Source organism: Necator americanus, chromosome II (assembly GCF_031761385.1).
Source record: "Necator americanus strain Aroian chromosome II, whole genome shotgun sequence".
Classification (NCBI taxonomy): Eukaryota; Metazoa; Nematoda; class Chromadorea; order Rhabditida; family Ancylostomatidae; genus Necator; species Necator americanus.
In genome coordinates this window covers 39,861,243-40,002,568 of record NC_087372.1, presented here as the reverse complement: position 1 = coordinate 40,002,568, position 141,326 = coordinate 39,861,243, and the positions used below count along the sequence as shown (strand labels likewise).

General features: G+C 39.4%; 21 protein-coding genes across 37 annotated transcripts in view; 14 read left to right on the top strand and 7 right to left on the bottom strand.

Annotated features, from left to right (window-relative positions):
• The window catches only part of RB195_020872 (uncharacterized protein), a gene marked incomplete at both ends in the record, with an annotated part of 12,859 nt that extends 8,205 nt beyond the window's left edge, over window positions 1-4,654 (bottom strand). Inside the window, 2 exons of one of the 3 annotated variants that reach the window (XM_064189391.1) lie at window positions 2,387-2,484; window positions 4,651-4,654. In XM_064189391.1, the coding sequence (XP_064045271.1) occupies window positions 2,387-2,484; window positions 4,651-4,654 (102 nt within the window). Of the gene's footprint in view, window positions 1-342; window positions 427-2,386; window positions 2,485-4,650 lie in introns of those variants that run through there. The other 2 variants (XM_064189390.1, XM_064189392.1) reach the window with 2 other exon arrangements.
• Window positions 4,655-9,473: 4,819 nt separating this feature from the next.
• RB195_020871 (uncharacterized protein) lies at window positions 9,474-11,525 on the top strand (the record flags this gene model as incomplete). Its single annotated transcript, XM_064189389.1, has 3 exons — window positions 9,474-9,829; window positions 11,011-11,271; window positions 11,333-11,525. The coding sequence occupies 3 exons, from the start codon at window positions 9,474-9,476 to the stop codon at window positions 11,523-11,525; spliced, it is 810 nt and encodes a 269-aa protein (XP_064045270.1).
• A 5,704-nt stretch (window positions 11,526-17,229) lies between these two features.
• On the top strand, window positions 17,230-25,122 carry RB195_020868 (uncharacterized protein; the record flags this gene model as incomplete). The annotated part of the gene is made up of 4 exons (XM_064189386.1): window positions 17,230-17,483; window positions 17,722-18,111; window positions 23,044-23,343; window positions 24,975-25,122. 4 exons carry the CDS (start codon window positions 17,230-17,232, stop codon window positions 25,120-25,122), a joined length of 1,092 nt encoding a protein of 363 aa, XP_064045267.1.
• RB195_020870 (uncharacterized protein) lies at window positions 17,378-17,846 on the top strand (the record flags this gene model as incomplete). The annotated part of the gene is made up of 2 exons (XM_064189388.1): window positions 17,378-17,483; window positions 17,722-17,846. The coding sequence occupies 2 exons, from the start codon at window positions 17,378-17,380 to the stop codon at window positions 17,844-17,846; spliced, it is 231 nt and encodes a 76-aa protein (XP_064045269.1).
• On the top strand, window positions 23,045-23,347 carry RB195_020869 (uncharacterized protein; the record flags this gene model as incomplete). The annotated part of the gene is made up of 1 exon (XM_064189387.1): window positions 23,045-23,347. The coding sequence occupies one exon, from the start codon at window positions 23,045-23,047 to the stop codon at window positions 23,345-23,347; it is 303 nt and encodes a 100-aa protein (XP_064045268.1).
• Window positions 25,123-25,438: 316 nt separating the features above from the next.
• RB195_020867 (uncharacterized protein) lies at window positions 25,439-26,056 on the bottom strand (the record flags this gene model as incomplete). Of its 2 annotated transcripts, XM_064189385.1 has the most annotated exons (4): window positions 25,439-25,560; window positions 25,618-25,713; window positions 25,838-25,905; window positions 25,965-26,056. In XM_064189385.1, 4 exons carry the CDS (start codon window positions 26,054-26,056, stop codon window positions 25,439-25,441), a joined length of 378 nt encoding a protein of 125 aa, XP_064045265.1. The 2 variants fall into 2 exon arrangements, with proteins under 2 accessions (XP_064045265.1, XP_064045266.1); XM_064189384.1 differs by lacking the exons at window positions 25,439-25,560; window positions 25,618-25,713 and having other exon boundaries at window positions 25,791-25,905.
• A 27-nt stretch (window positions 26,057-26,083) lies between these two features.
• On the bottom strand, window positions 26,084-27,488 carry RB195_020866 (uncharacterized protein; the record flags this gene model as incomplete). The annotated part of the gene is made up of 6 exons (XM_064189383.1): window positions 26,084-26,136; window positions 26,231-26,424; window positions 26,514-26,635; window positions 27,137-27,274; window positions 27,341-27,404; window positions 27,478-27,488. 6 exons carry the CDS (start codon window positions 27,486-27,488, stop codon window positions 26,084-26,086), a joined length of 582 nt encoding a protein of 193 aa, XP_064045264.1.
• A 174-nt stretch (window positions 27,489-27,662) lies between these two features.
• On the bottom strand, window positions 27,663-28,992 carry RB195_020865 (uncharacterized protein; the record flags this gene model as incomplete). Its single annotated transcript, XM_064189382.1, has 3 exons — window positions 27,663-27,724; window positions 27,782-27,888; window positions 28,919-28,992. 3 exons carry the CDS (start codon window positions 28,990-28,992, stop codon window positions 27,663-27,665), a joined length of 243 nt encoding a protein of 80 aa, XP_064045263.1.
• An 11,837-nt stretch (window positions 28,993-40,829) lies between these two features.
• Window positions 40,830-42,493, top strand: RB195_020864 (uncharacterized protein; the record flags this gene model as incomplete). Of its 2 annotated transcripts, none has more annotated exons than XM_013443798.2 (4): window positions 40,830-40,933; window positions 41,719-41,852; window positions 41,944-42,164; window positions 42,314-42,493. In XM_013443798.2, the coding sequence occupies 4 exons, from the start codon at window positions 40,830-40,832 to the stop codon at window positions 42,491-42,493; spliced, it is 639 nt and encodes a 212-aa protein (XP_013299252.2). The 2 variants fall into 2 exon arrangements, with proteins under 2 accessions (XP_013299252.2, XP_064045262.1); XM_064189381.1 differs by having other exon boundaries at window positions 40,842-40,933.
• A 12,658-nt stretch (window positions 42,494-55,151) lies between these two features.
• On the top strand, window positions 55,152-64,386 carry RB195_020863 (uncharacterized protein; the record flags this gene model as incomplete). Of its 4 annotated transcripts, none has more annotated exons than XM_064189379.1 (13): window positions 55,152-55,370; window positions 56,513-56,572; window positions 56,644-56,779; window positions 56,846-56,936; window positions 57,606-57,759; window positions 57,835-57,960; window positions 59,974-60,198; window positions 62,198-62,257; window positions 62,413-62,548; window positions 62,615-62,723; window positions 63,058-63,211; window positions 63,942-64,067; window positions 64,120-64,386. In XM_064189379.1, the coding sequence occupies 13 exons, from the start codon at window positions 55,152-55,154 to the stop codon at window positions 64,384-64,386; spliced, it is 1,863 nt and encodes a 620-aa protein (XP_064045258.1). The 4 variants fall into 4 exon arrangements, with proteins under 4 accessions (XP_064045258.1, XP_064045259.1, XP_064045261.1 ...); XM_064189380.1 differs by having other exon boundaries at window positions 55,152-55,379; XM_064189378.1 differs by lacking the exons at window positions 62,198-62,257; window positions 62,413-62,548; window positions 62,615-62,723; ... (1 more) ...; window positions 63,942-64,067; window positions 64,120-64,386 and having other exon boundaries at window positions 55,152-55,379; window positions 59,974-60,267.
• Window positions 64,387-71,588: 7,202 nt separating this feature from the next.
• On the top strand, window positions 71,589-81,737 carry RB195_020862 (uncharacterized protein; the record flags this gene model as incomplete). Of its 4 annotated transcripts, XM_064189375.1 has the most annotated exons (13): window positions 73,666-73,722; window positions 75,262-75,349; window positions 75,427-75,533; window positions 76,005-76,021; window positions 76,214-76,260; window positions 76,788-76,888; window positions 79,213-79,357; window positions 79,647-79,696; window positions 80,219-80,348; window positions 80,401-80,495; window positions 80,973-81,046; window positions 81,100-81,240; window positions 81,668-81,737. In XM_064189375.1, 13 exons carry the CDS (start codon window positions 73,666-73,668, stop codon window positions 81,735-81,737), a joined length of 1,122 nt encoding a protein of 373 aa, XP_064045255.1. The 4 variants fall into 4 exon arrangements, with proteins under 4 accessions (XP_064045257.1, XP_064045256.1, XP_064045255.1 ...); XM_064189374.1 differs by lacking the exons at window positions 76,005-76,021; window positions 76,214-76,260; window positions 76,788-76,888; ... (5 more) ...; window positions 81,100-81,240; window positions 81,668-81,737 and adding exons at window positions 71,709-71,900; window positions 72,048-72,176; window positions 72,302-72,404; window positions 73,169-73,284 and having other exon boundaries at window positions 73,495-73,722; window positions 75,427-75,674; XM_013443800.2 differs by lacking the exons at window positions 73,666-73,722; window positions 75,262-75,349; window positions 75,427-75,533; ... (1 more) ...; window positions 76,214-76,260; window positions 76,788-76,888 and having other exon boundaries at window positions 79,219-79,357.
• Window positions 81,738-83,182: 1,445 nt separating this feature from the next.
• RB195_020861 (uncharacterized protein) lies at window positions 83,183-85,147 on the top strand (the record flags this gene model as incomplete). Of its 2 annotated transcripts, none has more annotated exons than XM_013443801.2 (7): window positions 83,183-83,324; window positions 83,776-83,825; window positions 83,882-84,011; window positions 84,129-84,223; window positions 84,691-84,764; window positions 84,855-84,995; window positions 85,078-85,147. In XM_013443801.2, 7 exons carry the CDS (start codon window positions 83,183-83,185, stop codon window positions 85,145-85,147), a joined length of 702 nt encoding a protein of 233 aa, XP_013299255.2. The 2 variants fall into 2 exon arrangements, with proteins under 2 accessions (XP_013299255.2, XP_064045254.1); XM_064189373.1 differs by having other exon boundaries at window positions 83,279-83,324.
• A 1,505-nt stretch (window positions 85,148-86,652) lies between these two features.
• RB195_020860 (uncharacterized protein) lies at window positions 86,653-87,099 on the bottom strand (the record flags this gene model as incomplete). The annotated part of the gene is made up of 1 exon (XM_064189372.1): window positions 86,653-87,099. One exon carries the CDS (start codon window positions 87,097-87,099, stop codon window positions 86,653-86,655), a length of 447 nt encoding a protein of 148 aa, XP_064045253.1.
• A 1,980-nt stretch (window positions 87,100-89,079) lies between these two features.
• On the top strand, window positions 89,080-91,300 carry RB195_020859 (uncharacterized protein; the record flags this gene model as incomplete). Its single annotated transcript, XM_064189371.1, has 7 exons — window positions 89,080-89,206; window positions 89,281-89,330; window positions 89,388-89,517; window positions 89,614-89,708; window positions 89,797-89,870; window positions 90,996-91,136; window positions 91,231-91,300. The coding sequence occupies 7 exons, from the start codon at window positions 89,080-89,082 to the stop codon at window positions 91,298-91,300; spliced, it is 687 nt and encodes a 228-aa protein (XP_064045252.1).
• Window positions 91,301-92,000: 700 nt separating this feature from the next.
• On the bottom strand, window positions 92,001-92,800 carry RB195_020858 (uncharacterized protein; the record flags this gene model as incomplete). The annotated part of the gene is made up of 3 exons (XM_064189370.1): window positions 92,001-92,158; window positions 92,305-92,332; window positions 92,771-92,800. The coding sequence occupies 3 exons, from the start codon at window positions 92,798-92,800 to the stop codon at window positions 92,001-92,003; spliced, it is 216 nt and encodes a 71-aa protein (XP_064045251.1).
• A 388-nt stretch (window positions 92,801-93,188) lies between these two features.
• On the top strand, window positions 93,189-94,384 carry RB195_020857 (uncharacterized protein; the record flags this gene model as incomplete). The annotated part of the gene is made up of 4 exons (XM_064189369.1): window positions 93,189-93,321; window positions 93,396-93,586; window positions 93,855-93,986; window positions 94,286-94,384. 4 exons carry the CDS (start codon window positions 93,189-93,191, stop codon window positions 94,382-94,384), a joined length of 555 nt encoding a protein of 184 aa, XP_064045250.1.
• Window positions 94,385-96,663: 2,279 nt separating this feature from the next.
• On the top strand, window positions 96,664-99,695 carry RB195_020856 (uncharacterized protein; the record flags this gene model as incomplete). The annotated part of the gene is made up of 8 exons (XM_064189368.1): window positions 96,664-96,761; window positions 97,507-97,634; window positions 97,702-97,751; window positions 97,824-97,953; window positions 98,009-98,103; window positions 98,210-98,283; window positions 99,414-99,554; window positions 99,626-99,695. The coding sequence occupies 8 exons, from the start codon at window positions 96,664-96,666 to the stop codon at window positions 99,693-99,695; spliced, it is 786 nt and encodes a 261-aa protein (XP_064045249.1).
• Window positions 99,696-100,660: 965 nt separating this feature from the next.
• On the top strand, window positions 100,661-103,005 carry RB195_020855 (uncharacterized protein; the record flags this gene model as incomplete). 2 transcript variants are annotated; one of them, XM_064189367.1, is made up of 9 exons in its annotated part: window positions 100,661-100,681; window positions 100,929-100,957; window positions 101,551-101,678; window positions 101,753-101,802; window positions 101,864-101,993; window positions 102,050-102,144; window positions 102,240-102,313; window positions 102,729-102,869; window positions 102,936-103,005. In XM_064189367.1, 9 exons carry the CDS (start codon window positions 100,661-100,663, stop codon window positions 103,003-103,005), a joined length of 738 nt encoding a protein of 245 aa, XP_064045247.1. The 2 variants fall into 2 exon arrangements, with proteins under 2 accessions (XP_064045247.1, XP_064045248.1); XM_064189366.1 differs by lacking the exons at window positions 100,661-100,681; window positions 100,929-100,957 and having other exon boundaries at window positions 101,552-101,678.
• A 164-nt stretch (window positions 103,006-103,169) lies between these two features.
• Window positions 103,170-106,915, bottom strand: RB195_020854 (uncharacterized protein; the record flags this gene model as incomplete). 3 transcript variants are annotated; one of them, XM_064189365.1, is made up of 5 exons in its annotated part: window positions 103,170-103,306; window positions 103,373-103,533; window positions 105,500-105,602; window positions 106,321-106,421; window positions 106,749-106,888. In XM_064189365.1, 5 exons carry the CDS (start codon window positions 106,886-106,888, stop codon window positions 103,170-103,172), a joined length of 642 nt encoding a protein of 213 aa, XP_064045246.1. The 3 variants fall into 3 exon arrangements, with proteins under 3 accessions (XP_064045246.1, XP_013299260.2, XP_064045245.1); XM_064189364.1 differs by lacking the exons at window positions 103,170-103,306; window positions 103,373-103,533 and having other exon boundaries at window positions 105,466-105,602; window positions 106,749-106,915; XM_013443806.2 differs by lacking the exons at window positions 105,500-105,602; window positions 106,321-106,421; window positions 106,749-106,888 and having other exon boundaries at window positions 103,373-103,499.
• Window positions 106,916-107,679: 764 nt separating this feature from the next.
• RB195_020853 (uncharacterized protein) lies at window positions 107,680-118,411 on the top strand (the record flags this gene model as incomplete). 3 transcript variants are annotated; one of them, XM_064189363.1, is made up of 12 exons in its annotated part: window positions 107,680-107,682; window positions 114,562-114,665; window positions 115,159-115,293; window positions 115,408-115,522; window positions 115,589-115,702; window positions 115,869-116,102; window positions 116,486-116,545; window positions 117,023-117,196; window positions 117,265-117,344; window positions 117,480-117,594; window positions 117,967-118,133; window positions 118,255-118,411. In XM_064189363.1, 12 exons carry the CDS (start codon window positions 107,680-107,682, stop codon window positions 118,409-118,411), a joined length of 1,458 nt encoding a protein of 485 aa, XP_064045242.1. The 3 variants fall into 3 exon arrangements, with proteins under 3 accessions (XP_064045242.1, XP_064045243.1, XP_064045244.1); XM_064189362.1 differs by lacking the exon at window positions 107,680-107,682 and adding an exon at window positions 112,473-112,526; XM_064189361.1 differs by lacking the exons at window positions 107,680-107,682; window positions 118,255-118,411 and adding an exon at window positions 112,473-112,526 and having other exon boundaries at window positions 117,967-118,137.
• A 1,682-nt stretch (window positions 118,412-120,093) lies between these two features.
• RB195_020852 (uncharacterized protein) lies at window positions 120,094-123,908 on the top strand (the record flags this gene model as incomplete). The annotated part of the gene is made up of 7 exons (XM_013443808.2): window positions 120,094-120,220; window positions 120,609-120,711; window positions 120,770-120,910; window positions 121,625-121,705; window positions 121,809-121,920; window positions 123,423-123,530; window positions 123,720-123,908. 7 exons carry the CDS (start codon window positions 120,094-120,096, stop codon window positions 123,906-123,908), a joined length of 861 nt encoding a protein of 286 aa, XP_013299262.2.
• Window positions 123,909-141,326: the final 17,418 nt, after the last annotated feature.

The following is a 141,326-nucleotide window of genomic DNA, read 5'->3' as shown; positions in this document are numbered from 1 at the left end:
CCGAGAATTCGCTCTAAGCTGATTGTAGCGACAGTTTCCGGTACTCAGTCGACTTCAGAGCAGGATTTGGAGAAAATTTCAACACGTACACGTTCCCAGGTAGTGTTCCCTCAATAGTATTTTATTAATTATCTCGGTGATTCAATGTGTGATCGACTTCTCGCTGACCTATCAGTCAGTGGACAAAGAATCATCTGAGAATTCATGTAATATTCCAACGACAATACAAGGAACAAACAATCAATCCGACTGTATAGGAGCACAGAACGATTTTGATACGCGAGGGATAGATGGTATCCGAAGACACGAAGACAACAAGTTAAAAACACTTCACACACTTACTTTCGTTGGAGGACCAGACGGCATCGCTTGGACGATTGTTCTGAATTCTAGTGTTATCGAAACGGGAAAAAGTCTCTTTCGCATACCTCGTGTCTTCTGTGTTCGATTGTTTGTTTTTTTTTCTAATTGCTAGATGACAACACAACAACAAAAAAGTTTATTTGCGTTCCATAACGTATGATTAATTATTTAGTTGTTTTTTTTTCGAGTGGAGAAAAAAAACTTATTTACTTCAACGTGAAATTTCCCTACTTTTTTCCGGTATTTATTGCCTTTTCAGACTTGAATGTTTGATAAACATAGCACTAATTTCACTTTGAATTTATACACGGACTACCCGTTTCTGTCCGATCCAATGTCATTCCGTGTGTCCGTCACGTTTGATGAAAAAAAGAGATGATTGACAGAAACATCAATTGGGAGAGTTCTCGTTAGAAACTGCACGATTATGTGTCTTCTACGTACAGTTCTAGTCTAAATCTTAGGTAGTTAGTAGTTAAATCTTGAAATTCAATCATTTGAGAACACGAAAAGATGTGCCCGTACATAAAAGTAGGAAAAATACCAAATTCACTCCCTCTCCCGTTTATACATAGTTTCAAGAACATTGATCGGGATTTTTTTTAAAACAGAATCTGTTAATGATTCCGTGGTTCTCACTGTCCAGCTAAGTAAAAACGAGAAATCTCTACTTGGAATCAGTTTACTAAGTCCACCATTGTTATAAAAGGAGGAATATTACTAGTTCTGATGCGGTTTGGATGACGGATCAGCTTAATTCACAGTGAATGTCAAGGAATGGGCGCAATTTGGATGAATATTTCCATCAGAACTGCTCAACTATGTAATAATTGCTAAAAATTCTAATATTAATAAAATAATTAATAAAAATTAATAGGAAATAATAGTGTGTGGCTGTGATAGCCGAACTATGTACATATTTCTGTATTTCCATTAACATTACGTGCTCTGATCTAACGTGAGTGCTCGAGTCGCATTGTCTAATTATTGGTAGTGGAATAATTCTATCCGGCTGTATTAGACTTTCTTTCTTTTCTTTTTTTTATGGGGGAGGGGGAGGAGGGTAAAATTCCACACCTATTAAAAGGAAATTTATGCACAAGTCAGAGTTTGAAGAATTCCATCGTTTTATTTTTTTTATTTAGCTGCCACTTTTTAAAAAAAAAACACTGCTCATCTTCATTTTATTTTTCACCTCAAAAAATGAAAACTCAATAAAATTTAATTTCTTCTGGCACGTACAAGGTTCACTCATTAGGTTTTAATTACTTATTCTTACGAAAGTACTAATCTCAGTAGAAAACTATCCTTTTAATAACATTAAGGTAGAAATTAGGGTATTTTTTCTTTTCTTCATATAATTTAACGATATTACGTTTCACAGTAAATACGTGGGCTCGATTTTGAGATCAAATTTAAGTGCGGTGAAATAAATTTGTGTTTTTTTAAAGGGCTTATTTTTGGAACAATATAGTTTATATTAGTATTGTTATATCACTGTTTTGTTGTGTTTTTATTTTGTAAATGATTTATTACTATTTATTTGCATTGCTAATAAAATACTGTATTAATTAGAGAATCACGGATAAACCTATAGGGTTCTATTATGTTATCCCAATAGCTTCTTTTTTTTTGATTTCTTCGAAAAAAAAATTTAAAGCAAGAGTTACTTCTCATGTATTTCTTATGAATTCGGCAGTTACTTCACTGTTGATCCGTTCAAAGTCCAAGTCCAAATTTTTTTCTTCGCTGTTTTAACGGTTCAGGCAGTACGACTATACGAGGGCATTAGTTTAGGAAATCAAATCGTCTTCTCACGAAGGTTACCCAAAAGGTTCCAGAGAAAACATCGATCTTGCATTGGATCCATAAAAAATTTACGCACTCTCATGCAGAGAAAGTTTCTTTTTTTCCTGATAGAAAGCTCTAGAAATTGCCATTTTAGTTCATCACCTTTAACACAAACTCCAATCCTATTTCATATGAGAGAAAAATTTTTTGAAAATTTTCAATAAATCTCAACCTTTTTGTTGTATTCTATTCCATCGTGTACATCGCTTGTGGTGCGTTTTCGTTCATGTTTTGTCACTCGTTGATGTGTCGTCTTGTTGGACACCATGTCTGCAAACAAACATATCATCTAGTGGAAATAACACTATCAGATAACATATCAGTCACCTCTTTTTGGGAGAAACAGTAAGAAATTTTTAGAGGAATGAGGTAATGAGCACGACTTTTCTAGGATTTTTCTAGGATTAGTTCTTTTTAGTACAGTTTAGGTCATCTTAAGAGATTATTCTAAGGGTCTCTTCGCACTTTCTTACTCTATAGTATAAGATGGTAAGTCATTTTTAGGGTAAAAAATTATTAACTAATAAGTAATCTATCAAACAAATAAATAATATAAGTGAATATAATATAATAATAAGAAAAAAGAAAAAATATTATTGGTGCAGTGTTTCTTAGCACTTTTCTCACTCTGTAAAAAATGAAACGGTAGGTCATTTTCAGAGCAAAAAAAATTATTAAATAAGAAGTAATCCATGAAATAAATGGATGATATGAACGAATAAAATATAATAATTAAAGGAAGAAAAAAGTACTATCGGTGCAGGGTTTCTTAGCACTTTTCTCACTCTGTAGAATGAAATGGTAAGTCATTTTCAGAATTAAAAAAAATCATTGGATAACAAATAACATATTAAGTAAATGAATAAAAAAATATGAATGAATACAGTATAATAATAATAAAATAGGGAAAAAATATTATCGGTCCAGTATGTAGATGACTAGGCGATGTGATTGTGTAGAAGGACCCGTGTGTCATCAAAAATCGCAGAGAAAATATTTTAGCTTTTCTGTCTTCGAAGCAAAAAACACACAATTTCACAGCGAAACGCTACAGAAAGCTGCTGAACAACAAAAAAATTTTTTGAAATTTCAATCGATAGTTACAATTTTGTCGAATTATTTCAACTATTTAACTACAACTTATTTCAGCTATTCAACTATTCAACTATTTCAACTATTATTGTATTAATTCAATAGATTGGAGCTGTTTAGAGGCTGAACTTTGGATAAACGGAGCAACTGTTCTGATGGTTCTTAATTTATCCACTGAAGACTTGAAAATTGTCCGAAAAATTGGAGATTTCTCGGTGTTGTATTACAAAAATCAGCGGCAAAAAGAAGTATTTTTTCTTTTCACAAAAGCTAAAAAGATACACTTCTAAATTGCCACATATTTGACATGCGGGAGAGACAGCAGCCCATTGTTGGCTCGTTCGCCCACTCGCAGACAGATGCGGCGCGTATACGTGTTCTCGCAGACCTGGCACGTTACTAGGTGCTTCGTCGAGAAGAAAAACAAGGCAGAATCCAATCACAGGGTTTTCCTGGGGTGATTGAGGGAAATTCTGCCTACTCGTGAATCACATCCTCAATCCAGTCTATTCATGGAGAAATTGTAACACCGCCATTTTCGAGAGGTACTGACTTTTCCTGTGTGAACCGTATCAAAACGTAAAGTATGGTTGATATCAAACATAATTTAAAGTGACCTTAGAGGCAAAAAAAAAACATTTTAACTGTGACGTCAGCAAATTCTAGAGCAAAAAAAAAAACTTTTCTGTTTTGTTTCGTGTCGTACTTGTGCTGGTCTTCTAAACGTTTATTGAGCAAATCCTAATACCCCCTTATATACTAAATTTCAATATAATATCTCTTAAACGTGATACCTAACTGATATCTTAATACTTCTTAAATATAGTAACTATAGTAGTATAAAATATAATAGTATATCTTAATACTCCTTAGATACGGCCAGTAGTATAATGTATATGTAGAATAAGTGTAAAATATAAAATAATAAAGTTAAAAAAATAAAATATAAATATAAATATAAAATAAAAATAAAATGTATATAAGTATAAAGTATAAAATATAATATAATAATGGTAATATCAAGTATAACACTAATTTAAAAACCTAAAATATTGGTAGAAGAAGGCACGTGGGTAGGAAAAATTCCTTGGATCCGTAACCGAATGATAATCTTGAAGTAAATTTCTGGATCTTCACGACTAGACACGGTCATCAAATTATCAGGCATTCTCTTTTATTTTTATTGAAGAAAAAAAGATTCTGCAATTGATAGAAGTCGCTCATGACTTAAAATGTCATGTCAATAAGTGTTCAGTGTCACAACCCATAACGTAACGGATACGATGTGATAAAAATTTTTATCTTCTTCCAAAAAAATCAATCCTTCGAAAAATTAAACGTTACCCATTGTTGCTGACTGACAGTGATTTGAACGATTGAACACCTTGCGAATGAATAGCAAAAGAATTCTGTGGTGGTGTCTGACAGCATTCCCATATCAGCGCTTAAGATATGGGGTTTTTTTCTTGAAATGTACGGTCTTTAAGCAATTACAACTGTCCGATTTACAGTTTATAGCGGTCATTTCATCCTCATTAATATCAGTAATGACTTAAAAATCTTAAGAAACTATGAGGTCCTGCCTGTCCCTCTCTCCGATCACATCTTCCCCTCATTTTTAACTCACAGTCGCCTGAGTCCGTAAACGGAAAGGAATGAACTTCTTATCTTATCGCTAGACGAAGAATATTGCACTATTTCACGGACCATTTTGTTGATTGGAATGTCGTCATTGGTAAATAAATCGTAAAAATATCAGAAAAAGAGAAAAGAAACTAATGGGATAACAACATAGAACCAATAGGTTTATCCGTGACTCTCTAATTAATACACTATTTTATTAGTAATGTAAATAAATAGTAATAAATCACTTACAAAATAAAAACAAACAACAAAACAATTATATAACAATAATAATATAAAATATATTGTTTAAAAATAACCCTTTTAAAATAAACTCAAGTTTATTTTACTATGCTTAAATTTGATTTTAGAATTGAGCCCGCGTATTTACTGTTAAATGTAAGGTCACCAAAATCTATGAAGAAAAGAAAAAATGCCTGCTTTCCACCTTATTGTCAATAATATAACACATAAAGGGGGAAAATTATGAAATTTTTCGCCTAAATTTATTTTTTAAAAAAGAGGAGAACTTTGTTTAAAAAAACACAATTCTAATTTTGCAAAAAAAAATTCTACTGCTATTAATTTTTATTGATCAATGGTGTCAAGCGAAGTTGAGATTGAAAATGAGCAATTGTAAATGGATGTGTTTATTAAGTGATCGATTCCGTAGTGTAGCCGTTAACACCCTCGACTTTAAATCCAGTAACGTGAGTTCAAATCTCACCTGAACCCAATTTTTTGCAGACGAGCTCCATTGAGATTGATTAATGGAAGTACAATTGGCTATGTGTGTGTGGATCCGACAAATGTTGCGGTGGTGGAGTGGTTAGCAACTTATACCTTGAATCTTGTAGCCCGAGAGTTCGAGTCTCACGCAAACCCAACGTTTTGCAGATGAGTTTTACTGAGATTTGAGAATGAGCAATTGCAGGTACATAAAATGTGAAGTTCCCCTTTACCCTTCCCGTTCAGAATGATGGATAATAACGTCATTTAAAAAATAATAAGTAATAATAGTAATATATTTGGTGATAGTGTGCCTTCGGGTTTTTTAGATGGAACTCTTTATTTGCCTGACGTTTCGGCTTTTTCGTCGTCTTCAGAAGCCTAAATAGAGGATCACTGCAGCAATGCTACGTTTATTCCGTCAAGTGCCACACAACCCTGGGTCAGTGTTTCGATAATCGTTCAAGGTAGTGAAAATAGAAACCTATCTACACTGACCCAAAAGAAAAAAAAAAAGAAAAAGTCGAAACGTCAGGCAAATGAAAAGTTCCATCTAAATACCTTGAAGGCACACTATCACCAAACATAGACAGAATATGCTGAGGTTTCTAGACAAGAGAACATTCGAATTAATAGTAACATACTAATAAATCATAATAATTAACTAGAAACAGAGAACAGTACTGTGATTCCTTGATACGGTACTTATGTGGTTTACGCTAGAGATACTAAACAAGAAAGTCCCTCTCCTCATTTCTCGCAGGAAATCAAAAAATTCATTTCCGCAATATTGCTCATTAACCTATGGAATTCATTATTTGCTTGTGTGAATCGATAGAATCGATCGATCAGATAACAAAAATCTCGGATATGGTATCGCCGGAATAAAATTAGAGACTAGCTTGGAAAATTAGTGACGTAGGTTGGAGTTCTAGTACGCACTGATGAGTCTGGGAAGAGAAATTTCACTCGGAGCGGATTATTTGCAGACGCCGGAAGTGATGTACACGACCGCTTATCTCGCTGAGGTCAAAAATTGTCAGCAACTTGCTCGATGAGTTCATCCGGCGCCAAGTACACACACACATGTTTCAGGAACACGAGGAAACGCGCATTCAAAATCCCTTGGATTTGAGTACGCGAAGGAAAATGCGACAGTAACAATCTAGGAAAATTCTTTCGAAAAATAATCTACAGGAGAAAAATTTCATCGATCGATCGAGACCATAGTATGTATGTTGGAGAAAACTGTTGACGGAGATAAACGTGTTTCCGGGTACGACACTTCAAATCACCTGATATCGTAATGAAAACAGACTACTACTACTACAGAAGTACACTGTACACTTTAGACCCTGATTTTCAAGATCGATTCAAGACCTTCCTGCCATTGCAGTATGCCGCCTACGCCTTGACATCGACATGGAATTGGTATTGATTTAATAGGGAAACAGAGGAGAAACTGGCTATTTTTTAAACTGAGCCTAATCTTTCAAACCATGATTAAAAATCGAATAAAAATTTAATTTTATTAACCATTATAAGAATTCAAATGAAGATATAAATTTTCTCATGTAAGGAAACGAAAAATATTTTGAGAAACAGCCAGTACGGATAGAAAAATTATGGGAAAAGTGCGAGGAACAAAAGAAATGAACTATCAAATTAGTAAGAGTGTACGAATAGAATTGACCTTCCAATTGCCGCAATCGGAAACCCGATTCCGGTTCGATCAGCGAGAAAAATCCGTCGTCAACGAAACAACGATTGACGTATGTAAGGTCTGTACGATCGATAAAGATCAAAGAGCAAATCGTAAGGGCATGGCAGCGATCAAGGAAAACTACGGAGAAATTGTGGAAGCGCTGAAAGTGATCCAAATCCAGAGGCAAATATGTATATCCGCTTCTTGTTTTCGTAGAAAAAAAAATCCAGTTTTTTGTTTTGGTTCTTTTTTCCCCTTATTTCTTCTTTTCTGGAAAACAATTCGATCCGTTAATCTTCATTTGCCCGGGGATTGAGATCTGATGAACGCACTGGGAGCGATTAACACTGTTTATTATTACTATAGCTATTACTACGCATTATTATTATTATTATTATTATTATTATTATTATTATTATTATTATTATTATTATTATTATTATTTATTTTATAAAATTTATTATTATCCTTATTATTATTATTATTATTATTATTATTATTATTATTATTATATTATTATTATTATTATTCAGGATCTTCAAAAAAAAACGAACAGAACAAAAGGATCGAAAACACACTGAGCATAAACTCTTATTATTTTATTATTAATATTATTATTATTATTATTATTATTATTATTATTTGACTCTTCGAATCTTTAAAATCTTCAAAAATCTTGAAAATCTCGAGAATCTTTAAAAGCGAAGAATCAAATCTTCGATCAGAAACAGCACTCTTTTTTTCGTACTGCAACTTTGCTTTTATACTTTATTGGTTTTTTCTTTTTTTCTATTTTTTTACATTATTAGTGGAATTTTTACATTGTAGATGCAGTCCAACTCCACATAGTTTTCGTCACGGCATGTTGGTCCTAATCCATATTATCCACGATTTATTCATTTACATCAACTTTTGAGCGAGAAAAAAACTGAGCACAAAATAAATGCCTTTGCGGATCAAACAGTGCTGCTTCTGTTGGGCGGAACGATCCTTCATTAATAGAGAAACTTATCTTAGTCCAACAGAGAGTAAAGGACTAAAAACGACATAATAAAGCAAATGAAGCATCGACAAACCCGTAATACAAAAAGTAAACTTTTAAAGCTGAGACCGTAAGGGTTCTGAGAACTACAGCGAAAAAAGAGCATTCACAGTTTGAGTGTATCACGGATAGCAGCAATTAATCATCAAAAATCCACAAATTTCAGCATCTGGAGCTTGGATCAATATCCTCAAAACATTTATGAAGGCTTGTAAGACCTTTGAAAAGTTTGTAAAATTCTAATCGAAACTTTCGGAGCTCGTAAACCTGCCTTATATCACTGACGGAGTAAAGAAAACCCCTATGTGGTGTCTGATGAAAAATTCCCGCTTCCTGTGCTTCGCACTATTCTGCTATCACGGATCCACAGTAATCGTTTGAGTTGTGGGACCTCCGCTCACTTTTACAATACAAATTTACAATTTACAGTTTTCTTTTTCTGGAAGAAACCATCAACAGTGCTTCGACAACTTCATTACCATTTGTGCTTTTTACATTAGTGTTTCTGAAATTTCTCAAAATAAATTAACAAAACTTTCTGGCACTGGCTGTTCCGGTGAAAATATCGGAAAATTTACTTCGTACGGCTCCGTATTCGCTGCTACTCGATATTTGTAAGTTTTTATACGCTTTTATCTTTATTTCACCCATTACATCTTTGTTCTATGGACTTCTATAAATGTTATCAAATCAATGCTATTTTTTTCAAATATAATGTTTTCATTGGCAGTTTGAGGATCATAAATTTGCTATCGATAGTTCTTTGCCACTTTTTATACACGCTTTGCACTTCGTTTTGTCTCGGACTCGCTACTCGCTATTGATGAAATTTCTGGCAAAATCCAATTCACGTACATTTTATTTCGTAGAAAAATACTTAGCAATCACTACCTTATCTTTGATTAATTCCTGAAAATATATTGGCTAAGAATTTTTCAAAATTTTTCCAACAAAACAATGTACGAATTCTACTTTTTTTTGAGAAAAAAATCATAATTCAATTTGTAATCAATTTTATTTTTTATTAATTTTATTTTGTAATTAATTTTTAAACTTTTTTTTTCAGAAATGCATCCGGGACTGTTCGAAATGATCGTTCTCCTAATCCAAGCATCCGCGCTCACAGCCAGGGATCTCGATCGGAATAATCGTTCCTCTTTGGAACGGTCCCATCTGGGCGATCGGCAGCAAATCCGACCGATCCAAGCGGACGTTTCCGATTTTATCGCCGTGGATACCACACCCGGCTTCGAAGAAGTGGTCGCTAGTTTTCTGATCTACTACGACCGCCTCGGGGCATACGTCCGCAATGAGGCCACCATCACCGTCACAATGGTATGGATTGGCTCGATTATTGAGGTGAACTTCAACGTACGTGGCGACCCCAGGACACCCCCGTTCGTCATTATCAATAATAAAAAAGTGTATGTATTTTTCAAATTTATATTTGTTTATTATTATTATTATTAATTTATTTGGTGAATCCTAATTTTTTTTTATTTTTGCAGATCAACATACTTTATTTGCTATTATTCATTTGAAATTATCACAAAATATACATTATTTATATATGTGCTTACTTTATTATTTATTTTATTTACTTTTTATATATATATTTATGTTCTATACGCGTATGATAAGTAACTTATATTTATTTCTCCTCATTCAAAGCTGTTTTCCGGTTCTAATAAAGAGGCTAAGCTTCTCAGAAGATTATCATAACGTGTCCAGATTAAAATTTTTTAAAAAATCTAGGGAACACTACAAAAAATTAACAGGGTGTTCCTCTGATAAATATGTTGACGGCGGAACAATTTGCGTTTCTTTTTTTTACATTTTTCTTTTTAATTTTTTATTCTTAAACTTCATTATTTGAGGATATAATTTTTTTCTGGGTTTTCTCGAACTGCGGTTAGAAGCCATTTGGAATATACATTTTCTCAAGATTTCCTTACATTTCTTCAAGATTTTTTTCAAGCTGATTCCTGGTTTTCACATTTAAAGGCATCACCCCACGAATCTGAGGTGGCACGGATTTCAGGTGGAGTATTCGTATACGGGATCGTAGATTATGGAGAGGAGGTGATTCCGTCCATTTCTTCCTAATTGTCGTAAAAAACAGTCTTGTGCGGCGCCGTCTTCCGGGCCGTTTTTACGGCAATTAGGAAGGAATCGACGGAATCACCCTTCTCTTCATAATCTACGATCCCCTATGCGGAGTATATAGAATTTTAATTTTATTATATGTATTCTAAAATCTGTACCACCTACCATCTGTACCAGATTCGTGGGATGATCTACTTAAACAGTTCTTTTTTTATTATGTGTATTCTAATGACTATTTGATTTTTTTAACAATTGATTTTGAAGAATGATAGTGTTGCCTTCTATTAAATTTCAGAAATCTCAGCCACCTGCAATTTATTTTCACAATTCAATTCGATTTTTCGGCTCCAACTGAAATAAGGATGAATTTAAGGAAATCAAAATTTAAGAAAAAAACAAGGCCCAAACAAACTTTTTAATGACTTTGCTTCTTTTAAAATTCAGTTTTCGAAATCTAAGAGTTTTCTGTTACAACGATATCTTATACGACTTTTTTCAGATGTTTTGGGAAATGTTGGGCTGATCTGAAACGTGCTGGTGATTCGTTGAATGTCACATTCCGAGACGACAATTCAACTTTGATTCACATCAATCGAGTTGACCTGACTCGTTTCACATTCACCTACGATTCATGCGAACAACCGCTGCAGAATGTGCAATGCAGACTACGAAAATATGATCGGTTGACAGTTTGCATCTGTAACGAAGGTGTGGACGCTTGCGTCGTCCCATCGCCTCCGCTGCTGAATAAGGAAGAATGGTTTGTTCTTCGGATCTGGGGAAATCCTTGAAAAATCTGTATTTTTACTGTAATTTTTCAGTACCGACTACTATGAAAGCTCAACTTCATCCACTTCAACGCTGAGGACGTCTACAGCCACAACTAGCAAGGCTACGTCCTCCGGTTCAATCGAAAAAACTTCTCAGGATCCACTGTCCACGGGTTCAGCCTGTCCCTGCTTTGCTGGAATAATTTTCGGCTTATTATGTTATTTCCTTCTTTCTCGTGTTTAGTTGTTATTGGCGGTGACATTGGATTTTTTAGTCTTTTTTTTCTAATAAAACATTCCCGAGAACTACATAGTTCAGGATACATCACAATGAAATTTCTCAGTTCATTTTCCCATGAAGTCACGAAAATTTAAGTCTACTTGAAACTTCTCAGTTCATCTTTCCCATGAAATCACAAAAATTAACGTCTACTTCACCGGAACGCGACATTTTCTATCCAGAAACGTTGGGGACGGTAAAGTGCTGACAGATGATTGGTAGCGATAAGCAGAAGGTCCAGAAAACAACGATAAGCGAGAACAACATTGTAATCCGCTCAAAGGTGTGTGTAATAGTTTTCTTTTCAAGAAAATTTCACCTTTTAAGCTGTTGAAGTAAAGCATAACACAGGAAATCATCTGGAGATGCATAAGAAACAAACGGTTAAGTTTTTGTGAGAAAATTTTGGAAATCTTTGGAAAAATTTAGAAAATTTGTTTCCGCATCGGGACCATGATGCTGTTCATGTCGCTCTACGTCAGACAGCACTGAAAAATTGAAATTTGCAAATAATTTACACATAATTTATTTGTTCCACTAAATAGAAAGGCGAACGGTTCTTATTGCTCGCATATGTCTACTCTTAAAATATAGAACAAAAAAGGGAATATGAAGTTATAGAATACTTATTTTCAGGAATTTTCTGTTCCATTTCCTGAAAGATACAGTGAACTTCCCGATTTTGATATAATTATTGTTGATATGTGCACTTTCCGACCACATAATTACAAAAATTATATTTTAGGAGTAGGGGAATGATTGAGATACCTTTTTCTGGGCTCTTCCTAGCCAACAGGAAGCTATTATAGTTTAAAAAAAACAGCAGAACCGTCGAATTAATCAAGAGTGACTTTAAAGAAATGGTGACGGAGTTGTTTATATTTATTTATTTTTATTCATTTATTTGTACGCTCAATAGCGTACCAAAAGGATGTGGCAAGGATGAATACAAATATATACAGAAAATATAGAGTAAAAAAGAAGCTTAAGAAATATAATGAATAGAATAAATAAATGAATAAATAAATAAATACTGCGGCGGAAGCACGCCACCAGAAGATTATGTATAAAGGTTAGCTGTTCTGGGGAGCAGAAATTTTATTTCACCCTCATTGGATTCTCATACTGTACCTCATCTATAAGTAATCTATAAGAAAGTGATGACCATCCAATCATGTCTCCTGGCATCCTTAACGTAAAATAGTCGAAATAATTGTAGGTTGTAAAATTTGAAAAATTGTAAATAAAAGTAAATAATGAAATAAATTGTAAAATGGTCTTTTGTGAAATAAAAAAAAAGATTTTTGTTTAAGAAGAATGGAAAAACTCCCTATTTCTTATCATTGCAAACGTGAGGTTAAATCTACCATTGTTTTCCATTGGTGGTTGTTATTGTACGGTTGATAAATAAGAGCTTTGTGTGATTTCACTCCTCTACGGCCCCTAACAGTGTTTTGAAACACTTTTCTGACTCGCCTTTTTAATTCGCTCTTCTTTTTTCAGGACAGACAGATTTTTTCTGGAATTTTTTTTTCGTTTCTTGTTCCTCTTCAGTTTCTGAACGTACGGATTTTCTCTAGAAACTTCTAAAAAAAATCTAAAAATCCAAAAAAAACACACTTTCCCAAGGCAAACCACTATTTTTTTTAAGTTTTGAGGCGAATTTTTAAGAAATTTCGAGGCGCTGCCACCGCGACTGATCTGATTTAGAATCACATGGATGTTTCTCTCCATTCTGTTTAGCAAACTTTTTTTTGTCTGGAGTAACAGAGTTTCTGCTACCTTTCTGAATTGAATTCCTAAAATTTCGATTTTTGTTGCGATCTAATTTCCTCAAAATCAGAAGAGAAGTTCTTCAAAGAAAAGGTTCTACGCGGAGAAATTAAACCAATTAGGTTTATTTGGACAAAAAAAAAGTAAATTAAGCCAGAATTTTATCACGAATAAACAAATAAGTGTAGAAATTTAAATTTAAAACAAATATGTGCTGACCGAACAGGAGTCAATCGATTTGCTTTGAAAAATTTGTTTCTGCCCGGTTTCTGTAATTTTCTCCACGAAAAATTACTTGAATCATACTCTTCCGCAGAATTTTTTTTCAGTATCGGAATTCCAGCGCTTCGAACCTATGGACTGTAAAACTATAACTATAATTATAACTAACTAACTAACTAACTAACTACAAACTAAACTAAGCGCCTGTTATTTTCTTTCTGTTATGTACTTAGAAACTTTTTTTTCTATTCACTTTTTTTAAAATTTATCTTCTAACCTTCTTAGACTTTTCCTAATCTACTTGTAGTTGTTTTCTCATTTCATATTACACTGGTGATCCATCGTTACAAATTGGGAAATAAATAGAATTATAAATAAAACACGTCCATATGTAGTATGTAGATTATAAAAAAATACGTCGGTCCATTTTCTCTTTTAGAAGAATATAATTATTACCTGGTTGGTTCCATCAAGTACTTTAGGTATTCCGGACAATGCACTATATTTTATTATTCCTGAGTTTATCTTTCGTAGCCGGTCATGATGTCACCGATCTGGATACTCTTGACCTCGACGACAACTTGGGAATCATGAGTGATCTAAAAAATAGGTACAGATTTGTTTCCAAGTGAAAATAGATAAAACTTTTCCTTTGGATTTTCAAAGAAATGGAAGTGTACAGAGAAGTTTTGCTCGGTCTCAACTATTTAGATTCGAGTTTTCCTCAACTTTTTCCAAGTAGAAGGGATTTGTATTGAGCTTAACTTAGAGGTAAAAATCCTTTTCCAGAGAAAAAAGAAAAAAATGGAGGGAAATAACAGATGCCTAATTTTCTCCGCTTAAAAAAGATAAATATTTATAGAAGAAATGATAAATGTGGAAAAATCTCATTCCACATCTTTGCAAAATTTTAGAAAAAAATATTCTGTAATTTGAACTTATTTTTGTTTCAGATTCTCGGGACCACAAGCAAACTTCTCTATTTCCTACAAAAATAGGAGAATGGACGCCAAAGCAATTGTCAATATCTCCATAAATGTGCAGGAAAATGGAGCCGCTCGTGTCCAGTTTTCCGTACGGCAACGGCCTAAAGACAGAAGGATTTTTTTCATCAACCAAAATCCTTAAGTTTTTTTTTATTCAATTTTTTGGGGGGCGAGGGTAAGAGGACTGTTAGCACCGAATCTGACAGTAGCTGACGATGATTCTGTCCATTTCTTCCTAATTGCCGCAAAAAAACGGCCCGGAAGATGCGGTGGCGCACAAAGCTAGCGCGCTCCAATCGAACTCCTTGTAGAAAATAGCGCCCCGGAACGGTCGAGGTGGCATCTTCCGGGCCGTTTTTTACGGCAATTAGGAAGAAATGAACGGAATCACCCCTCTCTCCTTAATCTACGATCCCGTATAAGAATACTCCACCTGAAAACCTTACCACCTCAGATTCGTGGGGTGATGCCTTTAATCTCACTGTCTGACTCGGCTCTCAACCCCCCGTGTACTCCCGTTCCCGGAACGAAAGAGGTGACAACTCAGGTGCTTCAGAGCTTTTCCATATTCTCGTGCTGTTTCTTCGGCTCTGCATCCTTCATTGTTTGCTGGAATTCTACTAAGCAACCCAATAAAGAAGACATAAATTTGTTCCTATCGGAGGAGTGTCCACAGCCAGAGACAATTCTTCCTTAAATGGGAAACATTTGTAGCTTGGCGGCAGTATTTATTACCTATTAACCGCCTCCAGGCTTACGGTACTGCAGGAGGGACAGCGTATAGAGAGGCTTCCTTTGATTTTCGAACAAAACTTGGATTATGTACGAGCAGATCACTTAATGATGGAATGTATACCGAAGAGGTTCACCGCCGTCGCCGCCCAAACTGACTGACTCTGACCGTCGCCGTCGCTCACCCACATAGGACCCACTTATGACGTACGTGACATCGAGGACGCCCTCATGTAGTGTCCTTTATTAATTGCGGGGGTTTTTTTCTTTCAAAATACGCCAATAGGGATAATCGATCGGAGGTTCGAATCCGCCCTAATGCTCAACGAAATGGAATTCCCCACGAAATGTTAAGATTCAGCACAAACTCTGGATTAATAATTGCTTCTAATTATTGTTGATCCTATAGGCGGGTGTAGCGGAGTCGGATAGTGGTTCCGCTGCCTGCACCACCGACCGGAGGTTCGAATCCTCCCTAGAGCTCACCAAGAGGTCGATTAGTTGGTACCAGACTTGTCTGAGAGGGTAAAAACACTGACTTGACCCACTGGCTAGCCCCCGCAGGTGATTGTACGAGCCAGTTACACGCTCGCGGACCTCAAACGATCCTGAATTGAAGTGAACGTGGTGGTGGGTCCTAAGGGAATTGATTGACGCCGAGGACTTCATCCTTTCAAAGTACACTGGGGCATAGTTTTCAAACGCTTTGAAGAGTTTTAGAAGTCTAGACATTATTTATATAAACTTTTTCGTAAAAACCTTCCTTCAAATATACAATGGGGATTGCTTAATGTAAGTAGTTGAATAAATAAGTAAATAAATAAATAAGTAAATAAGTGTAAATGTAAATAGAGTGTAAATTGTTCTTCTTCCTTGATTTTTTCACAGTTTCAAAATGGAACCATTGGGACTAATACTGCTTATCAAACCGAACAGGATGACATAGCAATGTCTCATGATTGTATGTAATAGATAAGATGATTCCATCTGCCGTCATTCCAGAAAGGTGAAATGTTTCCAGTTTTCAGTAAGGGGATTTCTTGTGTACAATTCCATGTAAGGATTACTTCTGCTTCCACGGTACGGCTTGAAATCTGAGGTCTCTAACACCCTAAAATGTTACGAGAATGATTTTTGTCAATATTTTCTAGGTTTTCAATGTCTCCAAGTGTTATTCAAATGTTGACGTTTACAGTTTTAAAGTAAATGGTTAAAGTAAGTCAAGTAAGTTCCACAAGTTCCACAAGTAACTAAGTAAGTTCCATAACTCTCATCCTTGAGTGATTTCCGCTTTCCGATCTTTTTTTTTGATCCGCTTGAGTGATTTCTCCAAAACCTTCACTTTATAGTTTCTGTTATAATATATACTTATTCTATATTTAGTTATATTTATTTTATATTTTCTTTATACCTTCTTTGCAACTGCGTCGTTCCCTGCGGTAGGAGAAAGACGGCTAAGCTGTCTGTACCATAATGGAAAATAGGGTAAAGTAGGGACGTAGGTTCATCGAGGCATCTTAGCGTTTCCTCAGCCGTATCCTGATGTCTCGGAGAGATTCACGAAAAGTACTAGAAGAGGCTTTTTACCCTTTCCCATGCAAACAGTGCTGTTGTTCCAATCGATACGATCAATGGCGAGTAGGATTCAAAAGTACCCTAGGGGCATACCTACGTGATGGAAGAACCTCCCTGGTATGGACTTTGAATGTATAGTAAATCCAAAGGTGATGTATCAGAAGACAAATCGAAAACACTTCCTTCTTCCTAACTTCGTTCTTCCTAACTTAAGCTTCCTAACTATGCTCATAGGCGGGCACAGCGTCACAATCGCAAAGCATAAATTACTCCTTTTTCCCGAAAAAAAAATTATGAGTACATGAAGGAAGATGCAGGGATGTTTTTAAGTTGAAGCTAACCAAGAGGTTAATTTTGTAATTTTTGATATTTTCAGATGTATGAAACATTGTGTGTTTCCCCTTAATGATGTCGGCTCCTCTCTGCTCTTAAACTTCATGCACGATAAAGAGAACTCAATCGTGATGCGACGCGATCGTCATAGACACTATGCGATAACCTATGATTCATGTGATCAACCGTTGGATAATGTCAGATGCAGATCACGAAGGCAACATGACGTTTCTATATGCATATGTGGTAGCCATCAACGAAAATGTTCGGATTCTCCATCACTTCTCGATGCAAATAACTGGTAGGTTAAAAATTTCTTCCGGTTTCTGTACCACACAACATAGTCAGTGACTAACATTTTCAATAAATACATCGAAGGCGCAGTTTTCTTGCGCTCGCGGCGCGGACGCGTCGCGTCAGGCTGGTTGGACACTTCTGGGGCCGAGTATGAATTAAAAGTGAAATTAAGGAGCGATGTAGATAGAAGTTGCTATTTTAAACGTATACCATTCCATAAATCTTTATTATGAAAATTTCAGCAAAATTTCACCCTCCTCCTTCGCACCACCGATCATATATCCATCATCTTCTGCTTCTACTGGATTTTACCGGACCACGTCTACTTCCCACAACTTCAGTACACCAGCAAAACACACGACAATGAGCAGAAAAACTACCACCACAACAATCAAAACGACCACAAGATCCACTAGGACGTCGTCTTCGTCCCGTCGATCCTCGACTACAACTACGTCTATGGCTCCAGTGAAACATACGTCACCAATGAGGCCGTTTACAATAGGTGGAGCAAGCACTGTACCTCCTCGGTCGTCTCCTGCGTCCCATAAACCGGCTACAACGACGTTACCTCACATCAATACTGGATCTAAGCAACAATTTACTACCTTCTTCTGTATATTTTTGTGTATGTACGTAGTAAAAATGTGTTTTTGTTAACCATTTATTATGAAGCTTTTCCAATTAAAATTTTAAGAGGAATTGTAGAAGAAAGTAAAATAGATATATGAATATATGCATATAAAATAAAATAAAAAATAAAACGAGGAAATAAAGGACAGCGCCAGAACAAGGGGATTGCAAGAATGGAACGAAAGAAAAGATTTTTTTTAGCGCATATAATTTTCTGACGTCCCAGTGGATCAATAAAACATTATTCTGTTGCAATGTGGTGAGAAACGTGTAATGACAAAAAAAATCTGAGATATTCTCCTGGTAAACATTCTCAAATAAAAAACAACAAGAAGAACAAAACCATATTTTTTGCTCCATTAGTACTGGATTCAGTTCAATTCCTTCTCAACCCCAGGGCCATCCTTAAAATCATTACGTTACCATTCATACCATTCATTCTTTCTTTTCTCTTTTACAAATTTTTGAGAATTACCTTCTACCATTCCTTCTTCTTTCTTTTCTCTTTTACAAATTTTGCACTTGTTGTTTGCCTGCCGTACGATGACCTAGGTAATTCCGATTCATCCAGGTGCTTGTCCTTGACGAAAATCCTACAGCTGTACTTACGTATCATTAAACACAAGGACAAATAACTTTTGTAAATAAAAATGGGGTTGTTTGACGCTGGCATAGCGTCTACTTCTTCTTCTTTTTGCTCGCAAAAGTTCGGAATTTCCCTTTGAAATTCAAGCATGACAATTTTTCAATAGGCTTCACCTCACGAATGAAAAATGAATCACCAGGCTTTTTTTTTCGTCGAATTTTAAATGTCAAATGCATGCCGTTCTAAAGCATGTGGTTATTACATCGTTCCCCTTTCCTCTCCTCATCCTCATTTCCGCTCATTTCTGTCTATCATTCCTTTTTTCCCGCCAGAGGAAAGCTAGTTCTCAAGCTATTTCTCAGCGTATTACATAGGATATAATGGCAGTATTTTAGTACGGAATGCACCAGAGAATACTAGAAGCAAATAAAAGAAAATTTGACATCTCTTCAGAAGAAAGGCATTGTCATGTTCTGAATAGAACCACTATCTGCAATGAAAGCATTAATGCGTCCTGTAACGAACTTGAAAAGTACTCACTTCTGCTGGGATCAGTGCGCATAAATCCCTCGAATTGCTTGAATTTTGTTTTTAAAAAATTGTAACTAAATAAAATATAATGAAAAATATCTATGCACGAGTTTACAGTTGCTACTGGCGATGCGTGTAATCGAGGTCGTCGTCAAAAATCTAAGGATTACAGGATTTAGTTCCTGCATTCTCTTTTTTTTTTCAAAAATCCAAGTCCATACATTTTAAATCTCCATTTTTTCACTCATTAGAAACTAGTGTAGAATAGTACTGTAATCTCAGAGAGCTAAGAAGTGACCTATCTCATTCTATTAGATAGTTATTTTCCTAGTCGTTTGTTTGTTTGTTTGTTTGTTTTTCTTTTCATAGATTAATTAGTTCTCAAATGAAATGACTTTACTAGAAAAAACGTTGAGGAATATATAAAGAAACAAATAATTTATTCATAAAGGTGTTCTCTCGCTGTTCCCCATAAGGTCCCACTCCTTCACTGAACGCAAATCTGCCTCTTTTAGTACGGTTTTGTCGCCGTACGCAGAGCTGAAAAGAAAATTTGGTGTGTTAAAGTTAGGGAAAAAGCTATGGATATTATTGACACTTTAGGTCGAGAGTTGCTTAAGAAAAAAATGAAATTAAGAAAAAAAATTCCAGAGCTGAGTAGGAATGACAAGAGTAGGAATGAACTGTTTTGTTTTTCTCCCGTTTGGAATGGAATGATAAAAATTCGTAGAGACACAGGTGAAATAAGTCACAAAAGTGACAGGAAAGCTATAAATCAATGCCATTGCTCGAATTGAAACAATTCATTGATTTTCAATATTCTTTCATGGGTTCAAGAACACTATCTGATCTGACTCATTACATTTCCCTCCGCAAAATGACATCGATGCGAAAACGATCACTCGTCATCTGCGCTCAAAACATTTTCATTGCAAATCAAGCATATTTTCTGACTCATATCTCACGTTAAAACTCTGTTATAAATTTATTACTTTTTTGTAAATATAACATTATTATTTATTTATTATAAATAATAGAAATACAAGTATTAGGGTCAGATATTGTCCCTGTACTCAACGCTCTGAGTAGTTTTTATCCACTTTTTTTCTGTTAAAATGTGTTTATTTAGCTTGTTTTCTCAAAAATTGATGAGAATAATTTAATTTTTTCCGACACTACTGTGCTTGCTGAGCTAAATCTTCTTCCTGTGCTCTAAATTTTGTTTTTAAAAAAATTTAAGAAGGAGCAACTTAGTTTAAATTCGATTGACCAGTCAAATTCAATATTAAATGGGATTTTTTTCAGATTTTGCTTCGTGTTCCCACCTCCTTTTTCTGGAAATTTCTCCAGCGCCAAAAAAATGACAGTAACATCGTGCTCTCCAGAAATATATAAATATATAGATGTTTCCGGAAAATATATAATTATATAAAAATATAATATAATAAAATAAATAAATAAAACAATAAATAAATATATCAGATAATAAAATAAGTAAATATAATAGTAATAAATGGTTGAAATGTATGAATTTCATCCGCACTAAATACAAGGAAAAAACTATCCAATAACAATAAATACGAAGAAATTCTCGGTTTTATCTCTCAAATTTTTTAAAATAAATGAATGATCGATCAATTTGCTGAAGTGGCGGTAAAATGTACTCTCGAGGACATTAATGGACGCACTGCGTCTCTTCGTATGCAATGATCTTTCGAGCTGATGTCTAGAGCCGAGTTTCAATCAGGTTATACTTTGAAATGCACGTCAAGAAAGAACACCGTATCGAACACAGACACGCTAAGAAGACTTTTCAATTTCAAATTTTCAAATCTTTCCAGCTAGCTTGATTTTGCTTTTCCTTTTCGAAATTCTACTGAGATCTCTTCCATCTTGTTTTTTTTTTGTTTTATGGCACACCTGCAGGTGCTTTCAATAAATAAATAAATTAATTAGTTAATTTTCACTTGACATTCATATTTCACCCTTATTGCAAATAATGTACAATTTTGTTCAAAGCGTTTATTCTTTTATTAATTCGTGCTGCGGTAATCGTGACGACGAGCGCCATGGATCGGTATAGCGAAAATCGTAAAACATTAGCTGGATCCACGATCTCTGTTTTTTTTCGTCTTTCAACGTCGTTCGCCTATAGAATAAGAAATTACGGACAACACTAGCTTCGCCAAGGTTCTATAGCTTACTGGTACAAAAAATTTAAAGTGGTATTAAAAAATTCCTTTTTACCCGACGACAATTCAACGACCATTCATTCAAGTTTCCTGCTGGCACGGTAGCTGCTAAATAATTGGCTATTTGCCTATTTTGGATCTTGGCCCTCATGAGACAAAACGTAGAAGAGGAGGAGAGAAGAGAGAGACAGAGAGAGAGAGAAGGGGAGATCATAAAGTGTTTTCATCCTTAGAAAGAGCAAAGCTAATAATACAATAGGAATGGTAAGCGATTTCACAGGATGTGGCTCGTCCCTCCGAGACCTTCACCTCTTAAGCTGCGTAGCTGGTGGTTATTGACGTTACCGTATTAGTAAATACTGTAAATCTGCCTAAAACGTGCTCTTTCGTTCAAAACGACATATTATATTCGGAAAACGAACTAAAATTTGGTACAAAGGCGTACGCAGGTGCAGAGGAACCAGCGGTCCCCGTTTGCTACAGTTAGGACAAATATGCTACACCTTTCCAGCTGAAATATCAAGAACAAGCGTTTTTCATTGCGAGAGGGTCCCATAGTGTAAACGTTTATTGTAGGTGACCGTGAGTCTTACAAATCTTTTTAGTCGAACTTCCCGCATAGTTTTGTGAGCTCTAGCGAGAAATCAAATGCATCAACAAATGCGTGAATTTCAGGGTTGTCTGAAGAAAACACTGTAAAAGAGCTTCATAAGTAGTGCCTTGTTTTTCAACCAACTTCTGTAGAACGCACTAAGAATTCCTGTACGTCTTTCATCTACTACATTTCTCTGGCTTTCGAAACACGGGAGAAATATGTACTAGAAGTTTCTTAACAAGAGCATTAGTCCTACTATTTGTAGTTTTTTTAAACTTATTTGTTTCATTTGTTGTTTCAATGAATTGATTTTCTTTCGCCTTTTCTGTCGGGATAATACTTTCGTGCCGATTTTGGAACTTGTGGCCCTATCTGATCGACTGCGACGCGTTCACAGTGACGGAAAGTGTTTTTCCTCCTCGATGGCACCTCCTTTACTCTGCTTTCTCACTTTTTCACTTGCTTTTTCACTTTCTCGGGTTTTTTAGTATCTTTTTGTATAGGAACAAAGATATTTTAATGAACAATGTGGTCGGCAAAATGATCGATCGCCTTCATCCATCGATCTGATAGATTCCTGATTCTTCTGGCCTAGGGCTCAGGTTAAAGGCATCACCCCACGAATCTGAGGTGGTGCGGATTTGCGGTGGAGTATCCGTATACGGGATCGTAGATTATGGAGACCGTGGTGGTTCCGTTCATCTCTCCCTGAATCACTGCAAACAGCCGCCTCCAGAATGCTGTTTTGTACGACGCCGTCCATTGCAACGCTCCACCCCTTGCACCGCCTTCGCCCTGCGATTCGTCGAAAATCAATTCGGACCGCCCCCATAGGCAGTAAGGGACGCTACGCGTGCAAGAGTGGCGCGTACGGACCACCTGAAATCGGCACCACCCCAGATTCGTGGTATGCTGCCTTTAATTTGAACGCATCGCAGTCGAAAACAAATAATTCTACAATTTCCCTCGTGTAGTCGAAATTCTTTGATATAATCGGTTCCATTTGGAGAGCAACGTTTATTTGAAGGATGCTACCACCGCGACTGTACTTTTTCGTCGTTCTAGTTCACGGATCCCTCACTGCGAATGAAGATTTCGCATCTCCCGGTGGCCCAAAAGGGGAATGGCCGAAATCAAATGATCCTATCGGTAACGAGGCACCGATGAACGGTACCATATTGGCTGAATATTTTGTGGAATATCATAACTGGAACAGTACCGTAAACACAAGCATAACTATGAAATGGATTGACAGTATGGTTAAGGTTATGTTTGTCGTTAAACCGTCACCGGATTATCCGCTCTACGTTCTCGTCAACAATCGAATGTAAGTTTCTTAACGTCTCAATTATTTTCAATGACTGGCCGCTAGAAAAGAGCATTATCATATGGATTCGGCACTTTATTTACTTATTTAAGGACTCATAGAGTATACTGACTAAATTGAACTACAATTGCCACTTGTAAGAGTTCTCTGGCGTCAGAGTACAGCACAAAGGCTTTAGAGATTTTTTTTTCCGAAATTTTCGACACAGCAAAAATGCTCCAGCCATTTTTTTCCAAAAAATTTCAACCTTTCAATTTTTAATTTTTTAAAACTTGATTCTGGATTTAAATTAGCCTAGTCTGCCTTAACAACCTCTGAGGTCAACCAAAGAATTCGATGACTGAAACATTTGTGGGCGCTCGAAGACCTAATGTCAGAGGATTTATCCGATACATGAAATCGAATGTTCATACGTTGGTTCAACGGTTCTCGCTTCTGAGCGATAAAAAAAAATGCTAGGATCCAAAAAGGTAGGAAAAATTCATGTGAAACGATGAAAAATACTTCTGAAGCATTGAAAAAGGCCTAACAAAGGAACGGACCATAAAATAGTCGAAAATCAATCTTTTTTGGCTATTACTGTTGGAAATATTTAGAATTGTTGTTGAAAGAGTGGGCACTTACTAAGGTGAAATCTCGATGAACATTCATTCATTAGGAATTCATAGAAATGTTTCGGGATCAAATACAGAGATCTTTTCTCGGTTCAGGTGAAAAAGGAGGCCTTAAGAGCTTGAGGGCATGGGCACCTAGAGAAGAAGTTTGCTGAAAGTCCCTCAAAACTCAAAACATAACCGACATACTTACCATGACATTAGTGTAGGGCTGGTATATTATTCGCACACAGACTTTTCTTATATTAAAGGCATCACCCCACGAATCTGAGGTGGTGCAGATTTCAGGCGGAGTATTCGTATACGGGGTGGGAGACTATGGAGAGGGGGGTGATTCCGTCCATTTCTTCCTGATTGCCGTAAAAACGGCCCGGAAGATGCGGCGCGTGCACAAGGCTGGCGCGCTCCAGTCGTACTTCTTTTCCTTGCGGAAAATAGTGCGCCAGAACGGCCGAAGCAGGGCCGTTTACGTTTTACGGCAATTAGGGAGAAGTGGACGGAATCACCCTTCTCTCCATTATCTACGATCCCGCATACGAATACTTCACCTGAAATCCGTACCACCTCAGATTCGTGGAGTGATGCCTTTAAAACTATTGATAAGCGGCTGCGCAAATAATAAACAAGTTCAAGTCATAGAAATCAACAACTATAAACAATTTCGATAATTCGATGAGTTATTTCAGTTGCAACAACCAATGTTGGGCGAATATGGAACGAGATGGTGTCCCGATCAGTGTTCATTTTTCGGAAAATCCAAGCAGTTTTTTCTATGTGATTCGACTTACCCTTAATCGCTACGTTTTCTTCCACGATACGTGTATGCAACCGCTTTCGAACAAACAATGTCGACTTCGGCGAGCGGATAGTATTTTTATATGCATCTGCGATGGTGTCGAGGTCTGTGATCGCTCATCACCGCCGTTGATCGAAAAAATCCAATGGCTAGTTTTATTTTTATTTATTTTACTTTATTATATTATATTTTAATATTTTATTGTTTTATTTTTATTTCAGTGCTGCGACCACCGCAAAACCGAAAGCGACAACCGTAAAGCCGAATACGACAACGACGGAAACACCGACAACAACCACCAACGGTGGTTCTATGAGAATTTTCAAAATTCTTCTTTTGTATGGTCTTTGTTCACATTGGTTGTACTGAATTGCGTTATTAATTAAGTGAAGAATGAGGAAAATTACTCGGCGAGAACTGGTCTCCGTCGTCTGTCTTAGTTGTTCTTGTGATATTCTTTTCTTGTCAGAAGTAAGAATCATGGTCTTTGCATCGTATGTGATATGTCATGTTTCTTTTACCTCTGTTTTCTTATCGGTGGCATCAAATTTTACCTTTGTTAATGTTTTAATAATAATAATAATAAATATTTTTTAATACGTGGTTGAGCATCGTTGTAAAAGGATAAAGGATAAAGTGTACCTGGCGTTAACCAATCTGCTTGGGACCCATCACCACGTTCACTTCAACTCAGAATCGTTTGAGGTTCACGAACGTGTAACTGTCCTTTACAATCCCTTGTGGGCGCTAGCCGATGAGTCAAGACAGTGTTCTTATCCTCCCAGACAATCTTTCTTCCCCAGTGTTCTTAAAAAAAACGTCGTAGGAACCACTTTAGTTCCAACGAAATACGTTAGAACGTACCTCGATGTATACGTTCAGGTCGCTGCAGCAGCCTATTCATTAGTGCCACTTGAATGGGTTGGTGAGAAAACATCATCGATTTTCGACCGCTCGCGCCTAGACGCGGCGCGTGCATAGCGCTGCGACGGAAATGATCCGAAAAAATTGCGTCTTCCGCGCTTTTTCTGCGACGATCAAGGAAGAATGAGCGGAACTGGATTTCCCAATCTACTAGCCGAACCCTCCGCTTTCGCTGTGAATTCCGCACCACGTCCAAGTCCAAATGATACGCTGCCTTGAAGAAGAATCCTGAATAATCAAACATTTTCGAACTGATTTGCGGAAGAATACAAGTGATTGGCGCTTACCGAACTATAGTCGGAATAGTCGAAAGAAAACGAAATGACATGCTCGGTTCGACTCGTTGTCCTTCGAGAAAAAGTAGTGAGGCAGAAGGCATAACTTATCTCGACTCGTCTATTTATTCCTACGGTAGAACATGCCTTGAGTTCAACCGTGAAAAGTCAGGAATCGAAATCCCTGTCATTAAATTTCTGTTCACAAAATAATCTTGCATCGTAGTTTCTTTATTTACAGAGCAGTGATATCTCATACAATAAAACTATTTACAGACCTATTAAGCCATGTTCCCACATACGAGGGAAAAGCGTAGCATTTTTCTCACATATAGAATATGTCTGAACAGTACATGGTAGGAAGAAAGTGCAGGAGGCGGATGGACCGGCGGGAACATTCAGATGTGCAGCGCATTTTGCTTGAGTCGTCCAGCCATTGGAGACCGCGAGATATGGTTTTACAAGCCAGTTACTGTAAAATAATCGCTGATTGTAAAATAATTCCGGATTTGCAGACAAATCAATCGTCACCAAAATTGATTGATCCGAGTTATAGCTCACATTAGGATTGGATCAACTCCTCCGCTCGTGCTCCATTGTGGAATATGGTGCTCGAGGTCATCGCTTTGTGTGAGACCGACCCAACTCCACGCGCTTTCCTTCGCACGATCAGTGATCAGTTCCTGAAAATGTCCAAAGTTTCCAGAATGTGACTCTCCAGATTTATTTATTTATTTATTTATTTATTTATTTATTTATTTATTACGCTCAAAGGCGTGCCAAGAGTAAGAGGCAAGTAATGAATACAAATAAACAAGTAAATCCAGATACAAGAAAAGAGTAGAATGAGAAGATTCTGGACTTATAAAAATAAAGTCTCTTTGTCTTTCTTTCTTAAAATCTTTGTCATCTTTATCTTTATCTTTATCTTTATTCTTTTTATGAATCTCACTAATAAGGGAGACCCTATTTGATCCATTTGATCGATCTCCAAACAGAGTTCTTTGCAAATCCAGGAAAAAAAATGAAAATGCATTTCTATTCGCAATTACTTACTACATGGAAATGGAAAATGGATATCTCATGGAAAATCCTTGCTACGTGGAGAATCTTTGCTAACCGTGAGGCTCTCATCGTATTTATAAATAAAAAACAAAGGAAATAAAAAAAACAAATCAGCTTACATATTCGTCGAGTGTTTCCACAACTAAAAGTGTCGATCCCATCTCCCAACACTTAATTTCCGCCTTATCGTGCTCCAACAAGGGATTATCGAAAAAGTAGCAGGAATCACGATATCCAAACCAACCAGGAGGACATGTCTAAAAAGGATCCATTTAGTTTAAATCCCGCGACAAAGAACCTAAATCGAGTCTGGAACCACTTACTAGTTCTGTAGTGTTAATAACAGTAGAAGATACGGTAGAGAGAACAAAGAAGAAAAGACTAGATCTAAAAATAGAACTTTTTTTATCAAAATGGGAAAAAGCCAGGATCATACTATGGAACCACGAGAACAACTTACATGAAGAGCATGACCGGGCAAAGAGCACCTCAACCACAGATACTCGCTATTTATAGGCGGAGGGTTATGGATTTTCCTAGGTGTGATCTACTCTAAAAAACCTAATCAACGTAGCAAACAATCGAGGAGTTTGGAAGCTCAGCAGTGAACTCAACTTGCCGAAAAAGAAGGAATTCTGTGTCCTATTAATCGTTTAGGAAACGAGTGAGTTCGGATTTTTTCTTCCTTGAATTAATGCCATATTCCCCTGAAAAACATCAGATCAAATCTGGTGTTCGATAGAGAATGGCTGACTCCGACACACCTAGGTCGGATATCAAGCGATGTATCGATTGATTTACAGGAAACCGCCACTTCATAACCGACACAGGTGCAGAGTTCAAATGGGAAATTTGCTCCTCCAGTTGATTACTGTATATTTCTCGATGAATTCTCCTTTGTACCACGATCTACTACTCCTACTGTAGTTTCGGACAAGTTTCTGAGAAGAAATTCACTATCAGGATGTGAGGATCCATAAGAAAAGGTGAATTTTTGTTAGATTTATTTATTTCATATTAATCAAAACTAAGATAGACATTAGAGCTAAGATATATAATAAACTAAGATCAAATTAGGGAAAGTGAACTTTTGTCAGATTTGATTATTTAATATTAACCGAAATCTTCCTTGTTAGACTTACTCATTTAGGATCAACGTAGATTTTCCTAACTATTGATTTGCATGACAACATAAACAGAAAACAAATAATGCGCTAGATTTTTCCTCTTAGCAAGTGAGGTCTGGAAATGCGGATCACCAACGAACTTAAGACAACTTGAGAGTATTTCGATGAAAATTCTGATGCCTGACCTCCACAAAGATCGCAAAGTCTCATCATCAAGTCTGGCATCACTTTATAGAACGCGAACGAATGAAGGGCTTGGTGAGCAGCGGGGCGGATGCGAACCTACGGTTGATCGTGCAGGAAACGGAGCCTCCAACCGACTGCGCTACACCCGCCTCTTTAAGTACCATACGACGAAGGTTAAGAAGTGAGTGAGAAACAAACCATCATCATATACGATACAGTACTCGGTTATCACCTTACTCCAACCAATACCTTTATTCCTTGGTGCCCCTTCGGTCTCCATAAACACACTGAACGGAGTTCACAATGGACAACCACATGTCCGTTATTCTTGCTCCGTACATCTTGCGAGTTTAGCTTTTTCGTCCAACACTTGGAAAATCAAATATAGTCGAAATCATCTGATATCCATACTTCATCCAGTAGTAGTCGAACGTGGACAATGCGGAACGCTTGACAAAGAAACGAAGCAGGGAGATCAAAGCCCGTATCCTTACCATTTATGCAGACGTGAAATAACTAAGTAAATAAGTAATAATAATAATATAGCAGTATAATAAGTAAATACGTGAATTAATAAATACGCCTGACCCTAAAAAATCTTGGTATCCAGTAAAGAAGTGCTGGCAGGATGAACGCATCTCGCAGCGGATCCACTCACCCATATCCACTTATCCTAGCACTGGAAATCCCTGTCCAACAAATGGTTCCCGCAACGAACTATTACCATCGCAAATTTAACGAAATTAACGAGATTTGCGTCAGTAAATCAACCAGATAATACTGGATTGCACATTTAAAAGAAGAAGTTGCAGAGTTCAGATTTCACTTATATCGTATTTATCCTCCCAACATAAAAAAATATACTTAATCGAGATCGAAATGATTGTTTGTTTGTTATTATTTTATTTTGTTATTATTGTCATTATTTGTTCACATTGATTGACTGCATTACGTTTTTAATTAAATGCAAAATGAGAAAAAGTACTCGGCGAGAACTGGTCCCTGCCGTCCAGTTCAGTTGTTCTTGTGATATTCTTTTCTTGTCAGAAGTAAGAATCATGATTAATCAAATAATACTGGATTGCAGATTTGGAAGAAGAAGTTGCAGAGTTCAGGTTTCATTTACATCGTATTTATCCTCCCAACATAAAAAAAATATACTGGACCCATATTCAAATGATTTCGACCAAAATATATCTTATAGGGGGATCCTTTTTGTTAGAGGACGGAACGAGGAGGCAGGGGACGAGGAAAATACTTATTGATTTCAGTTGCATTTGCAAAGTTTCTTCGTTTTTAAACGAGTTTTCTGTGATCGTTGCAAGTTCTTTAATCGCCTCTTCAACGCTTTTTTTTCTCTTAGCGTTTGCTGAATTTCATTCGACTCCTCAACGCCGAGACACGAGAAATCAGAGAACAATCTTATCAACAATGCTATTTGAATATGTACTGGTTCCTCTTTTTAACGTGAATCATGGATGGAATGTCGGGAAGAATTCCTGGAGAGAGAGAGAGAGAAAAAAAAAACTATAAGCGTTCCAGCGGTTTCTCTAACAATTAATAGCGGATGATCGTTAGGAAAACCGCTGAAACCTTCACGAATGATAAAAATGGACTGTTTATGATGAATGCACAAAATTTCCAAAATAACGGGAAAAAAATAGAGCCAAAACAACAGAAATCTTTCCAGAGTGACATAAACGTCGAACGTGACAACGAAGAGTGACAAAAGCCTATTTATTGGATTGACCAAAAAGTTAAGGAGCATATAAGTATGGAACGATCCTATATCTGAGTTACTGAGGAGTCAAAAAGTGAAATATGTGGGAATTTCATTTCTACTACTATTGAAAACAACTTGCAAGCAACAAACAAAGCGTAAACACACCACTGGTGGGATGAAAGACCACTTTTCTTGCTGACTGAGCTCGCCGATGATATTGATTTGCGATCAAAATGAGAGATCATGGATGCTTCCTGGAAATCTTCAAGGTCTGCGCGAATCGATTTCAATTTATCAGTTCTCGATTATTCCTGAAAACCACTGGACCCAGGGATGCCTTTACTACTCCAGAAAAAGGATGTCGAGTATATTTGTCCATGCTATCTTTCCCTTTTACTGGAATTCAACTTTTCCTGAATGCCTACTTTTTTAAAGAGCTCGAACATGGATCATTGTAGAAAAAAATTATTGAATAGTAATAATAATGGAACCTACTTTTCTGGCTGACTGAGCTCGCTGATAATATTGATCTGCGATCATAATGAGAGATCATTGTTTCCTGGAAGTCCTCTGAGTCAGCGTGGATCGATTTCTACGCGAATTTCTACTTCTCGATTCTTCCTGAAAACCACTGGACCCCTTGGAATGCCTTTATTACTCCAGAAAAAACGATGACGAGGATTCATATTCGCCGGTACGTGAACGTTAATACGTGAACGTGAATGTGCGTATTGTTTATTGTTCATTATTTATTCATGTTGTCCGAATGTTGCTGATACGGTTAATTTTGTTTGTGTCCACGGGATATTTCTCCTATATTGCGATTCATCCTCTTGTGAATACTTATACTAAACAGCACAAACATCAAAATATCATTATCAAAAAAATGTACTAAAATAGTATTAATCGTGAAGATCTTTACAACAATAAATAAAAATAATAATCAACATCTTCTAGCACCACTAATAAACAAAGCCAATATAAAAATTTGTGAATATTCTAATGTATTCCTTTGCGCAAAGTGAAGAATTCGCAAAATCCTCCACCTATTCCTAGAAAAACCTAGAAATCCACGAATTATCCGTTGACATGAGCCATTATCGAAGCGTGCACGTGAATCGCATTCAACGTGGATCGTTTTTGTTGCAAAATTTGCTCAATTATCTATTTTATTCATTTCTCCGATGAAATGCGAATGTATTTATTTTTAATTCACCCCGGCAAAAAATAACCTTGACGCACAATTGACCACTCAAGGGTCAAGTGAAATGATTTTTTTTTTGAAAATGGGGAAAATGTGAAATGAAATGATGCGAAAACTGGTCCCAGGCCCGGTGGATCTTGCCTTTGACTTTATGGTATCTGAGTTATTACTGGGTTCGTTTGTATCCGGAGTAATTAAATTCTTGTTAATCCTAAAGAATGTGGATGTTGTGCTCTGCTTCTTTTAACGAACTATGACCACTAACAACTGCTCGTATACTTTTTTCTGCATTCTTTTCCTTTCCTAATGATTTTCCTTCAGAGTGTAACTATGAAAAAAAAATTCCGACTTCTACAGAATTGTAACTGACCGATTATGGCAATTAAAATAGCAAAAATGACGCTAATTCAGCAAATCTGACGATCTTCCCAATTTTTTACAGACAGAATTAAGCAGAAAAAATTAAAATAAGGGTCCTCTCGTCGAAAAAATCACCTTGTACTGTAACTCTATGTAACTCTTCTATGTTGTGAATTAAGAAAGAGGTGTTCGAAGATTTCCTGCAGAAAAAAACAAAAAAAAACGTGAACGGATAAAATGTAACGTTTCAAATTAGTGTTTAGTGTCATCTACATTTCCATCGGATGAAAATTACTGTTTGCGGAACTCAATTCTCGAGGAATCCAGAATATCAGGAATTATTCGAAACCGGTCCGCATTGATCAGAAAAAAACACCTCCAGAGACATACATGGATAATTGGAGATCGTCAGAAAAAAACAATGAACAATTTATTTTGGCGGAAAAAATTGTGCTGTGAGCAAGAGGCTCGAAAAAATCAGCACCAGCCGCCGGCTTCGTCGGTCTCTCACAAAATCGCATACTTCATTATCAGTTAGAAACTAATTAATGTGTTGTGCCATTTTGAAATTCTTATAGCCAGAAAAGACAGGAAAATTATGGAATGTTCTTTTTTTTCTCAAATACGGACGTATAGGACGAGTCGAAATCACCACGGAAAGACATTTCTTGCATTCACGTATCACGTAGAAAACTTGTTCCAGCACAAACGAGGTGGAGACGTGTAGTCATAAGAGCTATTGAAACATTACAATAGAGACTTTGATTATTGCGGAACGAGTGAAAAACTCTTCTTGAGATGAGTTCTTCCGACAGACGCAACTGACTCATTTCTCCGGTAGGAGGGAAAAAGCCGCGAATTTCGAGTGCAACACGATTGAATGAGTGCTGAGTTCCGTGAGAGTTGCACTTCTTCTTCAGAAGTCCACTTTATCATAAAGTTATCTTGGAATCGTATGTTTTCAGCTCTAAGAAACTACTTATCTCTCCGTCAAGTGGGACTGTTTAAGAAGAAGAAGAAAAAAAGAAAGTTTAGGAAAAAAGTTAAGGACACTAACTGCTGAATTCATTGATTTATTGCAAATATCTGGTAAAAGTGTAGGATACAACGTGAATCCACATTTGTACAAGAAAAATCAAATCAAAATAATCACAGAAAAAAATCAAAAAATAACTCCACATCAACGACAGAGCTAGAGGATTACATTGAAATGTGAGAATACACACATATCACATTTCTAGGTTGAGTTTCTCTGCTAGAGACTGTAGATCATTTTTTGGAAGAAATAAATCTTGTAAAAATCACTAAAGAGTAAATCTTAGAAACATAGATAAGACCCAAATAAATGTAAAAAAAAACACAAAAAACAGAAAAGATTAAATTATCGACTATACAACGAACGAAGCTATTAAAAATGAGAACTGAACTGATAATTGAAGAAAATTTTAACGAGACATGAGTCTCAGCCTGCAGCTAACTTTACTGCTTCATTTCAGAGCCTATATCCAGTAAAGATCATTCCTGAAACGGGTTAAATGCGCTCTAGCGGCAAAATTTGCTCCGCTTAAATACATTGTTATACAATTGAAACTAGTACGAATGGAAAAACGTGTTGTGCAACGGAAATTCCACTCGCTTTATCACTGGAAATATTTCTGGAAACATACTGGTAATTTCCACTGCGAAGGATCGTTTCAATGAGACCAAACAGTATTGTGTAGTTAGATCAAAGAAAAATTTTCCGATGGCTCCGTTTCAACTGTATTTTTCAGGGCAGATGTATTGGATACGGTCTCAAAGTATTCGGATGGCGAAAAGACGAAAAATACGGTACTTCATACCCTTGTAGAACCGTACCATATGCCATCACTTAGAAGGACTCAGGCGATATGACTAGAACATCGCCTATCTAAACGGTAATGCTAAACTCTACCACTCTTTTCTACTCTACTTTGGTGGGATAGCTATTTTTCGATCTGTGTTTGGATCCTAGGACGAAAACAATCCTGAAAAAATATCGCTTCACTGCGGAAAACAGTTACAATTGTAAAATAAAGCAATGGCTTTCTCGATCTTCATTTGATGCCAACGCAAATTTGCGGACAAATCCACTAATGATGTCTTTTTTTGCGCCGTTCAGTCAACTACAAACTGGTTTCCGTTGACCTGCAACCAAATACGTACATAACTCCATTGATGGCGGTTATAATTAAACATTCAAATTATGTGCATTCCATCACTACCACATTCAGCAATTCTTTTATAAAATGAGGGGGTTTCAACCAAAACTTCAGGAAAAAAATCTTGCTCAGCAAATTTGATTCCTGAAAGTAACAAGTTAATTTCTTTGAAATTTTCTTGTCTGCCTCAAGTGCTACGCCAAAAAAAAACTCAAATAACACCTAAAGTTTACCTTTATTGTTTACAACCTGTTCACACATGCGATTAAGGTCCCATTGAGCTTAGACGAAAGAATAACTTCAGGGTTGTAATCCATCGTTTTTGAATTATGTTTAAAATTCTATTTCGTGGATGGGCTGACGTTCCCTAACCAACCCAGATTGAATGAAGTCGCCTTCTACTATGCAACTGTTGAGCAACTTCCATATATCCACCAATAAAACCTTCGAACTTGCTGAGCGTATAGATAGGAGTGTAGTCTTCATTTAAAAACGAAAAATACGTTTAAATGTTTTTTTAAATCCACATCCTTATCAAATGGGAATTCAGGGTTGTACTCGATGGGAAGGCTCTTCCTGTGCACCAACCCATCGCCCTGGAACCATTCTCGACGGAGCTGTTTTGCAGAACGGCTCCAAAAAGAAATTATTTAAAAATAAATCGTGGTTAAAATTTAAAAATTTATTTAAAAATATCTGAAGTATTTCACAAGTGCTTCACATTATTCGAAATAAAATTATTAAATGTGGAAATTCAGCTATTTATTGAGCGCAACCAAAAGAACCGCTATAAAAACAAAATTACCAATAAAATCATAACTTTTATCCATCACTAGAACGCGGGTTAGGCTTTAAATTTAGTTTACTTGGAAAAAGGAGAAAATTTTCCTGAAAAAAAAAACAAGCTTAGTTTCCAAACCCAAAAAATGCTTTTAAAAAATTTTAAAAATCCAGAAATGATCTCTCCTTCTTCTGTCTTTCGGATGAAAGAAATATTTGAAGAAAAATTAAAGAGCCGAGTAGAATCAACTTCACAGACCTCATCACTGTTTTCATCCTCCGGGGAATTATGTGCGTGAATTTTCTGATCACTGAACATTGATCAGTGAACAAAAGCGTCCTTTAAATTCACGAAAAATCAGAGGAATATCATTCAAAACAACTGTGTACGTTCAACTAGGCTTCTTCCTCGTTTCCATAATGGTTATACGGTCAAAGGAAGTCCGAGGAACGTGCTATGATGGTAATTTCCTCCTTTTTTTATTTAAAATCAAAAATCAAACCACGGACGTCAGAGCTGAAAAACTCGCTATCTTTTCATCGCATAATTAAATTACCGGAGATTGGTGGCAGGGAAAAAGACCGTTGGCCTTCACCGTTGATGTGTCACTCTCGAGTGGAGCGGAAGGCGGGCGTAGCAACAAATGCTGCAAGTTCGCCGAACACAATCGCAGTTGCACCGACCTCCGTCTGGATTCATTCGTAGCGAATGCGTTTGTCTCCAAAACTACTTTGACCACCTCTTCACTCCTATAAAATCGCGAGCGAACCTCTGCTAGAGATCATTTCTGGCACTCCCAAAGTTTTACCCTGTGTTTTTCGAATTTTTCTCTTTCTATAAATTATGGTGCAGAAAACCAAATCTATGTATTTCCACGGTGTTTATTACACGAGTGGTTTCAATCAGCCGTTTAATTTTTTGATCATATTTGGAAAGGATTTTCTTTTGCATTTTTTTGCTTAAATTTCTATTAAAACGAATTCCCTTCGGCTAAAAGTTTTGGAAATATCATCAGATCCTTTAAAATGCCACTACCTGCCTCTGATATTTCGTTATCAAGCCCATCTGAGCATTTCTTTGAGTAACCTCTAAAGTAACCTCTAAAGTAATGAAAAATGTTTGAAGTTTAGCTTAAGCTCACTTTGATATTCCATATTCTCGGTAATATATCGGAGGGGATTAAAAAAAGGATCCTTCCCAGAAAATGACTGAAAGTTAATTTTTTGAAAAAATTGCTTTTAATAGAAATTGTATTTTTCTACTAATGCTCTAGATATGGAGCTAAATTCAGCAAGTTTTACATTCAGCATTTTGTGCAATGGGCCACAGCCATTGAAAATAGTAAAAATTCCGGAAATTTTGCAAAATTCCCGATATCATTTCGTGAAGAAATCTCCAAAGAGCGAACAGCGGATATTGGAACGTAATACAACAAAAGAGCCTACTAATTTCATTTTTTTTATTTTTTTAGGTTTATTTTCTAATATTATTGGTTTAGGTTTATTAGGTTTATTTTAGATTTTTTATATTTTATATTTTATATATTTTATTTTTATATGAATAATTCATAAATTAAGTTAAGTTATAAACTAACTTACACAACTATAGTTAATAGTTCTTATATTAAGAATAATAATACAATAATATTATTATTAAATAATCTGTAAGTTAACATTTTTATAAATATTTTTTATTTATATTCTTTTTCATATTTACTTATTTATTTTATGTTTTTTTATTATATTTTACATTTTTACCAGGTTTATTTTTTTTTTAATTTAAGGAACACCACCTCTTCCTATGTAGAGAAAACCCTCTACTTCATATATTTTATGTGCTTAAAAATTTTTCTTTTGTACCTAAAAATAGAAAAAAAACTTTATATTCAATTTTAACATCTAATTTTAAATTGCGAAATCACTCAAATCAAGCGTTTACAGTCAGGGAACAGACAGTACGTCGGCGGTGTAATCAACCAGAACGAGATTTTTTTGATTTCCCGTCCGCTCCTCAGCTGACATTCCCAAAGCGAGGAGTCTGTACGATACGCTGATGTGAAAGTGTTTCCCTTGTTTACGTTGTGTCTTTGCGCAAATCGTGTCGGTCGTGAGAAATAAAGCGGCTCATTTCGTAACCATCCCTTCTATTTTTGATTAATTCGACGATAATTTTGCCGTAGAGAATTGGGCGAACTCTGATCTGCAAAAAATCTGTATATAAGCAAATTTGTTTCACTTCGTCTCATTTTTTTCAGACAGTGCTCCTACATTTAGACTTTAAAATGCTCTCTCTTCTCTTTCTCTCCCTTTCTTTCTTCTTCTCTTTCTCTCTATCTCTCTCGCTTTGTATAATATTTTCGTTGGATATGTTTAACATCTAATCCAACCTGCTTGCTTCCCTTTTGTAATTACGGTATCGGCTGCTGAACTGGAGATACCGTAATTACAAATGGGAAGCAAACACACGTAATTTTTAGAATGTTTTAGGGTTTTTAGGACGGTGGATAAATACTTAAAATTCTAGAATTTCACATTTGGATAAAGAATAAAGGGCAAAATGTCTGTCATCAGACACTCCGTATGGGACCCACCATCACGTTCACTTCAATTCAGAGTCGTTTGGGGTTACGAACGTGTAACGAGGCCTATACAGTGGTTTACTGGGGCTAGCCGACGAGTCAAGTCAGTGTTTTTATCCTCCCAGATAAGCCACTGGTACCAATTTATCGACTCCCGGAGAGATGAAAGGCTTAGTGAGCACCGTGGCGGATTCGAACCTCCGATCGGTGGTACAGGCAGCGGAACCTCTAACCGACTGCGCTATACCGGCCCCTTTACTTTTGATCTACCCATAAATCACCGTGTTAACTGTAAATTTTACCACTTTGACCCAGTAACTGTATGCGGTAGAATCTTAACGTATTGTACAGCTTTCACTTCACTTCTGTTCTTCGTTTATCTCTCCAAACTTGATTTCTTGATAATTCAGTAAATTTACCAACAAAAATAATTTTAAAAGGAAGTCACATCATGGATTCCCATAGATCACAGCCCTTGGAATTCCAAATGATGGGCCTAAGCTATATTCAGCCTTTAGTGCTATCTCTTCCTGTTGTACTCCTAGCAGCTCACTCCAAAATTTTGATGCTCCATCGCGATGACTGCGTAAGTAAACAAGTAAAGCAAACAAACAATAAATAAAGCGATACACGTCACAGGAGTGGTTTGTTTGCCTCAGTAGTTCTGTTCACTCTGGGGGAAACCTTTCGGCTTTTTTTCTTCGATTTTCTCAATGAAAATCGATAGATTTCACTGATATCAAGGTCTTCTTGCTATGGTCGCGCAATCAAGTTTTCTGTCTGTCGGCAGATCTTTTCTTTGATGTCGTCGTCCGTTCACGAATATATGCGTTGTGGTGCGAATTTGGTTCCACTTACTCGTCCTTATACCATTAGCCGAAATCCATCAGATTTCTGGAACAATAGTACTTCAGCTATGCGATGAGGATGAGGTTAACTGCGCACACCTCCTTACTCATTCTTCTGATCGATTCGTATTCAAACAGGTTTTTCGATAGTCGAATTTTTGTTAGAACCGATCATTGTTCTATGAAAAACATGCGATTCGCTATTTCTCTGCACTTTAATCTATTCTCAGAAGGTTATCGTTCAGTTCTCATTCCGGAAATTTCCCTTGTTTCTTCGCCTTCTTTCCTTACAGAAGGTTGCTCAGTTGTACTCATTCGTCTAATGTGACCACGGCTTTTTCTGCCGATTTCCCTCCTCCGAGATTAAATCGGGTCTCTGAATCACGTGCGAACTAATGCATTCATAATTGACTGATTCAGATATGTTTCGAATCCCTCGTCGTAGAGGTTTTCTCATAGAGTTCTTTTAGATTCTTCGGCGCCGGACCGACTCTTCCAGTGAATCACCTCATTTTCGCCCCCTCCCCGATGATCCCACAAATAATTAATTGTTCAGCTCCGGAAGAAGATTTACATGTATAAATGAATAAAAATTAGGGTAAAATAAATATGGTTAATAATAGTAATATAATAACAATTATGGAAGAAAAATATTTTGGTCATCGAACAGCTACATAGGTACTTCTGCAAAAAATACTCTCAAATTGCTAATGCTCTCTAATCGGTAGCCTTTGTTAGAAATCCAAATCAAATTTTCATTCATTCATTCATTCATTCATTCATTCATTCATTCATTCATTCATTCATTCATTCATTCATTCATTCATTCATTCATTCATTCATTCATTCATTCATTCATTCATTCATTCATTCATTCATTCATTCATTCATTCATTCATTCATTCATTCATTCATTCATTCATTCATCCATTTCATTCATTCATTTCTTCATTCATTCACTCATTCGTCCTGACTGTTTAATCGATTCATATATCCATCCACTCGTTCATCATCCGTTAGTTCATTCACCCATTCATTCATTAATTCATTCATTTGATTCATTCATTCATTCATTTCATTTCATTCAATCATTCACTCACTCGTCGTTCACTCATTCATTCATTCGTCTACTAGTTGAGCTTTTAATCTATTCATATATATTCATCAATTCGTTCATACATTCGCCTACTCCCTGATCTCCTAATTTATTCGACCACCAAATCGTCATTCATTCGCTTATTCCTCCGCCCGTAGGGAGTAATCTTTTTACTCTTTACTTTTTACTAGTTATCCATTATCTCACTTTTTATCTTCATTTTTTGTCTAATCACTCATCTTATCTAATCATTCATCATTCATTCATTCATTCACAGAGCTGCTCATTTTGCTTAAAAGTGAGTAGAGAATGAGCATTTATAGTCCGCTTCAAAATTGTAGATATGAGCGGGCGATTTCCGGGCACGCTTGGACAAAACTAAACACAATTAACTTGGCTAGGGGAGAACTGAGTGTCGTTCCTTCGAATGCGAACCAATGTGCTCGCAACACTTGCAGCTTTTGAAGCGGCAGCGTCGCGGTCGCGGCGCGCGGTCTTCGATGTGCACATAAGTCACTTCGGTATGTGCCAAAAAAAATTAATTAGTACAACTAGTGCAAACAAAACGTGGCAGCGCGCATCGTTCCCCGTATTTTGTCGTATCGTATTTTTACACCACTATTTTTTTGTTGTTTTGGAAAGAAAATTCTAAGCGAAACAGTTTAACAACGCTGTCCGGCTTGTTCACCTTAGAAGAAGATAAAATCTGTCAGAAAAAAAAATCGGAACAAAGATAATGAAACTTCACGTTCATACCTACGAATCCTGTTTAAAGACTTTTGACTTTAAGGAATTTTTTTGTCATCCTCACACAAATTCGTCCCTTGCTGTAAAAATTCTATCTAAAAAAACGTAATAATCTGCAACTGCAGCCGCGCAATTTCTGTCATTGCTAATCGATGATGACGTGAACCTTAAAAAATAATGAAAGGAACGTTCGTGATTATCATCAATCATGAATGTATGAAGGGAAAAAAGTTGTCAAGCAGGTGTATCCGTTATTTGGCCAACAACAATGATTCTCGATAACAAACTTCACTTATTTAACATCTTCGGGGTCGCAAAACCACGTATTTCGCTTCGTTTTCGGATTCCTTGGATGAGCTGATCTGTGTTATTTTTAATTGATTTTCTTGAGCTGTAGCCAAGATTGGTATTGATCGTCTTTATTAAACAACAGCTAACGTTTCGACGTTATCGCCTTCGTTAGAGCCTGGAAAATCAAAACCATTAGTGATTTATCCTCTCAAGCGCCTCATCATCCTACAGAAAGCATCCAAACGCTAGACAAACTCAAGAAATTCAATTTAAAACTACGTTTCACCAGGCCGAGATTCAAAGACAGTCGAACATGGGCAATGATTTGTGTTATTTTTAGAATCCTGACCGCGTTTGTGTTCAGCAATATCTTGTAGCCTTTATTTTTCGTTCTATCAGTCTCCGAAAGAAAAAAAAAAGAGAAAATGTCCGAGGACGCTTTAATGTGGAAATAAATTGTCGAGTACCTGTTCCGACAAAGAGAACATCGTCGAAACATCTTATTCATATGACAGGTTCTAGTGGAATGTGAAATACGGTCAGCGGTTCAACGTTTCCTTCCGTTTCCCTTAATGTTTTTCCCGGGAAAAATCACTTTCCGAAACGATTTTCGTGAAATTTCCTCGTTGATTCCCGTCTTTGTATCTTTTCTGGATAGCAGCAGCAAAATCCTCTCCTTTTCAGAAGAACAATGATTGGTATAATGAATGTCGGCTCTGATTCATCAGTGGAATTTTATGCAAGTGCTCGTGCAAGTTCCCTCTATGAACGAAAACCATCGAAGGATTCCAGGACGTGAGTGAATTTTTCTGCTGTCATAACGTCCTGGGGGTGGCCACGGAAATTCTTCTCCTACAGTGACGTGACGAGAAAAAAATTCAAGCGACAGTGAGAAAGTAACGCAGCCTTTAAATTGATAAATTTTATTTAATAAATTGATGAATTGATAAATTTAATCTTAATTTAATAATTTAAGTTGATAAATACAATACAGTATAGTATATATTATATTACATAAGTAGTAATTACTCAAAAAAATCAGTAATTGCTTATGCAATGGCAAAAATAAAGGTTTTAATTTTTGTAATTTTCAAATTTGGCTTTTTGCTTGACAAATCGGAACTAACTAATTGGAACTAATTGGTTCATAATACCAATCATTGTTCCTTTTTTTTAAAAAATTACTTACCAAAAATTATTAATTATTAATTCACCAAAATTGTTCTTTTTTTTAGAAAAATTTAGATTTATTAATTTAGACTTAAATTAGATTTAATTAAGACAATTTTTTCCAATCTTTACATCATTAGTTAATTTACCAAAATTGAATTTTTATACCATCAGTTAATTTACCAAGATTGCTCTTTTTTTTAAATTTTAGACGAACAGAGCTCTTTTTTTTTGAAGCATCGGTGATGGGAGGAGAAGGAGAAAAACCTTCTGTACTCATGTGAACTCTTTCAAAGAAAACAATTGCTAATTTATACTTGAAGGGCACAGTCGAATGGATCCAGCGTTTCTTCCGACAGTGGCATCACATTCCGGTTACGATATTTCCGATCAATCTCTTCCATTTTTAGTTACACTACCGACGGTCGTGTTTTGATCAACGGTGTCCCAGAAGTACAGGACACACCGGACGATCTCTGGCGTAACCTCATTTACAAAGCTGTTGCCAGTCGTGTCGTTAAAGAAGCGGAAATAAATGAAACTGGTTGGTAGAAAAAAAAACACCTCTTTCTCCTTAATTGAGGGAACAAAGACATAAAAATACCAATCGCACACACACACACACGCATATTTAGGACCGTTAGCGGTGATTCGAAAATTTTCCTCACGACTTCGTTTTGGCCGCAAATCATCGACTCTTCAAAAGAAACCACCAGAAGAGGAGGAGAAAGAAGAGGAAAAATCCGACCGAGAACATGTCACGATAATCAGAATTAAAACGGTGAAGCCTAACAGAACGGTGAAGGAAGTGGAGGAAGAGGAGCAGCCAAACAAGGAGGACAAATCCTCCATTCAGGTTTGTTTCTCAACGCTCTATTTCCTTCTTAGCTGAGATTAAGAAAGGAAAGAAAGAATTTAGGAGAATTTAGGCAGATCAAAAATAAAAAATAAAGAGATTAGGCTTAGCCTCGGCAAAGAAATGAAATGGGAATGAATTTCATCTAGGATGATGATGGAACAGGAGATGAACTTCGTATTTACGCTCAGGAAGGAATTTTAAAGCGTTTAATGGAAGAAAAAGCGATGATCGAACGACAAATGGGGAATATATCCATGGAATGGGGAAGCGATAGCGCACGAACAAGCATCGATGAAGAATCTGATATTATCGTGGAGAGATTTTAACGTGCAACTTAGATTTCATCTTTTGATGAAAAAAAACCCACGTTATTTCACATATTTATTACGATATTTTCAAAAAATTCCCCTTCAAAACCTCTTCGTTTTTGTTTAGCAGCGAAGGAGGCATAATATTTGTAATGTTTTGGCTGAAAACATATTTTTTGATGGTGTTCTTTGTCATTTTCCAAGTTTTTCGATTCTGTTCTTCATATTTTCCTCATTAAATTTGCCCATCTTGCTTGGATTTATTTTTTTTTCGTGATAATTGAAGGTACTACCTGCACATTGTTCTTTTCTTTTCTTTTCTTTCTCTTTGTGTTCTCTCGCATTTCTCCGTTCTTTTTTTCTTTCTGTGTTTCCGTGAAGAATTCCATACAAACCGAGAATGTTCCCACGTATTTTGTTTACGTAAATCTTTTTTTTCTGATTCGTCTTCCTTACAACCGCTAATTGTTTGTGTCACCGTAATATTCTAAAAGTGTTTTGTATTTGATGACATTGATCTCATATATAAAAAATAAAGTGCAATCTTAAATTTTACATTTTTTATGCACAGTTTCTACATACGAATCGAAGCAGGTGGAATAAATTCAAAATTCAAGGAGAAAACTGTAGCTAGACCTGAAATTAATCGATTTTTACGCGAACCAATAACTCATTTTGCATTTTTCTCGTTTTAATCTAACCTATGGGTAATTGCTATTGCTAGGGTCGCTATATATTGTTTTTATTAAAAAATAAATAAATATATTATTACTAGACATCAAAACCACCGGCAGCGCTGCATCGTGCCATCCAGTGCCATTCCAGGACACACAGAAAACCCTGTGATGTGTTTTTTTTCTGAAATTCGATCTTTGTGGTCACCTAATTTGATGCGTTACCTCAGCCAACACAAAATGGACATTTCCAAAAAAATACATGTGTGTCTGAGAAGCACCGAAAATACAAAACATGATTTTTCGACTATTTTTTAGGGCCCGATGAAGTATTCTTTAGAGGTTTTAGCCCGAAAAAATATTAGACGCTATTTTAATGACGTTTTATTTCAACCCAAGCAAAACTAAAATTATTTTAACCATTTTTGTTCCCCTACATCAGCTGGTCCAATAAAGATTTGGAATTTTCAAAAGAGTAAACAAAACAAGCTTGACGTCCGGTGACAACGAAAAGTCGGAGATTAAATTGATTAAATTTATTGATTAATGTTACTTTAAATGGAATACAATAATAAAATAATAGAATAGGAAAAAATACATGAGAATACAATAGATTTGAATACTAAATGGATAGATTAAGGTTGTAGTCTAGGAATCCGTTTCGTGTCTGCCCTTAAATGGCCACTGAATGAAGTTGATCCCTCGAGCGATGATTCAGAACCGTCTCGAAACCGCCGCTGAGCCAACAAAGCCTTTTATCCTTCCCTTTGAGGTCGACATCGCTAGCAGACTTCTCTACGAGGCAAAAAACACTGACTTGATTCATGGTTTGGCCCACCCAGGGGAATTTAGGCTCCACCTGTAGGTTCATAAACCTTAAACAAATTCTGATTTGGGGTGGGACGCGTAGGCGCCTCCCTTTTATGTGGATTAACGATCAACGCGTATCGTCCATCCATAACTTTTTCGCTTATCCTTTATTATCCAGTTAATTGGTGGCTATAAGTAACCTCAAAGTTTGTCATAGACCTCAAATTAATTAATTAATTTTTATAGATTGATAGGAAATGTACTGTGTAGAGAACCGGCCAGAGAGGGAATTTTAACACACAGAGACTTTCTTCTCGACTCATCTGATTTTGGTGATTTCCATTTCAATGAACTATCTGGCGTTTTCTTCCCATATTGTTTATAAACAAATTTAAAGGAAGAAGATCGATATCTTCTTGGTGAAGTGGTCACGTCAGAATACTGAATAATTTTCGCTTCTTGTTTCAATTGTTGTTTAATTAATTAATTTTTTTCAAGTTTCCAGTCATTTTCATCCTCAAGCCAATACCTTCTCATAACCTCATCCCTCCCTTTATTGATCTAACGATTGATTAATCGTTTAGAACGATTGATTAGCTGGTGTAAAGCGACAGAACGAAGCGTTTCCTTCTCATTGTTCGTTCGATCGTTCATTCATTCATTCATTCATTCAGTTATGAGTTTGTCCGGGAGTTGTGCACATGGACGGCGGGCGTTTCTATTACGACCGGCGCTATCGTTTCCACGTCATTGTGCGGACAGCGCAAATATTCCTAAACGCTACGTTATAATATTTCCCCCCTTGGATAATTGGTCCTCCCCTGTACTTTTCACTTTTATTTATCTATTTATTTATTTATCTATTTACTTATTTATTTATTGAAAACACCTGCAGGTGTGCCATAAAACAAAAAACAGAAAAGATGAAACAGAGCTCACTAGAATAATCACATTAGAATACTAATTAGAATAATTTTACACTTTTATCTGTTCACAAACGGAAAATGTTTTTTCTCAAATCGAAGACGTATTGCGGATCGAATTTCACCGCACTTTTTGCCCCGTTCTTCTACATACTGGATTTCTGTTTTTGAAGGATGAAATGAAGCAAATCCTCAACTCGTCTCTTGATGCGATCGAAAAAAAAACTTTTCCATCAAATTTAACCATTCTCTCGTCTTTTCATGTTGTTTACCTATTTGACCCATATATTTGTTTATTTATTTTTGTTCTGACAAAGAATCTTCTTCTAAGTAGACTCTCTCTCTCTCTCGGACTCTCCATCTGGAAATTAATTGTTTTTTCCCATAGATAAAAATTAAGGGGCTTCTAGGACACTAACCTGCTAGCCTATGATTTTATTTTTGAAAATTATCTATCATTTTTTTTACAATGTTCGGTTTCGAATCATGTCAGCAATTTATTTATTTGACCTATATAAATTTTTTTCTGCTTTGACGACAAATCTTCTAACTAGAGAACTATTTTTTCTCATGGATGAAAATCAGAGACCTTCTAAAACACCAAATTTTTGATCTATAATTTTATTTTTGAAAATTATCTACTTTTTTACAATGTTTTCTTTGTGACCATCGATTCAGCGAAATACGAAAAACCCTGATTAAATGGGACAGCCATTAGACACACGATGAGCACGCACATGTCTGTTGTTACCTGGGTAATTTGCCTCAGGCTATAATTTCCTCAAGGCCGAATCCGAAAAAAACTGCATTGATCCCATTTTTGGAAAACTACAAGTGTTTTTCGATAACGAAAGTGAGGTTCAAATTTGTATTGCTTTTAAACTCCTTTTAAAATTTCATAAAATCATTCCTTTTAAATTTATTTATCCATTCATAGCTGGAATTGTGTCATTGGAGGCGAAAATTGATTAAAATTGATTCCCGAAAAATATTCCCGGTCTCAGCAGAAATTGCAAGAAGCAGCACATTTCGTAAATACGCAATTATTTTTATGGAAAGAGGAAATTTTTACTTTGTTTACTACCAATGTCCAATGGTTTTGTTTGTCTCCATATTTTTGCTTTCTTTTAAGAAATTATTCATTTTAGAATCCTAAATAAAAATTTTTAGCAAAATTTAAACTTTTATACAAATATTCATTCATATTTATTACTGGGTTCATTATTTCTTGACATTTTTTTCCTATCTCTAAGTCATCTAGAGCTTCACAGATCTTTCAGAAATCATGTCTGTAAGAAGGAAAAAAAATCCCGAAAAAATGTTACCATAGTAGCAAAAGTTTTTTCCCCGACTTCTCTCTTCCGTGGATTACAGAGTTGGCATAAATCATTTCTGTCGTAAAATTTGTAGAAAAAAAAACGTTACCATAGCAATATAAATCCGATATGAGACGGAGTTGCACTTGTTATGTTTAATTTTTTCACATCATCTAATCCAGAGACCCCCTTAACTCCTCCAAAAAAAAAAGGAATTTGAAAACGAGGAATCAGGGGAATTTGAAAACAAATGCTTCTATGCTTACTTCATTACGAGAGGGGACACTCACGAGAAAAATTGGTGCTGACATTTCGGAGGAACCAGTTACTTCGGGATTTTTCGTTTCCGGCTTTTCATGGGAAATCTTCACCACAGATGTTCTACCTTTTTCCTATCCATAAATCCCTAGAACGATAAAATCCATGTAAATCTTATTCGTAAAAAAGAAATTTTTCAAAATTTGTACTCTTCTAAACTTTCGAATAACCAAAGGACTCGTTCCACAGCTATTTGTACAGTGATATTTGCCTTCGATGAGCATCACGTTTCGACAGCAGAGCAGATTTGCGGCCACATGCGTGTGCAACTGTCATGAGCTCTGATTTTTACAACTTTTTCATAGCTAATTTTAATGAAAGGGATCATTTCTCGCCAGGAACAATAATATAATATACATTATGATGTAATAAAAAAAATGGAATATAATACTAACAGCGCAACATTCTAAAAGGCCTCTAATTTTTCCCTATAGGAGATAATTAACTATCCTGAATCTGTTCACTTCTATCAAACTTTGTTCACCTCTGTCGAAAGATCTTGTAAAAAATAATAAGTTTATTGTGAAAAAAAGATGGATAATTTTTAAAAATAGATTTACAGACTGACAAATTAATGCTCTAAAAAGCCTCTAAAGCCTTCTTTTTATAGAAATCCAGAATTATTCGTATCTCTACTACAAAACCACTTCATTTTAACTTGTTTTAAGAATCACTTTTAATTTTATTTTTTATTTTAATATCTTTAATTTTATCAATTTTAATTTAACTTGATAAATTTTTCCACCTTTTTTCGATATTGTCTTCTATATAGTCCTACTTGAAGTGAGTGTAGCACAGTTGGTAAGAGGTCCTGTAGCCGATAATGGTTCGCTACCGCCTAAAGCCAGCCAAGCCTTCCCGCCCTCCATAGTCGACAAACAACCCCAGGGCTTCTCTGAAAGGATAAAACGTGGCTGATATATAGGCAGGCCCCCCGTAAGCTACATTGTATAGATCGCATACGGATTATCCTGAAAGGATTTTCAATTGAAGTTCGACGCAAAAGTGCATCCCGAACGGATTTATTAACGCCAGACCCATTTTGCTCCTTATCCTTTTATATAGGTCACCTCATAACCGTTATGGATGGGGTTTGGTTTGGTCGAAAAGATCGCGTATAGAAATAGAAAGAAAATAAAATAGAAAAAAACAAAAAAAAAGAAAGAAAAAAAAGAAAAAGGTACTAAAGAAACTTTTCCACGTGCTTACTTAATTTACTTTTTACATTTTATAAACTTAATATTTTGGTAATTATTCTGTCTTTGTGGCTTAGCCTCATCCTTAACATCATTTGTGTCTGAAAATGACACTTAAATGACATGCCTAATTCCCAATCCTTAGAAACGTCATCAGGTTTTTTTTTTCTCGTTGTTGTTTCGTGCGTCACAAATTCTTTGACGCGGATGACGCTACGGAAACGGAAGCGGCAGAACACAACAGATGTGAATTTTCTCGGATTCTACCAGTAGCGCCGGTTGTTTTCCAGAAACTAATACGAACAAATAATTCCAAAAATTACCCAAACCCAAGCGCATCACCATATGTAAATGAAAACATTTCAATGAAAAAATCCTTCAACACTGTCAAGTCCCTTCGAAAGACTATTAACAAAAAATAAACATTTGAAATAAAATAAAAATAAAAATATAATCTATATAAGAATATATGTTATAAAAAAATAAACAAAATTTTCTTTCGAGCTGGGCGTTTCCTGGGAAGACGTTGGGTTGACGATCAATGCTTCCTACGGAGACTTTTTTTTTTTGTGAATTTGGCCTTTCCCATCCTTCCTAGTGAGGTCACCCAGTTTTTATGTTTTACAACGAATTCGATCTTCACCAAGCGAAGACGAAGCTTGTCTGCAAAGTTCTCCTGATTATTTTCATTTTTTTAAAATTTACTGGATATTTTTCACTTAAGCATAAGCGTGGTGTACTAATGCAAAACTATTTATTTTTACAACTCGTATTCGTATAGAGGTAAAAAAATTTAAGATTTTCGATTTTTTTCCTATCGTTAGAGACTTTTTAGAGCGTTAAATTGTTAATCTATATTTCTATTTTTAAAAATTATTCATCTTTTTTCACAATAAACTTATTATTTTTCACAAGATCTTTGGATAGAGGTGAACAAATTTTGATGGAAGTGAACAAATACAGGATTATTGACTTTTTTCTATAGACGAAAATCACAGGTCTTTCAGATCGTTTTGTTGTTAGTATGATATTTTTTTTCACTTATTTACATTTCATATTATTGGTAGTATTATATTTCTTCTATTTTTCACAAGATCTTCTAAAAGAGGAGAATAAATTTACGATTGTTAACTTTCGTATTACGGTCGCAATTAAAAATAAATATTAAATATGCTTCTTAGTTTTCAATGCATAGACAATCCGCAGACGTTTTTCTTAGTCTTCTTTTGTATGTATCAGAAAAAAAAATTAAATTTCCTATAACTATTATCAGAGTCATGGGAAGTCGTTATTTGCCACTGGGATTTTGCACTTCGATCGATAGAATCAAATGTCTTTTTACGATTGATCCAATGCTAATCCATCAGTTTCATCGTTTTCGAACAATTCATGGAAGGAATGGGGGGGTGGAAATGAAGAGATCCTTGAAAAATTAAGAATTAGCTCAAGTAGTTGAAAATATCCGGGTATTTAGGCGAAAGCAAGGAATTAAGGGAACACTGGATAGATACGTACCCTTAAATCCCTCGCAAGTCGCCATAATCTCCATTTTTCCATTAGTTTCGGGATATTTTCCGGCATAAAACACTCGTTCACATTTCTCTGCTATTGTTTACTTAACGCCATGTGAAACCACTCGTTATGCTCGGTCGGCGTCGGCTTGTGGAAAGATTTCCCGGAAGAACTCGTCACATATGTATGTTAACCCATTTCATTCAAATTTATTGTTCTCTGGCTTTCTTTCCAGTCGTTTCTATGCATTTTCCATTGAAGTAATTGGCCTCGGGAACAATTTCCTGCACATATCCTCGTTGTTTAAAAAAAATCTATTCAAAATTTTGATTCCACGTGCAAATCAATAACCATATGGGCTTCATGTTGCTCTTTTCCTCTATTTTATTTATTTATTTATTTATTTATTTATTACGCTCAAAGGCGTGCGCAGAGTAAGAGGCAAGGAATGAATACAAATAAACAATAGAAAATCCAGCAACGAGAAAAGAGTAAAATGAGAATAAGCAGGGATAAGTCACGCGAACAGTAAAGCAGGGGACGAAATAGTATGTGTAATTCTATTTGTTGATAAATAAAAAATAAATAGAAAATATGGTTAGTTCTATTCCTCAAAGTAAGCTCAATGTAATTTAAACGATGATACATGATTACAGCCAATGAACGAGTATGGAATGAAGTGGAAAATTTCAATCGAATCCAGAAAGGAACCGGTTGCGAGGAGTTGAAAATGCGCGCCTTTGAACCGGCAATTGCTCCAGGCCCTGTGTTCACTTTTCTGTCCATAAATTTCTCTCTGAGGGATTCCATTGACCTGAAACTTTCTTGGAAAGAAGCGAGGAAGCGCCAAAGTCTAACTAATTCAATGATTTGATTTTTTTTTTCGATTTTTTCTCTTTGATGACTTTACTCGAGCGTTTTTCTTTGTTCATTTTCATTTTTTTTTGAATTTCTTTTTTCCGAATATATCTATAATTCACTTCAAATTATTATTTTATTATAAATTTATTATTTATATATTATATCATTATATTATATTATATATTATTGAATTATATTATGTTTATTTATTATAAATCATTATTTTAGGCTAACATTATTGTATCCTTACATAAAATTGTTTGTTTCTTTCGTTTTTTCTTTCTTCTCCCTTTCCTTCTCCATTCCCTTCATTCATATCAGCCTAGTCTATCTCCTTCTCTATAAGAGTGTCCATAAAAATGTTCCCATGTTCCCAAATTCACACCATTAATATATTTTTCCTCACCCTTTCTACGATAGCTTATTTATTATTTACAATTGATTATTTGCATATTTACTTATTTATTATTACCTTACTTATTTATTTATTTACCTATTCTTATTTTTTCCCAGCAGTCCAGTTTTTCACGCCACAAAGATTGAAAATTGACACAACAAATAACTCTAGAAATTCAATGAGATTCATTTCTGTGCATGGGAATTTTTTTTCTCCCTACTATCGATTTTTCCGTTCCATGTTTGATTGTGGACGTCGGCTGCCGGCAATCGACAGCGTGTTATCAAAGCAAATGTGTGGGGTCACCACACAGATAACGTTACATTTTATTTAATTCTTCTCGCAGTCGCCTGCTAAGCGATGCTGATGAATTCCTTCCAAGATTTTTCTTTTTCTCTCACAGGAACATCTTGTTTAATCCATCCATACACCTTTTATGAATCGTTTAGGATTTTTTTCAACGTTGTTCACGAATTTCAAGTCAAATCAGTGATTTTAGCTAAGAAGCCACCGAAATAGGTTGATTTGAAGTATTTCTCTTGATTGCGGTATTTTCTCGGCTGTAAGGGGTTTTTTTCTGGAAAGAGAATGCTCAAAGAGGTTTGGTCAAACTATTCCCATAAATGTGCTATTTTTCCAGTCATGGATAGGTTTTTTCAGAAAAAAAAAATTAAAAGGGTTGAATAGAACTACTTCCCTTGAATGGAGTATTTTTTTCGGTTGTAGTTGGGTTTTTTCTGGAAAGAAAACAACTAAAGCGGATGAATCAAGGTATTTCCTTTTAATAGGCCTTTTTCTCGGTTTTATGTAGCTTTTTTTGTGGATTCTTTTCCTTTTCCTCTTTTTCATAGTCAAATAAATTCATGGTAACAAATTTGTCATCCGGCCAGCCACGCCTTATCGTCATTTGCACTTTTGCTGCTCGGTTCCGTTGCCTCATGTTTTGTGAAACGTTTCCTGATAAAAGGCAAAACGTCTGTTTCCCTTTAATATTTGTTCACATTACGAAGAATTAGGAAAAATCAAAGAAAATTTTCTTTTTCAACAGTTACATTTAGAGTTCTCTTTTTCATTTTTTCTTGAAAATGTGCTGCTCATTTTTTCGGTATGTATGTCCATACAAATATGGATTTTCTAGGGTTTTCCCTCATCGGGAAAAACTTTCTTTAGCACCGTAACTCCTCGGCCCACGGAATTTTTAAGAAAGAAAAAAAAAGCTTTCCAGTCATTCTTCTCCGAGAAAGTAAAATCTAATTTGTTTTTGTCTTTCCGGGTTATTGATTACTGCAGCAAGAAAAAATATAATTAAAGTACGATGAAATACTAATAAATACTATAAATACTCTAAATACTATAAATACTAATTAATATAAATACTAATACTTTCTAATTGATTACAGTACCTCATTTTCTATATGGTTCGATTTGATCTGAGTGTGGCGCGTTATTGCTAAGAGGTTGCGCTGCTATGTACTGTACGGTCTGTTACGGATTTGAGATCGTTCCGTGAAGAGGCTAACTTGGCCTTTAATACTTATTTTTCGTAAAAATCAAACTTAAAAATTCCGAATTTTATCCGAAATTATTTTTCCTCCTTTTTTCAGTCATTGTGGTTCTTCTTTTTTCTCTCTCTTTTTTTCCTCTTCTTTGTTTCCTCTCCACTCTTCACTCACTTCGTGATTATGCATAAAGGAGTTGAGTCGACGCCGTTGCTATAACGATATCACATTAAGGACACGGAATCAGATACTTGCAGCGATACCCCGCGTTTGTGTATAAGTACAATCATTCCTCTCCGTTCACTAATGTCCAAGATTTTCTGGATATTTTAAGTTTTCAGTAAAGCTGCGTCGTTTTAACATTCATTACGATCCGAGATTTTCTGGATATTTTGAATTTTCAATAAAACTACACCGCTTTCGCACTCACTATGATCCAGGATTTCGCGGTTATTTTGAGTTTTCAGTGAAGCTACGCTTTTTTCTCCATCATACATCTCTTATATCATATCTTTTTTTTTCTACAAACATCACTGTAATCTCCTCAAAAGTGATTTCTCGAGGAATTACTTTTGATTTAATTTAATTTTTAATTTAATTTTTTAAATTTATTTTTTTTAAAATTTAAGTCAATTTTGATTCAAGTTCTTAAATATTTTTTTCTGGTGCCCTAAAGCAGCTAACTCTTTGACTTTCTAAATTCTAAAGACTTCTAAATGGTGTAGGCTTCAAAAATTTTATTACGTACATTTTGTTACTAAGGAAAACACGTGCAGTTGATTAGAGGTTTTCCATCCGCAGTTTTTCTCTGGATCACTCACGGAAATTCGCGGAAATTTCTTGAAAATTCTCTCTCTTTCTTTTATTCTACAACTTTAGCATCCGTCAGATGATGCTCTCTCACTCCAAATTCTATCTTATCCTAGTTTCTTCTTCTTTTTTCAGCGCTTTTTTACTTTTAAAAATGGAAATAAGCGAAATAAATAAGGAATAATATAATAAAATGAATAACAAATAATAATATAACAAATAATTAGTTAATAATAGGTAATAAATAATTAGTAAATAATAGTACTGACATCATTGAAAAAAATAAAATAGAAAAAATATTGCTTTGATTGAGGTTGCAATTACTCTAATTAATTCTATTCTCTCGTATTTCCTTTCCATCCTTCCTCCTCATTTTCTGAAAATGTAAATGTAGCTGCACTTTCCGAACACATTCACACAATCCTAACAACGTTCTCGGAATTTAGTCACTCTCTTAACTAATTAAAATTCCGAACGTGTAATTAGGTTTTCATTTTTATGACAAAAACCAATAATGCGCCAATATTCCTGGGAAATTATTTACTATACGAGCAAATACAGCAAATAAGGGCTGCGTCGTCGAAAGTTCTCCGCCGAAACACGACGAAATTCGCGGCCGCGTGTCTCCCAAGTCTCCTCAAGCAATTCATCACCTTAAAGTCCAACCATTACTTCTCGAAGTAAGCGCTGGTAATTTTCGATCTGCCCTAAGGCCCGAATTTCTCCTGGGGCAGTATGGATTCCATAAACTCTGTAGCTCTGAATATTACTTTCTATTGACCTATTTTTCTTACTAATGAAATTCTAGTGTTGTTCCTAAGTCGGTTCGGGAACAATGGAAAGTATGACATAAACACATGTTCCACTGTTTCTCATGAGACCATATTTTTTTCTTTTCTTTTCTCTTTCGTTTTTTTCCGTTTGTTTCCTTTTTTCCATTACTACCAGACTCTACTGTCGCATTTGCCGAATATAACAGCTATAAACTGCTTTCAACAACTTTAACTGTAAATAATTCATGCATTTAATTATTTACTTACAATCTAGCCGCAAGGTGTTAAGAGAAAATTCAATAGATCTCAAATGTTTCCAAATAAAAAAATTAAAATAAAATAGAATAATAGTAAAAAAAATTAAAAAAATTAATTAATAAAAATTAAATTAAAAATAAAGGAAAAATAAAGTAAAAATAAGTTTAAAAATTGAAAATATTGAGTTTTAAAAAATTCTGGTTATTCGCTTGAGCAATTAACTTAAAAATTAAATCAGAAAAATTCAATTTTTCGAACATTCGGTTAATCAAAAGTAAATATCTACTGATTAATTTGTACCATTAAAAGATCCGCAAGACCCATTTGGAGAAGAATGGAAAAATTCTACCTTTTGGGCATTTTTCAAGAGATCGGAGAACGCTGTGGCTTCGGCTCTTGTCTTTTCCTGGTACATTTCCAAGTTTTTTTTTCCAGGCCTCTGTTAATATTCTCAAAAAAAAATCGCCTGACCTATTTTTCTGAGTCTGTTCGGCAAAAGTTTGATTGCTTTTGAAATGTTTGCGTCTTCTTTCTTTTTATGTGCTTCGAAAAAGGGAGAGTGCAAAACCTTCGACGTCGGCTGTGCAGAAAGTGATGTTCCTTTAAATGGGTTTCCATGGCTGCTCGCCTCAACTGTCTTCTTAGAAGAGTATTTGCTAGTCTTTTTATGCGATTCTATCTAGGAAAATGTCGAAAACCTCTCCCGTCCCTCTCTCCCTTAAAATATTTTTTATTCATACTAAACTCTAGACAATTTTATATCCTATTCTCATTAAGCCATGCAGTAAAGCTTTTTTTCTCAGTTATCAGAAACCAAAAAATTTATAAGGATGAACAATGGATCCACAAAATTATTTTTGTTCTTGCGAAAGAGATTTTCAAAATTTTCCTACGTGCAGAAGTTTGTTAAAAGGCACAAATTTTCACTGCACCAAGGATGAAGAAAAAAATTATGCAAAGTTATATAAGATTATTATATGAAATTATATAAAATTGTTATATAAAACTGAACCAGTATAGTCGATAATCGATTGAAACTGTCATCAATCAATCAATTTGTCATCAAGAACTGTCATTGTACACTTGGGCACTTCTAGGATGTCCTTCCGAAAGAATTTCTTTTTCAAATTAATATTTTATAGCCATTTCTCAAAAATACAAAAAAACCTCAGAAACACAAACATATATATACGTCCTTTGTTGTAGAGTTTCATCGTCGTATTATTTGCTCACCGGCGTACTGTAGCGCTTTTTTTTTGTGGAATCTGGAAGGGATTTTCAAATCACCCGCATACCACATACATGAATGCTGCCTGTTTCAGTTGATGAATGCGATGGTATGACGTCATCGCGAAAGCGATCGCCTCGCTTTTTTGCCTCATCCTATGGCGTTTCCTATTGCATATTCTATCCGCACATATTCCCAGCTATTCCGGCGAGGAAAAGTATTTCCCAAAGCAGCTTATCAATGACGATAATGCTTTGAATAGGTATCGATTGAATATTTCCGATCATATCTATCCGCGACTGCGTAGACAAGCTGATCATGTAAGTTCTGTGAGTTTTTTTTTTGTTCTGAGTTGATTGAGAAAAAATCTTCGGAATTTTCCTTCAAATTTCATTTCTTTTTTTTTGGATGATTTATCGCTTTCTTCTTGCAATCTATATTCCATTAAAATTATAGAATATATTCACTTCTTTTTCCTATACTTGAGGGATTAGTTGGATTCCTCAGTGTCAGAAATGAAATTACCTTTCTTCCGCTTTAATTTATATTTATTTATTTATCTTTCTTTTATTATTGATTAACTTTATTTCTGAGTAATTTTAATCTCGTATCACTTTAAAAGTAGTTTTTCAACTACGTCACCCGACTTTACCCGTTTTAATTGATATTTATTTATTTATTTTTCTTCTATTAACGATTAACTTTAATTATGGATAATTTTAATTTCGTGTCACTTCAAAAGTTATTTTTCAACTACGTCCCCGACTTAACCCGCTTATGACGTATTCATTGACTATTTTAAATGATTTATTTCAATCAAATGTAGTTTTTATCGACTGACTCTCGAGAGAATTCGAACCATTCGGCAGTGCTGTTTCTAGTATTCAGTAGATTTTCTCGTTTTCATCCAACAGGAATTTTCAGATGGATATGTTCGCAGCATTGATCCCAAAAAAAATCACGCTCATGCAATCTAGCGCAAAATTCTCCAGAAAAAAAAAACAGGAGCAACAAAAATAAGAGGGAACCATGGCGAAAGTGAATTTTTGAGACGAGTATAAATGAAAGAGGACAAATCCTATAGATTTGTGTTTGTCGCTTGAGGGTGCGTTTTTTATTTCAATATGCGCCAGCGCTAGTGTTGACACGTGGAGCCGCCACGCTTTCGCAGTAACTCACTGTTTCCTTCTTGACATGCATTTCCTCTACCTTACGGATTTCGTAGATCAAACGCTATCGCTGGTGGTTGAGCTAACACAAACACCATTGATTCCCTGTATTTATCCCATTTTCTCTCAAGACGTTTGATATTTTATTGATATTTTTACCTGTATTGCAATATCTTAATAATATAATTTTTTAATTATTTTTTCATATGTCCTTTATCAAGCTTTCGGTCAGCTAGTAGTTGACCGCATACAAAGACAATAGAAAGGAGTCTAATTTGATTTTTTTTTTTCAGTTCAGTCCACTTGAAATCCGTATAATCGCTTCTGATCGGCGTCAAAATTATCTTTCTCAGGTAAACTCAAATGGATACCACTCACTAAACAAAATAACTATCCACTCAAGACTAGGAAAAAAATATTTTAGGTTATCACATTTTTGATAGACGCCTATCAGTCTCGAAGGCGTTTCTCGCCTAATCTCGAAATTTGCAACGTGGAGCCGGAAATCTTTGACGAACTACGAAAATTTCAGCTACACGTACCGATAAGAACTCTGGGAAGTGAGTGATTTGCATAAATTTCCTACAAAATTTCATTTTTCATATTTCCATGGAATGTTCGTTCAGAGAAAAGTTCACGACATTTGTCGTTGGATGAAACTATAGCCAAGGAAGCATCCGACTATTGGAAATGCCTTAATCACACAACAAAAGGAAGGTCGGTTCAGACTTCGTTAAATCGTTCTGTAATTTCTTGAGCCTCTCACGTCTTTCACAGAAAATTGGATAAAAATTCCGGATATTTCCATGAAATTTCTTCACATTTTTGACGGCATTTGTTTTTGAGAAAACTTTGTCCTTCTTTAATTTTAAAAGTGATTTCGTTGTGACTGTGAATTCCAAATTTTCTGTCCCTCCGATTGCCGCATCGCTACTTTCGCATGACGCGTGCACTAACCACTAATCGATAACCAGAACCGGGAAGCATGGGAGAGCGCCATCGCAACCGCGCAAATATTCACACAATGGAGGAAAAATTTGGATAAACTGTGCCTGTTGGTCCCACCACGAATTGTTTCTCATCGTCGCCGAGCATGCTCCTCATGGAAATTTGTTTGAAAAAGAAATGAATAGGATAACTTCGGATTAATCGGATCACTACCTCCTTACGGTCCCCCCTCATCCATATCCTTCATTTCCAGGATTTAATCCTAGCTCCAGAAAAAAGGAACTAGGATATCCTTCTCTAATAGCCAATTTCTGGAAGAAACAGTCACCAGAAACCTGATTAATTTTTTCTTTTTTTTTCGTTTCTCGTGACCATAACTTTTTTCCAGAGGAAAATTCAGGGAAATGTCCAGAGAAAAATTAAACATTATTTTTCCAGATACGTTATGCTCCTCGAGGATGACGCGCTTGTTGTGCCTGAATTCCCCAGAATGATGGACTCGTTAATGGATCAGTTGGATGAACGACAACATGTCGACTATGCAAAACTCTATCATCCGAACCAATTGAGAAAAATTCCCTCAATTCCATTGGTAGTTACCTCTTTTTGGTCGCCTTAACTGATCAATCGATTGATCTACGTGTTCATCGCGAAGAGATATTTTCAGGCGATCACTATATGCATTTTATTCTGCTATACATATCAAATTGTTATTTTTCGTCGGGTCTTAATATTCTGGTCTTTGCTTACGTCTTCACTTATGTATATGTGTCTTCGTTCATATCATTCACAGGTAAGGTTCATTTAAGTTTTTTTCATTTTAAGAAAATATTAGAATTCAAAGATATCCACAAAAATATATGATAGATCAAAGATCATTAGTCAATAAAATCAAAAATTTCGAGCAGTGAACCAAATTGATCGTTCTACACAGCAGGTGCTTGTCTGCAGAAATTCTGTACTTCCTTTTCGCTGTTTTCCAGAATTATTCTAAAATTTCGTCTATTTTATATCCACGATTTACTTCTGCTACATCATTTACTGTAACGTTTTTGCACTGTCACTAATTGCCACATTCTCATTTACTGTCATTGTCATTGTCATTGTCATTGGATTGTGATGATAGGAGAATTTTCTATGATTTGTGATCACTATCACTTTCTCACCTAGCCGTCCAAAATTTGTATTTTCCTGCTCGAGGCTATGTGGGGAACTTTTTGTTTTTCTGAAGGAAATAAACTCTAAATACTAAATTTTAAAGGAAAAAATTTAACGAACAAAATGAGTGATGACAAGTGACTTTCTGGCCACATATTTTACCATTTCCCATATTTTTTTTTCAATCACAATGTTCCTATTTTAGTGAAGTAATAAAAAAAAGAATATCGTTATTTTTATGCTGATAAAAAAAAATCATCAAACAATGACTTATTGGAGTGTGGCACGACCGCTCGCCGTCAAAAATCTGTCGTGACCTATCGACGGGATTTGAGAGCCTCCAAAGTGTTAGGCAGCGGCTAAAAAAATTGTAAAAAAAGAGATTATTTTACGACTATGTGAAAATAAAGGGTAAATATAAAAATAAACATAAGATGTAAGGTAGGTAAAATACAGGGTATAAATAAAGGGATAAAGATAACCTACAATGTTCAATCAGTTAAAAATTTTATTTGGTATAGGCATAGAGGCAGAAAAATTGCTCTACAATTTAAATAAACCTAGCCGTCATCGGTGATATTGAAAACTAGTAGGAAAGTGAGTTTCTTGGTAATCTATGTAATAATTTTATTATATAGTATTAATATTATATCATATTAGTGCATTACACTAGTAATAAGTAAAACAATCATCTTTAACCGGTGGATTTATCCCTATTTTGGGCATATTTTCGTTTTTTTTTCAAGTTTTGAATAACTTTATTTTCATTTACTTTATTTACTATTTATTTGTTTTATATTTACTATATTTATTTTATTATTGTTTTTTTTTTCAAATCGATGTAGATCGAACTTTGTAATCGTTGACGGTGATTTTGAGAGCAGTGTGTTTGTGTGAATGTGACTTTTGATCTCTTTCTCGAATGAAAGAACATAATTTTGAGATTTCTTCTTGTATAACTTTGAGGTATAATGAAAACAAACAAACAAACAACATGAAAACAATTACCTGCAATCGCAATTAGTGGTGTAACAACTAATTTCTATGTATTCGTACCAATAGTTCTTAATAATAATAAATCCACCGGCTAAAGATCATTGTTGTATTTATTATTAGTATGTTACACTAATATAATACAATATAACTAATATATAATTATTGATTTTTACTCTTCTTGATTTTAACTCTTCATGATTAAAATCGTGTTAGAGGTTTATGTGACACTCACTGACTAAAAAAGAAAATCCCTTTGCTCTCTTTTTTCCCTATGCTTTGACTTCATAAGTGGGTTTTCAGAGGTTTTTTTTTCGAATAGTCGAATATTTTGAATGACGTGAAACTCGATTTATTCGTTACCCGATACTATGAATTGAATTTTCTCTTGAATTTTTAATTTTTTTCTTCAATTTTCAATCTAAGAAGTCCATTATACTTCTCTTTGTGCTGCAATTATCTTTCGCATACGTGTGTGTGATCGATTGAAAACCCCATGCTCGTTCATTGATATCGATCAATATCTATCAAAAACAAAGTCATAGGCCCTTGAAAAATTCTTTCACTAAGATATTGTAGCAGAGTTAACTCACTGATTCTTTGAGGTTTTAAAATAAATACATTGTTAGGGAGTTATTAACGAAGATTTGTTTAGTTTCTTGCGGAACTGCGATACTACGTCACGAATCGAGTGTACATGAGCATTCCGGAATCTTGTTGTACTCCAGCGGTAGTGTTTCGAGCGTCAAGAATTCCCGCGATCATCTCCCAGCTTTCCACCGATCCGGCACATGTCGGTCATGCAAAAGATCATATTCTGGATGAATCAGGATTCGTTGGCAGACAAACCGATATGAATTTAGTTGTTCATATCGGTTCGGTTAGTTCAATACGTAAACGTAGAATTACGTTAAGTGAAGTTATTACCGTAAGAAATAGACATGACTAATTCGACGGATGGTATTTTCCGAATGTGATAATTTGTGCCAATCGCATTGCCTCAATCTGCCTTCATTTTTACAATTACATATCGAATTTGTTTCATGGATGTTGTGTTGTTGTCTGGTGTTTTTTCTTCGTCAATAAAAACTACCCAAATAAAATGGAAATTTCTGTTCAACCGCAGTTTTCAATCGCTTAAAAAGCATCTAGTACACGCAAAAAAAAAATCCCTATAGTGGTTTTCGGAACTCGAAACCGATCAGTGAGTGAATTTCAACTGTGACGCGCAGTTTTTACAGCAGAACCCTTCGAAAACGCTAATAAATTCTTTTAAACTAATTGCAGCAATTAATTAATTAGGTAGGTGGTTAATTAGGATGATTATGGTGCTACAGGTTCAGTGGTCGACTGCTACACCTCTACAGCTAGGGAATGCATCACCTTCCAAAATACAGCAGAAATAACGAATGACGAAACCAGTTTCTCTGTAAACAACGTAAACAACGTGATTATGATAATTTTTGCAGTAGAAATCGGATACTAAGGGGAGCTCGTACAGTTCTCCGACAGTTCCATTCCGACGAAAAAAAAGAACTCGTCTCTTTTTTGCTGATGCTGATTTATTCCATGTTGTCCTTTATATGTATTTAGTGGCCGATGTTCATATTTCCCAAAAGTCTGCGATGCGAATTCGATTGAATTATCCAACATGTTTCTTTTCACTTTTTCGAAGGGGGAGGGGAGAGATAGAGAGGTGGTTTATACTTTTTTGTTTAACAACAAAAATATTTCATATAAGATATTATATAAGTGACATAATAACAATATAAATAATAATAATATAATAATAATAAGATGTTATATATAGATAATAAGATATTGTATAGATAACAATAAGATATTGAACGATTTGGTCGGCAAAATAGTCGATGACCTTCATTCAAGGATCTGATAATTCCTTGAATGAAGGTTCTTCTGGCTTAGGGCTCAGGTTACTACGAATTAAAATGTTGACGACTCTAAAAAGGAACTTATGAGGGAATCTAATACATGGAAAAACGTGGGATAAGTGGGTCTCAAGCAGAGAAAAGGAGCGCGTTGCGGCAGAAGAGGTGCGGTCACACGAGCAGACATAACCACTGCCGACTATAATTTGTCTCTCTTTCGTCTCAAAGAAAAATCACTAGTTTTTTTTCTACTAATTTTACGGTCGCTTTTCATTGCAGAATCACTTTCGGAGAATCTCATCACATTCTAGGATAAATGTTCCCACGAATGCGATGGAATGCTTTTGTTGAACTCGTGTTGCATATGATCGTTGTCATTCTACTATGGAATATTTTGCTGAGCAAAATCCATCGAAAAATCACAAAAGATTCGGAAGAGGACGAATACCTCGAAGAAAAAAATTCTTTCGAGGAGAACAGATATCGAGCAGATTACTATAGGAGATTCCACAAAACTCTACGAATTCCTCCATTGACCTATGTGAGTTGTTCGTATCGCTTGCCATTGAATTCCGTTATTAAGCAGGCAGAGAATTTTATCTAGGTGGTATCGCTGACTTAACATTGGAAGAACTTTTTCTTTCTTGAGAGGCTCAAATCGTTCAGTTTTTTCTTAATTTTCCGCCGAAAATTATCTCTTTTCCTGTGTGTTTCTACACAGGAAAACAGTCTTGTAGGACCTATCGTTCTTGAGAGTGGACAAAAGTGAAATCCTTCAAAAAAACTCCTGTTCCTAAAAACATTTCAAGGTTAGAACGATGTAATGAGCTCTAGAAAGACGTTTTAGCTCGGGTAAATTTCTCAACTCTTATCGGTCCTGTCAGATTTTCACATTCTCTTTTTTTTTTTCTTTGTGGAGTCAAAACGATTTTAAATTAGTTGAATAAGTGAGTAATAAGTTCATTAAACTAATTAATTAAATTAATTTAGAACAACACCGTTGACATAAGAATTATTGCGGCGGAACGAAAACAAGATTATCTGATCCAGGTTTGTGTGTAATTAGTGAAAAGGTAATTAACGTCTAAATGTAAATGTAATTAACGCCTAAAATTGGTTTTTTTAGGATTAAATTTTCTATAACGTTCAATGTGATAAGACTAGATAGGTAGACAAATAATTTTTTATTCATTAAATTCTTTAAGGTGGTCGGTTCTGTACTCAAAGCCTACAGTACAGCGGATAGTAATCCTCCACGTCTAGAAATTTGCAACGTAGCTGGCCATATGTTCGATGAACTGCAAGAATTTCATGGAAATCTACCAATACGGTCAATTAACGGTAACTCACAGAGAAAAACCGTGGGGATATTGTAGAAAAAAAACTTTATTAAGGATCTATTCTCAGCTATTCGCAAAGTACTGAATATGTCGATCAAAGAACCGTCATCTGATGGAATTTTTATGAAAGAAGCGATGGACTACTGGAGTTGTTTGAATCTTACGACGAAATCGAGGTCTCTGAGTTCGTCCTCGAACTTCAGGATTTATTTCTCAGACTTTTGTGGCTGAATAACGAATTAATTTCTTAAATTAGTCTCTTCATTGTATATAAGGATGTATTCTCAGCTATTCGCAATGTGTTGGATAAATCGAAAAAAAAAACCGTCACCTAATGGAATTTTTATGAAAGAAGCGATGGACTATTGGAGTTGTTTAAATCTCACGACGAAATCGTTTAAGAAATTTTTGAGAAATTAATTTGTTATTCAGCCACAAAGTCTGAGAAATAAATCTTGAAGTTGGAGAAAGTATTCAATTGGTTCATCCGAATCGAAAATCCAAATCTAGATATGTTCTGCTTCTTGAGGATGATGTGGTGGCGATTCCTGCTTTCGCTACACTTCTTGCGAGCACAATCACCAAGCTGAATACACAAAATGAGATCGACTATGTGAAATTATATCATCCAAATTATCTTCGTGGAATCCCATCAATCCCCCTAGTACGTATTTTTTTCATATGTTAAAAATTACAAGATTATTGTTATTGGTAAATAAAACCTACATCTGTAATCATTTCTCGCCTAAAATGAAGAGAAATTTAGTATAACAGACACAATTTAAGGTTTCAACGTGACGTGCCAGTCATTTTTTTAATCACTTGAAAATTAAACTGGTCCTAAACAGAATATAGGAGAATAGAATAAAAGCAGAATAGTATGATTTTAATTAAAATCCCAGAAACCCCAAAGTATGAAGAAAAAATAGAATGATTGAAATAGAAATAATAAAGTTGAAATAGAAATAGTATTTTGTGTACCAAACAACTTCGTTTGTAAATCACAACACATTGTTTACGGAAGAAGGGGAAAAACGCTTCGACGGCAAATCCGAAACCAACAATCTCCTTTCTTTTCCTCTTTGTAATAATTGCCATCATTTTGATGGAAAAATAGGAGCCCGTTTGAATATGTTGTCCCTCTCTCGGCTTCGCCCACCATTTTGACAACTTTACGGAATTTTTCTGCCTTCTAGAAGTAATTCTTCTTTAATTTAATTTTAAAATCAATTAAAAAAAAATAAAACTAAAAAGTTGTTTTAAAAAATCTGATCTAGAGTATTTCCTAAATCTAGATTTAGATTTAATTTTTTGAATTTAGAATCTATTTCTTCTAGAAATAATTTAAAATTTTCCAACAAAAGAAAATTCTAAGAAAAAATAAATTTTTTCAGGCTGTTTCATTGCCCATTTTAGTATGTTTTGCCTATCAAATGATAGTTTTTCGACGGCTAATCATGATTTGGCTTCTTCCCACATCTTCAATCATGTACCTTGGTTTGAGATCATATGGTAGTCAGGTCAGCGATAAAAATTATTTTAGACCTATGAGGAATCAATGTTTTATTTCAGTTCCTAGCTGATTGGCGATTTTTTCTAACCGGATCGATTTATTTTACACATACCGAGTCGTGTTGTACCCAAGCTGTACTTTTTCGGACGTCAAAAATTCCTGAAATCGTACGCGACCTAATGGAGGAGACCATGAAAACAGCTCGTGTCGGCCACGCAAAGGATCATATACTTGACGAGTCAAATTTTCTAGGACGTCAAACTGACAAGAACTTCGTCCATCACATTGGGCACATCAGTTCGATTCGTGGAATATCGTCAAATTAAAGTTATACTTTAATTCGAGTAACCATTGTAAAAAGTAAAATTAAAAAGAAAGTTTTAAAAAAATATTGAAATTAAGGAAAATTGAAATTAAAGTTATGCTTTAACTGAAATAAAGATTGGGAATTACGGTACGCTCTCATATGTTTCTGGATTTTGTTGTTCACTTGGCTGTTCAAACAATCACCAACAGCATAGATACCATAATTCTTTGATGGCAGATCTTAACTCGGCAAACAAAACATACAAACTAACATTTTCAAGCAAGCAGTAAAGAAAAAACATATTTTTAGAATAGAAGTAAGTATTTGACTAAATAAGTGTGATCTATGTCCGAACAAAAAAAAAATGAAGCCTAGGAAAAAAGTGCTAGATCCATCTTTTTCTGAGGACACGAGAGGAGTTCGTTTTCTGTCTTCCGACAAGGATTTATTTTTGTTTACGTCAACAAGCCGAACTGTCCCTTAAAAGCATCACCCACGAATCTGAGGTGGTACGGATTTCAGTTGGAGTATTCTTATACGGGACAGTAGATTATGGAGAGAAGGGCGATTCCGTCCATGCCGTAAAAAACGGCCCGGTACGCCTCCGAGCGATCCAGCGCACTATTTTCTACAACGAGTTCGATTGGAGCACGCCAGCCTTGTGCACGCGCAGCATCTTCCGCGCCGTTTTTTTACGGCAATTAGGAAGAAATGGACGAAATCACCCCACTCACCATAATCTACTATCTCGTATACTCCACCTGAAATCCATACCACCTCAGAATCTTGGGGTGATGCTTCTAACGCTCGTTCCTCTTCATGCGTACTCCTGCGGCGCTCGTTGTATATCATGGATCAAGTTCTGGACATTCCAGACCTAGTATCTCCTACCGTATCAGCTTACTGTAAACAGAGAAAGATCGGAGTTCACATGTGTTTGTTTACACTTCAAAACAACATTCACATAAGAAGAATTAGAAGCGAATAAGTTAAAATTTCCATAAAATTTAGGCAAACTCTAGCGAATTCAGTCTTTTCCTGTTCTTGTTCACAGCACAACTACAGCTTTTCCAGAAAATAAGTGAATAATCCTTAGTGCTCACCAAGCCTTTAATCTAGTCCCGCAAGTCATTCTATAGGCAGTTACAAGTCCGTAAACCTCAAAACTTAAACTTTAAATGAATAATAATTTTGTTTTCACTATTGAAATTTCAAGGACATAGAAAAAAATGCATTTGTATGTTTATAATCAGGTATTGGTGTTGATTTATTACAAAGAGTGATTTTTTAAAATTCTGTTCTTCATCATCGGAAATGTATACTGTAAGTAAATATGTAAGCAGCAAAAGAAATCTACCAAAAATAGTTCCTACTTCCTAAAAAAAATCTCCTGAAAAACTGCGCAAAAAAATTACAAAATAACAATGTTCTCGGTAACAAGACATCAATTAAATTCGTTGAATTTTTCGCATGCGTGGTTCTTAATGGATTTTTTTTCAATCGCAGGACAGTGTTTAGTGAGAACTCTTCAAATTTTCACTTGAACTTTCTAGTACATTTAGCATTAGCTTTACGGAAGGAAAAGTTTGAGGTTTGCTTAGCTCACTGAATGAAGAATTAGTCTATCCGGCGATTCCGTTGTGTTGTTCCTAGAATTTTCTTCCTCTTTTAGTTCTGGATGAACATACAGTGACAGGAGAGATGTGTAGAGCACGCAATCTCCCAGTGCAGCGGTGATTTTCCTCACCGTCAGAAGGCCCTAATTCGCATTATTTTCTATCTAACGGTTTTCCCATGGTTCTTTTCAGTAGTCCAGCCACCTGTCGGTCTCCACATCCTTATCTAAGGGATGTAGTTCCAACGAAAGACTCATCAATTTCTAGAAAACCGATACACTGCATAGAAGGAAGTAATACGATCTGAAAACCGCAAGAATTCCGAAATTCAGTAAGGTCTCATTCTTTGAGGGTGCTAGTAGAATTCTACATTCTATCGAAAATTCTTATTTCTATGAAAATTCTACATTCCACTATTCAATTCTCTGAAATTTTTTTCTAAATTTCAGAAGTTTTTTCAGGAATTTTCAAAAAATATTCCAGGTCTACCGTGCCTCTGTCAGAGTCCTCTTCACCTGTACAATCTTCTACAATCATCGACTAAGGGTCCGTGAACATCTTCGAAGCTCTCCTCCTTAGAGTAATTCAGGTAGCACAATTCACAATATTCACATTCGAGGAGTACATTAAATCCGGAAAAAAAGCTTCATGACACTAAATGTGCGCATAAAAATAGGATTAAAGTGGTCGGGGCTAATTAGTAATTAGCGCTAACTTACGTTCGACTCCAAATCACATTCGTTTGCGATATATTAATGCCTATTACAATCATTTAGCGTAGCCGTAGCCAAGCCAATGTGCCAACTCACTGTTTTTTGCCCTCGCAAACACGTCCGGTAGCAATTTGCCCCCGGGGAATGAGAAGTTTGGTTGGCACTAGAGAGGTTTCGTACCATCGACCATACAGCGGACCAGTGGACTGGACTTCTATAGCTGCACTACAACTCCTTTCCACTCCCCGATTCCAAAAAAAAAACGCGTACGCGTAGAAAAATGCGTTTCCCACTGTAGAAATAAAAACACAAAATCCGTTGTTTGCCGAAAAAAAATGTGTGCAATGAAAAAGACTTCATTGTGTGAAATCTTACGATGTTTTTTTTTTTTGGAAATTTAACACGAAATGTCATTATCGTTATTGAAGCACTTCTGCAAAACATAAAGAAAAACAACTACAATTCGGACCTTTTCTCAAATATTCTGCCATTGAAAAAATAAAATAGGCCCTCGTTATCTGCGTTTGAAATTTTGAAGCAAATACCATCTATACGTACGGATTTTATGAAAAAAAATAAATTATGAATGTATTCATCAATCAAATCCCAAGTGATTTCAATTTTGTTATCTGCAAAGAAGTCACGTTAACGTGCTCACTTCTCACGAATGTTCGCTACAATAGAACTAGAGATAGATACGTACGTATCCAATCGTAATCCAGAAATCATTCAAGGGATTTGAGTGCTAAAATGGGACCTATTTCCATTCCCACCCGTACAACTTTGTTTCGCATATTTTTCCAAAGGTTCAAAGGTTCCGCTCGTTTTCCTTGAATCCCTCTTGGCTTCGCTCCAAGATGACCTGATTTGGTCCTTTTCTCTGCTCCTTTTTGTCCTTAGTTTTCCAGAATAAAATCTGCGTGATCTTTTTGCTTTCTAGCCACCCAGTTCGTTAAGTTTTCTATAATTACAGCGATAACTTGATGATTTCTTTTCACTCCGCTTAAACCGCTCTGACGAGATTTAAGTTTCTCCGTTCGTGCGTTGTTTGAGTGTTATACAATGTGAATGTTATTTTGTAGCATATTTGGAAGATCCGCTAGTTGTTCCACATATTTTCTGAGGACTATTTAAGGATATGATAAGATAATTACTTTTGCATCTGAAGTAGCTGTGTTTTGTAGCTTGGTGCCTTTTTTTCTAGGTGGTTTGTACTGAGCACAGTGCATTGTATACTTCTGCAAAAGTGGGCAAACTCTAATTCGTTCAGGATACTGTATCTTCTAATCTTCTCCTCTTATTCTCGTTTTGAAATATTTGAAGCACCATAACTTTCATGACGAATGATGCAATTGATAATTTAAGAGAAAATTCATGTAGTGAGCTCCCTAACGGAGCAAAAAAAAATATTCGCATTTTTTAATTTCGACAGATATTCACAGCACTCCATTTTTCCTAACCACTGCATATTTCATATTTTTGCCCCACTGTCTCATGAATGGATGGATGATTCAAGAACTGAGATTGATCAAATATTAGAGACGCTAGAAAATAATTTCGTTTTTGCGTAAAGAGATCAATTCTGATCACCTTTTTCTAATTAGAAAAAAAAACACTTTCTACCTTACTGACGTAGCATTGGAAATTTGCACGTCAGATAACAGAAGATCACTGATAAAGAGATAAGGTAACTACTAATTATAAGACAATTATTGATAAGATAATTACTAGTAAGATGATTACTTATAGGATAATTACTAGTAAGATAATTACTGATAAGATTATTACTAATAAGATAATTACTGTTAAGATAATTACTTTAATCACTGAAAATGAGAATGAAATGATTGAAAAAGCGTAGGAGAATTCTTTTTCTTTGTTGGAAAGAAGCAAAAAGAACCTGTGTTACTCTCTTGTATCTCTGACAAAAGATCAAATCAAGAAAGGCAACAATAAATTTTTTCTGTATCTCTGCAAAATTCTGAGGCTTTCTAGATGAATGAAATTGATTACGAATGTTTAAAATCTCAATCATCGATTTTAATCCTAGCACACGGCGTAGGTCAGTTCTGGGTGTGTTTTCTTTGATAGCTTTCACTCGAATTCGAGTGAACACTGAGGGTTCCTTTTCTTTCTTGATCCATAATAAAGCGACACTGCTGTTCGATCAGATCACTGCTTCGGATACAGGGAGATCCAGGTTTTCACGAATGGATGCTTCAAAAGGAGTGATCCTGAGGCAATAGCTGAACGTTCCAGACGTGGGATCGTCATTCTACTTTTAAGTGACGGCCAATCGCGTTTTTGCCATAAACAGTGTGCTCCTATGAACGTCGGAAATTCCCCTCTAGATACGCTACAACCACCAGTATCCAAAAATTGAAGCGTCTGTGAAAACGGGGATTTCGAAGACCTGTGATTATTTTTCGAAGAACAGTGAATGTTAAAGTAGTCCATTTCGAGGTGAGAGATTTTTATTTGTTGGCTAGCTCCTCTAGAAAACTGTCTTCGTAGTCCAGATTTTGTTTCCATAGTGACTCCAAGAAAACTTTGCTGGAAAAAGAAAAGCCAGCCCTCTGGATCGTAGGTACTTGGCAACTGTTTTCTGAACTTTTCCCTTTATCCATAAGCTTTCATCGGTGGAGATCGTTGGTTAGTATCGAGTGGTTTCTGGTGTCCCAGGAAATTCAGAGAATTCTATTGTTCTTCGTAGTAATATTCGCATTTTCTTCTTTCGATAGGAACTGGTTCAGTTTGACAGAGTTGGTGTCGTACTAGCGAGGACTTATTCCCGCTTTCTGGAAAACAGTTTTTGATCATCGCTAGAGTCCTCTTCCTTTTCTGACGGTGTTAACGCCATGGAGGATGTTATCCACATAAGTAATTCTCAGGATCGATTGTGCGACAGAAATTTGGGGCCATCATGAGATGGTAATGTATGGTCCCAGCAAGAAAAAATGGTGAGACAATCCGTCCAAAACGGAACACGTCGAAATCGGCACGTGATTGCGTTGTCGCTTATGGTTTGCCTGCATGGATCTTTTATCCAGAAGGAATCGAATGTAGCTTCTACCCTCATTGTTCAGAACTACCATAAGAAAATCCTTTTCTCTATGTCGTTGAAAATGTGCATTCTGGCTGTTCTTCTACGAAGCAGTATTCCTGGAAGATCCAGAAGAATGACTTATCCTCGATATCCTCGATGTAAAAGATAGGCTAGGCTGGTATCCTTTTATTTTTGGTGACGCCGTCGAATACACATCGTATTCCTGCTTCTCCTCGGTTAGAACAGCGTGATGGGGTAGATAATGACAACGGAGAGCAAGTCGATTTTCCTGTACCTCTTCGATTATTCCACGGGCTAGTTGTTTCAGAATGATGTTGTGGTATTTCTCCTTCATACCTGGCTTAAAGGCATCACCCCAAGAAGAAAGAAACCCGTAAGAATCACCAGTAAGAAACAGCCCGGAAGATACGGCTTCGAGCGTTTCGGCGCGCTTTTTTCCGCAACGAGTTCGATTGGATCTCGCCAGCCTTCTGCACGTGCCGCATCTTATAGACCGTTTTTTTTACGGCAATTAGGAAGAAATGGACGGAATCACTCCCCTCTCCATAATCTACTATCCCGTATAAGAATACTCCACCTGAAATCCGTACCACCCCAGATTCGTGGGGTGATGCCTTTAAGTCTTAAAGCCCATATATTTTACTTTAATGTTGCAATGTATGCGACCTTTATATTTTTCAGGAGTTCCTCTTTGTTTCCTTTCTGAATGGAAGCTGCATGAAATAGCTGTCTTTATTGTTATCGAAGTATGTAGTTTCGTTGGATTTCTGGTTGCATTCGACATCGTCATTGCGTTTCGGATCGTCGCGACGATGCTAACTCCAGCGATTGATGGGTCCCACTCGATCCTAAACGCTACGCTCCACCGCGCCGCTTCGAGTGCAGCCGCTTACGCAATTGCACCGTGCTTCATGTCCGTTCGGACCCTCGTATACACGCCACAGAGAAGTTGAAAAAGATTTCTTTCTTTGGAAGAATATACTGTTCTCCAAGAAATCCTTCTTCCAGTGAGAAAATTCTGATCTTAGCAAATCAATATTGGCGAAGGAAGGAAATCAATCACCAGATGAGTGGGATGATTCCTGCAACGATTTCCGGAGACTGGGCATAATATTCTGCGCAAAAAACTAGTTCATAGAAGATAGCTAGAGGATATGAAATAATAATAGTGAGATGTGATTTGCCACTGAAGTTTTCCCTCAAAGACCATGATTAGAAGACTCATCGCTATCTGTGAAGGTGCTGTCTCCATGTTGTGAAATGGATAAAGATCATTTTAAGAAGGAAATTTCCTCGGAATTTTAGGTGGTTTTCATTTCCAAACGCTTTTTTAGCTCTCAGGAAGAAATTCTCAACAAGGACCGCACAAACTCTAATTAACTGCTCAGCTCTGAAAAACAGCATTGCCTTAAACACACGATGAAGGTCTTTGAGGTGCAAGAGAGTAATTATCGCCATTCAATTGGAAAAAAAGCAAAAAGACTATAATTGATTCCCAGTGAATAAGATTGTTGTCAACTTTTGTTTGCTGCTGTTTCCCATTTCTACATTCAATTACCTACTATACATCAAACATACTACGATAAGAAAGTCATTTATTTGTATGTGTGGACAGCCTGGAATGGTTTTTCCTTACCTTACATTTCCTTAACGTGTGTTATAAGTCTAAGCTCAACAAGAATTTCAACTTATCACTGCTGTTTTCTTCAAAATATTTCTGAATACCTATTCTATCTACTATGAAATTGTTCCAGTCTATGAACTTGAACAGTTTTCTTCCAAGAAATAATCCATAGGTTCTGCCCAGTTCAGATTATCCTTCTGAATGTGTGAAGATTTCCTTATTCAACTTATCACCGTTCAAATTGTTCGAGGAGTCGGTTGCATTACTTGTGGGCTGAATTGCCTTGCATGCTACATTATTCTACAACATTCTCCTCGCCATATGCAAAGCTACAAACGGGTCCTACTTGGAATTACGGTAAGTGGCCCCGTCGCAGCACTAACAGTTGCAAGAGTACATATAGTTGGGTCAAAACGACATGAAACACGGACCGTTGCGTATGCGGCCGCGCTCGGAAGCGGTGTGGTGGAGAAAGTGGTTGGAATCGAGGTGGGACCGTGGCGAACTGCAGAGGTAAGTGGTGGTAGCGAGGATCCTTACACGATCCCAACCCCTACGCTCCACCGCTTCGCTTCGAGCGCAGCCGCTTGCGCAACTATCCGTGCTTCATGTCGTTTTGACCCGACTATATGTCGGAAATTTTGTAGGTGTATCGTTCAGATAACTGCAGCTGCTGTGGATGCTCTAATAACGTTGTTAGTGGTCCCGGTACCGCTAGAAGGTGCACTTGGAAATGAACTGATTGGTCCGCTAGCAGTCTTGGCTCCAAATTGGGGGAATCTTTTCACTGTGAGTTTTTCCCCCTATTCTAATTATTATTATTTTGTTGCATGGACAAATAAGTGAGTGGATAAGCCTTTTTTTTTCTTTTTTTTTTCTTAGCATCGCTCCTCATTCGCCTTGTTTACGTTCAGCTGATCCTCCTCTGGGCGCTTACCTCATTGCTGTGGAGCATTGAAATTGGTTTTGCTTATCGTCTCTACGTGGTTAACTCCTCCATGAACGGAGCTTCTGCAGGTACAGTATTTCGCGACAAATATCTGTCACAGCTCCTCCAAGTCGTGTTTATACTTTGTCGCTAGACGACACACGTAGAAAACACCTGATCGCTCTCGTTCACCACTGGCGACGTGCGGAAACACTCGGGGGCGAAATTCACCATCTGGTGTTTTTTTTCTTTCTTCAGCCAATGTTCGGTACAAGAGATGTAGCGTGCTGACGCGATTGTGGAATTTCGCCTCCGACTGTGGTGCGTATCTAGTTTCTAGTATAAACTCCACGTCGCAATAGCATAAAATATGCAGTTTCCAATATTCAACTTCACCCTTTCCAATTTTGCTAGGTTACTGAAAAAAATTGCATTGCATTGCCATTGCAAAAATGCTTTTATTTCGTTCTTGATGAACAGTGGCGATAATTATTTAGCCGGTAAATTATAGTACGGTCAAAGCGACATGATGCACTGTGCAGTTGCGAAAGCGGTTGCGCTCGAAGCGATGCGGTGGAGCGTAGCGGTTGGGTTCGAGTGAGGATCCCCTCTAACACCGTTCACTGCTAGAGTTCGCGACGGTACCATCTCGATTCCAACCGCTATCTCAACCGCGCCGCTTCGAGCGCAACCGCTTACGCAACTGCACCGTGGTTCATGTCGTTTTGAACATACTATAGCTGCACATACGTCTCTAACAGTCCCTAACATTTTTCGTTTATTCGGTATCCTCTTTTATTCCTTCATCTAATATTCCCCAATCATTTTTTTTTTAATTAGGATTCGTTTTCAGGACCACTCATTAACCTTATTCTTTTTGGGCACCCGCTAGTATTGATTGCATTTCTGTCTATAATGTACGCCAGAGCCTTCAGTCCTGAAGAAGAAAAACGTCGTTATGTCACTGATGTGGGTTTTTTTTTTGTTTTCTTCTTGTTTACAGCTTATCAATCTAATCCGATCTGATCTAGCTCTACCATTCGATTTTGGTTTTGGTTTGATTTTGGATTTTTGAGTGGTATTGTTTCTAATTCGAATTTATTTTCTTGCCCTCAAACTATTGTTCGGTTGAAAAAGTGCTATTTTTAACCAAGAAAATAATTTATAACTATTTTGCAGCATGCCTTGCAAGTCTCCCCAAAGTCAGCACTGATGTTGATCCTACAACACAAGTATCGCGAGCATACAGAATTCTCCATCAGCTTCCTAATGTACGCCCTTATCATATTTTGTACTATAATTCTTAGCGTGCGTCGTATTGTGAAGGTCTTGAACGGAAATTTCTCACGTATGCCTGAAAGCTCGATCCGGATGCATAGAATGCTATTGAGAAGTCTTATTTGGCAGGTGATTCCTATTTTTCTATAGTTTCATTTCTATCGTTTTCTCTTGAAGACAGCACTTACCTTTGCATTTTCCCATTCTAGTCGTTATTAGTGTCATTTCTGCAACACAACTCACTAACAACTTAAGCAAACTAGAATATAATAATACCCTGATAATATAGAATATAATAATACCATGATAATAAACTTTTTAAGAAAAAAAACTGTAAGCAAAGCGTAGCAGGAGCTCAAAAACGCCTGAAAAAACACGATCTTTCTCCAATTATCATCCCAGTTGCTAAGGAAGTAGCTTCCTAACAGAAGGATTTTTGAATCGGACCTAATGAAGATGTCATGAAGAAGATAAAGAGCGCAGCTCACATCTTAGATGAAGTAGGTGTGAATGGTTAAGAAAAACTAAAAGATAAACATCTAAGACTTTCATGCGAAATCCAACTTCGCATTTACACATCCGTTTTCCCAACGAGGGCCCGATATGAATATGTAGAGAAATCTGTGCACACCTTGTGTTTTCACCAAACTTTACGCCTTTTTAAGGTTAAGTCCGAATAAACAAACCCACAAAAAGTCGTTCAAGTTCTCATTTTCATGCAAGACCCATGCGCAGTGAATGTTGTACGTGTGCTGTCGGTGTGGCGCGTTACGTCCTCGGGGGAAAGTGGTCAGCGCCCAGGAAGACAAGTTTCTTTCATTTTTTGTATAGCAGTGCGTCAATAAGATTACGTAGTCCTAGAAAAAACGTTTCCTTCAACTTTGTCGTCTGTTTTGCTGTAAGACTTCAGTTTGTAGGAATTGTGAATAGCGTTCTTTGTAGCCGGATTCTGAGATTTTCGAACGACTACATCTACGAAGAACCATCTAAAAACCTTGCAGACACAGTATTACAAAATACAGACAGAATATGCCGAGGTTTCAAGACAAGAGAATGTTTGAACTCTACGAAGAACGCTTATCATGAACAGTGAAAAGTAAAAAAAATGAGGAAAATATCCAATCTTCGCGAACTAAAATCTCAGAGGGGTCCTTGCAGCAAAACGAGCGATAAAACCAATTTTGCTGAACTATATGATCTTGTTTATGCATTTATATTAAAAGCATTATCAGAGAAAAGAGCTTGCTGGCCTCGATCGAGACGGATTAGTTCCCATTCTCACTGAGGGAGCAAAGCTCTTCTCAGATATCACTAGCGCTAGCGCATACGCACATGCCTCTTGCAATGAGCTTCTCTTCTTCTCTTGAACACCCAGTGGCACTCTTATTTCTGGAAGTAAATAACTAAATCATTCGGGCCCTAAAACCTAAACATCAGTCTTAGAGGACCTACGACTTGTAAGCTAAAGTTAACAAGAGAAAAAAGTAAGATACAGCGTCCAGAAAGACAGGTGCCATTGAGCGCTTCCCCCTAACTATTTTCCACTCAGTTTTTTGCTCATCCTGTACAAGTAAATGTGCGAATAAACAAACATAAACATTTATATACATCATGTATATATTCAGAGAACTTTTGCAAAGCTTTCAAATTATGAGTGGATTTTTTTAGACAATAATCCCGTTCTTCTTCATTTTTATCCCTATCGTTCTGCTTATTCTATCAGTAACATCACAAAATATTTTCATAGAAGGAGCAGGTAAGTGAAGGTTATTTGTGTGCAGTTTTTCTAGGATTGTGTTGAATGTTCTTATCTGCTTTGAGCTTTCATTTCAGGAACCCCGTATTACGCCAAACTCTTTCCCGCCATCGCTCTTTGCGTTTTTTCATTTTATTCCATAGCTCATATTACCGTTATGATGACATTTACGAAACCATATCGGGTGTTTATTTCCAAGATTATTTGTCGATGCACCTCCACCAGGATATTTACCAGAATCAGAACGTCTAATCAGAGCATGTTTGCACTTGTTCGCGATGAAATCACCGCACCTAGTCGACCCGGATTCTGCAGTGTATTGTAGTAAATTGCTGCATTATACTAAATTATAATAACTTCCAGAACTGGCTGCAAACATCGTTTTTCGTTCTGAGTTTATTTTACGCTTAATTTTTCTTCATTGGTTCTAGTTTCTGAGTTAAATTAGTCGTTTTTATTATTCAGCAATTTCTTTGGACGAAATGTCAATTTACGAAAACTGTTCCATGTGACTTATTGTTCTGTACTATCAGTATTATAAAGCTGAAGTGGAGAGTAAGAATTTCACGACCGACCATGAAAGGTGCAGACGTCATTGTCAAGAGACTGTTCCCATGATCTAAATGAGGAGCGACCATCTTGCACATAAACCTAGAGGTTCTTCTCATCAAGGTAGGTAAATAAACCTAGAGGTTCTTCTCATCAAGGTAGATAAAGTTCCATGTGGTCATGAAATAGCGGCTAAAAGGTATGCCTGAAGATTAGACAAGAAAACTGATTACATTGATTGACATAATTGATTACAAGCTTGACCTTGTACAAATGTAAGATGAGAGTATAAGAGGAGTTTTATATGTCTTTCAGGCTTCCGCGACGGCGACGTGGTCGACATGGTCACATAAAATACAAAGGTTGCAGAAATCAAAGAATTCCATAATTCAATCATTCGTGTTTAAAAGGTTAGGAATAGAATTTCTAAATAACAACAAAAGTTTGACGCACATGACATGATGTATATAGAAGAGCCCAATATTTGTTGGCATGTATAGCCCACCTTAGTAATCGTTGTGAGTAAAAGAATAAATATGCGCTTTCTCTCTACGGCACACTTTTTCAACAACAGGCTATAATCTTCGATAGGAGAGTCGAAATATCCGTACACAAACTGATTGCAGAGATAGTAAACTTTAAAAGAATATTTGGGGAAAAAATACGTAGCTATGAACCCGAAAAACATTTCTCAGTAGGAATCACGTCTAATTACGACAAAACACTGTCAAGAACGATCACACGACCGCCTACGAAGTCCGGCTGCGTATCAGCCCTGTAGGTCACTATAATTTAACCTCAGCTAGTTTTGCTCTACCACCCAATGGGTAAAAGGTTATTCAGAGTACTTCAAGATTGTGGAAATTAGAACTGCCCTGCCTTACCCTAGGAGTCACTTTGATCACAATGATTCCTGTTGTTCCTCAAATTGATCGGGCGAGTGATTCACCAATTCCTGAATTTGTTCCCATAGCTCGCGAATGTGGCCCGGTTGTTTCTTCACAACAGATACGAAACATCAAATTTTTATTTAAAGGACGTTGTGAAGAAGTCTGACCATCGGGTCGTTGATCTTCCTGTAGTGCATCTGAAATATCGTGTGGAACCTGGTCACTCACAGCTGTAGTCCAACGGTTGTCGTTGAGATTCATCACGTGTCCGACTCACCCTATTTTATTTTCATCGGGAAACGCTGCGGCGTTTCTAACCTTACATCGCTGACGTAGAACAGAACTTCGAATCCTCTCTTTCATTTGTGTCATGCTGCATTGTTCACGTGAGGTAGGGTGGCTCATAATAATAGGCTTTCAAAACTCAATGAAGGAAATAAGTAGTTCAGTGGATGAAGTTTTATCAAAAATAAAGTGAAGATCCCACTGAAATTTGTCGCTACATTCGGCGCATACAAGACAACAAGTGCACAAGCGGACCACCTCCTTGCCTCATGATCCGAGAAGGTGGGACAACATGACAATATAAACATTGCATATCATAATCTTTCCAGATCGGAACAAGCACGGTACTCCCAGTACCACTCTTTCGATCCAACGTTCAACGTCGCTGACCGCATTTTCTTCGTGCTCGCGATGTCACGGTTTCTGAAGTACAAACCTCAGAGTTACGTTTCACCAAGCACCGTATATTGTGTAGTCGCCCACAACATATTTTACCGCAGAACAGAATTCTTAGACATGGCACTGTAATTTCTAGTTCACAGTAAGAACAGATCAAGGAGACAAGTACGTCTGACTCAAGCCAAAACTATCACATGTATACTGATACAGAGTTTCCCTTAGGAATTCGACAGTAGTCGTGGTCACAATGTAATTGCGGATATGGAAAATGTGGACACTCAACTGTTCTATCCACAGTAGTACCAACAGAAATCATACCAACATCTAAGCTTCGTTCATGAAAGTGTGGAACCTATTGAATAGTAAAACACGGTGCAATTATGTACGCGGCTTTTCTCGAGGCTGTGCGGTGGAGCGTAGCGGTTAGGAGCGTACTGAAATCCATGATGGCATCACCCATCGCTGCAGTTTGCGATGGTCCCACCTCGGTTCCAACTGCTGCCCTCCACCGCGCCGTTTCGAGCACGTACGCAAATGCACCGTGTTTCATGTCGTTCTGACCCGATTATAAACTCTCGTTTCATTCTCGTGCATTATCTATAAGGACTTTTTGATGGGAATCTTCCTTAAGATATGATATCAGCCACTACTCATAATACACAGTTGATGTTATGTTTGGAGGACCACGACGCACACTCATAAACTTTCTGCCTGAGACACTTCATCCGACCTTCATTCCGCCGTCTCCAATGTTCACGTAGTAAAAGAAAACGTAGGGCAGGCTCGAAGCGACATGAAACGTGGTGCAGTAGCACAGGCGGAAGCGCTCGAAGCGGCGTGGTGATGAACGTGATGGTGAGGAATCGAGGTGGGACCGGCGCGAACCGCGTCGAACAATGGTGCTAGCCAGGGTCCTCCGTCGATCGTAACCGCTACGCTCCACCGAACTGCTCCGTACGCAGCCGCTTATACAAATGCACCGTGCTTCATACTATTTTTACTTTGCTATTAGTATCGGTGCCCATACTTATGAAATAACTCGCTGTGTACCTCTCTCTATCAATCTTTTATGCTCAAACGACCTGAACTCTGGTGGGAGCAGACAGAAATCGCGCTGCTTTTCATTTGCATCACGTTCCCTTGCTCCCTTGCTTCATAAATCAGTCTTATTTTAAAGGCATCACTCCACGAATCTGAGGTGGTACGGATTTCAGGTGGAGTATTTGTATACGGGATGGGAGACTATGAAGAGGAGGGTGATTCCGTCCATTTCTTCCTGATTGCCGTAAAAAACGGCCCGGAAGACACGCCTTCATCCGTTTTGGCGCACCATTTTGTACAAGAGATTCGATTGGAGCGCGCCAGTCTTGTGCGGCGCCGCATCTTCTGAGCCGTTTTCTACGGTAATTAGCAAGAAATGGACGGAATTACCTCCCTCTCCGTAGTCTCCAATCCCGTATACGAATACTCCACCTGAAATCTGCACCACCTCAGATTCGTGGGGTGATGCCTTTAAAATTAACTCCCGATTACATAAATTATTATTTGCTAGACCATTGCTTGCAAGCTGCTCTTGTAGTATCCTTAATGACGGCTTGCTTCGTGAGCTCTTAATTTACTCTTGTATGTTACTTTTTTTAAGTTCACATATGCATAAATTGACTTGATTGACGCTGATCTGCAGAAATACGTTCTTTTTTTTCCTACCCAGCGATTATCTCTGAACTGATTTCGTTTTAGGGCTTGATGGAGGCTAAGCCCGCAGTCACACATATAATATTTGATTTCGATGGCCTTTTAGTCGATACTGAGCCGTGCTACACTATTGCAAATAAGGCAATCCTTGGCAAATATGGTCACGAATTCACCACAGAGATGAAAGGAAGTATGTTTTCTTTCTACTGTTGCACATTTATGTCAAATTTTTCTCGAAATCTTCATAAATACTTACCAAAATAATAGCGAATTCTACTATAGTGAATCGAACGGTTTTCCGTGCGACGCAGATGGTGTTGTTTAACGCACAGGAAAAATTAGTTGTGCTGTTTTGCATCTTTCGAATTCTTTCTATATAAAAGAAGAAAAAATCCTATCTTTCCTGAGCTACACACGTTTTCATTGCATAGAATAATCTCTGACGCTGTGACAGGTCTGCAAAAAGTTTTGTTTTTCAGAAATGATGGGTCGAAAGCCAATGGAAGCAATCGTTTGGTTGTTAGAAGAGGTTTGTGCATTCTCGATATTACTCTTGCTTTTGTACAACAGTTCTGATTCAGTTTTCTGTTTATTTATTTGTTCAAATACGTCCAAAAGTGCACCAGAAATTAGGCAGCGCAAACATACAGATCGTTGGGTCAGTTGCACAGGTAATGGTAGAACGAACGGTGTCCATTCTCTTCATATGATAGGCAATCAAGTCACTCTCCTGAAACAGAAAGTGAAAGAGTATCCTTGTCTCATATAATGAACTTTTAAGGATGACTCAATCAAAACTTGCTTGAGGGTTCTAAGATGAAACTGATCGTTAAGGACCTTGGGTTAACAGAAACAATCAACCTTAAACAACTGATTGAAATTGTTATCAGCTCTCCTTCACCTAGCAGCATATAAGAATTTCATGTGTTCGGTATCACTATTAAGTGTTACGATTAACAATGCACACAAGTTCTAACGATCATCTTTTTATTTTCGCACTTTTTTCTATCAAAATTGAGGGCTCTACCCGTTCAAACTGGCTCATTCCTAGGTAGGATTAACGGGCAAAATCACACCAGAAGAATATGCCCTGCACTACGACGTCATGCTTGCTGAAATGTTTAGAAAATGCCGTGCCCTTCCAGGAGCCGAGCGGTTGGTGCGACATTTTGCTGAGAAAGGTAGTGTTCTCCTGCTTGTACCGGAAGATCTGACTTGAAATCATGATTACAGGTATCCCAATGGCGATATGTTCAGGATCCTGTAGCCGTAGCTTTTCATATAAAGCGGAGAACCATAGAGAATGGGTTGACTTGATTCCTATACATGTAAGTGTCTCAGTGTATGTATTAACGTTTAATTTGTATTCCTCGAGCACGCACTTTTAGATGATAACAAATGTAACCACAAAAAAAAAAACATATTTGAGAACTATACCGAGAACCCCTAGACCTTAATTCTAATTCCTGTTCTCTTTCGAGTTTGGCTTATGCGTACTAAATGAATAACCTATTCTGATTCTCCAAATTTCTTGTGCAGTCCGTGAAATAGTTCATAATAATGTGTGCATACCCTATAATGTTATGCTATTGTACCTTTTCAACTAGAGCAGTACCGTGCCCGTATTAAGGAACGTCGGATTTTCTGGATGAATACAGGACTGCAGTCAAAATCGCCGAAAATATCTTTGTCTATTTGCATTCTGCTCAGTTTTTTTTTCTTTTAATGTTGTTTGACTCGTTGCAATGCTGTTTTTCATTACTAGTGCGATTTCGAATCTCCAAATTACAAAAAGAAATATCCAGGTTCTTTGTGGTGACGACGAGAGCATCGAAAGGGGAAAACCACACCCGGACGGGTTTCTTGAAACAATGAAAAGGTTTGCTAGTCTCATTTTTCTTTACAGATTAGCTTCACATAATTAAATTTCAGGTTTCCCGAACAGCCAGCTTCTGCATCGCATGTTCTTGTTTTCGAGGATGCTCCAAATGGTGTGAAAGCTGCTCTAGCTGCAAGAATGCAATGCGTTATGGTCCCCGATGATATGTTTCGTGATGAAGCTAGAACGTTACGGTGACTTTTTTGAGACTTTTTTCATCTTTAGTCCGTTTCGTGGTGTTTTGCTAGGATCAAAACGATGTGAACCGCAGTGCAGTTGCGTATGTGGCTGCGCTCGAAAGGTGGAGAAGGCGAAGTGGAACCTTTGCAAACTGCGGCGAAGAATGCTAGCAAGGATTCTCCCTCGATCGTAACCTTCGAGCGCAGGCGCTTACGTAACTGCACCTTACTAATGTTTGGTTTTGGTTTTTTTGCGACTGTTTGGTTTTATGTGGAATGCACCCATTCCCATTTGTTCCGATCTTACAAGTCGTTTTTTTCTTTGTTCGCGCAGCTTCAGCTTATTTGTTTTTCACATTTGCAGTTCTTAATCCTCAGAATCCTAGTGCTTCGCCGTCTGTGTCATGCTGTTGACCTTGTAAATGTGCTGGTAAATTTTCAGCGCGGACAGAATCCTTACAACTCTTGAAGACTTCAAACCGGAGGAATTCGGCTTACCGGCATTCGACTAGTGCAAGAACGAGCTCTCCTTATCGTTTTTCGTAGTGGGAATGGCTAGGATCTCTGTTCATCGATATTTTATCGACGATTACGTACATTCGTTTGTTAATTTGAAATACGATCGGTATTCAAATGTTAGTGTTGATTTATTTTGCAACAGATGATATTGCTTAGCATTTCTATTAGTTGTTGATTTCAGAAATGTTTTTCGTGATTTGTTAATATGAAACTTTTCCTTTCTCCATTCAGTGATCATTTCGTCGATCCTGTTTGTTGAACGCATCAAGCGTCACTGTCGCAGTGGTCTATTTACTACCCTCGCTTTCTTAGAAAGAAAAAGAGAGGAATCCTTCGACAGAAAATGATAGCGATATTAAGATGTCCTTATTTTCTCCAGATATTCTATGTCTCGGGTTGAGAAGCTAGATTTGTTCAAGTCAAATGTTCCAGCCGCTCTTTTCAAGACCCCTAATTCATTAAAATGAAGATGTAATGACAAAATCGTATGAAAATAGGTAATTCATTCTCATTTGCGGTCCTTGAACTCTGTCAATGCTCGTATTTTGTCAACAAAATCAATACAGTCGAGGTACAGATACCTGCACAGGTCCCTGCATTGCTCATACCGCGAACGAGAGTCGGGCTAGCGCGGTTTTTTCTTGTCACTTGGTATGTTCGGAATGTTCTGAGTTTACATAGCACAGTTACCAGAGTCACCTGGCTGTACCCTTCACAGACCTCCTCAACGCGGTATATGTGGATATGTTTCGCCTTATGAACAGTGTTTTTAGCCTAAGTTGTGTCCATATGTTGTTTGTAAATCAAAAATCATATGTCTAGGAACATATAGTCTTGACAAAACGACATGAAGCGCGGGGTTGTTGCGCAAACGGTTGTGCTCGAAGCGGTGCGGTTTAGCGCAGCGGTCAGAATCGAGAGGAGAACTTTGCAAACAACATTCATCGTTGCAGTTCGTGATGGTCCCAACTCGATCTCAACCGCTACCTCCACCGTGCCGCTTCGATCGTAGCCGTTCAAGCAAAAACACCATGCTTCATGTCGTTTTGACCCGACTACTTGGTCGGTTTGAACACATTTAAAGTTTTTTGCTGTTCTTTGTCCTCTGCAGTTTCTTCTGCAGATGAAGACAAAATATGAACAACAACATCCGTGGGACCTATCGGTCATTTTCTTTGGCAATGTCTTTGCCAGGCACACATTTCGTCTCCTGTTTTTCCGTTCCAATATAACTAGTAATAATTTCTGATTATTTCAGACTCAGAGTGAAGACGAAATCACCTCTACTCATCTCCAAATAGAAGCTAGGTTTGAATCACCAATGACCTCAATATACTGGAATATCATGTCTTTGTTTTTGGCAGAAATTGGATAGTGTTCTCTGTGGTTCCGACCTACTTTATTCGACTTGAGGAATTTTACTTAATTTCCTTTAGTAATGACGAAAAAGACAACACCGGTGACGCATGTGATATTTGATGTAGACGGCACGTTGTTGGATACAGAATCATGTTACGAATTGGCGACCCAAGCTATGTTGGCCAAGTTTGGTCGCAAGTTCACATCCGATATGAAAGCAAGTGCGTATACCTAGTTTTTTATTCAGCATGGTGTGATCTTTGAGGTGTTAGTGGTGATTCTCTTAACTTTTCAAGAAAACATTCAACGCAATTTTCTTTTGTTCCCACTTCTAGCTGTGTCTTATTTCCTCTTCTATAGTCGGGTCAAAACGACCTCGCCGGAGTTTCGTATGTAATTGCTTCGTTCCACCGCTCTTCTCCAAGCGTAGTGATTTAAACAACTGCTCTGAGCTTCGGCTCGTTTTGCTATTTCGCTCGACTATGCTTGCTTTGCAGTGTGCAATTGCACCAGGGTTCACGTCGTATTGATCCGACTGCATTAGTGAATTTACATCTTGACCTGTAACATTGTGTAAACAAGTATTTTTTCAAGGTTACGTAGCTTTCTTTGTTTCCGATTAGCAATTTCTATGCCTGGTGTGTGACACTTCTCATGTCAGTATTGTTTCAGATATGATGGGTCGAGGTGGTGCGGATGCTAATGCTTGGTTAATCAGAGAAGTAAGTTCCCGCCATTAGTTTCCACGACTTAGTGTTTTCATTTACACAGTGTAAAGGTGGGCATTTCCGATCAAATCACTACAGAAGAATTCGGTGTTCAAAAAGATGCTATGCTCTCTGAAATGTTTCCTAAATGTAACGCCTTCCCAGGTGCTGAACGCCTTGTTCGGCACTTCGCTAAGAAACGTACGTTCGAAATACGACTTTAATAATGCAGTTTAAATTGTGTTTACTATTCTTAGTTGGGTTTCATGGACCTTTTCTTCTTTAAAATGAGCTTTGGAATGGGAAACAGCTTTTCAGAGGTTCCCATGGCAATATGTTCTGGATCAAGCCTACGAAAGTTTCAACAGAAATCTGTGAAACATCGCAGCTGGTTGGACTTGATTCCAACCAAGGTTAATTTTCATAATTAATTTCACCATTTTGCTTTCATTTTAGTACTATTAGCGTTAACTTGGCAGGTGGGTAGGTGAAGTGAAATTGCTAAGAGGCTGTCGCAGCAATGGCAACCAGGCCCTTCATGTTTCGGGGTCGATAAATAATACAATATGATATTAGACTTGTTTGGGAGGATAAAAACGGTATCTTTACACATTCGCTCGTTCCGCAAGTCATTGTAAGACTGCACACGCGTTTTTAAGCCCAGAACGACTTTGAAGCCGAGCGTGTGGGTTTTAATCAACACCGTGTATTTTATTCTGTATCTTTTTAACCTGGCAAATTGGTAACTTTGGGTTTTGTAGAACTGGCGAACCATATCGTTTTTGCATTACTCTCCTTGGAAAAGTTTTCAAAACACAAAGTGTTTTCCTGTCGTGGTCTTCGATGCAATGCCACCCTGCAATTTTTACTGATAGTTAAGGTGTTCTGTGGAGATGAGGGAGAAGTAAAACGAGGAAAACCTTTTCCCGATGGCTTCCTGGTAACAATGCAGAAGTATGTGGTTTTAACCTTCAAGTATTATGAACAACAGTCTTTTCTACTTGGTTTTTGGGAAATTGAATATTTCAATCTGTTCTTTTTTAGGTTTCCTGTTCTGCCGACAGATCCATCACATGTACTAGTCTTTGAGGATTCTCCGAATGGAGCGCGTGCAGCTGTTGCAGCTGGAATGCAATGCGTAATGGTGCCAGATCCGGTGTTTCGTGAACAATCTCGTGCATTGAAGTGAGTCATGTTCTGAATCCCTCTTTTTTTAGGTTTTCTTTTGAACTTACATCTCAATGATTTATATTCGTTTATTGTTTAGCGTCAGCAAAATTCTTTCGACCCTCGAAGAGTTCAAACCGGAAGAGTTCGGCCTGCCTCCCTACGATTAGTTTTAGCTTCCCGCAAACCGTTCTGGTGGATACTTTTACTTTAGTTTCGAGTGAATTTCCGAAAGTTTCTAAACTTCAAGAAATAAGTTAATGTCACTGGAAGTGAGTCACTCTGTATTCCTCAAATATGTAATATTTAATGCATTCTTGATTTCACTTAAATGTTTTCCCTTGATTGGTTCTTGTTTAAGAGCTTCTTTCTATTCTATTGTTATGGTATACTGAGTTATTGTTGAACTAGGAACTTGAGTCCAGTTGTAAAGTATTTTGTTTCGAAGTGTATTGTTCGGAACCTTTGGAAAACTAGGTAAAAAAATGGAATAAGAACCTCTTAATGGCTGTCCTTAATTAAACAACTTTTGTGTATTTCTTTTGACTGTGGCGATTTTACGCAAAGGAGTTCCCGCAGTTATACAGCTTCTTCAGTGCTGGTTTGGATAGACTTATAATTGTGATACACTCTATCCGGAGTCCGTATGTTCCCTATGAAACCCCAAAAGCAAATCGTCCATACAAATCAACTCCATTGTATATTCACGGGATCTAGAAATTGTGAGACGGATATGTTCACATGTATTACTGTATGCACAGCTGCGGCATAGTTTCTTTCTTCTCTTCCGGTTGCCGCACTACAGCCATTACGCTCAGCTGCAAGGCATTCAAACTTAGAAGTTGTCGATTGGAGCTCTGATGAGCATCGATAGTAGACTATTTTAGAGGCTACAGCCTTAGACTAACCTTCAGTGAATGGACTGTATTTTGAGTGAGTTGGTATTCTTCTTAATTGTATAAAGCTTGAGCTATTCCTTTGTTAAATGTTACTTAAATATACTTGTTTAGAAGTAGAAGTGGCGAAGTTGCTATTCGTAAATCTTAAACGTCCTAACTATGATAGAGTTGAATGAAGGGACAGCGTATCCATCGTTTTTTTTTTTTTCAATTGTCTTTTGTTTACACTGTCACTCAGATTTCTAATACGCTCGCTGAACATTTTTTCAACACTGATGATTACACCCGACATTCCACGCAGTCTTTTCATCACGATTGCTGAATCGTCATCGGCTTCCATTTTCTTTTTGTTGTCATTATGCTTGATAACCATGTTGATATGCCGTTCTCTCACCAAATGGAAGGAGTTCTACAAAAGACAGAAGAAGTCTTAACTCATAGATGTACCTTCAGTCGATTTATGCACTTTTAGACGTTTATTCTTTTAAGAGTCATCGCTTTTGTTTTATCGTCCAGGGTTTGCCACTCTTTAGCAATCATAGAATGTCATCAAATCAATCAGACGATCTCTTTATTGTGCAATACACTGTGCAGCAAGAGAAAAAAGAAGCAACAGTGCGTGGATGCTGACGCACAAAGCTGAACCGTTCCTAACTACTTCTACTTCGCCGCTGTTTTTCTGCGGAGAAAAGGCTTGTTTACTGTTTTCAATCCTCAGAAAGAAACGGGACGAAGCATGGAGATTACAAATTCCCAGTCATATAGATTGTGAATGATTACAATCCAGTCGAATGTATGTCACCTCCATACTGCAATGAACTGATCCGTGCTTCTAGTAGGCGAATCTGCCATGGATACCTAGCGAGATACTTCCCTAACTTCGTCCTCTGTTTCAATAAGTAACCCATGAATTCAATAAGTAACCAATGAACTGAGTCATGGTGCAGTTGTGCGAGCGGCTGCGCTCGAGAAGATGCGATCGAGTCAACTGTTGTGCTCGTGGTAAGACCATTATTACCTCCATTCGGACTGCACAGGTGAGTGGAGCTAGTAAGGGTCTGGCGGTTCGAGCGTGCTGCTGGAACTGCACCAGGCTTGAGGTTGTACTGACCCGAGTAGACGTACAGAAGGGTCAAAACGGCACGGAGTGGTGTGCTGTTGTGTAAGCGGCTGTGCTCGAAGCGGTGCGGTGGAGATAGCGATCGAAATCGAGTTGGGACCATCGCGAACTACAGCGAAGAATGGTGCCAACCAGGGTCCCCTGAACTCCAACCGCTATGGTCCGCCGCACCGTTTCGAGCCGCTCCAATCGCTTACACAGATGCATCGTGCTTCATGTTGTTTCGACCCTACTATACGGCGCAATTATATCGAACATGGTTGAAATGCTGTCACAGAATCATTTATACAGTCATGGAAAATAAGGCACGGGAAATCAACGCGAGATTTCACTGAAAGTCCAAATTTTGGTAAATAGTTGGACCAGCGTTTGTTGCAGAAGCCTTTCTGGAAAGATATTTGAAGGAGTGTGTCCTTTCAAAAGATCGAAAACAATACAAAATCACCGGCATCTAATCTGTATGAATGACCTGCAGAAATTTGCGAAATTTGAGATACCGTATTTAGGAAGCAAGCGTTTGTGCAGCCCGGGAAACAATGCAGTTCGAGCAGTTTTTTGTGCTTGGCGGACTTTTCTGTCCAGCTTCGCCGTAAAATCGAACCCTGGCCGTTGCCACCTTGGCCAGCATAAGCATTCTGCTGATTTTCAAATCTATTCTGCATGAATCTTCGAGATTTCAGCCTTCTCTGACATGGAGCTGAACACACCATTGATACGATCCAAGAATAAGCTTCAACTCCTTCGACTCCTTAGAATCGAGATAGGACCATCGCGAACCGCAGCAGTGAGCGATGGTAGCGGAAGTCCTCACTCGATCTTAACCGCCGCACTAAAACGCTCCGCTTCGAGCGCAACCGCGTACGCAGCTGGACCGTGCTTCATGTCGTTTTTACCCAACTATATGTAACATTTCTTGGGTGCTATCCTTATCGGAAAACTACCGATCCACAATTTTTCAAATCCCTGTGAACAAAATTTGTTCGAAACGCTCACACGAACACAATTTTGAAAACGAATTGCTGATACCCACAATCACATTTTAAAGGCATCATCCCACGAATCTGAGGTGGAGTATTCGTATACAGGGTGGGAGACTACGGAGAGGGAGGTGATTCCGTCCATTTCTTGCTAATTGCCGTAAAAAACGGCCCAGAATATGCAGCGCCGCACAAGACTGGCGCGCTCCAATCGAACCTCTTGTGCAAAATGGTGCGCCAAAACGAATGAAGCTGTATCTTCCGGGCCGTTTTTTACTTTTTAGGAAGAAATGGACGGAATCACCCTTCTCTCCATAATCTACGATCCCGTATACGAATACTCCACCTGAAATCTGCACCACCTCAGATGCCTTTAAGCTCGCTCAGTACAATCGTTAAGATGCTGTATAGTGAGTGTACAAAACATTTTATCCGGGGAGGGCTATAGCTGACAGACTTTTCCCTGTTCGTAGACGATATCGCTTAAAATCTTGTCGAAATCCGATGGGGCCCCGATTTCAAATGAGGCGATTCTGACGAACGTATAGTCTGGACAAGACGTCCTGAAGCTCGGTAATATTGCGTAGGCTGCGTTTGAAGCAGCGTGGTTGAGATTACGAGTGATCCGGACCGAAGGGATGAGTGGAGCCAACGAGGGTCCAGCCTCGGTTCCAGCCACTCTTCACCTCGTCGCTTCGAGTCGAGCCGCTCACGCAACTGCACCGTTTTGACCCGACTATAGTATGAGTACAGTAGTCTAGACTAGCTGCACAAGATTGCACTCATGGTACAATAGATGTTTTATTTTCGCTAATTTTTTTTTTGTTCACCAATCGAAATACAAAATAGTTCGTCAAAAGGATCTGAGAAGGCTCGAAAAAAGGCATCACGAAAAATACATCTGTCCATAGTATCACTCCACTATCTCTGAACCTGCGATGAGCTGACGAACATTGCATCTGGCATGAAATGTCTACCTCGTCCAGTAGTTTCGCTATCTGAAATTTCGTAAATCTTCGAGGTTTTTTTCAGAACCACATTCTGACCTATTATTTTGCATACATCAACCTATCCATACAGTTTGTTTTCAGGAAGAACTCTGAAACATGAAAGTCACTCATGTAATTTTTGACTTCGACGGTCTTCTCGTTGACACCGAACCATGTGTTAAAATAGTACATACGAAGCTACTTTCCCGATACGACCGTGTTTACACCCCAGAGATTGCATCACGTGAGTTTAGTCCTGCCATTTGGGGGCCATTCTAAACGAAATTTACATCTGAATGAAATCTTCGTTATTTTTAGATGTGATGGGTCGAAAAGAAGTTGAATCAATTAGTTGGCTTCTTAAGGAGGCATGGAGGACTCTTCTCTTAATTACAAGAAATAACTACTAAATACTGTCCGTTTAGCTTAAAATAGCTGATAAAATCACACCCGAACAATATATGAACGAGTACGACTCGATGTTGACGGAAATGTATCGTCATTGTAAAGCGATGCCTGGTGCGGAACGATTAGTGCGCCATTTTCACAAAAAAGGTACGCCTTGGAATCCTTTCGCTCTTTGTTTCTAGAATATTTTCGATATTAGAACAACCGTGACCCATATCTCTTTCTTATAAACATGCGCTTAAGGGATCCCGAGTGCAATATGCTCAGGTTCTCGCAAATCAATGTACGGCCCACGACGTGAACCCCATAAGGAGTGGTTAGATCTAATACCGCTACAGGTGAGCAAAACTTTCCTGATTAGTAAGTAAGAATGGTCCCGTTAGGGACATTTTTTCTAAAAAGTCGAATATTGGATGTACTTTTAAGGTATTCTGCGGCGACGAGCCGAACATTAAACGTGGAAAGCCTTACCCAGATGGCTTTTTGGCTACGATGGATAGGTACGTAAAGTGAGCAGCGAACGCTCATCTACTACATCTCAACAACGGAAAATCCAGAGTATGACTTAAAACCTAGATCAATGTCGACGAGTAACGTTGCTTTTTGCTATATGAACAGCTATAGCCCAGTTATAGTCGGGTCAAAACGACCTGATGCTAAGTGCTGTTGCGAAAGCGCCTGCGCTCGAGATGGCGTAGTGAATCCAGCGGTTGGGATCGAGGTGGGATTATTGCTAGTTTCACTCGAACTGCAGCGGTGAGTGTTGCTAACGAGGATCCCGTTCCTATCTCTGCCACTACGCTCCTTGTTGTTTCGAATTCTATTCTTTAAAGCTGCCGCTTAGGCTAAACATCCTAATGACTCTTAATGTTCCGGGTAGCGCTCCTCCGTCGCTTACTGCACCGGAGTCCAGGTCGTTTTGACCTGATTATAACTCACGGTAGTGTTAATGTCACACAGTGGCACTGCTACCACCAAAGAGTCGGGGCCGAACGTGCGCAGCTGGGTGGGTGTGATGCACCATAGATAGAAGCAAGGTAGAGAGAAGAGCAATTGTGTGCCAATCACCGAATGAACGTGCATCGGGGCAGTCGAGCCGCGCTCAATTCGTTGAACATTCATCGTTTATTACATGGCTATTACATCCGCTACAATCTTTGTGTTTTTGTTGCAGCACCCCACTTTTGACGAACTTCAGAAAACATAAAAATTAAGTCGTATCTCCAGGAGAAAATTCCCGCGAATTTATAGATATTTTGAAGAGGTCATGTCACTTTCTTAACACTTTTTGGAAAAAAAGAAAACTAAATAATGCGCTCTTAAAAAAGGCGTTGCACTTAGCTTTTAACGAAATGTTTGACTGCTACTCCAGACTGAACAAGTCCTCCAGACACTGTTCACATGATGCACTAAGAGAATAACAAAGTAGCCTCTAGTGGACATTGTATGTTGTTGGAAGCGAAGAATGCTCAACATTATTCATTAGTCCAGTATATTATTTGGTGAATTGCAAACCGATATTTCTTCTTCTTTCTATCTCTTATTTATTTCTTCTTTCTTGTTTTCTTTCTTTTTTCATTACGTGATTAAAGACATAACAGAGCTCATTAAACCGTTCGTTATAGGTTCCCAGTGAAGCCCTCTGATCCTTCAAACGTATTGGTTTTCGAAGATTCGCCGAATGGTGGACGAGCTGCAAAGGCTGCTGGTATGAAATGTGTGATGGTGCCAAACGAAAAACACCGTGAGGAGGCGATGCAGATAAAGTGAGCTAGTGTTTCCGTATTAATGCTAAAGGTTGAATGCATTCCTTCTTTGCTGAGAGGAACAATTACTGTGGGTAGTTGATGCTTATTTCAGTGTCACTAAGCTGCTGAACAGCCTCGAAGAATTCTGCCCAGAAGAGTTCGGTCTTCCTGCATTTGACTAATCTAATTTTTGAATATTTAAGCATTTTGCTTGCTTATTCTTCTCATACTTTGACCAAGTCTGGAAATTCACAATAAGCTCTTATGATCCTTCAACTTTTTCAAATCTATGTTGGGTTAGATTACGTTAATTTATGAATATGCTCACCTTTACTGTTATATTATATCATGTTATAGCGAATCAAGGTCGATGTCCTCTAGTGAAATTGTAAATTGTATGAAATTTATCTGATAGGTACCTAATAAAAATTTTGTAGCTTTGTTGACGATGCTTGAGCAACGGAAGTCTGTAGAACCCTGAATGGTGAGTCCTGCAGTCTGCGAAAGCAAAAGTAAGCAAAAGTCTTGCGAACTTTCTCCTTGCCTTGACTACGTCTCTTGCTATTTGAAAATTAATGTAATTACTTCTTACTCATTTGAATACTGCGCTGGAGAAATTTGATATTTCAACACATCAAGCAATCAAAGTGTTCCCTCGGCCCGTAGAGTTTACATTCTTTGTTCTCGAATCCTTACATATCAAAATCATTATTATACCAGTGCACAGAATCTTCGTAGGACGTAGCATGCAGTCAGAATAAAAAATATGTGGACTTATGACTCATAAGTAGGATGCAATAAGTAGTAAAAATAAGATAGAAAATGCAGTTCCCCGAGTGTTCATAGGAAACAGTGATCATAATACGGTTTGGTAAAAACGACTCAAATTATGGCAGATGTGAACGTGGTTGGGTCAAAACTGACCGAAGCCTGGTGCAGCCTGCGTTCGAAGCGGCGCAGTTTAGCCAACGGTTGCGACCGACATGGAACTACCGCTAACCTTGGAGTGCGAATAGAGTGAGCGCTGCCCCACAGCACTTCTGAATTGTACACGCCATCACATACAGTACAGTGAAAACGAAATGAAGTACGGTGCATTTGCTTAAGCGGTTGCGCTCCTATCCTTCCAGGAGTACAACAAGACACTATTGTACGGTCAATTTCTATACGCTTACCTACCACTTACTTTTTAAACTACTGAGGATTGATTTGCTCTAAACATGATTGAGTGGCGAACTTCTTTCGATTGTTTTCGAGGACAGCAACCCTCCGGGGAAGGTAAGAGACTCAAACGTTATGCGCTCGAGTTCGTTACCTTTACCGCAATTGCACACGCCGGCACTAAAATTTCATGCAAATTTAACAAATAGACTAGTTGGATGGGACAGATTTCTAAAGATTTTTTTTTTTGTTACAATAGTGCGTAATTGGTATTCGACTTGTTCTCCTAACGGTGGTGATCTTGTCTTTGAGCTCTATGTAACAATAGTTGTATAGTTCGAGTACTATTCACGAACTTCCTTTTCTAATACTCTATTTTGACTAATGGAAGATCGTTTTGTATCGGAAAAAGGAGTCGTGATCAGGAAAAAAGCGATTTTGTGGAAAATGTAGTGGGAGGAGCACCCGACCACGCCCTTATTTCTTTCTACCTTTTTTCTCTTCGTAACTCTACCTTGCATGTCATAGACCCTCTAAGACTAGTAATACCTATGTTTTAGAGCCCCTACTGATTCAATTATTTACTTCCAGAAATAAGGGCGCGGTTTAGTTTTTCCTCAAATACACTTTGTCCGCGATTTTTTGATAATTTGGTGGATGTCCGTCACTATATCTACTTCACACCTCACAGGAGATCACTTCTTTGATGAATGAACCCTTATTTAGCTATATATGGTGCATCTTTAGCTTTCAGGTCTGTCTGGATCTTTTTTTTTTCAAGTGAACCGCAACACGATGAGCGGAGATGACCCTTCTGTTACATTGTGAGTTGCGTCGTTAGTGTCACATCGTACTTAGTTCGTTGGGTGCTGTATTGGTTTAGTAACAATTTCTTTCTTTTTTGGGAAAATGACTCGCGATCAGATAATGAACACGTTTTTCGCTCCTCTTGAAGAGTTGAAACGTAAGGAAGAAGAACCTCTTTGGTGTGAGCTCTCTGAAATGAGGCTGTTCCAACTGATTATCCGTTACAAACCTGCAGGTTTGTCCATCTTTGTTTGTTAGTTCCACTTCTTCACTCTTCCTTCCAAGTACGCGCACTGCATTTTCGTTTAGGTGTGAACAGACATTTTATGCTCTCTTCCATAAGGAAACATATGTGCAAATTATACGAAGATGAGGAAGCATTTGAATTCTACCTGAACGACGAAGATTTCGAGCTAGTTAAATCCCGTAAAGATCTTCCAGCCGCAGAGAAAACTCTCAGCTTTGAGCCAAGGTATAGGATCCGACCCACAACTGAACAGGTATGTACAAAGTCGACAATGTTGAAGAAGAATGTTAGATTTTTTGAAAAGAAAATCCATAAAATTTACCCTTTGATGGGGGTACAGGATTCTTTTAAATGGCAAATAAGCCGCCCCTCTATTATTTATTACTACTGTTATTATTTGTTATTACTACTGTTATTACTACTATTATTATTTCTTCTAAATTATATCATTTAAAGGTTTTATATTTATCTGTGTCAGAGTGCTTCGTATTTCCCTCATTTCACCTATTCCTTAATTTCAGATCGAAGAACGTCTGAAAAAGTACTGGGACATGGCTGTAATTGAGTACAATGAGGGCGTTCCGGATGGTTTTGAAGTTCACAGCGAATTTTTCCTTCCTGATGGCCAGTTTTCCGAGTTACTGAAAGAAAAGGTGAGCTACGTTCTTATGTACCTATTTTTTTCTGCGAAAAGGATTATGACGAAAGAAGTTTCGATCTAAATTCTCCACGATGCAGTGCTTACCTTTAGGAGCACGGTTTATATACTGTCTTCATCAAAGAAGTCGCTATTAGGTAACGGATCGCCGATTTCTTTCATATTGTGCAGTCAAGAAAGAGCTGCAAAAGCTGTTACAAGATCAGCACTTCCTGCAGTTCATTTCTTTCATCCACTGCTTTCTATTTGTATGTAAAACGTTATGAGTGCTCTAAGGAAGATGTTGAATTCTAGGAAGAAGCTAACGCAGCTGCTGTATCTGGCTCGGGCTCGAGCTCATCATCGAAGCGTCGTTCGCGCCGTGGTGGATCGCCGGATTCTTCTGATCACTAGTATTGATAGTGTATAGTCGATGCTTTTCTTATTGATCTCGTCAGTTGAAAATCTCTTGAAGATTAATCTTGCTTTTTTTTATTGTTGCCACTTATTTTGTGCATAGTGGGGCCGAGGTTCAAGATCTGTATTAGTATTTTTGTTCCAAGATGTGCAGTTTTCCACGATCTTAGTTGATTGATGTGCTTGAAACTGATCTGCCTCGAAAATAACTTGGTCTTCGACTTCCTGGGTCTTCAAGTGAACTTCAACTTTCAACTTCTCAAGTAGACTTCAGTGAAATCGATTATATTACGTGCGTGTCAATTGTTTATCTTATGACTTCGTTTTTATGTTTTCATTAAAGTTAGGACCTCAAGTGAGGGCCAGAGGGTAGACTTCAAGGATATCGTGTTGCCAGTTCGGTTAACTACTTGAAATCCCAAAAACACTTTTGACGTGAAATTGCACAATTTTGGTTGTATTTAAAACGGGTATTGGGTTGGATTTCTTTTTTGGGAACTATTTGTTGCCAGCTCTAATTTGTCCGAAATTTTTATGATTTTGCATCTCAAACTTATTGTATTTCCTGTATTAACTTTGCATTTCGTTTCGTGATAAAGTTGTTGATGTCTAGACATGTTGCTCTATGGGAGTAAATGAATGAATAAAGCTGTCGCGAAGTTATCGCATCACCAAGTAGTTTAAACTTTTCGCCATCTATCAAGTACATGTTTCTTTCTGCAATAATGTCGTCATGCTGTTAATATTCGCTTCGAACATAGAGAATTCTGTGTTCCAAGCATTTCTTTTTTTGTACTTTCTCCACAATATCTATGTGAAATGAATATTTGCTGCAAATCCGTTAGTATACATTAAATTACGTTGGCATATATAATAAATTGAGACGTATTTAATTAGACTAGGTTGATGTTTAAATTACTAACACCAAGAAGTATATACGTAACGTGGCGGCTCTGCCGAAAATGTAGCAGTTCACAAAATGCTGTAATTTCTGCAGAGAAGTAACCTTGTACCTTGGATTGGCTAATTTTTAGCATATTTGCAGCTCATGAAAATCCTAAAATATCTATTTGAAATACAGTCGCTGTAAAACGTGTTACATCGAAGTGATGCATTGCGACCGGTGCAAAAACGAGCACCGGTTCCTTTCACGGGGCCCAGCAAGTCACTTTGGACTCTTTTCTTCCTATTTTCGATAGTTTTTCTTAATTTATTCATAAAGTAACTTGTGTATAGGATAACATACCCTTAGCAAAGTGGCCATCCATTGGCTTTGCTTTCCTAGCGTCCTTCTAAGATCTTACATGTAACAGTTACAGTTCTTATTCTGTAGCAGTCAAATTTCTCTCTCACTTTCTGTGATTGTGCACGATTAGCATTCTTCATGATGGTAAGGCTAAGAAAACCTCTTTTGCTTTATGGTCGTCTGATAAAGAATGAACATCTCCTCAAATACTTCGTTTCGGAACTGCATTACTACTTTTTCGTGTACTTTCGTTTTTCTAAGACGGATTTTGGGATTTCTCTGCGTCTACGACAACAAAAAAAAGCGTTGATCAAGCACAGGAAATTAATTCAGTCCCTACAGATTAAACACTTGGAAGCGCCTTATGAGCAAAGCAGGCGGTAAAACTATTGGAAATGTACTTTGCTAGGACTGCGTATTCCTACTCATTATTACACAGGAAAAGAAAATAATGGAAGATATGAAATAAGAAATTAAGAAGAAAATGAGAAAAATCATAAGAAAAAAGTTATTGAGATTGTCCCACTCTGCGAGCACACCTCCTCACCGCAGATACAGCGTGTCACACTGAAACATCACGCTTTTCTCTTGTATTCTGATCCTTCTTGGCTGAAAAAAGTGAAAATGTCTGCAGCTAGTGTAAGAAAATGTCGCTTGCTCTTGACTGTCTGTGTTTACAGTCGGCGTCAAATGGTTTTATCCCGACGCTCCTGCCGCACGGCACCCTTCCCTTTCTGATCGAGCATATTCGACGTGAACTTTATGACGTGCTTTTCGTTTTTTGGGCTTACTTGTTGCTTCTTTATATGTAGTAATTTCTAAAGATTTTTTTACTTTACGGAACACTGCATTTTAATTCTTGATCATTGGTTTTAGCGAACAACTTGCTCACTATGTGATGATCTAGATTGAAAAACTAATGCAAAATGTAGAAATGATACTTACATGCTTTGTGTAGTTACTCTCAACTAACTGTGGAATCTCCTCGCAAAATTCTTTGTCATTCGTTACAGACTTCAACACAGCGGTGATGCTTACGAAAGGAATGAAGTGCTTGTTCCTGGCAGCGAGAGTGCCCTTTTCGAAGATTTTACTCACCCCAACACAGGCACGATTTCTATCCCAGAAGTAACGTTTTAGAGTTTTTTCTTTTCTTTTTCTTATTTTTGAAATTCTTATTTCTCCTAAATGTATGGTACGAAGATATGTGTTTATGGGAATTCGTTGCTGGTGATGACTGCAGTTCACCAACGAATTGCTAGAGTTCGTAACCTGCTCATGTCTAAAATATGATTTACAAGTTAAGGCACTAGACAGTTGCAGTTCACTTCTAAATTTCCACCAACATAAACTAGCAGAATTGAACATTACGCTGACACAAAAAAAGTCGCTAAATGCTTCCGCAGCTTATCTGTATTATGCGTATTTTTTCCTAGTAAATATTAGTGTTAACCCACATTACTATTTATTCGTTATAGAAATTCTGACGTCATGGATAGCTTCTCCTACGCTGCTAGACTTCTTTAAATTAAGCGCCATAGCTACATTGCCACTTCTCCAATTGTGATCTGCTCATCTCTTCTAGTTATGGATAGTGTATACTGTGAAGTAAACCTAATTTTTAGCCTTGATTGCGCACTCCTACCTAACCATTGAGATAGTGTAATGCTGAAAACATATTACTTATAGGGAGTAGGGACATTGCTAAATTTATAGAGAAGTATGTGCTTATGCAGATAGTTGCCTACTAGCTAAGAAGGGTGTATGTTTGTTAGTGTTACATTGAGTTCGAGTGGTCCTACCCTTGTACGTTTCTTTTTGCTATTGATTCGATATTCCCCTCTTTTTTTGTACTTAAGAAATTCCTTTCCAGAGCGACTGTTACTCACGTAATCTTCGATTTCGATGGGCTTCTTGTTGATACAGAATCGTGCTACACAATCGCTAATCAAACAATGTTACGGAAGTTTGGTCGCGAATTTACTCAAGAACTCAATGCAAGTACGCACAAAAGACTGAAACACTACAGCTGTTCCTGCCTCAGAAAGGGAAAATTTGGAAATTTCAGAGATTATGGGAATGAAAGAGGATGAGGCATTCCCTATACTCTTGAAAGCGGTGCGGTTTTTTTTTTCTGAAGGAACTAAGTGAACAGAGTAAGATGTTTATCCACAACCTGTTTTTGTTCAGGTTGGCATCGAAGATAAAATTACGCCGAAAGAATACGTTGCACAATATGATGTTATTTTGGCGGATATGTTCCTTAAGTGTAAAGCAATGCCAGGTGCTGAAAGGCTTGTGCGACATTTGTCTAAAAAAGGTCCGATAGTTCCTCTTCACTGGATGACTTCTAAGGTTATACTCAAACGTTTGAGGAGTCCCAACTGCAATGTGTTCGGGATCTCGTAGTGAGACGTTCGGACCACGGCGCGAACCACATAAAGAATGGCTAGATCTGATAACACTTAAGGTAAGTACGAACAAAGCCCTATTTTCTCTTTAATGAGCATTTCTGTTTTTGAGAACCTCTTATCTAAAAGCATATTATTTTATTATAAGAATAGTGCGATTTTCAGGTGTTTTGTGGTAGTGAGCCACAAATTAAGAGGGGAAAACCACACCCTGAACCGTTTTTGACTACAATGAATAGGTTAGTTATATTCTCTAAAGTGTGGCTTACAAACATCCGGGCACTCCATCCTTTTGCTCAACAAGTAAGCAAGTACATGGCCATGATTTCTGTGACACGACACAATTACGCAGATTCAGGTAGCTTTTCAACTGTAGACTTCCCCTGTACATCGATGGATGACCCTAAACTATAAAGAATAATATCATTTTCTGGGGAAAAAACTCTTTCTTTATCTGTATGTTATCGGCGACATTGGTGAAGATGGTCGACAAGAGGCAGGACGACGATCGCTATGCTTTTTAACCATGATGACTCCTTACAAAAAAAGATGTGAACGACATAATGTCAGTTGTGATCATCTACTTCCACTGATGGCAGTTAGCGATACAGTTGGGTCAAAATGACATGAAGCACGGACACTTGCGTAAGCGGCTGCAGTCGAAGCGGAGCGGTGGAGCGTAGCGGATGGGATCGTGTAAGGATCCTTGCTACCGCCGCCCATTTGTGCAGTCCGTCATGGTCCCACCTCGAATGCAACCGCTAACTCCACCGCACCGCTTTGAGCGCAGCCGATTACGCAACTGTCCGAGCTTCATGTCGTTTTGACCCGACTATACTCTGTCGTCATAGGCAAATCCATTCCGACTCTCACGATAAAAGTTCTTAGGATGACTGCGTACTCGATTTTGTCCTTTATCATGAACCGTTATTTCAACGTTCTGAACCTGCTATGTGGTCATTCAAATATTCAGGGATTGTTTCCCCACAACCCGTTTCAATCTCCCAGGTTCACTATCATCGTCTTCTTCAGTATAATCGATCGTGAGGGATGTTGCGTTCCTCGACTGGCACAGCGAGAGCTTTGGGTTTTGAAAACAATACCCATTTGAAAACTGAGGAAGTACTCCAGTTGACACCACTAGACTGCATGATTTAAAGCACTTGTTTCATCCATTTGTTTTGGACAGAGAATGCAAATGCTTATCGAAGTATTGAGAAAAAGAAGCAGTGAAGCTGCAGTCGACGCTGTAGTAGCTGTCTTGTTATCAAAAAAAAAAAAAAAAAAAAAACAGATATCTTCATTGAGTAGTACTTGGCAAGAACATCAGCCGCGCTTGGAATTCCTATCTGCAACGAATTTCTTGCAGATTTTCTGTGAAACCTAGCGATCCATCAAAAGTATTGGTATTCGAGGATGCCCCAAATGGTGGACGAGCGGCGAAAGCGGCTGGCATGAAGTGTGTAATGGTCCCCAATGAACGATTCCGCCAAGAAGCAATGAGTGTCGGGCAAGTTGTGATAATTGTTCTGTATTATTCTGTGTTTACTGTACATATTGAAGAATTTTTAATTATTACAGTGTTACCCAAGTGCTGCACACTCTGGAAGAATTTCGACCGGAAGAATACGGACTTCCTCGCTTCGACTAGCATAAACGTGATTCAATCATTCGGCATTTTGTTCGCGATAGCTGCTAGCTGTAGAAAGTAGTGTGAAGAAACGTTGTCCGTGATGATATGTTGTTGGATTGAAAGTATTCTTTCTATGGAAGCGAGAAACTTTGATAGTAATGCAGTTTTTTTTAGCTTGCCCACAGTCCATATCCGGACCTTTTAGGATTCTACAAGGTAGTTCATCATTCATTGTTAAGTAATCGATGTCTGTCGAACTGACTGACATATCCTCTGTCGCTAGAATTTGATCTGGACACTAAATAAAAATTCTTCTTCACGAAAATTGATGTTTTGTTAGCGGTTGAATTTAGCGCACACTTTTTATTTGAACTGTTTCCGTTTTTAGATCGGCCGCAATTTGGAGTGGATATAGTGAATCCCTGCATGGCTTTCATGGAAAACGTAGAGTCATTATTTTTTAGTTCTGTTATTCAATTATTCTTCTCTTGTTACATTATTATTACCTTCTCATTCTCTTATTACATCAGCAGTTCAAAATAGCTTTAATGTAGTAAAACAACCGTAATGCAGCGATAGATCATTTTCGAGAAGACGAATGATGCTGCAAGCGATTTTCCTGTCGCTATCCATACATTTTTGTTCTGAAACACACTGAGGGTGTGAAAGGGTGTTCAGCATGGAGCAGCTCGTTAGACGTTTGGGGTCGGGATTTTTTGATACTCCAAAAAAAGTGGCTTGTCTCCGAACAAAAGCACTTATTAATATAGCACAAACCTAAGTTTCAAGCACGTGTTAATTGAAAGTGTGATTTGATTGAGTTATTGGAGGTGCTTTAATCTCATTCGAGGGTTTTTTATGCTAGGCGCATCCTGAAGGATTTGATTAATCTCCGTCATTTGACATTTGACTGGACCGATCCAATAACTTTAGATCCGTTTATTTTGACCTCCTGACAGCCACTGGCTGGTGAACGTCGCACGATGGCGTCCGCACTTGTGGTGGTTACCTGCTTCTTGCTGTCCTGTAGTCTCTATGACTCAAAATGATTCTTTATCAGATTTACTTCATCATAGTCGCCAATTCCGATACTCCTTGAAGTGTCTGTATGTGTCAGTTTGAGTCCATATTAGCCGTACCTCGGTAATTTTAGTTTCTGTGCCCTCTGACCGCTAAAACAGCTGGACTCACGCAACGGTTACGGTTGTATCGACAGATGACGATAGGCGCTCATAATGGATCACTCGTTAGGAGGCAAAATTAGTTCCCATTAACAGCATGTGAGTTCCGGATTGAATATTTATTTACTTATTCATTTCTATTCTTAAAATGTTCAAGTCTTTGATGTAGATTGACAATTTATGTTATACCTAACATGTCCACCACTAATGTCGATAGATGGGTAGCATCTTATGATAAGATCATCTGAGGATTTGAATGAGATGAAAATACACAAATAAATACAGGGATTTCCAAAACCGAGCGCTAATGGTAGTAAAAAATCTGCTAGAAACATTTTTCTAGCAGATTTTGGAAAATCTTTCAGTATACTCAGATCAGAACTACATTACGTGTTGCACAATTGCGCATGTAATTGAGTGGGACCCTCAGTAGCCCCATTCCAGGTAGTGTAATGAAAGGAGATATCATATGACGAGAACGCATTTGTTCCTAACGAAGCCTGCATATAACATTAAAGTGAAATATTTATTTACGCAGTGGTGATATGCTTATCGTAAGGAAGTGTGCTTCTTATTAGTTCATTTGCTAGAGTTGGATTAATATCGAGTGGTTATATTCTGGTATGGTCCACTCTACTTGAAGCTCGATTTTTCTTCCCTTTCTTTTTCTTGTTTTGCAGATTCCTTTTTAGAATGGCTGTTACTCATGTCATCTTCGATTTCGATGGACTTCTCGTCGATACGGAAGCGTGCTACACCATCGCTAATCAAACAATTTTTCGGAAGTTTGGTCGCGAATTTACAGCAGAACATAATGCAAGTACGCTTTCAACACTGAAACACTACGAATACTGCTAGCTTTGATGAAAAGAAAAGTATGTCTGGAAATTTCAGTGATTATGGGAATGAAAGAAGTGGATGCATTCCCTATGCTTCTAAAAGCGGTGCTTTTTTTAAAGGAAGAAATAACAAAGTAAAAGGTGGTCTACAAAAACAAATATTCAGGTTGGCCTGGACGATAAAATAACTGTGGAAGAGTACATTGCACAGTATGACTCTATTTTGTCGGATATGTTTCTTAAGTGTAAGGCGATGCCAGGTGCAGAGAAACTTGTGCGACATTTCTCTAAGAAAGGTTCAGCAGTTTCTCTTCCTTTGGCGACATTCCAATTTCATAGTCAAGCTTTCAAGGTGTGCCAACAGCAATGTGTTCGGGATCTCGTGGTAAAACTTTCGGACCTCGGCGAGAACCGCATAAAGAATGGCTCGATCTGATAACACTTAAGGTAAGTACGAATAAAGCAACCATCTTCTCTTTAATGAGCATTTCTGTGTTTCACCTTCTACCTGCAGAACCATACCATCACTTCGCAATTTTCAGGTATTTTGTGGCGATGAACCGGAAATTAAGAGAGGTAAACCACACCCTGATCCGTTTTTGGCTACAATGAATAGGTTAGTTCTATTTCCTTCAACGGACTTTATAAATACGTATTCATCTTAGCAGCAGTTTTTGAAGATGTATTTTGCGACGTGACACCAATGTGTCCATAGTTGTCTTCGTCATTATGATTGATAACACCAATATTATATTCTTCAAGTTTGGTACAGAAAAAGATCAAGAGATTCTGTTTTGAAAAAAAAATAGTCATTTTTCATTAGTCTTTAAGCATTTGCTGTCTCATTTGTTTGATCTGTAGCGAAAACATTGAAGCTGTTTACTGGAGCCTTGAGACAAACTAGTGTAGGTACAGGTATAACTGTTATTGCTACTTGCTATCATGAAATTCATACATATTTTAAATGAATAGTGCTTAGAAAGCACGTTGACTGTACATCGTATTCATTGTTGGTAACGAATTTATTCCAGATTCGCAGTGAAACCAAGCGATCCATCGAAAGTTTTGGTTTTCGAGGATGCCCTAAATGGAGGACGAGCGGCGAAAGCTGCTGGCATGAAGTGTGTTATGGTCCCCCATCAACGATTCCGCCAAGAAGCATTGAGTATCGGGCGAGTTATTATAGTCAATTATTCTCATATCGTCTACACTTATTGAAGGATACCTAAATATTGCAGTGTTACACAAGTACTACACAGTCTAGAAGAATTTCGGCCAGAAGAATATGGACTTCCTCCTTTCGATTAATATATACATAATTCAAACAACATTTTATTTGTAATACTTACTTAAAATAAATTGTATTGTGAAGACCACGTTCCCCACAATGTCACGGTGCGTTAGAGGAAAAATTCATTCTATGGATGCAAGGAATACTTTGACACTGATAAAATCTTCTACTTTGCACAGCATTAGTCAGTATCCGGACCTTCCAGTATTCTGCGAAGTAGTTCATCTTTCGATGTTGAATAATCGGTGTCTCCTGAACTGACGGACGTGGTATCACCGTCACTCTCATCTCCACTATCGCTAGAATCCGAGCTGGGTACTAAATAAAAATTTTCACGAAAATTGACGCTTTGTCTTGTATTGTATTGTTGCGTCGAACGCATACTTTTTATTGGAACTGGTTCCGTCTTTAGTTCGGCCACAATTTGGCGATACAGTGGATCCTCACATTGCTTTTCGTGGAATTCCAGCTCGACGTCTGGTACGAAATGGCGGGAATTCACTCGACACATAAAAAGATGTGTTGGATGGTTCCGAAGAAAATCACTTGAATACAATCCAAAGTACAAAGAAAAAATTAAAAGAACTTTAGGTGCAGGACAAGGCTAGTAATCTTCTTCTCTTCTTCAGTAATCAGCTACATTCGAAATGAAGGTGAAGACATTTTTGACATGAAGGGAAGAACTAGCTACATCAGAGTTCATTTATCACTTAGAATCATACCTCCTCATTCCTACGTCTTAGTTTTATGAGTTTTTTGGACTTTGGGTGAAAAATCGGCAGTGTGCCATTTTGTAGACAATTGAACAAAATACATTATGAGGATTATTTTCAAAACCGTAAAATCACACAACTTCTTACCAGCCTGTGTATAACTGTTAACAATAGCTTCGATTTTTCGCTCCGCAATTATAATTCACTCCGCTGGAGATAAATTATGATACTGTCAACGATTCCTTAATAGCTACATCCACACTTTTTTTCCTCACGATACAAGAAAGGCAGAGGAATTGCAGAAGAAGACCGGTAGAATTTAGAGGAAACAATGCGCCACAGAAATGTGGCTTTTAAAAGTAAAAAAAAAATTAGAAAAAACAGAAAAACGGGTGCTGGGATCTCCGTGCACTCGAAAGATTGGTTGAGTGAAGGTATTATGGTCTCATATGACCTTTTGCCTCCTGACCCAGTCCAAATGGATTGATCGAATCCAAGTCCTTTAGTGCACTTTGGTTTGACCTTCTGACAGTCAATCTCTGGCCAATATTTCATTATTTGACTGCTTTTTCTTTCGTAGGTGGACCGTATTCGGGATTTTTTGAAATATCAGCAACCTACACTCAATCTACTTAATCACCATCGCCTAGTCCAATACTCCTAGTGGTTTTTGCCGAGATTCAAAGACAGTCGAACATGGGCAATACTCCTAGTGGTATCTGTGAAAATTCTGGCCGATATTCAACGTACCTGACCAATTTCAGTTTCTGCGCACTCTGACGGCAGTATCTAAGTCGGCACGCTCGGAGGTGGTCGGCGAAAATTGCTGGATCTACACGATGGTTAAGGTTGTACGGACAGGTGACGGTACGACCGTCAAGCGGCGCGGATGGATCACTCATTAAAAACACGAAGCTGATTGCTAGGATTGACGTGTGAGTTTCATTTTGAGCTTGATTTATTCACGTCTTTATCGGGCATAGACAGTTCAAGTTGTGCTTAACACGTCGTGACCACCGCTAATACCCCATAGATTGAAAAGATGGTGGGAAGTGATCATTTGATGATCTGAATCTCGGATGAAAATGTTTAGAAAAAACGGCAAAACATACAAACAAATCCTAGAATTTCATAAATTGAAGAGTGATTGTAGTAGAACCTGTACTTGGGACATTCTAGAGAATTCATTGAATCATTCCTTCAATTCTTCCTCTTTTTTTCATTTCTTCCTAAATGTGCTGAGGTCAAAACTACCTGACTTGTAGCGCAATTGGGAAGGCTGTTGCGTTCGCGACGATTGGGACCCTCACTAGGTGCAGTCGGAGCGCGGACCGCTGACTGAACGCATCATTTCGTGCGCAACCGCCTACGCATATGCGAGACAATTCAGATCGCTTTGACTCAACTCCACACGATCTTTTCAATATCTTCGAGAAGTGGCATTTCGAATGCTTGACTTCATCAGTACAATTGGAGAAGATATTCGAATATTCGACTTTTCGGATGATTTGGAATCAAGCGTTTTTTCTTCCATTGGTCGAGTAATTATTCAGTCTGGTATTAATGTGCTATAGCTAGATGATGTCGACTTCATAATAGTCAAAATACGGGTTAAAGTATAATGAGCAGACATGTAATCCTCATAAAATCACATTCCTAGTAAATTTTTATTCCCTATACAAATGCAGAAAAAAAGGTCCTATTGTAAAGGTAAAACTGTGGATTTATGTCATTATATATGTAATTTCTTTGCATTCAGAAGTGTCAGACGTTGAAATTATGATTTGCATAGAAATACCCCTCCCGATCCAATGATCGATCAGAAGGAGAGTAATCATCAGATGAGCTGGTCACTGAATCTGTATCACTGTCGTAGGATTCACTACTGCTTGAAGGTCCAACTGAAAAGATAGATTGTTTTTGATTCATCTGCGGAATTCAGCACCAATGAAGTGATAACGATGAAAAAATCGAAACACTACTATAGTCGAGTCAAAACGATATGAAGCACGGACAGCTGCGTAAGCGGCTGCGGTCGAAGCGGCACCGTGAGGACAGCGGTTCGAATCGAAGTGGGACCATGACGAACTGCAGAGATGGGTGGCGGTAGCGATGATCCCTACATGATCCCAACCGCTACGCTCCACCGCGCCGCTTCGAGCGCAGCCGCTTACGCAAGTACTTCATGTCGTTTTGACCCAACTATATGTCGTCTTCCTTTCACTTGGATTCATTGCTGAAGAAATGGAAAACTAGTTTGGATTATCAGTTTTACACACCCTACGTTAGCAATAAATGCTACCTCCATGCCTCCCCCCAAAATTTTTCCTCTCTTGATCACCGAACGGACAATTTTCGGCTTTGTGTAAAGAAGCTGGTATGGTCAAACTTTTGCTCAAAAGCGTTGCAGCCGCCTGTTCTAGTGGTATCTATACTATGATCAATAGAAGAGAAATTCCCGCAAAGGCTGGAAATAGTTATTGACGATGTTTCTATGTCGCAAGTGATCACAGAATTACTGAATCAACACATCACAACCATCATTTGACAAATGACAAACTTGAAATTGTCATTGACAGAAAGTCTCTCGTAAAAAAGTAAGAATAGTTTTAAAATTACCTAATTCAGCATTGATTTTCCGAAAATAAGCATCTCCACAATGTTTCTCATGAAACGATAGTTCTACTTCGGGTACAATATGGCGCCGATCGATACTACACCTATAAATAGCGTTATAAATAAATATAAATAGCGTAGCGTTTAGAATGTATATCGATCGAAAAAAGGTAGAATCGGGTCATAGCGACATGGAACTCGATGCTGTTACTTAAACTGTGTCCGAAGGACTGTGGTTGAAGCAGTAGCTGGGACCCAGATGGGACCATGACGAATTGCAGCGACGAGTGATGCTAGCAAGGGTCCCACCTAAGCCCTAACCGCTATACTCCACCGCATCGTTTCGAGCGCAGCTTTTACCGCAATTGCGGCGAGTTTCAGGTGGTTTTGTCCCGAATATATTAAGGAATTATTTCGAATGACTTCCATACCTTACTATTTTAATTGAATTTGTAGAATTCTTCTTGAGATATTCCGTCCGACACGATTTCAAATGGTCAGGAAATGCAGCTGGTGAGATGTGATGTGCTAACGAATATGGACACACAATCAACGCCGCACAATCCCCCATAGAGCGTGTGTGTTTGGGACAAGTCATGTACTGTGAAAACTGAGATTACCTCAAAGTTGGAGTTGCTCTCAAGCGGATTTTTGCAAATAACTTTGTGAACTCACCTGTCAGTTCACTTTCAACGTTTTAGAATGATGCATACTTTTTGATTCTTCGCATGTTTTTGTTATAAATAGGTCGCCGCTCACAACAATCGGTCTATTCCCGTTATTTGAATTGACTGATAAAGCTGAGGACTACTATTAAACAGGAGAGCGGAAAGATCACAAGGTTAGCTTGGGCTCCAGGAAAAAAAAAAACTAAATGTTCTAGTGAATAGGTTAGAATAGAAGTCACCAGCTCTGTAGAATCAGGAACTAAGATAAATCCGTACATACATGTACAAAAATTACGGTTACTTAAACATGGCGATCTTGCTGAAAGCCACCTTTAAGTGACCGTAACTTTTGTAAAAGAAGAACTTATCTAGATGTTTCTACACTTACCATCATCCGGAATTTTTCTTTATTTTTCTTTCTTGGTTTTTTTTTCGGTTGATTGATAAGATGACATTACCTACACTAGCGACAAGCCCTCAAATTCAACTCTCTCTCATCTAATTATTATAATTTCATTTCTCAAACTAACTATATAGTTTTAAAAAATGGTACGAAATCTTAACGATATTTTTAGATCCAGTAGTGGAGTGAGCAGTGAGGATACGTGAGGAATAAGCACGCTGGAGCAGTGAGAAGAAGAAAGTTCCCAGTTTTCCTCACGAACTGTTGTTTTTTTAGCTTACGGAGGCGGACATGGCAAGTTGCATTTGCAGATTTCTTTTTGTGGAACCTACCAGTTCAGTTAAACCTTGCTCTTTTGAGAGTACTTTTGACTCATCCTACTGAAGGATGAAATTTCCCAAGTGTTTTTTTTTAAAACGGCGTTTTTTTAGACAGTTCATACAAATGGAAAGAATGGCCTGAAATAACAGCACCATTTTATTTTTGCGCTTTCCTTCAAATTTTGAGTTCTTTGATAATTAAAGCGGATCGTAGTCACCTCGATTCGTTTTGTTTGCTCTGATATCTAGGTCCTGATTGCGGTCAGTTTTGCTTTGTTCCCCACCACCCGCCGTTAAAAGCACTTCTGCAAACGGATGGCGTTAATTATCGCGATTTTCTCGGCCACCAACATTAGGATCAGCTTCCTTCGCATCCACAGAAAGTTTCGTTCTCCTGAGAATAGTCAACAAAAATCACGAATGTTTTCAAAAAGTGCTACATTCAACGTTTCGTAGATTAATGTAAAGGCTTATTTTTGGATCTATAAGGGTGAGCAAAATTCTCTACAATCCTTAGATGATCGTTACGGCTAAAATCTTTAAATTGTCACAAGCTACGCTTGGAATTCATTCTCTAGATCTATTGAGAGGTTCAAAATCAGATTTCTTGGATAAGTCAATGTTACATGAGGACAACTGACACAATCCACCAAGAATTTGAGGAGAACATCGCTCATTCAACTATCCGCTTTTCTAATTCTGGACATCTTCTGCTTTCAACTGTGGGATTCATGGAAGATATCCAACGGAAATATTCGTTCTGTAGTAACCTCAGATGGCAGCTGAAGCCGCCATCGTCAGTTACGTGCGCTAATCAAGCGCTTCGTACTCTTCAACTTAGGCCTAAAGATGGTTTCGTGGTCGAATAATGATTGATAATCGAGTAATCGAATAGCGAATAATGAGTCGATGATTCGAATTTTAGAGAGTTTCTGTATTTGTACTATGCTATTTGTAGTTTGTTTACTGCAGATGAGTGACACATTTATCGTAAACGAAAAGTTACATCGTACCCTGTTCAATGGTTCAGCAGTTTAAGTGAAGGATGTGAGATTACGCTGCTGCATTCCACAAAATCCAAACCATTCCACCGACTGTTTGTGTCGTTGAGAGAGATTTCGTTCTCGTTGAAGTACAATCGGCGATGCACTCGCAGAACCGTTTGAACGATTCGATCATCTTTTTATTCACCTCGAAAAGTTCCTCCTTCAATTTGCTTTGGAAATTATCAGAAAAAAAGAAAATATTATTTGCTCGATAGGAATGAAATTATCCATAATTCTACAAATACATCAACTATCGATGTTTATCTGGTTTGGTTTTATTGCACTTTGTTGATGCTAAGAGTTCTGGATTAAATAAGCTAGAAACTTACTTAAATTTTGTTTTTTTTTTTGAGTTCCTTCAACTCTCTTTAATTTCGTGGCTGTGAAATCTATCCTCGTAATGGTGGCTAAATTACAGATCCTTTTTTTTTCTTCTTTGAAGGATATTTTTTATCCTTTTCTAATTTCCCCAAATAGTAACTACTTCACAGAAATTCGACGAAGTTCTGTGAAAAGGATCGAACACTCTATTCCCAATGCTGTTAGCACCAAGGTAAGCATTTCCCAAGAAATTTACCCGATGTTCATCTGATGAGTGATAACGTTGGGTGAATATGAGTGCCTTACGTTATTTGGTTAGCATCCGAATGAAGGATCAGAACGAAAAGCGGTCGAGACACATTGCTCTCCACGTGGTGATGGTCCTTCGCGAACATACTCACTCTGCAAATCAACCGCCAGCACAACCATTTTTCAGCTGTTCTTCATATCCCTCACTTTAGAATTAAAAAGCATCTATTATAGAATTATATCATAGAATATTATAGAATGGAGAATATACGGTTTTGCATCATTACCTTTTTATTCTCTACTATCACGTTTAAACTATTGTTTACATCCGAATCAATGAAAATTTCTCTTTCTTTTGAACCTCTGGACTTCTTTCAAATCTTTGAAAGAGATTCTTCTGGTTTGTCATTAGACTAAGATTGAGGTGAATCGGTGGAATAGAACTTAACAAATCTATAACTGCTAATTATGGTTGAGTATGTATGATTTATAGTCCTACGATAACTCTGCACTCCAAACTCTTAACAAATTAATTAAAATTTAAACAAATTTAAACAGATTAGCGTAACTAACAAGCGTTCCCTTCAGTTTTCTATTGCAAGAGTTTTCGAAAGCGCACACAGACGTACGTACTTTCGCTGTTTGGGAAATAGATGCTTGTAATCAGGTCGAGTCAAGTTGCTACGATTCTCCTACGTTGTTGATGAAAAGTATTAGTCGAAGTCGTAACTAGAAAAACATGGAAATCATGGCTGAACACAGGGACGCCTGTAAATAAGGACAGGTTTAGTGATTGACACGAGCATCAGACTCCTATTTTTTTTTGTCGTGCCCTCAATCTTTGCGGTGAAGCAGCTTTTTTCTTGGTTGATTTTCATTCACTTCCATGCATCGTACAATCATTAGATAACCGCTTACGCTAACGAAAACCTGCTATTTCGTGGTCTTCATCGGATAAAATGTGTAGAAAAACTGACGTTTTGCACACGTTGTGCAAACACAGGACGTAGGGTGACAGATAAATTAGAATGTGCAGGAAAAAAAAATCTCCTAGAGTTGGTGATAAGTCAAGGAACTGGATTGTTTTCTGAGAAGTTAAGGAAAAAAAGAAAAAATGCGATAAAAAAACTTCGATTTGTTTTCACCGCTCAAAAATCTTGTTGTTTCTGTGTTATGTACCGTTTTTTTCCGCAACGTAGCGCCAAGATCCAGAAAAATTTTTCATTTCTAGTTTCTAGCACTTATATAGCTGCTAGATCCAAGATCAGTGAGTGTTGTATGTTTCAAAGACGGCACTCAACGTATGGCTGGAAGTTTGAACCGTCCGATCGGTTGTAGATATAAATTAATTATTAGTATTTATTATTATTATTATTATTATTATTAGTATTTATTACTATTATTATTATTATATTATCAATTAATTATTAGTATTTAATATTATTATGATTGCTATTATTATTATTGCTAGTTTATCTGTTGTGTACTCACAACTGTATACATACGTACTTCTTGCTGCTACTGTAGGTCTCAAATTCCAAAATTCTATCTCTATCAATTTTTAAAATGAGTACATGTGATTCTTTCATGTCAATTTAGGGATGCCTCGTCAGATTCAATAACTAATAATATTAAATCGCTAATAATAATAGCGATCAACAGACGTAGGCCTGAATGATGGAATTGTGAATGATGGATCTCACCATAATTTTTCTTCTTTTCAAAAATTAGTATTTCTCAAACTTACTAGCACTACCAGCTTTATTTGATTGACTTCGACTTGCTGTTTTCTTTTTTCCGAAACTAAGTTAATACCAGTTCCTTATAGGGATTTCTCCTCTATTTTATTTACTACAAGTAATTATTCAGTGCTACAGATTGTCCTTCATTGCGGATCCGTTTCAACAAACTATACGATTCTCTGGAAAATCGAACAAGGGATCTGCTCCGAAAATTTTATTTACTCCTTGACTAACACCATTGTTTTTAGGTTTTTTGAAGGTTTTTTCTTTTTAAAAGTTTGCTTATAAATCCAGAGGTTTCTTCAAAATTAATTGTTCACAACTCGGACATCTTTATGAGTTGAGAGATCTCCAATCATGAAACCGTTAGAAGATATCCTACAAATCCTACATCTGTTGTTCCAAATAATTCTCGAAAATTTTTTCGTTAAATTCGTCTGAGTTTATACTTTGTTTCGTAGAACATCTAATTTACAGACATCTCCTTAATAATTCCTATTCAAATAAATTCGTCGTATATTTTTTGAACAGTTTCTGTTCGAATTTTAAACGTTTCAAGCATCAGCTCTAAGCGTGACTATTTGATTGCTGCATTTACAACAATATTCGTAGGACAGGTAAAAGAACTACTATAAAATTAGCACGAGTCACTCCTGCGTGGGAGTGTTTGTTACCGTCTACTAATCCCCATTAACAAACATTAACCGTCAGATTTCAGACTTTGCTTGCTGTTCTCAGGATTCTTCTGCTAAGAGAAAAAAAGCATTGCTTACCTTTTAGTGCCTTGGAGGAAAAGAAAGAGCTCACAGACAACTTTTTTTCTGTTCATGAGAATCACAGTGTCCAATTCTGGATTCTAACGTGCTTAAAGGGATTTGCCTCTCCCTTTAAATATCTGTTTTTGGAAGGTCACACCCATATGCTCAGTTCTATGATATTGTTCTTGAACTCCAGCAGCTTTTGTGTGTACTTCACGGCTCTTAAGAGTGAGAAAGCGTGAGAATCGTAGCAGCAAAAAAAAAACATCGTCAAACGGTCGCACAATAAATGACCGACGGATGGTTCAGTGATTGTGTGGAAAAATTTCTAATAATATGTTTGTGAAGCTCTGAGTTCTTCCGCTTATCACTGCCTGATCTGATTCCCGAAAATTGTTGGCGTATTCTATTTGTTCATAGGAGTATTAGAAATTAATCTTTCCTATACGATTTCCAGAAGATCCCGTTTAATCAACGAATAAGCGCATATCATAATAATTGCTAGAGAATCCAGTGGTCGGCTTGTTTTTTTTTTGCTCCAGCAGCAAATATTTGATTTCTAGCACTTCTTCCTCGATCCTCCTTTTCGAGCCTCCCGACCCTCCACCAACACCACGGTACCGCCCCAATTCTCGTCTGCATACCGTCATGAGAAGTTCCAATCTTGTTCTGTTAATTCTTTCAACTGTAACTCAAGTTCAGGTTAGTTTCAATCAATCGTTTGATCGAATTCAAGTGTTTTACGGGTCAAATGTCCATTCGTTCATTTATTCTCCTTTCTTTTTAATTCCGATGACTATTTTTTCTAAAATCATAGCTTCCTCGAAACTACCTTTTCAAGACTCTTAAATGGGTATTCCAGAAATTTTATGTGCATAGAATTTAATTATTGGTGGGTGATTTTAACTTTATTTTTTGGAGCTGGAGTTTTCTAAATTCACTTCAACCCACAATAACATCCATGTTCTTAATTACATCGGTGAGTTCCGTAGTATTTTCTGATTTACTCATCGCGATAGCGCCAACCAAAATATGGAAGTAATTTTAACTCATTAATAATAGTAAATGTGTATTTAAGTTTTTTTTTTCATTTTCACAAATCATGTTTTAAACATTTTGCTTAAATGCGAAAAAAATCCTCTAAACGACAGTTACGCATTTAAGGGAAGTTTTCTATTATTTTCTTCTCGTTCTGCTATCACATTTGTGAAGAAAAAAAAATCCTTTCCTCATTCTTAATTGAAAGAAAGATTAAACGTTTCTGTGGCACATGGGAACCTTTAACAATACGTTATTTTAAGTCGATATGACCTCGTAATCAAGTATTTATTATCAGTGACGTCATAGATGGTTCACTTTATTTTTTCTAAACTTTTACGCTTGTATACAATATATTTCACCTAAAATATAGTTCAAAAGGAAAATCATTTCACTGTTGAGATATTTTTTTCAAGAGAAACCCATTTAAAAAAAGTTATGCGGTAAAATGTGTGTGCCAAAGAATGGTTTCCAGTCAATACTATTACAAACTCCTTGAGACATTCCGAGTGCTTTCCATTGAGCAAAGAATGCGGGAGTCCAGTGAATTTTAGTCACTCATTTTCTTGAGAAGAGGCGATAATTCATAAATTCGTTTCTGACAGTATTGAACTGCTTATTTCTTAACAGATTTGAATGTATTTGTTTCCTTTATCTAAAAAGTAATGTTAGTTGACTAGTAATCTTGTAGACAAAAAATTTTTCTATCAGAAAATCTGCAAAGGAACGGTTCATAGATCATTTTGTTCTTCTTATTCCAACTCAGATTACTTGTTTAAATCTGAAATGATCTGAAGCGCTGGTAGCATCAACAAGGATAAATTTATTTACCATTCTAATACATACCTGAAGCTTTCAGCTAATTATTACGATAATCAATGTCGTAAACATGGCTAACCTTCCACTAATCTCAGGACAGCATTCTGGAGCGAAGGTGTTATTTTTTTTGTCCTGGTTATGTGTCTTGAAGACAATTTGAATGAAATCCTATTTACCTCTCAACATTTCCTAATACTTTTCTCCATTTTGAAGGGAAGCCATTAAAGAGTAAAGGTTAAAAATGTTACATTTTTCGTAGATCAATGAATTTCGGGGAAACTAGAGCTATATTATTTTACAAGTGTTTTTACAAGTGCATAATTATCTTTACTACCTCTTAAAAATTCTATTCTATAATTTTTGACCTTCAATTTTGATTAGTCGCAAATTTCTCGTCCTTGAAATGTTCTCCAACATTCCACCCTGCCATGGATTATTTTATACCTACGCTTAATTTAGAAATGAAATTTGAGCATCATAGGCATTCTAGTTCCATCATTCAAAAGCATTGATTCAAAACATCCGATGGACGCTTTGTGCAAAAGCAGATCTGGTGCTTAAGCAATGCAAACAAGAGATAAAGAAAATAAAAGTCCATTCACGAAATCCTTCCGAGATGGTCAGTGCTATGAGGGATGCTCTAAAAGCAGCTACATTTCACCGTTCCAACTCTTAAATGGTTATCTTTGAAACATGCAGGATAATACATACGTTGTTGGTTAAGAAATGATCTTTCGAAGACTTCTGTAGTGCTCCATCACTTTCATTAATTTTACGTATGCTGTCACTAGGATCTTGGCCATTGAAAAGGGGTTCCCACCCATATGAGAAGCTTTGGTTTCTGTGCAATTTTTTGTTGTTCAAATTCTTCTCTGTTAAGGCGGAACGCGTCCGACGCCAATGTGGTTGTGTACAACAGCAACCGCTACGATGCGCTTGTTCGCCTACGCAAAGTCAGCAGATTTGTGCCTGTACACCCTACAGGTTGAGTTATCATCTTAACTTTATCCTTAATATTTATTGATGACAGTGATGTCGTTAGTGGTGGCCTTTTGCATGCAGATAATAAATAAACAAATAAATTTGCAAGATCCGACCTACCCAACAATTCACAGGAAGTTCCACTTCACTTCCAAAAAGCTCACCCATTAATGATCCTGTAATTCTGCTTAGTGAACTCTATAAAAATAGGGAAATACCGTGATGATCCTATATCGTCGGGTCAAGTATGTTTTTTTCGGCTTCAGTCCTCCTACTTTTTCAAAAAAATTCACCCTTTAGGTGAGTTTTATTTTTAAAAAATACTGGAATAACCTGATGCTCCGGAGTCAGAGAAGTTTGTTCGGGCTTTATACTCCCAATTCTTTCGCTAGTTTTACTTTTTTTTAGAAAAAAATTCAGTTTTCTCTCCTTCATGTATGAGGAGTGAAAAGTTCTCGAATCCACATCCTCGTCAAGTTGAAAGGATTATTTTTAGTCCCTGCGCCTGTTCAAGCAGCACACCATCATGTTCTGCTCCATGCCAGCAACAGTGCATCAACTCATGTTTGCAGTCTTCGCCTTCTTTTTTGTGTCAGATCACCTGTCAGCGGACATGCGATGTGGCTTGCAGGTGCGGTCCAGCTCGTTCTTTTTTTCAATTTCTAATTTTTTGTGAACTACAACTTCCTAACTTCGGCCGCTGAGACTCAGATAGCTTGGACTTATTTTTACCGTAATGTTACAGTGGTAAACAACTCTACAACTCAGCACCGATCGTTAACACTCGTGTACCGCAGCCACTCGCGGTGGTCGTTAAACCTACAAGCGGCCTAGGATGTTCTAACGACTGTAACAATAAAGTGATTTCATTAATTTGAGCGTTTAGCTGAGAATCCATTCAATTCCTGCCACTTCCCACCATTTAGTGCACCACTGCTTGCATTTCTCTACGGTACGGTAGCGCTCAGTGTTCGGATTCGTGCCGAATATCGTGTGGACGAGTTTGCGATAAAACATCTGCAACTTTTGAACCAGCTAGGGTAGGAAGTTAACAACTTTTTAACTTTTCAACTTTTTATTCTTTCTATCTTTTCATATAGTTTGGATCTGTCAAAACAGTTCGTAATTTGCTATGACGAATTTGTAAAGATGCTGCATTAAAACGCAAAGGATTTTCTTTACGAGTCCAACTTTCTTTATGTTTAGGCGGACGTAGATCTAGGCGTTAAACCACCAACAAACTGTTTGTCAACATGCAGCCAAGCCTGTCAGAGTTCATGCAATCCAACAATCTCATCCTCACAATGTCAAGCCACTTGCGATTCGACATGTATAGGATTGTGCCCAAATCCTGTAACCACACCGACGCCTACGCTGGTTACGCTCGAACCAATAACATATCCGACAACGCTGGAGCCGTCAACAGTGGAAGTCAAGGAGGTATGGAGCGTTATTCTTTATCCCAAGTCTGAAATTCGCTATAAAAACGCTATGTACCTGCTAAGAACCACTTTCATTGCACTTTTTTTTTTACCTGCACTACTTTATAATACAGTAATGCAGGCGCAGTTCGCTTTTTGTACTCATTTTTTCTCTCACTACGGTTACATCTATTTCATCGAACAACTCTTGTTTTTGTAGGGGATTTGTACCGGAAGTTTTTCATTGTTCTTTTTCTCAAGATATACTGAAACCCGCATAACGTCCTCTATTTATTGCAGTTTTTTTTTTTACTATTTGCTACAGTTGTCTTATAACCACTTTTCGCTCACAGTTAATACTTATTTGGTGTTTTTCCAGTTTGTAAATTTCTATGTTTGTAGACAACAACTGCTCCCCCTGTACAACAGCAAACACCAGAGCCTTTGAAAATTAACATTAAGGTGAGTTTTTTTTTAAGTTTAGAGCATCTATAAAGGAAAAGTCCGGAAAATTCCAGAGGTTCAATCACAGAAAAAAATAAAACCGAGGGTGTAGTCCATCTTGAGTGATGAGGGAAATTATTTGGCAATGTATATCACGTGAGCCGTTTAAATTCCGTAGAACACCTTGTCAACAAAGTGTTCCAGGGAATTGAAGCGTGCGACATATGCCATACCTCTCAAAAACAGTGTCACCCTCTCAAAAACCTACCATAAGTCTCTTCCTGACGAGGTATCCTCTCTTCTGAAGTTTGTATCAGTTTCGAGACTGATATAAGCTGAAAGTAAGCTGTAGGTTGCTTGTGTCTTTTTCCATAGCCATTAGCCATTAGCTAAATGGTTTAATTAAATTAAATTTAAAACTAAATCAAACTGATCGAGAGAGAGAGAGAGAAAAACTTGGATATTGTGCTATGCACACGACTAGAATCTCTCCAGCTTCTTCCGCCAACCTACCTCAGTCCCCAATTTCCACAATCTGCTCTCATCACGCCATCGCCGTTCTTACAATGTCTACGCCAATGCGATATCGGTTGTCAACAGAGTTGTCGGCAACGAACACCTCCTCCTAGTGAAGGTTGCGATGCAAGTTGTGTCAACACGTGTAACTACGTGAGGTTTTTTTCCTCATACTTCCATGGACACTCAAAAAAATTCACATGGAAAATTTCTAGTTTAAGGTGTGCGCTCCTTCGCAACCTGCACAAATGACTGCAAACGATGTGTCAACATTCCCCGTTCGGTTGGATCCGAAGCAACGGTAAGGAAATCTGCAGCGACCTCTCAAATTTTGGTCGACCTTGCAAGTTTTCTAGGACGGAGTTTTGGAAGGAGGCCGATTCACTGAGCAATACATTCAATAATCGAACTGTGGGATTACAAATTTTCCTTTCAGATGCTCGTCTGAATGCCAGTCCGTTTGTCATTTGGCTTGCACGAGTCGTTTACCATCGAATCAGTGTGCAGACTCTTGCGTACCACAGTGTGATCGCGCATGTGCGTCACCACAGGTATCCATTCCCCTATTTGAAAACTATGGCCGCACGGATAATCCAACAAAGTCTTTTCAAAATTAATAAACCTCCTAATTATTCCAAAGATTATTGAAAAATAAGTAGTATGTTTGGAGGTTAAGTCGAGCGCACTGGAAACTTCTGAACTCTTTGCCTCCACTGGCATCTATACATAGACGGATATAGCATTTTTCGCGAACATGACAGTTAAATGAATTTCTCACTGAGCGGATTTTAATCAGTTTTACAGGTTGGGAATGGATCCACTAAATTTTTGTGCTTTGAATGTTTCCATCTCTACCTTAGACACAACACCGATATTCCAGATTCAATCTCGCACAGCTTACTTGCTTTTCTGTCCGTTTTCAGATTCAAAAGAACTCGGCAGATCTATTCGCACAAAATCCAGATCTGATCAGTTCACTAACGGAGACATCAACCACATCACCGCCCGTCGACGTCATCACAACTACTGAATCTCCGCTAAAAATCAACATTGTGTTTGAGCCAACCACACCGTCGCCTCCGACGTTACAGTAGGTTGTAACGTGTAGAAATACGGTACTCATTCTGTTTTGGCACTAATAGCGAGCAGATAGCAATTTACCATGTCTTCTATGTTACTGTAGTTCATATCTTAACTGGAAGAACGTTTAGGTTCTCCAGAATGGCTGTTGAAGAGTGCTCAAAAGCTTGTAGCACGGCTTGCGCACGGCAGTGCCGCGGCAACTCGAATGCCTATTGCAGTGCTATCTGTAAAATTCAGTGCTACAAGGAAATTTGTCCAAAATCCAACGACAATAGATCCTCTTAGAATGCAATTGGATCGTGTTATTGTACATTTCATATGCACAAAAAATTCTCGATTATAGCTTTACAACTATTTGTGTTCCGTTTTTTTTCCCGTTGTTTCACAATTTTCTGACAAGTTTTCTTTTCCTGTACTTCAATAAAATCGGGTCAAAATAACCTGGTGCAATTGCGTAAGCGGTTGCGTTCGCGGTGGGACCGTCGCTAGCTTCAGTCAGGCTGCGGAGATAAACGATGGTCTCATTGCTCTGCTTTCGAGCTCATCCGACTGCGTTATTGCGACAAGCTTTAGACCAATTCTGACCCGACTATACATTCATGTTGTTTATTTATAGCATTCCATAATTGAATTGAATTTTAAGGAATTCAAATAAAGTCATTTTTGTGTTCAAGATAATTTTTCTGTTGAGATGCGTATAAATGAGGTGTTATAGCAGTTTATGTCTCTTAACCTGTTTAGCAATATATGACAAAAATAATAAATAAAAATAAGGTTAAGGACAAAGCGTCTAACTTTAGTCAATTTGCTCGGAATACGCCTTCGCGGTCAACTTAAAAGGCATCACCTCACGAATCTGAGGTGGTACGGATTTCAAGTGGAGTATTCGTATACGAGATCGTAGGTTAAGGAGAGGGGTGATTCCGTCCACTTCTTCCTAATTGCCGTAAAAAACGGCCCGAAAGATACGGTTTCGAGCGCCCCGGCGCGCTATTTTCTACGAGTCCGATTGGAGAGCGCCAGCCGTGTGCACACACCGCATCTTCCGGGCCGTTTTTTTACGGCAATTAGCAACAAATGGACGGAATCACCCCCCTCTCCATAATCCACGATTCCGTATACGAATACTCCACCTGAAATCCGTACTAACCCAGATTCGTGGGGTTATGCCTTTAACCCTAACGTGTATTAACGTGTACGTAGCGAGAAATAGCGCGGTAAACTCGTCCATCGATCAGGATTGCAATGTACTTGACCACAGTTTGAGAGCCACTATTTTGGTCCGTCGTTAATTTTCTTTTTTTTTTCTTCCCTCATATGTCTCGTTATTTACGAGAACGACGCGTTAAACCATACAATTAATTTCAGTTGAGTAATTGTTGCTGGGTCTTATATATTACGGATATATACGAACTAAACTTGCGAGTTGTGCAGATCTAATCCGTTATATTGGACTCGCACTCGGTTGTGTCTAGTTTTCAACTGCAATCTTTTTTTATTCCTTTTTTGTGGTCGAAAGGAACCATTTTATCGGAGATTTTCTTGTCTTTTTCTTTCGTTTCGTTGCTTGGTTGAGTGAAGAAATCGTAGGAATTTGAAAATTCCCGTCGAAACTTCATAGAATTGTCGAGGAACTAAAGGTTTTGTCTTCCTCTTGCTTTACAGCTCATTTCGTTCCCTTTCAAGCTTAAATGACTTTTTAATAAACTCTTTTTTCTATGGAAATAACATCCGATCCTACTGAGAATGTTTCACAACAGCTTCGGCGCTCTTTCACATTATCGCGGATAGAAACTAGACTTGAGAGGCTAGAAAGGAGATGTATATATCCTAGAACAGCGTACCGCGAAGATTTTATGCTCAATCGCGAAAATAATGCGACAATAAGAAAGAGAAACAGATAGACGGCATGAAGCTTTTTTCCTGATGCCTCAACGTGCAGTCCTCTGCTATTTTATTCCCGACGGATGTCGACTCGTTTCGTACCCACCTTTAAATCACCCAGCTCTGATGTGGTCAAAAGATTCGTAGATAAAGTGGCATCGATCGATAAGCTGCTGGTCCTCACCGGAGCAGGAATGTCGACTGAATCAGGTATGATCTAGATCACTTCCTGGAACTTCCCATGGGGGAAATTGTTCCTTTGAGAATGGTTATCCGTAATCCCCTAGGATCACGAGAAAAAGAAATGTTTTTTTTAAATCACTTTCAGGGAAGATATAGTTAGAGGCACTGAATCCAGCTCCTATTTCAGGAAGCTCTATCTTCGTTTCTTCTCTTAGCAGCACTAGCCTACCTATCATAGATCCTCTAAGACTAATCCTTTACTGATGCTAAAAATGAAATGCGAGAAGTAGGAAAATCTCAAGCACGTATCATGTTTGATCTGCTCGTTTTAGGATCGATCATTGTAGTTACGGTTTATTAATCCATTGCCTTGCCTGTCTTTTTCCTCTTAGTCAGACCAATATTTTCCGTTCAGGCATCCCTGACTATCGATCTGAAAAAGTGGGTCTTTATGAAAGATCAAATCATCGTCCTATAACAATTCAGGAGTTTCTGGCTACTGAATCAGCTAGGAAAAGGTACAAAGATGTCCATGTGTAAATGCTTTTGTATATAAAGTTGTGTTCATTATTTTAGGTACTGGTCTCGCAACTTTTTAGCTTGGCCGAATTTCTCTCGAGCTAGATGTAATGCAGCTCACCGTGCAATCGCTTCCTGGGAACGTTCCAGTAAGTTTGTGTGGCTCGTTACGCAAAATGTGGACGGCCTTCATACTCAGTGAGTTAATGTTTTAGTTGCGATTTACTTAGTTGAACTATTCCGTTACCAAAAAGGTTTTAAGTTCTTCGCCTTACATCCAAGGCTTCCTTACTTTCTTCAGTTTTTTTTTCTACCATGTATTTCCATCTATAGTCATGTGAAAAATACCTGGAGCCTGGTGAAGTAGCAGATTTGGTAGCAGAATTAAATTCGTACTTCTTAGGAAAACTTATTTCCACAAATAATTAAATAAATATGTAATTAGTGGGACGCTTTTGCAATAAAATTATTCCTGCTCGGAAAGATCTGAACATTTTCTCGCCTAAGTTGTTTATTAATTCGAGTCCAGTTATGATATTCATTTTGAAACCACCGTTACCATCTTCTTCTTGAGATCTGAAGATAAGAAGACGAGATACTTGTTGTTGTTGTTGTTGTTGTTATTGTTGTTGTTTCACGTGTGAAAGTCTTTGCTACGGCATCCGCACAAAAAAGTACAGTTTACTAATTTTGAGACGCATTCTTAGGATTCGCCAATAGAGCTTGGTCAAAACGACCTGACGTGCGGTGCAGTTGCGTAGGCGGTGACGATCGTTATACATTCATCTTCATTTGTATCTGCTCTTTCGTTCTATTCGTTTTTTTTTTCGCTTCTGCGATGTAGACGTTTATTTTGAGGTTGTTTGGAATTAAAAATTTTTCTTCCAATTTAACTTCTTCTTTGCAATTTAGGGCTGGATCCGAAATGGTCTCCGAGTTACACGGTTGTGGGCATCGCGTAAGATGTATGAATTGTGGTGACTTGACGAGTAGGTAAGTTTTTATGAATGCGCCATACTACTTCTATTTGCTCTTGTTCCGACCTTTTTAAAATATCGTTTGAATAATATCGGTTAATGTTATCGGGAACCCTTAGACAATCTCTTCAACCAATCATGGAAGAGCTGAACAGTGAATGGATGAAAGAGAACGTAGCCGGTGAAATCGCTCCAGATGGTGATGTAGAATTAGCGGATGGTGCACACGAGGTAGATTTTGTGTCTTCCATCTTATTGCTTATTATTTCCTTCATTTTCTGTATTCTATGTTCACAAGCTGTCATTTTCAAAATTTAGCCGTGGAATATTAAGCTCAATGCTGCATTTGTTCTTTGACTCTCTGTAGTCTTCTCTATACTCTGTAGTATAATAATACAAGGACGTTTTTGAGCGTAGGCTGATGATCTTCCCATACTGAAAAGCAGTGCGATTAGAATTGTTCTTAGTATTCTTCTACTTCCTTTAGTTGAATCTCAAGGATTTTGTGTTTCATGGCATTACGTTTACACCTGGTAAGAAGAACTAGTTGTTATGCTGGTTTTTGACTAAACTTATTGTAGTAGCGTAATTTGACAAATTGTTGGTTTCAGTGCGCCCACCCGCAATGCATTAATCAATAATGTATTATCCCATGGCTTTGGTATGTATGAGGGAGGTACATTGTTTCAAAAACTCAAGCAAACACCATTTTTTAAAATGATTAGGCAGTGATTCAATTAGATCAAATGTTGTCTGTGTAAGTTAGAGACTGTTTTTCTTCTGTTTGAATTTCAAACCTGTATAAGTAATGTCAGTGCTCCGAATCAGAAGAGTTCTTGATGGGCGCGTGCGAAAACAGTTGAACGAGTCTTTTTTTGCTCCACTTGTCTACAGCACCACATAAGCACTACGTCTCCTCTCCCACTGTCCAACTACAGTTTACCTACCTATCTCCGTCTGATTCCGATTCGTCAACAAGCCAGAAGTCAGAAGATGATTTGATTGACTTATCGTGCCGTTTACAATGGCTAGCTTCCTCGTTTTTCGTCCTGTGCATGACGTCCAAGATTGTGGAGTACAGAGAGTAAATACAACATATCGATATACGGCCCCTCGAAACGGCGCACTTGGAGGATCGGTTGGGATCTACCGTGCATTCAGACTGCAGAGATGAGCGGTGTTGGCAAGGATCTCCTCTCGATCACAACCGCTGTACTCCAACGCACATCCTTGATCACATATACTTGCGCAACTGCACCGCGCTTCAGTTTGTTTATACCCTATGTGAGCCGCTGTTAAAGGCATCACCCCACGAATATGGGGTGATACAGGTTTTAGGCGCGTAATGCCTACATGGGGTCGTAGATTGTGGGGAAGAGGATGATTCCGTTCGTCTTTACTCCGGAACGCTGTTTTTTTAATGAAGTCCTCTATTGGAGCGCGCCACTCTTGCACCTTCCCGCCTGCGATTCGTTCAAACCCATTCGGACGCATCTCAGGCGGCGGCGGGGTGCAATGGTTGCGCATTGCAACAGAAGCCGTCGTAAGAAACAGAGAATCACCCTTTTCCCACAATATACGATCCCGTTTAGGTATTAACCGGCTGAAACCCGTAGCACCCTAGATTGGCGTGATGCCTTTAAATTCAGTTGTTCATATTTCCCTATCTAACATATGCCAAATATTATGCCTAACTATGCTACTCTGGAAGTCTTTGACTGGAACTCTTTCAGTCATTTGTTCTACCAACTTGTCAAAAATGCGGTGGAATGTTGAAAACGGATGTTGTGTTCTTCGGTGATAATATCCCCCGTGATGTGTTCGACGTCTGCTTCGAAAAAGTATGTTCTTCGTTGTTCTTTAACCACTCTCTGATTCCAGTCTATAAGTTTTCCTTCTGTATTCGCTTTGTTTTTGAAGACTGGCAGAATGTTTATGGTTTATGTTTTCCTGACCTCTCGCAGAAAAGGAGCGTTTCTAGATAGACTTTTTTAAATGCAAGTTTCCTACTATAGTCTGCCTTCTTTTAGTTTGAAGAGTCCAACGGGTTGCTTGTTTTGGGTTCTTCTCTCATGGTTATGTCTGGATACCGTTTCGCTTGGTATGCTAAGCTCGAAGGAAAACCTGTGTATATTGTGAATATTGGCCCTACGCGAGCCGATAGCTTTGCAGACATGAGAATTAGCGCACCAGTCACAGAAATAGTTACCAAGATGTAGACAATAGCATATTCCTGTTAACGTTTTGAAAACATGGGTTGTACAGTGTTTAGAATAGTTTGTTTAGCTACTCTCGATCATTAGTGTACATGTATGTGATGTGCTGTGATTTCGCTCGAATAAAACTTATTCGATAAGAATTGTGGAGAAAAGCAATGAAGGTAATAGAGTTCTCAACATTCGTGTTTCACATGATATAAATTTTTGCTGTTGCTATTTCTTCTTTTAATAGGACATTATTTCTATATACGATGTTGGGTATTCTTCATAAACAGAGAGAAGTAGGGGTAGTTCACGACTGTGAGCGTCTTCAATATCAATTATTTTGTAATTCTGAGAAAAAAAAATGTTTGCAGCAGTGCTGTGCTACAGCGTCTTCTCGACCTTCTAAGGATAGTGCAGCGAAAAAATTTCGCAATACGCGCATAATTTGGAAGAGCAAACTATTGCTGCTTATTTTAGAAATATTAGTTGATTTAGGGCCGGTAGCTCACCGAATTTCCTGCACCTTGTATGTTACATCACAGAAAAGATAGAGTCACACAGGGCTATAAAGAACGCTTTTCTCTTCACAACAACAGGAATAGAGCATAAATAAATTATGGTGTAAGTACGAAAGTATTAATCAACTTTTCCCAACCCTACCTCCTTTCAGGTAGTTCGTGTGGACATCCAAACATTTTCATTTTCGCGGAAGGCTGCCTATAAATGATTTGATACACATGATTTTTTATTTTTGACAGCAAATTATGTTGTGCTGGCATTCCACCTCAGGTGCGCAGCTATGCTGATGCGCTGAAACTGCTGGATCCTCGGTAGTATAGTGGTGAGTATCCGCGTCTGTCACATGCGAGACCCCGGTTCAATTCCCGCCCGGGGAGAATGTTTTGTTTCCCTCTGACGATCAGTGACAGGCAACCACGAATGTGGACTGGTGTTTTCATTCCACCTCAGGTGCGTAGCTATGCTGATGCGCCGAAACTGCTGGATCCTCGGTAGTATAGTGGTGAGTATCCGCGTCTGTCACATGCGAGACCCGGGTTCAATTCCCGGCCGGGGAGAATGTTTTGTTTCCCTCTGACGATCAGTGACAGGCAACTACGAATGTGGACTGGTGTTTTCATTCCACCTCAGATCCGTAGCTATGCTGAAACGCATCCTGAGATAGTGGTGGTATCCGCGTCTGTCACACGAGACCCGGGTTCAATTCCCGGCCGGGGAGAATGTTTTGTTTCCCTCTGACGACAGTGACAGGCAACCACGAATACTGGTGTTTTCATTCCACCTCAGGTCCATAGCTATGCTGATGCGCGGAAACTGCTGGATCCTCGGTAGTATAGTGGTGAGTATCCGCGTCTGTCACATGCGAGACCCGGGTTCAATTCCCGGCCGGGGAGAATGTTTTGTTTCCCTCTGACGATCAGTGACAGGCAACCACGAATGTGGACTGGTGTTTTCATTCCACCTCAGGTCCATAGCTATGCTGATGCGCGGAAACTGCTGGATCCTCGGTAGTATAGTGGTGAGTATCCGCGTCTGTCACATGCGAGACCCGGGTTCAATTCCCGGCCGGGGAGAATGTTTTGTTTCCCTCTGACGATCAGTGACAGGCAACTACAAATGTGGACTGGTGTTTTCATTCCACCTCAGGTGCCATATCACGGGAAACTGCTGGATCCTCGGTAGTATAGTGGTGAGTATCCGCGTCTGTCACATGCGAGACCCGGGTTCAATTCCCGGCCGGGGAGAATGTTTCGTTTCCCTCTGACGATCAGTGACAGGCAACTACAAATGTGGACTGGTGTTTTCATTCCACCTCAGGTCCATAGCTATGCTGATTCGCGGAAACTGCTGGATCCTCGGTAGTATAGTGGTGAGTATCCGCGTCTGTCACATGCGAGACCCGGGTTCAATTCCCGGCCGGGGAGAATGTTTTGTTGCCTTCAGACCTTTAGAGACAGGCAACAGAGGGTGCCTTCGTTGGGTTGTGTTGGCATTCCTCCTAAAGTCCACAGCTATGCTGATGCGCGGAAACTGCTGGATCCTCGGTAGTATAGTGGTGAGTATCCGCGTCTGTCGCATGCGAGACCCGGGTTCAATTCCCGGCCGGGGAGAATGTTTCGTTTCCCTCTGACGATCAGTGACAGGCAACCACGAATGTGGACTGGTGTTTTCATTCCACCTCAGGTGCGTAGCTATGCTGATGCGCGGAAACTGCTGGATCCTCGGTAGTATAGTGGTGAGTATCCGCGTCTGTCACATGCGAGACCCGGGTTCAATTCCCGGCCGGGGAGAATGTTTTGTTTCCCTAATCCAGCAACCCACCACCCTCGTTTCCCTCTGACGATCAGTGACAGGCAACCACGAATGTGGACTGGTGTTTTCATTCCACCTCAGGTGCGTAGCTATGCTGATGCGCGGAAACTGCTGGATCCTCGGTAGTATAGTGGTGAGTATCCGCGTCTGTCACATGCGAGACCCGGGTTCAATTCCCGGCCGGGGAGAATGTTTTGTTGCCTTCTGACGATCAGAGACAGGCAACCAGAAGGTGCCTTCGTTGGACTGGTGTTTTCATTCCACCTAAGGTCCATAGCTATGCTGATGCGCGGAAACTGCTGGATCCTCGGTAGTATAGTGGTGAGTATCCGCGTCTGTCACATGCGAGACCCGGGTTCAATTCCCGGCCGGGGAGAATGTTTTGTTTCCCTCTGACGATCAGTGACAGGCAACAGAGGGTGCTTTCGTTGGGTTGTGATGGCATTCCACCTCAGGTGCGTAGCTATGCTGATGCGCGGAAACTGCTGGATCCTCGGTAGTATAGTGGTGAGTATCCGCGTCTGTCACATGCGAGACCCGGGTTCAATTCCCGGCCGGGGAGAATGTTTTGTTTCCCTCTGACGATCAGTGACAGGCAACCACGAATGTGGACTGGTGTTTTCATTCCACCCCAGGTGCGTAGCTATGCTGATGCGCGGAAACTGCTGGATCCTCGGTAGTATAGTGGTGAGTATCCGCGTCTGTCACATGCGAGACCCGGGTTCAATTCCCGGCCGGGGAGAATGTTTTGTTTCCCTCTGACGATCAGTGACAGGCAACCACGAATGTGGACTGGTGTTTTCATTCCACCTCAGGTGCGTAGCTATGCTGATGCGCGGAAACTGCTGGATCCTCGGTAGTATAGTGGTGAGTATCCGCGTCTGTCACATGCGAGACCCGGGTTCAATTCCCGGCCGGGGAGAATGTTTTGTTTCCCTCTGACGATCAGTGACAGGCAACCACGAATGTGGACTGGTGTTTTCAGTCCACCTCAGGTCCATAGCTATGCTGATGCGCGGAAACTGCTGGATCCTCGGTAGTATAGTGGTGAGTATCCGCGTCTGTCACATGCGAGACCCGGGTTCAATTCTCGGCCGGGGAGAATGTTTTGTTTCCCTCTGACGATCAGTGACAGGCAACCACGAATGTGGACTGGTGTTTTCATTCCACCCCAGGTGCGTAGCTATGCTGATGCGCGGAAACTGCTGGATCCTCGGTAGTATAGTGGTGAGTATCCGCGTCTGTCACATGCGAGACCCGGGTTCAATTCCCGGCCGGGAGACTGTTTTGTTGCCTTCAGACGATCGTAAGACAGGCAACAGAGGGTGCTTGGACTTGTGTTTTCATTCCACCTCAGGTGCTTAGCTATGCTGATGCGCGGAAACTGCTGGATCCTCGGTAGTATAGTGGTGAGTATCCGCGTCTGTCACATGCGAGACCCGGGTTCAATTCCCGGCCGGGGAGAATGTTTTGTTTCCCTCTGACGATCAGTGACAGGCAACCGAGACGAACGTGGACTGGTGTTTTCATTCCACCTCAGGTGCGTAGCTATGCTGATGCGCGGAAACTGCTGGATCCTCGGTAGTATAGTGGTGAGTATCCGCGTCTGTCACATGCGAGACCCGGGTTCAATTCCCGGCCGGGGAGAATGTTTTGTTTCCCTCTGACGATCAGTGACAGGCAACCACGAATGTGGACTGGTGTTTTCATTCCACCTCAGGTGCGTAGCTATGCTGATGCGCGGAAACTGCTGGATCCTCGGTAGTATAGTGGTGAGTATCCGCGTCTGTCACATGCGAGACCCGGGTTCAATTCCCGGCCGGGGAGAATGTTTTGTTTCCCTCTGACGATCAGTGACAGGCAACCACGAATGTGGACTGGTGTTTTCATTCCACCTCAGGTGCGTAGCTATGCTGATGCGCGGAAACTGCTGGATCCTCGGTAGTATAGTGGTGAGTATCCGCGTCTGTCACATGCGAGACCCGGGTTCAATTCCCGGCCGGGGAGAATGTTTTGTTTCCCTTCTGACGATCAGTGACAGGCAACCACAAATGCTGGACTGGTGTTTTCATTCCACCTCAAGGTCGCGTAGCTATGCTGATGCGCGGAAACTGCTGGATCCTCGGTAGTATAGTGGTGAGTATCCGCGTCTGTCACATGCGAGACCCGGGTTCAATTCCCGGCCGGGGAGAATGTTTTGTTTCCTCAGACATCAGTGACAGGCAACAGAGGGTGCTTTGGTGTTGTTGGCATTCCACCTCAGGTCTAGCTATGCTGATGCGCGGAAACTGCTGGATCCTCGGTAGTATAGTGGTGAGTATCCGCGTCTGTCACATGCGAGACCCGGGTTCAATTCCCGGCCGGGGAGAATGTTTTGTTTCCCTCTGACGATCAGTGACAGGCAACCACGAATGTGGACTGGTGTTTTCATTCCACCTCAGGTGCGTAGCTATGCTGATGCGCGGAAACTGCTGGATCCTCGGTAGTATAGTGGTGAGTATCCGCGTCTGTCACATGCGAGACCCGGGTTCAATTCCCGGCCGGGGAGAATGTTTTGTTTCCCTCTGACGATCAGTGACAGGCAACCACGGGTGTGGACTGGTGTTTTCATTCCACCTCAGGTGCGTAGCTATGCTGATGCGCGGAAACTGCTGGATCCTCGGTAGTATAGTGGTGAGTATCCGCGTCTGTCACATGCGAGACCCGGGTTCAATTCCCGGCCGGGGAGAATGTTTTGTTTCCCTCTGACGATCAGTGACAGGCAACCACGAATGTGGACTGGTGTTTTCATTCCACCTCAGGTGCGTAGCTATGCTGATGCGCGGAAACTGCTGGATCCTCGGTAGTATAGTGGTGAGTATCCGCGTCTGTCACATGCGAGACCCGGGTTCAATTCCCGGCCGGGGAGAATGTTTTGTTTCCCTCTGACGATCAGTGACAGGCAACCACGAATGTGGACTGGTGTTTTCATTCCACCTCAGGTGCGTAGCTATGCTGATGCGCGGAAACTGCTGGATCCTCGGTAGTATAGTGGTGAGTATCCGCGTCTGTCACATGCGAGACCCGGGTTCAATTCCCGGCCGGGGAGAATGTTTTGTTTCCCTCTGACGATCAGTGACAGGCAACCACGAATGTGGACTGGTGTTTTCATTCCACCTCAGGTGCGTAGCTATGCTGATGCGCGGAAACTGCTGGATCCTCGGTAGTATAGTGGTGAGTATCCGCGTCTGTCACATGCGAGACCCGGGTTCAATTCCCGGCCGGGGAGAATGTTTTGTTGCCCTTCTGACGATCAGAGACAGGCAACAATCATTTGGGGTGTTTTGCATTCCACCTAAAATCCATAGCTATGCTGATGCGCGGAAACTGCTGGATCCTCGGTAGTATAGTGGTGAGTATCCGCGTCTGTCACATGCGAGACCCGGGTTCAATTCCCGGCCGGGGAGAATGTTTTCTTTCCTTCAGACCTTTAGAGACAGGCAGCAGAGGGTGTCTTCGTTGGGTTGTGCTGGCATTCCACCTCAGGTGCGTAGCTATGCTGATGCGCCGAAACTGCTGGATCCTCGGTAGTATAGTGGTGAGTATCCGCGTCTGTCACATGCGAGACCCGGGTTCAATTCCCGGCCGGGGAGAATGTTTTGTTTCCCTCTGACGATCAGTGACAGGCAACCACGAATGTGGACAGGTGTTTTCATTCCACCTCAGATCCATAGCTATGCTGATGCGCGGAAACTGCTGGATCCTCGGTAGTATAGTGGTGAGTATCCGCGTCTGTCACATGCGAGACCCGGGTTCAATTCCCGGCCGGGGAGAATGTTTTGTTGCCTTCAGACCTTTAGAGACAGGCAACAGAGGGTGCCTTCGTTGGGTTGTGTTGGCATTCCACCTCAGGTCCACAGCTATGCTGATGCGCGGAAACTGCTGGATCCTCGGTAGTATAGTGGTGAGTATCCGCGTCTGTCACATGCGAGACCCGGGTTCAATTCCCGGCCGGGGAGAATGTTTTGTTTCCCTCTGACGATCAGTGACAGGCAACCACGAATGTGGACTGGTGTTTTCATTCCACCTCAGGTCCATAGCTATGCTGATGCGCGGAAACTGCTGGATCCTCGGTAGTATAGTGGTGAGTATCCGCGTCTGTCACATGCGAGACCCGGGTTCAATTCCCGGCCGGGGAGAATGTTTTGTTTCCCTCTGACGATCAGTGACAGGCAACCACGAATGTGGACTGGTGTTTTCATTCCACCTCAGGTGCGTAGCTATGCTGATGCGCGGAAACTGCTGGATCCTCGGTAGTATAGTGGTGAGTATCCGCGTCTGTCACATGCGAGACCCGGGTTCAATTCCCGGCCGGGGAGAATGTTTTGTTGCCTTCAGACCTTGATAGTGACAGGCAACCAGAGGGTGCCTTCGTTGGGTTGTGTTGGCATTCCACCTAAAGTCCACAGCTATGCTGATGCGCGGAAACTGCTGGATCCTCGGTAGTATAGTGGTGAGTATCCGCGTCTGTCACATGCGAGACCCGGGTTCAATTCCCGGCCGGGGAGAATGTTTTGTTTCCCTCTGACGATCAGTGACAGGCAACCACGAATGTGGACTGGTGTTTTCATTCCACCTCAGGTGCGTAGCTATGCTGATGCGCGGAAACTGCTGGATCCTCGGTAGTATAGTGGTGAGTATCCGCGTCTGTCACATGCGAGACCCGGGTTCAATTCCCGGCCGGGGAGAATGTTTTGTTTCCCTCTGACGATCAGTGACAGGCAACCACGAATGTGGACTGGTGTTTTCATTCCACCTCAGGTGCGTAGCTATGCTGATGCGCGGAAACTGCTGGATCCTCGGTAGTATAGTGGTGAGTATCCGCGTCTGTCACATGCGAGACCCGGGTTCAATTCCCGGCCGGGGAGAATGTTTTGTTTCCCTCTGACGATCAGTGACAGGCAACCACGAATGTGGACTGGTGTGTTGGCATTCCACCTCAGGTGCTTAGCTATGCTGATGCGCGGAAACTGCTGGATCCTCGGTAGTATAGTGGTGAGTATCCGCGTCTGTCACATGCGAGACCCGGGTTCAATTCCCGGCCGGGGAGAATGTTTTGTTTCCCTCTGACGATCAGTGACAGGCAACCACGAATGTGGACGTTGGGTTGTTTTGGCATTCCACCTCAGGTGCATAGCTATGCTGATGCGCGGAAACTGCTGGATCCTCGGTAGTATAGTGGTGAGTATCCGCGTCTGTCACATGCGAGACCCGGGTTCAATTCCCGGCCGGGGAGAATGTTTTGTTTCCCTCTGACGATCAGTGACAGGCAACCAAATGTGGACGGTGTTTTCATTCCACCTCAGGTGCATAGCTATGCTGATGCGCGGAAACTGCTGGATCCTCGGTAGTATAGTGGTGAGTATCCGCGTCTGTCACATGCGAGACCCGGGTTCAATTCCCGGCCGGGGAGAATGTTTTGTTTCCCTCTGACGATCAGTGACAGGCAACCACGAATGTGGACTGGGTGTTTTCATTCCACCTCAGGTGCATAGCTATGCTGATGCGCGGAAACTGCTGGATCCTCGGTAGTATAGTGGTGAGTATCCGCGTCTGTCACATGCGAGACCCGGGTTCAATTCCCGGCCGGGGAGAATGTTTTGTTTCCCTCTGACGATCAGTGACAGGCAACCACGAATGTGGACTGGTGTTTTCATTCCACCTCAGGTGCGTAGCTATGCTGATGCGCGGAAACTGCTGGATCCTCGGTAGTATAGTGGTGAGTATCCGCGTCTGTCACATGCGAGACCCGGGTTCAATTCCCGGCCGGGGAGAATGTTTTGTTTCCCTCTGACGATCAGTGACAGGCAACCACGAATGTGGACTGGTGTTTTCATTCCACCTCAGGTGCGTAGCTATGCTGATGCGCGGAAACTGCTGGATCCTCGGTAGTATAGTGGTGAGTATCCGCGTCTGTCACATGCGAGACCCGGGTTCAATTCCCGGCCGGGGAGAATGTTTTGTTTCCCTCTGACGATCAGTGACAGGCAACTACGAATGTGGACTGGTGTTTTCATTCCACCTCAGATCCGTAGCTATGCTGATGCGCGGAAACTGCTGGATCCTCGGTAGTATAGTGGTGAGTATCCGCGTCTGTCACATGCGAGACCCGGGTTCAATTCCCGGCCGGGGAGAATGTTTTGTTTCCCTCTGACGATCAGTGACACAAGGCAACAGAGGGTGCCTTCGTTGGGTTGTGTTGGCATTCCACCTAAAGTCCACAGCTATGCTGATGCGCGGAAACTGCTGGATCCTCGGTAGTATAGTGGTGAGTATCCGCGTCTGTCACATGCGAGACCCGGGTTCAATTCCCGGCCGGGGAGAATGTTTTGTTGCCTTCAGACCTTTAGAGACAGGCAACAGAGGGTGCCTTCGTTGGGTTGTGTTGGCATTCCACCTAAAGTCCACAGCTATGCTGATGCGCGGAAACTGCTGGATCCTCGGTAGTATAGTGGTGAGTATCCGCGTCTGTCACATGCGAGACCCGGGTTCAATTCCCGGCCGGGGAGAATGTTTTGTTTCCCTCTGACGATCAGTGACAGGCAACCACGAATGTGGACTGGGTGTTTTCATTCCACCTCAGGTGCGTAGCTATGCTGATGCGCGGAAACTGCTGGATCCTCGGTAGTATAGTGGTGAGTATCCGCGTCTGTCACATGCGAGACCCGGGTTCAATTCCCGGCCGGGGAGAATGTTTTGTTTCCCTCTGACGATCAGTGACAGGCAACCACGAATGTGGACTGGTGTTTTCATTCCACCTCAGGTGCGTAGCTATGCTGATGCGCGGAAACTGCTGGATCCTCGGTAGTATAGTGGTGAGTATCCGCGTCTGTCACATGCGAGACCCGGGTTCAATTCCCGGCCGGGGAGAATGTTTTGTTGCCTTCAGACCTTTAGAGACAGGCAACAGAGGGTGCCTTCGTTGGGTTGTGTTGGCATTCCACCTAAAGTCCACAGCTATGCTGATGCGCGGAAACTGCTGGATCCTCGGTAGTATAGTGGTGAGTATCCGCGTCTGTCACATGCGAGACCCGGGTTCAATTCCCGGCCGGGGAGAATGTTTTGTTTCCCTCTGACGATCAGTGACAGGCAACAGAGGGTGCTTTCGTTGGGTTGTGTTGGCATTCCACCTCAGGTGCGTAGCTATGCTGATGCGCGGAAACTGCTGGATCCTCGGTAGTATAGTGGTGAGTATCCGCGTCTGTCACATGCGAGACCCGGGTTCAATTCCCGGCCGGGGAGAATGTTTTGTTTCCCTCTGACGATCAGTGACAGGCAACCACGAATGTGGACTGGTGTTTTCATTCCACCTCAGGTGCGTAGCTATGCTGATGCGCGGAAACTGCTGGATCCTCGGTAGTATAGTGGTGAGTATCCGCGTCTGTCACATGCGAGACCCGGGTTCAATTCCCGGCCGGGGAGAATGTTTTGTTTCCCTCTGACGATCAGTGACAGGCAACAACGAATGTGGACTGGTGTTTTCATTCCACCTCAGGTGCATAGCTATGCTGATGCGCGGAAACTGCTGGATCCTCGGTAGTATAGTGGTGAGTATCCGCGTCTGTCACATGCGAGACCCGGGTTCAATTCCCGGCCGGGGAGAATGTTTTGTTTCCCTCTGACGATCAGTGACAGGCAACCACGAATGTGGACTGGTGTTTTCATTCCACCTCAGGTGCGTAAGCTATGCTGATGCGCGGAAACTGCTGGATCCTCGGTAGTATAGTGGTGAGTATCCGCGTCTGTCACATGCGAGACCCGGGTTCAATTCCCGGCCGGGGAGAATGTTTTGTTTCCCTCTGACGAACTCAGTGACAGGCAACAACGAATGTGGACTGGTGTTTTCATTCCACCTCAGGTGCTATATAGCTAGATGATGCCCGAAACTGCTGGATCCTCGGTAGTATAGTGGTGAGTATCCGCGTCTGTCACATGCGAGACCCGGGTTCAATTCCCGGCCGGGGAGAATGTTTTGTTTCCCTCTGACGATCAGTGACAGGCAACCACGAATGTGGACTGGTGTTTTCATTCCACCTCAGGTGCGTAGCTATGCTGATGCGCGGAAACTGCTGGATCCTCGGTAGTATAGTGGTGAGTATCCGCGTCTGTCACATGCGAGACCCGGGTTCAATTCCCGGCCGGGGAGAATGTTTTGTTTCCCTCTGACGATCAGTGACAGGCAACCACGAATGTGGACGTTGGGTTGTGTTTGCATTCCACCTCAGGTCCATAGCTATGCTGATGCGCGGAAACTGCTGGATCCTCGGTAGTATAGTGGTGAGTATCCGCGTCTGTCACATGCGAGACCCGGGTTCAATTCCCGGCCGGGGAGAATGTTTTGTTTCCCTCTGACGATCAGTGACAGGCAACCACGAATGTGGACTGGGTGTTTTCATTCCACCTCAGGTGCATAGCTATGCTGATGCGCGGAAACTGCTGGATCCTCGGTAGTATAGTGGTGAGTATCCGCGTCTGTCACATGCGAGACCCGGGTTCAATTCCCGGCCGGGGAGAATGTTTTGTTTCCCTCTGACGATCAGTGACAGGCAACCACGAATGTGGACTTGGGTGTTTTGCATTCCACCTCAGGTGCGTAGCTATGCTGATGCGCGGAAACTGCTGGATCCTCGGTAGTATAGTGGTGAGTATCCGCGTCTGTCACATGCGAGACCCGGGTTCAATTCCCGGCCGGGGAGAATGTTTTGTTGCCCTTCTGACGATCAGTGACAGGCAACCACGAATGTGGACGTTGGTGTTGTGTTGTCATTCCACCTCAGGTGCGTAGCTATGCTGATGCGCGGAAACTGCTGGATCCTCGGTAGTATAGTGGTGAGTATCCGCGTCTGTCACATGCGAGACCCGGGTTCAATTCCCGGCCGGGGAGAATGTTTTGTTTCCCTCTGACGATCAGTGACAGGCAACCACGAATGTGGACTGGTGTTTTCATTCCACCTCAGGTGCGTAGCTATGCTGATGCGCGGAAACTGCTGGATCCTCGGTAGTATAGTGGTGAGTATCCGCGTCTGTCACATGCGAGACCCGGGTTCAATTCCCGGCCGGGGAGAATGTTTTGTTTCCCTCTGACGATCAGTGACAGGCAACCACGAATGTGGACTGGGTGTTTTCATTCCACCTCAGGTGCGTAGCTATGCTGATGCGCGGAAACTGCTGGATCCTCGGTAGTATAGTGGTGAGTATCCGCGTCTGTCACATGCGAGACCCGGGTTCAATTCCCGGCCGGGGAGAATGTTTTGTTGCCTTCAGACCTTTAGAGACAGGCAACAGAGGGTGCTTTCGTTGGGTTGTGTTGGCATTCCACCTCAGATCCATAGCTATGCTGATGCGCCGAAACTGCTGGATCCTCGGTAGTATAGTGGTGAGTATCCGCGTCTGTCACATGCGAGACCCGGGTTCAATTCCCGGCCGGGGAGAATGTTTTGTTTCCCTCTGACGATCAGTGACAGGCAACCACGAAGTGTGGACTGGTGTTTTCATTCCACCTCAGGTGCATAGCTATGCTGATGCGCGGAAACTGCTGGATCCTCGGTAGTATAGTGGTGAGTATCCGCGTCTGTCACATGCGAGACCCGGGTTCAATTCCCGGCCGGGGAGAATGTTTTGTTTCCCTCTGACGATCAGTGACAGGCAACCACGAATGTGGACTTGGGTTGTTTTGGCATTCCACCTCAGGTGCGTAGCTATGCTGATGCGCGGAAACTGCTGGATCCTCGGTAGTATAGTGGTGAGTATCCGCGTCTGTCACATGCGAGACCCGGGTTCAATTCCCGGCCGGGGAGAATGTTTTGTTTCCCTCTGACGATCAGTGACAGGCAACAAGGTGGCTTAGTGGACGTTGGGTTGTTTTGGCATTCCACCTCAGGTCCATAGCTATGCTGATGCGCGGAAACTGCTGGATCCTCGGTAGTATAGTGGTGAGTATCCGCGTCTGTCACATGCGAGACCCGGGTTCAATTCCCGGCCGGGGAGAATGTTTTGTTGCCTTCTGACCGATTAGTGACAGGCAACCACGAGGGTGCCTTGGACTGGGTTGTTTTGGCATTCCACCTCAGGTCCATAGCTATGCTGATGCGCGGAAACTGCTGGATCCTCGGTAGTATAGTGGTGAGTATCCGCGTCTGTCACATGCGAGACCCGGGTTCAATTCCCGGCCGGGGAGAATGTTTTGTTTCCCTCTGACGATCAGTGACAGGCAACCACGAATGTGGACTGGTGTTTTCATTGGGTTGTGATGGCATTCCACCTCAGGTGCGTAGCTATGCTGATGCGCGGAAACTGCTGGATCCTCGGTAGTATAGTGGTGAGTATCCGCGTCTGTCACATGCGAGACCCGGGTTCAATTCCCGGCCGGGGAGAATGTTTTGTTTCCTTCTGACGATCAGTGACAGGCAACCACGAATGTGGACTTCGTTGGGTGTTTTCATTCCACCTCAGATCCGTAGCTATGCTGATGCGCGGAAACTGCTGGATCCTCGGTAGTATAGTGGTGAGTATCCGCGTCTGTCACATGCGAGACCCGGGTTCAATTCCCGGCCGGGGAGAATGTTTTGTTTCCCTCTGACGATCAGTGACAGGCAACCACGAATGTGGACTGGGTGTTTTCATTCCACCTCAGGTGCGTAGCTATGCTGATGCGCGGAAACTGCTGGATCCTCGGTAGTATAGTGGTGAGTATCCGCGTCTGTCACATGCGAGACCCGGGTTCAATTCCCGGCCGGGGAGAATGTTTTGTTTCATTCTGACGATCAGTGACAGGCAACCACGAATGTGGACTGGTGTTTTCATTCCACCTCAGGTCCATAGCTATGCTGATGCGCGGAAACTGCTGGATCCTCGGTAGTATAGTGGTGAGTATCCGCGTCTGTCACATGCGAGACCCGGGTTCAATTCCCGGCCGGGGAGAATGTTTTGTTTCCCTCTGACGATCAGTGACAGGCAACCACGAATGTGGACTGGTTGGGTTTTGCATTCCACCTCAGGTCCATAGCTATGCTGATGCGCGGAAACTGCTGGATCCTCGGTAGTATAGTGGTGAGTATCCGCGTCTGTCACATGCGAGACCCGGGTTCAATTCCCGGCCGGGGAGAATGTTTTGTTTCCCTCTGACGATCAGTGACAGGCAACTACAAATGTGGACTGGTGTTTTCATTCCACCTCAGGTCCATAGCTATGCTGATGCGCGGAAACTGCTGGATCCTCGGTAGTATAGTGGTGAGTATCCGCGTCTGTCACATGCGAGACCCGGGTTCAATTCCCGGCCGGGGAGAATGTTTTGTTTCCCTCTGACGATCAGTGACAGGCAACCACAAATGTGGACTGGTGTTTTCATTCCACCTCAGGTCCATAGCTATGCTGATGCGCGGAAACTGCTGGATCCTCGGTAGTATAGTGGTGAGTATCCGCGTCTGTCACATGCGAGACCCGGGTTCAATTCCCGGCCGGGGAGAATGTTTTGTTGCCTTCAGACCTTTAGAGACAGGCAACAGAGGGGCCTTCGTTGGGTTGTGTTGGCATTCCACCTCAAGTGCCAAGCTATGCTGATGCGCGGAAACTGCTGGATCCTCGGTAGTATAGTGGTGAGTATCCGCGTCTGTCACATGCGAGACCCGGGTTCAATTCCCGGCCGGGGAGAATGTTTTGTTTCCCTCTGACGATCAGTGACAGGCAACCACGAATGTGGACTGGTGTTTTCATTCCACCTCAGGTGCGTAGCTATGCTGATGCGCGGAAACTGCTGGATCCTCGGTAGTATAGTGGTGAGTATCCGCGTCTGTCACATGCGAGACCCGGGTTCAATTCCCGGCCGGGGAGAATGTTTTGTTTCCCTCTGACGATCAGTGACAGGCAACCACGAATGTGGACTGGTGTTTTCATTCCACCTCAGGTCCATAGCTATGCTGATGCGCGGAAACTGCTGGATCCTCGGTAGTATAGTGGTGAGTATCCGCGTCTGTCACATGCGAGACCCGGGTTCAATTCCCGGCCGGGGAGAATGTTTTGTTGCCTTCAGACGCTTTAGAGACAGGCAACAGAGGGTGCCTTCGTTGGACTGGCATTCCACCTCAGGTCCAAGCATGCTTGGGTGTGTGCATCCACCTAATTACAGCTATGCTGATGCGCGGAAACTGCTGGATCCTCGGTAGTATAGTGGTGAGTATCCGCGTCTGTCACATGCGAGACCCGGGTTCAATTCCCGGCCGGGGAGAATGTTTTGTTTCCCTCTGACGATCAGTGACAGGCAACACAGGTGTGGACTTGTGTTTGCATTCCACCTCAGATCGCATAGCTATGCTGATGCGCGGAAACTGCTGGATCCTCGGTAGTATAGTGGTGAGTATCCGCGTCTGTCACATGCGAGACCCGGGTTCAATTCCCGGCCGGGGAGAATGTTTTGTTTCCCTCTGACGATCAGTGACAGGCAACCACAAATGTGGACTGGTGTTTTCATTCCACCTCAGGTCCATAGCTATGCTGATGCGCGGAAACTGCTGGATCCTCGGTAGTATAGTGGTGAGTATCCGCGTCTGTCACATGCGAGACCCGGGTTCAATTCCCGGCCGGGGAGAATGTTTTGTTTCCCTCTGACGATCAGTGACAGGCAACTACAAATGTGGACTGGTGTTTTCATTCCACCTCAGATCCATAGCTATGCTGATGCGCGGAAACTGCTGGATCCTCGGTAGTATAGTGGTGAGTATCCGCGTCTGTCACATGCGAGACCCGGGTTCAATTCCCGGCCGGGGAGAATGTTTTGTTTCCCTCTGACGATCAGTGACAGGCAACCACGAATGTGGACTGGTGTTTTCATTCCACCTCAGGTCCATAGCTATGCTGATGCGCGGAAACTGCTGGATCCTCGGTAGTATAGTGGTGAGTATCCGCGTCTGTCACATGCGAGACCCGGGTTCAATTCCCGGCCGGGGAGAATGTTTTGTTGCCTTCAGACCTTTAGAGACAGGCAACAGAGGGTGCCTTCGTTGGGTTGTGTTGGCATTCCACCTAAAGTCCACAGCTATGCTGATGCGCGGAAACTGCTGGATCCTCGGTAGTATAGTGGTGAGTATCCGCGTCTGTCACATGCGAGACCCGGGTTCAATTCCCGGCCGGGGAGAATGTTTTGTTTCCCTCTGACGATCAGTGACAGGCAACCACAAATGTGGACTGGTGTTTTCATTCCACCTCAGGTCCATAGCTATGCTGATGCGCGGAAACTGCTGGATCCTCGGTAGTATAGTGGTGAGTATCCGCGTCTGTCACATGCGAGACCCGGGTTCAATTCCCGGCCGGGGAGAATGTTTTGTTCAGCCACTTCAGACCATTCCACCTAGAGCTATGCAGGCGAACAGCGGATCCTCGGTAGTAGTGGTGAGTCCGCGTCTGTCACATGAACGAATCCGGGGAGAATGTTTTGTTCCTTCGACGATCAACAGGCAACAACAGTTTGCATTCCACCTCAGATCCACAGCTATGCTGATGCGCGGAAACTGCTGGATCCTCGGTAGTATAGTGGTGAGTATCCGCGTCTGTCACATGCGAGACCCGGGTTCAATTCCCGGCCGGGGAGAATGTTTTGTTGCCTTCAGACCTTTAGAGACAGGCAACAGAGGGTGCCTTAGAGACAGGCAACAGAGGGTGCCTTCGTTGGGTTGTGTTGGCATTCCACCTAAAGTCCACAGCTATGCTGATGCGCGGAAACTGCTGGATCCTCGGTAGTATAGTGGTGAGTATCCGCGTCTGTCACATGCGAGACCCGGGTTCAATTCCCGGCCGGGGAGAATGTTTTGTTTCCCTCTGACGATCAGTGACAGGCAACTACAAATGTGGACTGGTGTTTTCATTCCACCTCAGGTGCGTAGCTATGCTGATGCGCGGAAACTGCTGGATCCTCGGTAGTATGGTGGTGAGTATCCGCGTCTGTCACATGCGAGACCCGGGTTCAATTCCCGGCCGGGGAGAATGTTTTGTTTCATTCTGACGATCTGTGACAGGCAACTACAAATGTGGACTGGTGTTTTCATTCCTCCTCAGGTCCATAGCCGTGCTTATGCGCGAAAACTGCTGGATCCTCGGTAGTATAGTGGTGAGTATCCGCGTCTGTCACATGCGAGACCCGGGTTCAATTCCCGGCCGGGGAGAATGTTTTGTTTCCCTCTGACGATCAGTGACAGGCAACTACGAATGTGGACTGGTGTTTTCATTCCACCTCAGGTGCGTAGCTATGCTGATGCGCCGAAACTGCTGGATCCTCGGTAGTATAGTGGTGAGTATCCGCGTCTGTCACATGCGAGACCCGGGTTCAATTCCCGGCCGGGGAGAATGTTTTGTTTCTCCTCTGACGATCAGTGACAGGCAACCACGAATGTGGACTGGTGTTTTCATTCCACCTCAGGTGCGTAGCTATGCTGATGCGCCGAAACTGCTGGGTGGTCCTCGGTAGTATAGTGGTGAGTATCCGCGTCTGTCACATGCGAGACCCGGGTTCAATTCCCGGCCGGGGAGAATGTTTTGTTTCCCTCTGACGATCAGTGACAGGCAACCACGAATGTGGACTGGTGTTTTCATTCCACCTCAGGTGCGTAGCTAAGCTGATGCGCCGAAACTGCTGGATCCTCGGTAGTATAGTGGTGAGTATCCGCGTCTGTCACATGCGAGACCCGGGTTCAATTCCCGGCCGGGGAGAATGTTTTGTTTCCCTCTGACGATCAGTGACAGGCAACACAAAAAGTGGACGGTGTTTTCATTCCACCTCAGGTGCGTAGCTATGCTGATGCGCCGAAACTGCTGGATCCTCGGTAGTATAGTGGTGAGTGTCCGCGTCTGTCACATGCGAGACCCGGGTTCAATTCCCGTTCGGGGAGAATGTGTTTTCCCTCGGACCGACTTTCACTTACCAAGCGCGCTGGTGTTAGAATTTTACCTTTTTTTGTTAAGAGTTCCTTGTTTTTTCTTTATCCGTATTTTTTTTTAAATTTCAGACTTCAGCGTTTGTTCAGCGTTTCTCTCTTCCAGTCTATTCTATTATCTCCTTCCGAAAGATTTATCTTT